At 33.1% G+C, this 144179-nt stretch overlaps 1 protein-coding gene across 1 annotated transcript; it reads right to left on the bottom strand.

Moving 5' to 3' along the window:
* Positions 1 to 27048: 27048 nt before the first annotated feature.
* LOC129235289 (liprin-alpha-2-like) lies at positions 27049 to 132932 on the bottom strand. The gene is made up of 25 exons (XM_054869015.1): positions 132684 to 132932; positions 75844 to 75945; positions 75171 to 75335; positions 71572 to 71646; positions 71391 to 71480; positions 69829 to 70047; positions 69279 to 69425; positions 68518 to 68625; positions 66863 to 66946; positions 65849 to 66043; positions 64660 to 64751; positions 63362 to 63590; positions 61795 to 62018; positions 61119 to 61308; positions 59348 to 59478; positions 56678 to 56761; positions 42657 to 42868; positions 40756 to 40855; positions 40383 to 40464; positions 31050 to 31250; positions 30651 to 30826; positions 30463 to 30560; positions 30181 to 30356; positions 28967 to 29035; positions 27049 to 27114 (listed from the first exon to the last, which is right to left on the bottom strand). The coding sequence occupies exons 1-25, from the start codon at positions 132930 to 132932 to the stop codon at positions 27049 to 27051; spliced, it is 3564 nt and encodes a 1187-aa protein (XP_054724990.1).
* Between the last annotated feature and the right edge of the window lie 11247 nt (positions 132933 to 144179).

Raw genomic sequence — 144179 nt, 5'->3', positions numbered from 1 at the left:
CACGGAATCTCAGTTTTCAGTGTTTTCGAATCTTAGAAACTTTTATTCCTTCAAATAAAGTTTCTGTCAAGACATTCAATCTTTTATCTAATGGCTGGCTACACTTAAAATTACCCTTTAAAACACTCATAATATAAAAACATCAAAATTTATTTTTGAAAAAAGGATTTTTTTACGTTTTCAGTTAAGGATGCGGTACAGCGTGCTCCGAAAAGAAAAACCAACAGCTATAACGACTTCACTGTGTTGGCTACAGTTGAACACTGATGTACGGACGATGAATTGCTTCCTTTCATTTTGAAAAATATTTCAAAATTTCTAATTTAGATTTAAAAAAAAAATTTTTGGGGAGGGGATTTTTTTTTTTTTGCTACAATCAAATGTAAACTCTGAGAAAATCCCCCCTCTCTACGAAAGTAATCTTTTTTTATTTAATCAATCGATAATTCACTCCTGGGGGCAACAAGTTCGCCCCAACATACCTGGGGGGGGGGGGGGGGGATTTTCTACCTGTTTTTTTTACCGAATAAATAATTGCAATTTTCTTTTACAATTTAAGAGGTCATGGGAAACTTCGAATAGTACTCGACTCGGACCAAATAAGGAGAAACAAAAAAATTTCTTTTGACAAATTGACCCATAGTTACTAGGGGGGGGGGAGAGATTTTTTGGCAATCAAAGTAATGAAACAAATACCCTGTAAAGTTCCCCATCCCCAACCCCACGAAAACGATCTTTTTTTTATAATTTTAACAATCGATATTCCCTTCTGGGGGGGGGGGGGCTCCCACATTCGCCCCAACATAACTGGAGGGGGGGATTTGCTATGTGTTTTTTTTTTTTTATTAATTTAATGTTATTATATAATTTTCAGCCATTTCACTTATGTGAATATTTTTCTTTTATTTTGACCTTTCATCCACCCACGCAGCGTGTGACCCAAAAATAGTGGGCGGGGGATTAGAGTCAAAATTTTCAATTACATTTTTTTATTATTTTAATCGGCCACCCGCCATAAAACAGATAAACCGTGTTTTGGGGGCTCAGCTCTTGGTCTACAGGGACGACGGGTTCGAACTGAAAAATTCATTTTGTGTTGAATAGTCCATTTATTGAGGAAGGCTATAGGCTATATAACATTGCGCTTTGACTAATAGCAGTGGAGCAGCAATAAGAAATGTAATGAAAACGGGAAAATTTATATAATTGTATAAAATGTTTGGAGCGCCGAATACACGTACATTTTTGAGGTAGACCGTGCAACGCCGGGCAATGCAGCTAGTAGACTTATAATTGCTGTGGAGGGGAGATTTTGTTTTGCAATTAAAACAATTAAATGTATACTCTGTAAAATTCCCTCCACGAAAGTGATCATTTTTTATTTAATCAATCGATAATTCACCCCCTGGGGGGGACGGGCACCACGTTGTAAAACCGCGCACCGCGTAGCAGCCCCCTCCATAGGTGTGTGTGTGTGGGGGGGGGGGGGAATTGCTACGAGTTTTTTTTAACGTATAAACGTTCAAACTTTGGGGTTTTTTTTTTTTTTTTTGCAACTTAAACATTCGAATAATACTCGACTTGGACCAAATAAAGAGGAACAAAAAAAATTTTTTTTGACAAATTGACCCATAGTTACTGGGGGGGAATTTTTTTTTTTGGCAATCAAAATAATGAAACTAATACCCTGTAAAATTCCCCCCCACGAAAGTGATCATTTTTTTTTAGTTTGATAATGGATACTTTACCAGTGGGGGGCACCACGTTCGCCCCAACATAGCTGGGGGAGAAATTTGCTACGTGTTTTTTCTAATTAATTTAATGTTATTATATAATTTTTAGCCATTTAACTCATCACTTTAATATTTTTCTTTTTTTTGACCTTTCATCCACCCACACAGCCGTGTGACCCAAAATTAGTGGGGGGCATTAGAGCCAAAGTTTTTTCATTGCATTTTTTACTATTTTAACCGGCCACAAGCCATAAAACAGATAAATCGCGTTTTGGGGGCTCAGCTCTTGGTCTATTATGGTGACAAACGTCCGCACAGAAGATTTTCATACATTAAGATATCACGAAATCGCTGTGAAAATATTCTAATCGCATTCATTAATTTGTTGGGACTCTAGCTCAGCCTAAATATAAACAAGCAACACAAAATCTTAAAGCAGAAAGAACAAAAAGCTAAGTCTGCGCGCAAGCGCAGTTGGAAATGGAAAATTTGTGATAACCGGGATTTAACGTCTACTACTGACTCCTCCTGAGACAGTAACATAAACATTTTTTTCCTCCCCACATTTCACTTATACCATCAGCTCATTTTAGTACCAGCAAAGTGTAGTTAAATTACTATTTATGCATTTCATGTACAATACTGTACTGTATATTTAATGTTTTTCATAGGTTTAAATAAGAAAATACCTATGGTCTAGAAAATCGCCATTCAACTTCCGTTTGAACGGATTGTGTACGGATAAGTGAGGTTTCCCTATGTAATGTAAAGTATTTTTAAAAAATGCAACCTAATTACACAACATATTATGGCGTTAAAATGCAAATGCATATTGTTAAAACAGATTTACCAAGCTCCTGTATATTTTAGCATTAGTTTAAGCATTTTACCATCACCAGAATTACCTACAAAAACGGACTTATCTTTTTACAATAATTTTGAAAACATGTTCAAGCACTGGTAATGACTTGCTATCAATCAATCACAAGGTGAATTAAAAGAATTTTTTTTAATAAAATTTTTTTTTTTCAACAGAGAGAAATCAAAAGTGATAAACTAATTTCAGAAGCGCAACAACTCATAAAGTCAAAGGTATACATTGCCCACCTTGGTTTTCGTGATAGAGGGCTTTGGGGTGCAAATGCAGATGTTTTGGTTAGGTGGCCAATAAAATTAAATGCTTATTTTAAATTTTGTACTTCCCCAAAAGTAAGTAACTTGCAATGACTTAATAATAATCATATTTAAAACTACTTTAAAAATAATCTACAGTAGACCATCCTTTTATGTGGTTTTATTTTACGTGGATTTGATTATACACTTCAAAATTGGCACTGCAAATATACATAAGTTTTCCCCTCCTTTAGAATTTCAAACTTCTGAGATTGCTAATGGCATGCTAATAAGCCAGCTTAGGTCACCATTTGGGAGCCCTGCCGATTGGTAGCAGAACTCTAGAAGAGCTTTTAGAAGTGGCGAAGGAGGACAAAACCAAAGATGATACTGACTGCGATGACACACAATCAAAAACTTTCACATTGAAAGTTTTAAGACATTCCCTGACAAAGGCAAATAATAATTTTGATTTGTTAGTGAAGGAAAATCCCATCACAGAATTGAGATGAGAAATCATGAATGTGTTAATGTCCAACAAAGAACTATGCAGAATATTATTAATGATTGCCAACAGAATATTCTAACCAACTAATTTCATAAACAATAAGTTGATTCATGCTTTCTTTATGCACATTGGGCTTACATATCAAAATAATTACACGTTCAGGGTATTTTGTATTTATCTATCACTACACTGAAGATTTCCTTTTTTTTTTTTTTTTGAAATCTTTGAACCTCTATTTTTTAACACTAATTTTAGGCCTTAATTTATATAATTTTGAATTACGCACTATTTTCGTTGAACATAACCACTGCATAAAACAAGATTAAAAATCTGTTAAAATTTATAAAAAAGTTGATTTAAGGCAGTGTATGTTTAAAAACATTCCAACTTTTGAAATAATATAGAGGATTTATTGAAACGCTAACTTTAAATACATTAAGAATTCATTTCTACATTTAGTATACTTTCTAGATTATGCCCCTAAATTTCCTTCACTTGATAAATTGGCTGTAATTTATTCTCTATTATTAACTGTTACTCTAGCTTAACCAAATCCTAAAGGGCCTAATTTATTGACTGCTAAGTGAATGTATGTTATTATGTAAAATATTGTAAATTTTTGGTCAGTTTTGGGAAATATCCGACATTCTTGGGGGACCTCCAAATATTTTAATAGGGTTCTAAAATTTTACCAGTAATTTTATGTCTACAAAAGTATCCTTTTTAGAGGGTAAGACTCTCAACTTTTGATTTTTTTTTTTTTTTTTTTTGGACACCCACCCCTAGTTCAGTTACAGTTTTTTTTTCAGCAGTCAGCAATGCATAGGTTAAAAAAAAAGTCTGTAAGAAAAACCGACATTGGATTCATTGCAATGGGCACCAAGAAATGCTTTTAAATAAGATGTTAAAACAAGTACATGCAACCTGTGTATTATATCCTAAAAAATATGGTACAGCTCTTCATAAGCTGAAATTTGAGATTTCTCCCCTTAAAAACTTTAAGTTTCTTTTACTCATAAGTACAAAATCAAGTGCAGACTTTCTCAAGAATCTGCAAAGCATATCGCAGTGTTTTTGCCACCAAAGTGTCAAGTGAAAGTCTTATGGTCTGAAAGTCCTGGTAGAAATCGAAGAAGGGTCATTTCACGTCAAATTGCCTAATGCCATGTATTGTCATGTCTCCGATTTTGTCCATTATTTTTTTACGAATAGATATATGTGAGAAGAGCCCAAATTAATTTTTAAAGATTTTTTGAATAAAAATCACGCTTTGGAGAATTTTTTCAAAAATTCGACTTTTGATCATTTTTTGGAGCCACTGTTTCGGCATGAATTTAGAAAATCTCTCCAATTTCTTTACTTTTCAACCGATTAAGCTGAATTCGGTATCAATTTCAAGCTAATACTTTTGTCTTTCAGTGTGAAGGACAGAAAGTATTCAGTGAATAATTGGGTGTTGCTACTCTTTATCTAAAGTCAGTTTTTATACTTTTTCAATTAGGAGATTAAATAAGTCATATATCTGGAGTATCTGCTATGATCTGCATCAAATTTTTTTTTTTGTAGCACATTCAAATTATTCTCCTGCTATGTAGAAAAAAATAGAAGGGTGTTTTTTGTTGTTTTGAAATAAAAAAATCAAGTTTGTTTTGCAGAAAATACAAGTCTTCTATTACTTTAAATCCCTTTTAAGCTTAAAAAAGGCCAAAGCCTTTTCAAAAGAATTAATACTGGACTGCCAAAAGATTGATTTGTATCAACAGTTAATCGCTAAAAAGTTGTTTACTTTGGAAAGAATTGTGCAAAAATCTCCGTTTTAGACTTCACAAAGAAAAAAAACCCCCTTTTGATTGAAGTACTAAATATTAAGAATAATAATTTGAAGAATAGTGTAAAAACTACTTCTACAGGCATTTTTTTCGACAGTAAAAGATTAAAAAATAATAATAATAATTACTATTGAAAAGTTTTCACAGCCTAAACTTGTTTGGATTACGTAACACCTGACTATGATCTTCGGCTCTTACAATACTCATGTAATATGGATCATTCTTGTTTCGCTTGGAAAGTGAATTGACACATAGCTTTCGTTGATTATAAAATGCGAAATGAAGGGCACGCTTGTGCGGACAGCATTTATTTTAAAAATTTACTATTTCCTTTGTATCAAAAGATGAGAAACTCAAAATTTCTATCAATAAGTTTCGAAGAGATTTTAAAATATACTTCAATCAGCAAAAAAAAAAAAAAAATCTTCTTCAGAGAAATCTAGAGTTGTGCTGTATGAGTACTGTAAGTGTGGAAGATCATTGTCAGGTGTAACGTAATCCAAACAAGTTTAGGCAATGAAAACTTTTCAAGAGTACTTTTTTCCCCCCCATCTTTTCATATCAAAAAAAAAAAGCAAAATAATGTCATTAGAAATATTTTTTACACTATTCTTTGAATTATTATTCTTAATATTTAGTACACTTTCAACCAAAAGTGTTTTTTTTTTTCTTGTGAAGTCTGAAACGGAGCTTTTTGCACAATTCTTTTCCAAAGTGAGCAACTTTTTAGTGATTAACTATTGATACAAATCAATTTTTATCCTTTGACAGTCCAGTATTAATTGTTCTGAAAATTTTTTGGCCTTTTTTAAGCTTGAAAGGGATTTAAAGTAATAGAAAACTTGTATTTTCTGCAAAACAAACTTTTTTTTTCAAAACAACAAAAAACACCCTTCTACTTTTTATGCAAGAGAATGATTTAAATATGCTTAAAAAAAAAAAAAAAAAAAAAAAAAGAAAGATTCAGATAATAGTAGGTACTACGGAGATATGACTTATTTAATCTCCCAACTGAAAAAGCATAAAAACTGACTTTAGATCAAGAGTGGTAACACCCAACTATTTATCAAAATTAATTTTGGCTCTTCTCATAGATACCTATTCATAAAAAAATAACGGACAACTCGGAGACATGATGGCACGGTTGACTATTTAATTTAGGTGATTTGACGTGGAATGATCCAGAACATATTTGTACCTCAGAGCCAGACTGATATAAGTTCAAAAATTGCGATTTTCAATTTATTAGTGCATTGTATGTAGAAACCTATTCTGCTTTGAGCCATGTAAACGTAATTCGGGAAAAAAAAAATCCTGTAACTATTTACCAGTGTTAAAAGAGTGTGCCTCCCACCTTTTGCATCCGCCAGACAATATTTTCTCTCTCTCTTGTGAAGTAGTGTTTATGTGATTTAATTTTTTCTGGCTCTGACAGAGCATTTTTTAAGGAATGTGTACTAGGCGACTCAAGTTTATCATAAAGGTTGTAACATTCTCAATAAATTTCCTCTTATTTCAACAAATATGTGCATATATCGTTGCCTCAAGGTGGTATTTCTGTAAGTACTGTTTGTTTCTGAGGTAACTCTATAGGACTTTTGATTTAAGAGGAAGCCAATATGAAATTAACCGTAAGTATAATATTAACTCGGAAGTAAAGGGGGTCCGGGGGTCTCTCCCCCGGAAAATTTTCGAATTTGTAGTCTTAAAAATGCATTTTAGACGATCTTTGGTAATATTAGGGGAGAAGAGGTTTGGTGGCGCTCACTTGTCTATTTTTCGAAATTGTACCTTTAAGAATGCAGTTTTAGACGATCTTTTTGATGATGTTAAAGGGAGGACAGATTTGAAGGCCCATCCCAGTAAGTTTTTCTGATTTGTAATCTTTGAAATGCATTCTGTCTTTTGTAGTATTAAGCGCTCGGGAGCGACCCCCTCCCCTCGGCCATTTTTTGAAATTGAAACCTTAAAAACGCAAACATTATGTCCAATAATGTTCAGAAGAGAGAGGTTCGGGGGTTATCCGGCGGATTTTTTTTTTTTTTTTCAATTGTAGTGCTAAAATTACAAGTTACAGTTAAATACTATCTTTTCGTGATGTTTCGTGGAGGAGAGATTTGAAGGCCCGCACCAAGAACATATTGAAACTCAAACGCTTAAAACAAAATTTATACTGATCTTGAACGATGTTGGCAAAAAGGAGAGGTGGAGGACCTCCCCTCTGGAAACTTTTACAAGTTCTTTTTTAAAACGCAATTTGTAGACGATCTTTGGTAATATTAACAAGAGCAGTGGTTTGGAGGGTCCCATATTAAAAAGGGAATGAAGAAGAATTACATAGCACTCACAGCATAAAGCCAGTTTTGTTACTATTTTTAAAATAGGTGATCAGGGCCGCAAGCAAGTAGGCTCCCTATGCAATTATTTTCAATTCTCTAACTTAATTATGGTGGGAATTATTTGCGTTAAAAACCCGAATTTTTCAAGACTTCGCTGCACTTCAGGCACTACTGGGTAGGTTACCCTTTCCAATTCCTTCGTTTCTTTCTTTCTTTTTTATTTCAATTTCTTAAAAGCATTTTATTTTGTAGTGATCCATAACCTTGCCTAAAAGTTGTGAGTCTCCGTGACACAGCGGACAAATTCGTGATTGCGAAAAAATTATATAGTTCGCAATCACGAATTGCGATAGGACCCTACTCGTTGGGTTTCGTTTCTTGTTTATTCAAATAGAACGGAAATGGTCCAGAAATTTGCACCCGTGGTGGTACTGGTGACTTTTTATAATAGGTAGCACGAGGCATATGCATATCCATAAAAAAAAAAAAGAAATGGTAATTAGGATGTGGTAATAAAAATTAAGATTTTATGGCCGATATCCACCAGTACACTAAGCATAAAGATTATTTACAGCGTGTAACGTTATGTATTTTAATTTCTTATCAAACTTAAATGATGCATATTAGGAATCTGGAAATATTAAAGACGATTGGATGACGTTTTTCTGTTTAAGTTAATCTATATAGGCGTTTTTTAATTTAAAAAAAAACAACTTTACAAAAAAAACCCTTTTTTTTTAATTTAAAGTTTGCTTGAGTTAAGTTCTGAAATAAATATGAATAAAATCAAACCGCAGACGATTTATAACTATGACGAAGAAAATTTTGCTCTCTAAATAAAAATTAAAAACGATTGTCGTCATAGTAATCTGAAAAATCAGAGCAGCATCAATTTTGTTAAAGTGAGGATATTATCAGGGTTCATACCCTTTAGGCAGAAAAAAATTCAAGCACTTTTCAAGGTAAAAAATTTTGTTTTCAAGGCAATATCATAAATTTGTACTAAAAATATTGTATGCAGATTTCATTTACTACAAACACATAGAAATAAGGCAATAATACAAAAAAGTATAGGAAAACAAAACTGTTTTTTCTACAACAAGAGACGCTTTGATGAAAGATCTACTGCGTTGAAAGTCTTTCTGAAAATGTTTGAAAAGTTCGGTCATAAAGAGAAACAGATACCAAGAGGTTTAATTTTGAGGTTTTTCAAAGGTTGCAGCAGTCAGAGGTTTGTATATTTTCTAGAATCAGCAAATTAATACTTAAAAAAAAACCCTTTCATAAGTGCTTTTAACTTTAATGGGAAGAAACTAAAATACCCAAGTTCAATGGCATTGCCAAAGAGGAGTTTTTGAAGTCACTCCCCCCCCCCCCCCCCGGTTTCAACATTTATTTCCAGTACCATACAGTGGTTTATTACAATATAAGGGTGGTTAGGACAAAAACACTACCCAGAAAGTTATTTCAGTTTGCACTATTAAGTTCTAAAAATATTAGGTTTGCAAATCATTTATAAGTATGCAAATCAATTATTCGTATGTATTTATTAGCTGTTCAGCCAATAAGGCATTTCAACTGTCCTCGAGTAAATTTAAAAATTAGGAAGTAAGAAAAGTTTATGAAAGTCCACAGTCCAGTCTCTACACCTCAAAATATACAAAAGCAGCTTAAGCAGTGATAAATACTCTGAATGCAAACTTGAGCCTATTCAGCTTTCATTGATTAACTTGCAATAGACAATAAATGTGCAAGTTCAGATTTATAGAGCCATATTTCGGAATCGAAAAGATTTAAAAGAAGTTGACATGTATTATGACAAAAGTAGTTTTATTTTGGGAAAAAATGGGTTATTGTTGAAATTAGAATTTAAATTTAGAAAGGCAATAATATTCAGGTGTAATTGTGATTTGTGAGTTCATAAAAAATTACCTGAAAGTTTCAAAGAGCAAAATGGGGCGGGGGGGGGGGGGGAATAATTTTTAAAACTAAGACCCCTATTACTTGAATATACATATGTACAACAATAACTTTTGCTATGCATACAATTCATAAAATAGTTTATTAAGTCAAAATATTCTGCATAGAAATACCATGCCCAGTGCCTGTTGATAACCAGCAACAGGCACTGGGCCTAGCTAGGCTGGTACTGGTCAATTTATTAGATCCAAATGAAGATGAAAGACCCTCCTTAAGCTATCTACCCCTTTGCTGATTAAAGCCTCTTTCAGTAAGCTCCAAGTACCCGCAGTAAAGTAGTAATTTTGAACATTTGAGGAAAAGGGGAAAATTGGAGATATAAGGAGGTAAAAGCATAAAAACGAACACTACTGGATTTCAAGTGAATAATCATAACACAACCACCCCTGTTATACACCTTATTTATTTTAGCAGACATAAAAAAATGATGTACTTATAAATAAAATTATATAAATCAACTTTATATTTAAAATACAAACTTTAAGTTAATTTGTTAGGTGCTCAACTGCTGAAATTTAAATTAAAAAAAAAAATCTGTTATGACCAAAAATTAGGTAAAGATAATCATTCAAAATTGCAAAAATAAATAAGCAAATAATTAAACAAGACCAAGGTAATAAATTCTTTAACTCTTTAGTTAATAAAATAAAAAAATAAAATAAGCTAATCTGATGTAGCAGTGTCAAAATAACTACTAATTGCCAAAAATATAAAAATATTTACAAAATGCAAAAGGATTGAAATCTCAAACAAGGGAAGTAAATTTTCGCGAATTAAGTTTAATGTTGTCATGTTTCCCATAAAATAAACTTATATTTTACTGAAATTAAACATAAAATATGCTAATCTACGGTAGCAAATATGAAAATAACATCCGATTAGTGAATATATTTAAATATTTGCAAGATGCAAAAAGATTGAAATTTCAAACACGAGAAGCAATTTTTCGCAAAGTCTGAGTTCGTTCGACGTGGCATGTTTCCCATGAAATAAATTTATTTGTTTTTCATTAAAATTAAACAAAAAATATACTAATCTAAGGTAGCATATGCGAAACTAACATTTGATTAGCCAAAATATTTAAATATTTGCAGGATGCAAAAAGATTGAAATTTCAAACACAAGAGCAATTTTCCGCGAAACCCTAGTAAGTTCAATGTTGTCATGGTTTCCAAATTAATTTCTTTGTTAATTAATGAAATTAAACAAAAAATAAACTAATCTAAGGTACCATATGTCAAAATATCTTTCGGTTGTAAAAAACATCAAAATATTTACAAGATGCAAAAGGATTGAAATCCCAAACACGAAAGCAATTTTTCGCGATGTTGCATACTGAACACATGTTCAGAAAATTGCATTGGTGAAATACTTTTTTAAAACTTCTAAGCACAATTCGTTGATTTTTGAGAGAATTTAAGCACTAAGAAACTTTTTCAAGGTTTTAAAACTTTTTCAAGGTTTTCAAGCACTTGAAAATGAACTTTCTTTTTTCAAGCACTTTTCAAGGTTTTTCAAGGGCGTACGAACCCTGATTATGCTATTCGTGATTGCTCAATAATAACACTATGACAAACTACAGGACTACTGCAAACACAAGGAGTGTGCAGAATGAGAATATGTTATTTATTCAAAGCTATTTTTGTCTGAACGTAATATTTAGATGGGAATCCAAAATAAGGTGTAGCGCTCAAAATTGTAAAAATAAAACACATTTCAAGAAAATGCAATACAACTTACCTATTATTTTTGGCGTGCGTTGATTTTTTTTCTTCTGTATTTCGATTTTTTCCGTAATTTGAGGAAGAAAACGTTTGCTACTGACACCAATAATGGAGATGAATTGTGCGAAATCAGAGACGCACACACCTCCTGTAAGAGCCCCTGGCACCTTCTAAAAATGTGGCGCTGTCTACAATGGCCCCGCTGCGGACAACCCCTTCCCTGATTTAAAAGCAGAAAAACATCCCAAGTGACACTTTCCTTTCGCTATATGGTCCAGGGCTTTGATATGGCCTTCCCTCAAAAACATTCCTACACGGGACGATTTCGAATCAGCGGTTTTAAAGAAGACGAGGTTTTACAAAGATCTGAAATCCGTTTACAAAAATTCGTGAACCAATCTTGGATTTTCCAATGTCGCCCAGTGGTTTGATTTTGCATCTTCTAGGCGACAGCTTTCTTTCACTAAGCGACATTGGTGTCGCGTAGTCCCTATGTTAAAAAATGCTCTGGGCTCTGAGGTACAGATATTTTGTCCCGACTGTCAGAAGCCTGATTGTAACTTGAGATAAGAAAAAAAAAGTAAAAATTTTGTATTATCTATTTCGTGAAAAGTCATTTTAAGGTCAATACAAAAAGATAAAACGGGCCCAATACAAACACAACAGAAGCCAAAAACAGTCAACACATTTTATAATGAATTTCTGTATTTCTTTAGCTATTGCTCTCTATAATACACTGTCGTTATAAGAAGACAGGCTCGTTTCTCAATTTGTACAACAAAGATGACTGATGTGAAGATGAAGCACTTGGTCAGTTAGGAAAGAAGGCGTATCTATCACACACTCAATACACAGACAAGCACAGTGTGGGATGACACTCGCTTCCTGACAGCTTCGTCACACAATGAAAGGAATGACTTTCATGCATTGCTAATAGACACAGATTTGATTCCAATATTAGCCAGTCAGAGACTCCGCCATACTTCAAAAATAATACACCGGTAAAAAAATTTCATTAAATATCCATACAACAACGCTGTGGAAATTTAGCAGTTGATTTTACAACATGAATAAGTAAAGAAGATGGTCTACCTTTGAGTAGGGTAGAAATAACAAAATGTATGTTTTAAAAAGCAGCAATTCTGATAATTATAAGTACAAATAAAAACAAAGCTAAAATTTTTAAATATCAAGTTTTCAATCATATTTTAAAAAATTACACCAGTGAGAAAATGCACTTATTAGTGATGCCCTAAAACATTGTTAAAAGCAAAGATATTAAAAAAAAAAAAGAGTCAAAATATTAAATTAAGGAATTTGAGAAACTCATTGTTGTATGTCATGGCAAACAATACAAGTGGTCATTTTTTGAATATTAATTGTACTATCATCTTTTTATATTAAATAGTACTGCTGTTCTAAACTATCTCATACAGTGTTAGCCAATGTTTGATTACTGAACAGCAGAAAATGAATTAGGGTTAGATGAATTCCTAGGTAATCTGAAACGGAATTTTAGCTAAAGAGGCTCTTCCACAGTTGAAATTCAGTACTAAAAAAGGGTAGAGAATTTGAACATCACAAATTATTTCACTTTTTCAGCCTTTTTTTCCCAGTAAAAGTCGGAGAAAGAAGAAAAAAACATGAAAGAAGGCTTAATGCATATTGAAAATATTACAAAAAAAAAAAAAAAAAGTCAAAATAAATGAATATCAAAAAATTAAAAATTGGAAAGTAGGGTATTGAGATGGGGGAAAATGTCTGCCAGTCTGTCTGTCCCGCCCCTCCCTAATAACTTTTGAGTAAATAGTCCGATTCCAACAAATATTTTTTGTTCAAAAGATCTCGGCGAGGACACCTCATTCCTATATTTCACTTTTTGATTTGAATTATTTTTTGTTCAATTTTGAACAGTTCAAAAAAACTTAACATTAGCGCCCACAGAGAAATTGAAGGCAATTTCGAACTGTGAGGCGAATTTGCTTCAAACAAACTTTGTAGGAAATTTTTTTTAATGAAAAACTCGTATATAAAATATCTTTTTGATTTGAACAATTTTTCGTTCAATTTTGAACAGTTCAAATCCCTTAACATTAGCACCTACAGGGAAACTGAAAGTCAATGTAGATTCCGTAGTTAAAGGCAGATTTACTTCAAAAAATTTGGTTGGAAATATCTTTCGACGACGAACTCCAGACTCTCACTCCGAGAATTTAGGGGCACCTGTCTCTGACTCCTATGCCCGAAAATTAGTCGGATTCCAACTCTGACTTCGTAGCTTTGGCAAAAATTTATACACAGAGGAAAAATGACCGACTCCGATTCTTAGATATTCGACTCCCGACTCCTTTATCCCAAAATGAGATTGACTCCAACTCTGCAGCCATGGTTTTAACTGTGAAATAATTATTGTTAATATGACTTGTTTTTATTTTCACTCTAAAGTTTTAATTTAGGTATTCAGTTTTTGGCGGATAAACTCGAAGTCATTTGTTTCTACATAAAGATATGTCGTTTTTAGTTATTTTGGTAAGTGCATTAATTATTTAAAAAATTATTGTTGGCAACAGGGGAAAAAGAAACAATTTTTTTTGATATGATTATTTATTTTAATGAGCTTATTAATTTTAATTATTATTTTTTCATTTTGAAAGCGGCTAAAGAATTTTTTTAATGGAAATAAGTATATTAGTGCTTGTTTAAAAGGTGCTGCTATTTTATTTATTCGTTTATTTATTTTTTACGCATCTAATTTTTTAGATGAGTGAGGCATATTTTATTCCTAGAAATCAGCTTAACCTATTAAAAAATTATATTTGAAACAATTTGCGATTTCAGCTATTTTTGAGAATATTGATCAGGTACTAGAAAGTAATAAAATAGGTGTACGGGAAAGTAGGCTCATTTAGTTCTAGACGGAACTGCTTGTTATGGTTCTGCTGCATCTTAACTACTACATTTTTGAAAGGTAAAATCCGGAAAAGAGAGGATTGTTAAATTTTCCAATTGAACATTTTATTTGCGCAATATTTTTGAAGGCAATAATTTTCTATTGTTTTGTTACAACTTATTTAAAAACTAACAAATAACTACATGTAAATTTTACAAATGTTATCACAGAAAATTTTCTGGAAAGATAGAAGAAAACTGGAAAAAGTGAAAAAAATAAAACTAGAAAAGTGAGACAAGAATAAAGTGCTTTAATCTATGGATGAAACAATCATCAATATAAGACTTTTTTTCGAATTAATAAAAAGGGTTTTTTTTTCTTCAAGAAGCAAAAATACTTTAAATCTTGGTAAGTATTCAATTTTTTTAATTTGAAATCTATAATATTTAATTAATATCTTTGCTTCCCTGATTTAATGATTATTGCCATTGGATTAAGATGTCTATCTGCCTGTATAGTTATGAAATTTTCTGCTATACAAAATGGAAGTCCTAAATTTGATACCAGGCTGATGGTTTAGTAGTGATACACTGAACTGAAAACCGGATGGCCGAAGATTCTAATCCTGGTATTACAGTAGCTGCTTAGAGAGATAAAAGGGCAAGGTGGTTGTTGAGGCAAAAGGCCTAACACATCTTCCAGGTTTCCCTCAATTCAGTACACAATTTAATGCAGGACAGGTACCTCAAAATTCATCCAGGTAGGCAACTTGCCTCAAATAAACTTGATCTGGAGGCAGTATAGCCTATTGAGGCTCATGGACTGTTGACACATCACATGTGGAAAACATACTTTTAAATTTTTCAGACTGTCACAAGAGCGCAGGTCATGTAAAAGTATGTACTTAGTAGATATTTGCCACTAACTCCAGCTGCACACATCCACAATAAATAAAACTGCTTGCACTGTGTTACGTATATGCACAGAGAGAGAGAGAGAGAGAAAGGGGAAAAAAACTAAATTAAATTATGGCAGTAATTAATAAATGCATAATATATTCTTTAGTTTCTCATAAAAGTAGACGAAAACTACATATTAAAATTCAGCAACTTAAAAATCTGAGTAAAATGGTTGTTAGAACACATTAAAAGCAAAATGTATCAGTTTCACTTCAAAATTCAGAAGATGCTAATGTAAGTTAAAATAAATAAATTAAAAAAAAAAAAAAAGGATAAAGAATATGCATTTAAAATACATTGAGTCACAGGGCTGATTGGCTGAACATTGGAAGCAAAAGGAACAATCAACAACAAATTGCATCAAAGTAAAATGGAATTTCTCATTTAGAGGTAAAAGGCAACAAATAGTAATGATATGCTTCAAATGTAGTTTGTGCATGTTTCACAGGGAATTTCACAATGGAGAAGCAGCAGTAATATATATATATGTATACAATTATATGTATATATATATATATTTTTTTACAGTATCCGAGTGGGGCAATGGCAGTGGGCAATATGTTTTTACTCGGAGATCGTACCTTTTACACTGAAAATTTACAATTTCAATTTCACAGTGTCTAATTCCACATCTGCAAGTCTATTGTACAGAATATATTACAATATAAACAATTTACATAATTAGAACTTTTGAAAACAACGCATTAAAAATTAAGAGCCCATAGAAGGTCATTAAAAATAATATAGTTGCCTTAACTAATTAACACAGAGCCTTCAATGGTGGGAGAAAAAATGACTTTTTGTGGTTTAGAAAGCATCCCCTTCATAACAATCCTTTTATTCTCAAATAAAACTTGCATTATAAAAAGTTTTTGATGAAAGTATATTGCAGCATTATTAATATTCATTTTTTAAAAATTATTCTTGATGGTAATTAGCACATATGAAATAAATGCTAATAAATAATGGAAATAATGTTTGAAAAAAAATATTATTGATACATTTCAAATTTATTAAGTGAATGTTTTTTTGAAGTTACTTCAAAATTCATACTGAAAAACCTGTTAGCAGTCATGCAGACTGATAAAAACACAAGGATGATAAACTTTGCTTCATACTTAATGTAAGTACAATTTAAATTTGTTTAACAACTTTGATAAAAGTTATAAAACATTCATTTGAAAATTTAACAATCATGAGTTAAAGAATTTTTTTTTTTTGAGGGGGGGGGGGAGGAATAAAAAACTACACTGGTGAGATTTTAAATTAAATACAAAAGGAAAGACAAAATTTCTCAGGAGTATAAAATTCCAGTTTATGCAATTAATAACAAAAGTAAAACATATAAATAACTAAATTTTACATTAATGCACAAAATAAAATAACACGATATCTCTAAAATGCATTTCAACACTAGAATTAATATTCAACAGGTTTTTAAAATGCTTATTAAGCTGCATTTGGAGTGCAAAATATAAAAATAAACATCTAAATTTAAAATAAAAAGAGTAAACAATATAACTTTTAACTAAACATTAAATTGACAGACATAAAACATGAAGAATATATTAAGTAAAATTTATGATAAGCTTTGATAATGTTATAATTTATGATATGACTAAATACACCAACACAAACTGCAAATCTCATTTCTACTAACATCAATAATAATAATTTAAAAAAAAATGACATTTTAAGGCATAATATAATTTTATCACCAGAATTACTGCATTTAATATGTTTGAAGTTAAAATATTTTGAAAAGATTTCCTTATACAACTTGTAAGCATGAGTAAGATGATATTTTCTCATACCTATGGAATATTTTTAATTTTTGACTCAAAATCTTTACTGATTATAAAATTATTCACCCATATTATTTTCTAAAATGTTTTGATGTAAAGACATTTCACATTGTGAAAAAATCAAATATAAAGCAAAACCAAAGTAGGCAATGCACAAATGAATTACAAAAATCAGCTTATCAAATATTAACATTCTTGTCATTTGAGCTCATCCTTGAAACCATAGCTATCACTAGTTTTAGCCACATTGAACGTTATTTATAAAATGAGTGCTGACTACTCCGAAGACACACACACACACCAAAAAAAAAAAAGGCATGGTAGGCAGTGCTGCTAACTTTTAACACTCCAGGTTGCAAGTAAATACTTTGATTGAACCAATATGAGACATGGTAAGTCTCACAGAAAACATCCTTTATGAGGCACACTGTGCAACTCTCAGAGTTCAAAGCATTACTTTTGCTTCGTGTTAGGCCTTGAAAATTTCGCCACCCTATAAAACTTGCTTTCTTCTGCTTTCACTCAAAAAAGTACTACTTAAAACTGTTTACTCAGAGAGGGGAAAAAAAAAAAAAAAAGCTCACCTGTGCATTACTCACGCCAGTTTTATCTTATTATAATTTAATTAACAAAAATCATTTATTTAAGGAGCAGGGGCACCCCGATGGAAGGCCTCAGGAGGTCTATGTGATACTCCTCAAAACATTCCTTACTCAGCAAATTTTGCCTAGAATTTCTTTGTTTATCCAGCAATAAAAATGAATAAAGATAATTTTGATTGCCATTCATTTGACACACAACATCAACCCCATCACAGTCTGCTGTCACTCAAAATAGACATCCTTTGTTGTTCATCAAAGTCATCAATTAATATTTATTAACATTTTTCAATCATCTGAAGACATAATTTAATAACAACTTAAGTTTTTTAAAGGTGCCTTATGTTTTTTCTTATTAGCTATAAGTATGTGGCCTGCTTGTATTTTATCCTTCGGTAAATTGAGAATCTAAAAATTCGAATCTAGGGTGCCCCGGATTGAGAGAAAAATAAATAAAAGGGAAAAGGAGACAGTGGGGGGGAAAAAATTAGCACATGTGTTTGAAATTAACAAAATCGAAGCAATGAATTCAAAAATGTAATACTTTTTGCAAATGAGGGTAACACTTCTTTCTATTTAACAATGACTGAATCAAACAAAATTGTAAGCTAAATATGAAATTTGTAAAGTTATTATTACGTACAGAATAAAATTTTTAAAAAGCTGCATTTTATATTAATAAGGTTTAACATTACCTCAAACTAAGATCAAGTATTTTGAGTTGCACTTCCATGTTATTTGAAAGTTCTAAATGCTTACAACAAAGATAATAAATAAGACAAAACAACTAAGTAGAGTGAAAATGAAACAGCTCATACATAAGTTTTGAAAGAATTTTGAATGAATAATACTTCAATGGAGAAATTTCTACTTGAAGTCTACAAAATGGCATTTTTGCATTGAATGCTAATGAGTTTAATTTCTGAATTGCATGAAATGTTTCGAAATAAAAGATTTTGTTCAAATCTAACTCTGAAATATTAAAATGTACAACAATAATGTAGCAATAATTATCAAATGAACACACACTCAGCTTACGTAATTCAATGCATTCTGGCAGTGACAGATTAATGACACAAAATTCAGTTCCCTCAATGAACGTATTTTATGGGACACAATTGAAATTTCCATGAAAATATACATCCATTATTGAAAAAACTGAATTCTTAAACTTCTGGCAAGTTATATAAAACTTAGATGACCACAATTATTTCAATAACAAGAATGAAAAAAAGTATGTGTGTGTGGGGGGGGGGGGGAGGACGGTATTAAACATTTAGGATTAATCCCATTAGTTTCAAAAAGTTAAATTGCCCTGGATAATAGACGATTAAACTTTTACTATGATAAGATGGCATTAAAAGACAAAAACAAAGAAACAATGAGAATCAAATTAAAATGTTAAACTATAGATTCCTGTATATAGTTTTGCTCCGGTACCATGAAGTTTGATTTTTTTTTTCTTTTTGCCAATTTGCATTATACAGTAATAAAATGAACCTTTTTCATTAAAACGACATCAAGACTTTAAAATGTTACAATTGACAAGCTTTGGATGGTAAGAATTTTCTGAAGTAATATTAAAATATAAATACCAATTTAAATTTAGCAATGCTTACTTAAGCCATAGCAAAGACTTTGTTACTAAGTGTGTTAACTTCTTTAGTTTATGCAGCAGAAAATTCTTCTGAGTACAATGAAAAAATATAATAATGTTAAAAAGGCTAGAAAATATAAGTGTAACTGGCAAAAACAGTAAAGCATAGGGGAACCTGCATCACTTGCTCATTAATTTAGGTTGCTGCAAAAATCAATATTATAACACTCAAGTAGTTTTTAAGAAAAATATGTATGTTGACAATATAGATTTTTAATTGATGTAATAATTAATTGCAATTTGAGAACTCAACTATTATTGCAAAACACAGTTATGCTATTACATCTTTTTCACAGTGGGGATGTGACATGAAAACCTTTTCAAATTATATTAATGCTTTTCTTTTTGATATTCTCAGTCTCCTCCTTCGAGTCAATACAATATAATTATTACTAAAGCATTTTCATAATATGAAAGCCTTTAATTCTCAAGTTTGATACATTGAATTCTTTTAGTAAAGCAAACTATGCGGCTAATGAAAGCAAATGTTGGAAATTAAAGTAAACCAGAAAGTAGTTTACTTCATCGTAGTATCTAATCATTTGATTAATTTAATTCAATTGCAAACTTAAATCAAAAACTTTTGAAGACTAAAAAAAGAAAAGGTACAAAGCAACAATACAAATGCTAATCAGCATTGGATATACGAGTAACTTTTGGTTGATTTGAAAACCAAGGGCAATGACTCAGAATTTTCAAATTACAAAAATATTAGGGTTGCATGATGTGAGTGTTAGAATACTCAACGATCAAAGCATTCTGTACAGAGAACAATTATCTTATGCAATGTAAATAAGTATATTTCAACATTAAATATTTCAATAACTAAAGAAATCAATCAAAAAGCTAATTATATCAGAACAACAAACAAAATGTATAGTTTCTTCAAATAATTATCATTAATAACTGACTATTATTGTTTTTGCTATCTAAATTTTATTGTCCTTTGATGCTTGAAGTCCCTCTGCAAGTAAAATGTACTTTTCCATAAGTCTCCCATTAAACATAGAACTGATTTTTGCAAGACAATTTTTTGTATAAATCAGAAAATCCAGTTACTTGATTTTCAATGTGTAGCACAACTAGAAATGCATAATTGTAATAAATACAGAAATATGTAATGACAAAACTTAAGAATTTTCAATTAAATACTGCAAAATAAAATTAAATGAGCATTACATGAAAAATGAGTAAAATTTTTTGCGTTAAAACAGAGATAAAATGGAATAATCAACATTAGTAAAACGCGAATTATGAAGAAATTATTTTTTCAGTTTGCACTTAATTTTCATTGATTACTGGTTATGATCAAAGCTAAGATTACTTTATTTGTGAATAATTGTAAATTTTAATTAAATGCAGTTTTGTTTTGAAGTAATTTCTGGAAAATACCCAGACAATAAGATTTTAATACAGAATTCAGAACAAGTTTCTTTTTTTTTTTAAGTTTTAAATATTAATTTTTGTCTTATTAAGTAACAAAACTAAATCTAATGCATACATAACTGTGCATAATGGGTATAAAAAACGAATTTAAGTAGCATTGTTAAAAACATATTTAGATAATATAGAAAGTACTATTTGAAACACACATTTCGTTCCAATTTGAAAAAGTAAACAAAAATAACATATTTCTGAAATACACAAATTCTTGCTGTCACATTTAAAACAGTATGACACTAAAAATAAATAAATTAAAATCAAAATATGCAAAAACATATTGCAAGTAGTATTTAATCAAAGTATGATTTTCTGAAACAAGGACAACAACTGAGAGCCAATTGAGATTTTGTGGCTAAGCAAACTTTCAAACTTTAAATGATTATTTAAATCAAAGTACTTCAATTGCTTTGCAGAATGGACTAGATTTGAAAACTAGATTGATGTAAGCATGATATGATAATGATTAGCATAAATTAATAAAATTAGAAAGGGGAAAAACATGGAAATGATAAAGAAACACATATACATTAAGTGGCTCTTTTAATTAGAATCACAGAATGATGATACCTTATTTTCTTCAATACTTTAAAATACTTATTTATAATGTTCAATTATAAAAATATACTAGTTGATAAAATACACATACAAACTCTGTTATAAGAATTTCATTTATTAAACTTGATTTGTAACACCCTGGTTTTAATATCCCTCCAATTGATTTAAGATGTCAATCTTGAAGGAACTTACAGCCAGGCAAGTTCCAATTGGGGAGGGGGGGGGGAGCAGAGGCGTAGCTAGACCCGACTTTCGGGGGGGGGGGGGTACTTCTTTTATACATACATATATATATATATATATATATATATATATATATATATATATATATATATGTGTGTGTGTGTATAAACTTTTTTTAGTATTAAAAAAATAAGAGGGAGGTGAATCTTACATACTTTGGAATGGAGTGCCCCAAGTCCGATACTTGTGTCAAACAAAACAAAAGCGAAGAAATTTTTTTTTTTAATGTTATGGAAAATTCAACTTTTTTTCTTTTCCCTCCATTTAATTTAAAGTGAAAATTTCTAGCAACGTCTTGTCAAAACCAGTCGATACAAATCAGGGAGAAATCAAATATCTGATGAGCGTGTTCTGTTCATTTCAGTGTGACTGCTTAATTTAGAGTCTAACACACATCTACAAAAGCTGGCATCCTTGAAAACTAATAGATATTTCCATATCCGCCTGTAAACTGGATGTCTGGCTTTCAATCTCATCGGTGGTCAGACTATAAAGACTATTTTTACTAACTTGGTTTGCACTAAAAGTATGATTCATACTTTCATAATGAAATAAAATAAAAAAAGACTTCTTGAATTATAACCCGAAAAAAAGAAATTGCTTTTCATATCGTTATATTTATATGTTGCTTTTTATGTATTTACATTTGTGCTAATTCTAAAGCAGTTAATAAAATTTGAATTAAAAAAAAAATAGGGAAGAAATATAGATGGTAGAACATGATTCGCTCAAAGCTGTGTGCCATCTGTTCTCTTTTCAAGTTTTTATTTTTAATTTTATTAGCTGCTTTAGAATTTACATAAATATCTATTTGAGAGAGCAACAGCAATTTTCGAGTGTTATAAACAGAAGTCTTTTTTATTTTCTATTTTTTAATGCGAACCAAGCTAACAGAAATAATCTAGATTCATTTCGTCATTTCGTTTTTAAACATTTTATTCATGTAATGCTATGCAGTTTTTCTTTTGAATTAAAATAAAATTACCTTTAGAAGGGTCCGATGGGACTAATGCTGCTTTGCAGACTGTAAATCGTTTTCTTCGGACGACGTTAACTTTCTCCTTTTAGAGCAATCCTTTTCGTCATTTTCATTTTTTTCTTTGGGTTTAAAAAAGCTTGTTATCGGTTTTGCTCACTTCATTATGCAGCAACTTTCACTTAGAATGTACTATTCTAAACAGACTGTACGTTTCCAAAAGAATATGCAGTTAATACTGGCTGAAAAATCAATGTGATTGCAATGGATATTCTTTTTAGCAAAGGCAGTTTTGACTATGACCTATGACACACACGAGATTAGACCAACAAAAACCTCGATCGTCTTGAATTCCGGTTATGCTATCATTTTCGGATTCGAAGCCCAGTGATCTTTAAAGCAGCGTATAAAAACATTTTCTTCAATTCAGAAACAGAGAAATTGTCTTCAAGAGCTGAGGAGGCAGTGGAAAAAACTGAGAAATGCGTTCCACGAATAGGCTTTCTAGGAAGATTAACATAAGGACAGTCGTTTCAAGCACTTTCTTGGAAGAAGAGTAAAGGGGTGAAATTCAGAGGTTTGACATGTAAGATGAACTTTTCAAGTTCATGGTTAAACGTCATTCAAGTTAAAAGCCATTTCGCTGTTATCTGGATTAGTACTGTTCTTTGGTTGCTCTCTTTCTTAAAATTGTGATTCCTAAGAAAAACGAAATGATAGGAGTGAAAAGAAAGTATAAGATTTTTTCAAGTGATGAAAAAAGGAAAATCGTAGAATATTGACCAAGTTAGATTTGCAGCAATCGCTAACCTCGAGGGGATAAATAATGAATCCAAAAAAAAAAAAAAAAAAAATCAGGGACCAAAAACCAATAAAAGACTTTTTCTTGAAAAAGATATGCTTAAAGTTTCTTTTACTGTCAAAATGATTCCTTAAACTCGCAATAAAGCACTTAATAATGTAATAAAAGAAAAAAAACCTAACAAAACTAAAACAGAGGAATTTTAATCAAGAGCCCATATTGTCTTTAGAATCGATTTCAAATTTTCACCATCATATTCCAAATTTCTATAGTCTTAAAGCCCCTGTATCTCCAAACCTCTTTATCTCGATTTTTTTCTTTCGTGTGAAATTCGAACTATACAGATTCGACTGTATGCAATATTCCCACTGCGCCGCTCATAAAATTAAACAAATTTAACAATTTGCAAAATCTATGACAAAGAAAGGCTACATATACGTGGATGTAACAAATCAATCTCATTTCTAAAGCAAAGGGTCAAATTTCACTCAATTATCAAAAAATTGTCACAGCAGAGGGAGGCGTCTTTATACTTGAGGGTCACTCATGGAGCAGATTTTCAATGGCATTGGCGGGGGGGGGGGAGGGCGGGGGGGGGGGAGCGAAGTGAATTTTTGACATTTGTTACTCAGAAAAAAGTCGTTTTGATTTTTTTTCTTTTTCTTCTTTTTTTTTTCTTTTTCTTCTCTTTTCTTTTTCTCTTTTTTTTTGAGATAAACGTTTCGGGGGGGAGGGGGGGGGTTGTCCCCAAAACCCCCCCTTAGCTACGCCCCTGGGGGGGAGTGGTAAACGTATGGCATTGCCTGTAGTAGAAAATAGAAAGGTCATTTGGTTTGCCTGTATTTTTACAAATAATGGATGATGAATTTCTCACCAATTGGCTATGTTAATTTGCTCGCCTTTGTTATGGTAATTTGCTCGTCCACGCTATGGTAAAATATTCATCCACATTATGGTAATTTGCTCGTCCATGCTATGGTAAATTATTCATCCACATTATGGTAATTTGCTCATCCACGTTATAACTTCCTCAGTAAAATGTTCTGAAAACTGGAATAGAAAAAGAACAAAACCGAATTTTCGAAAAATCGCTTCAAGGTGCTCATCCATATGATACGAACTAATTTTATGCCAAATTTCATTAAAATCGGCCAAATGGTCTAAGCCCTATACCCTATGACATCCAGACAGAGATGAAGAGACACAGACTTTCAGCTTTATTAAAGTAAAGACTATGCACAAATTTTATTTTCTTGCTAGCTAGGACTTGATGTGTCAAGGACAAAAAATGAACAGTATTTTTTGTTGGCAGTGGATGAATCAATGCATACAATACAGAGAACGAGTTCATGCCCAGTAAATAAAAAGGAAGCAATCACTCGAACAAAAAGAAAAAAAAAAGATTTTCGAAATTCAAAGCATAGGTGCAAGTTTGGTGATGTGTTCAAGACGGAAAATATTTTCAGCTCCCCTCCATCCCCCCCCCCCCCCGCCGCTCGCATGTGGGCTTAAGGAAAAATTTATGTGTATAAATGTTGTAGATTTTAACAATGCTAGTTTTGGAATCTGTGTTTGATTTAAATTTTAAGTCTTTAAATTGTAATATTTAAGCAATTTGATATCATAATTCCAAAAAAAATCTAAAATCCGGCAATAAGGGTGGGGGGTGGGGGGGTCAGGGGGCTCTCCCTGAAATTGAAGCTTTAAAAAACAAATTGTACTCTATCTTTCATAACGTTTATACACTTTTTGAATGCACTATTGAAGGGATGGAGTTCAGAAATCCTCCTTCGGCAATATTTCAAAATTGAAGTTCTAAAAATGCAATTTTAGACGATGTTGGATGAGGTTAGGGGTAAAAGCGTTCGCAGCTCCCCACTATTAGTTTTTTGCCAATCATAAACATTTTTATTCTAGCAATAAAATCGCTTAGGACATACGACTTTCACTTTTGCACCATAAATCAGTTATGATCAGAAAATCTACCCAAGGTAGCGCCAACAAACCAGAAAAGAAGGAAAGGCGGATGAAGGGTATGGCTTCAAATTTCCCCCTGATTATTTCCAAAATTTCCATTTTCATTAAAATCTTCAAAATTCCCGATAGTTTCCATTTTACCTGGTATGTGGACGCCCTTTGCTATGGCGAAAACATTTCATCTTATCAGCAATCACTCTCAATCGGTGATTCAGATTCAACTCTAAAGACATTTAAAGAGCATACATAATTTTCATTTATGCGTGTAAAGTTTGCAAAAAGAAAAAAAAACCCTGCAAATGGAAAAAAATGAAAGGATGATCGAAAATAGCATGAATAAAGGCTCAATTAGAGCCAATTATTTCGAAAAATCAGGGAGAATAGCGAGCAATTCCTCGATCTGCGATGCAGTGAGTTAGAAATAACAGAGCTATACCTAAAAAAAGTCAAACTGCGCAAGTCTAAAAGCCACTCCTCCAAAAGCACGTTGCAAACAAAACAAGCCCATAGCGGAAAACTGAGAGAATGTCGATGTAAATTTGTGGTTATGGAATGGTCCAGTAATTACAGCATATTTTTCAAACACTCAATTTTTTTTTTTTGAAGTAAAAACTGAAAGAAAGTCATTGAATTTCTTTCGTCTCAACCTCTGTCTCGGAAATTTTGTCCAAGACGGAAATCCGTCCTGAGACGGAAGGTCTTGCACCCATGATTCAAAGACTTAGGGGAAGGAAAGCCTGTTAATCCTTCTCCAGAAGAGTGGAGCAGATCACTATGTCCTGATTGTTCCCCACATGATACACAAGAAATAGCCTGGTTTAGTTTTTACTATTATCAAGGAACACTGAATCCTTTGGAGATCTGGGAAGTAACAAGTTATTGGGATATGCTCACTTTGGAAACAGTAACTTGAAGACAGTTTGAGTGGGAGAATGCAGGAATTCCATAGTTTTAATCCGACGGAAATTCCAGGAAAACAAGAGGGGAACACAAACACGTTTGAAATTATTTTTTAAGGGAAAGCTGCCTTTCACTGTGATGTTAAAAAACAATTCCTATTAAAAAAATATGAATTTCAAACCTTCATTTTACAAGTCAGTTTCAAGTGAAGGATTTTTAAAAACTGTTATCAATAAAAATCCATAATAAATCACACATAATCTTAGGTAATTTTGATGAATTTTTTAATACTTAAAATGGCACTATTTTAAGAAAGCAATGTATGAAAATCAAAAGTTGCATAGTTTGAAAACTTTTTTTCCACTAATGCATATTTTATAAGTTATAGAATCTCTACTATTCATACCAATGAGCCACAAAATGTACATATGCATAAAAATACAAATATATAACTATATCATTATCTAATATAACCATTATCTACATGTATAAATGAGAAAAGGAGGAATTTCTTTCTTTGAAACAAATTATATTGAACTTGAAATTAATGGTTGGAATAGATGGGAAATGAAAACAATACTCATTTCAACAAATATATGGAAAGTAGTTACAGTTCAACATAAAGAATTTCACGAAAGCTCAACACAAGAGAAAGTTTCTTTACAACTCTGAAAACCACTTGAATTTTCAGAACAAAACAAAAGTAATTAGAGGTAACAATGTTCAGACTTACTCAACACCTTTCTTTGGTTTGCTTTTGGCTTTTTTCTTTACAAACATTTGGGCTTCCGGAAATAATAAAGAACGTCTCAAACATTCTTTCAAGAAGGCATACCATCCTGAGGAATTGGCTGAAATTGCACAGTACTCGTTTGCATAGAACAGCAAACCACTTTTATACATACATACATACATACAAGCACACAAGAAACATAGCAGCCTGCTGCTTCTCAAAATTGCTGACCAGGAAAATTTGTAGCACAATTTATTTGTTAATTTAAAAAATGTTTATATCCTCACACAAGTCTGTCTCCCTGTACACTGTGATGAGCTGCCACCGTATGTGTTGGATGCTTCACTGCCTGCAACAGTTAAGACGACAACATGACATCAAAACTAATCGCTTCTGCTAGTGGATACACACATGCATGAGATGCAAGCAGCACTAAACGCAGCTGATAATGAAGCAACTTCAAAACAGCAATGGCTAAATATCAAGAATATGTAAGTCCTCGCTCCTAAAATAAGAAAAAGGATGCAAAGCCATGCACTAGAGTTCACTTTTTAAGGAAACATAAGCAGAGAAAAACCTTTTTAATATTTTAAGGTTGAATAACTGAAACAAAGTGTTATTAAGATTAGGAGTTTGACTTTTGCCATAATAACTCACTGATGTTCTTACCCTTCAAGAAAATTATAATTTTAAGTATGGTAGTTCGACCACCAAATGAATAGTTCACATGCTTTTTGAAAAGTAGGTTTCAAAAGTTTTTTTTTTTTGATGAATTGGTAACGGAAACTTCTTTCTGTACAATTACAAAAAAGAAGCATCAAAAATTTTTTGTATTTGTCTATTGTTTAGATGCTTTACTTGGTGGCTGCACCAATTTTCATTTATACCCCTAAAAACCTGAAACAAAAATACCAAAGCTATCCCAGTTTTCTTTTTTTACTATTTAAATTTAGAAACAAAATTTTATTTTTAACATTTTTAGCAATTTTTTAAATGAATCTAAAGTTTCTTCTAAAGTAAAGAATCTGATGTTTCTGCTGCTTTAAAGACATAAAAATAAAACGTGTTTTAAGGTCAGAAGCCAATTTTTTTTATCAGGGCGTTGAACCAATATGAGGTAAAAAATAGCAGTCAATAAAATTACTGCAATGCATCGTAAATACCCAAAATATAATGATTAAATGCCTTGAGAGAAGATACTACGCTACAGATAAGAAATAAAAACTATCTTCATTCTTCAGATAAGAGATTCTACCCCTCATTCTAGCTATTGAATGATTAAAATCAACTGAGCCCTAATGTCATTGTTCTATCCTTAGAATGTCAGAGCAGAGAGGGTTTTTTCTCACATTTCTATACATCTGCAGTTCCCTCGGTATCTATTGTTATTGAGCTGATTAAGTATGCAAAAAATGTGATTTTTAATGACGAACATTTGGTAAATCTAGTTTTTAATTATAGAAATGTACTTTTGTTTTTAAGTAAAAATTATTTAGAGACCCCAATTATAAACAAATTATATACCGACTAGATTTTCTTATAGTTAGAAGAAAAAAAATCAATATTTCTCGCAAATAGATAAATAGAATAAATGCAAAAAAAAGGGGGGGGGGTATAGCAAAGCGGAAAAGTGTCTGTCAGCCTTTACACATACAACTGATGAGTTGATTTAAATTAAACATTTTTGTTTAAAAAGATTTTGGTTATGACTGCTCATTTCAGTTTTTAAGATTTGAACTAATTATTCAATTTTCTACAACATTAGGATTGAAATTTGAATCCTATATAAATTGTGGCTTTACATTTGAACATAAAGTATTGTTATGTACCATAATAAAAGTATCAACTTTCTAAACAGTTTTTTATACTTAAAAAAATACAATTTGTTTGTGTTGCGGTGAAGTTAACTTCACAGCCACAACACGAACACAAATAATTATTTTTTTATGTACAAAATATACTTTTAGAAAGTCGATCCTTTAAATTATAACACATAATGGTTCCTTATATTCAAATATACAGGCACAAAAAGTCAAAGTTTAAAATATAACATTAAAAAGATGTTTCTCTGAATTTATCAGCAAGCTTTGGTACAAAAAGCAATAACAAAAAAGAAAAAAGCAACTTAAAACATGAGCTAAGCAAATGAAAATAAAAACTAAAGAATAAAAAACAATTATAAATGATGTATCAAGTTTTACCTCGTCAGGTCTCCTTTCTGTGCCTTTTAACAAAAGGTTATTAAATTCTCTTTCTAAAATTTGCCTAACCTGAAAAGAAATGAACTTTTAACTTTTATGAAAATTTAACAATAAATACAAGAGTAGTAAAATGAAATAATTATTGATAAGTTTTTAGTTCCTGATGAAACACTTTCACAAGGAAAACAATGAAGAAAGATTTTAAAAGTAAAGAATACAACAAACTAGGCTACAAAAGAGTATGGAATAGATCTATTTAGACAACAGGAGAAACTCAATCTTGAATTCATTCCAGAACTACAATAAAAATTTTCAAAGGTATTAATGAAAATTTGCTTTCTTTTACTGTAACAAACCTACATAAATAGCTGAAAAAAAAAGGGCCAATTCTTTTTAACTATTATAGTACATAAATAATAATTAAAAAAATGTATTTTCCATAGCAACAAGAAATAAGTAAAGAAAGAAACTTTAATTTCAAACTCAATCATTTTTAAGAAACAAAGAAAAAAACCTTTGTGCAGAAAAAGAAAAGAAAATATAACAATGTTAAATCACACAAATTTGCAAAAAATTGCAGACAAGCATTTATGAGTTACAAGGAACCACTATTTTCAATGCAAAAGAGGCATGTTTATGGATAAAAAGACAATCGACAGCTCACTTTTGCATTGAAAAATTTTGTTGCTTTCAATCCTGAAACACAAGTCCGCAGTTCCTTACAAAATTGCGCAATTTAAGATTGTTACATTTTCTTTTTCTAATCTCTTTTGTTCCCTGAAACACATTATTTATCAACACACAAAGATCAAATACATAGTTTCATAACAATTACAGAGAGTATAAGACGTAACAGCTAGAAAAAAGTTAAACACTGCAAAAATTAAAAACACAATTATACCTGTTTTCTCACAAGGCCTTTGCAATTACATTTGTGTTTAGAGAATTTTTAGAAAAAAAAAAAAAAAACCTTGATCGCTACACAGTTTGAAGTATCCCTAGACCACTCTTGAAGGGATTTGGTAATTATAGCTTTTACAAAAAATTAGTCCAGATGATGGTCAAGGTTAACATTTGCGACACACACACAATTTAACTCTTTTTAGAAAAAAATAATATTTTTTACACAAATAAATGAAAATTCTACAAAGCAACAATGCAAAATAATTATTTAAAAAAAAGTAATTGATAAAAAAAAAACAAGAATGACAAACCTGAGTGTTTTGTGTTGGAATTTGCAATGCTAACGCCATAGCTGCATGGTCAAAACTTTCATCAAGAGCAATCACAGATCCATGAACACCACTGTCTATCAAATTTACAGAATAATCTCGTAAGCCTATACTATCAGCCCATTTAATTACTCTGTCATTTGACCAGACTAATATATCTGAAAGGATACAAACGCAGATAAAAAAAATCAACATTTCCATAAAAATAGATCAAAAATAAAGTAACAATATAAAAACAACAAACAAAAGGTTTTAATTTACTACCTTTGATTTCATGCTCAGAAAGTTTTCTTCTGTCTTCTAGGGCTTCTCTGTTATAATTTAACCTTTTCAAACAATTTATACCATACTGTAAGCTGGTTCTACATAAAAAAAAGGAGACTTCAATATGAGAAATTATAATATACATATGTAATTCATAAATAAGCTTTTTGTAAAAGTAAGGGGGATACCTATGGAAGCCATCAACCATTTTTAAATGCATTCTAAGATCCTTTTTTGTTAAGTGGTCCAACATTCGAGCATCTACCAAACATTCCATAAAAGTAGATCTGTACTGTGCAAGTCCTAAGCTTGGTAACCATTCATTACCAATCCATTCATGATTCATTTCTCCAAATGCTAAACTCTGTGAAAGAATGGATTAGTGGTATTAAATCAAAAAAGAAATAGAACAGATAACATGCATAACATGCAAAAAAAATTATTTTTTTAGCTTGTAACGCAGAGTTGAAAACTAAAGATGTAAAATCTTACTTTTTGAATGATGGAACTGTATAGCAAAATTAATTCTAAAATTATAAAACTTAAACTTAGTCTAAGAATAGAGTAAATTCATAAATATTGCTTACAGTTCTAGATGGTTTAGGTGCAGATGGACTGGTTAGTGCTACCATTTCTTGAATTGCAAGTCTTAATTTTAACCGATGAAGTGGATTACTGATTCCAATTTCTCGTTGTATTTCTGTATCGGATAAGGCAGACATTATTGCACCACTCTTTACGTTGGCTCGGCAAGCAGCGACATACCAGGCAGGCATGCCAACCCATAGCTAAAAATTAAGTTTTAAATAAAAAAACATGTCAAAGAAAATTAATTACAGACGCTCAATTTTTATTCTGTTAGGAGGTTACCTCTCCTGCTTACTGTAGCTCACCAAACTCCGGAAACCTCTAGCAGTTCCACTCGGATCGGCTCATGGTAGGATATTACCTCTCATCTTCACTACATACTAACTACGTTAATATAGTCTTTTAAGTGCATTTTCAAAAAACTTATAATAGTAATATATTCTGGCTACACGTTAATGGAGGTGGTCGCTGAACAGAGGTGATTGTAAGCAGAAGTTTCACGGTATTAGATGATATGCTATCAGGGTTCATACACATGAGGTTAAAAAAAATTCCCTGATTTTTCCAGGCTGTTTTTTTTAGAAAATTCCAGGTTACTAGTTTCATTTAAAATTAAGTATAAATTACAATATTTTCAAAGTAATTAAAATTGTTTAAAGTAGCAATGCAAAAGAATTGAAAACTTTTCACCTTACATTTATATTAAAAATAAATGAAAATTGTTTTCTTTTATTTCTCAAAATTTATTAATTTTTTTAACCGCTTTGTTCAAAATTGTTTTCATTTGTTTACTACTTGTTGAAAACAAAGTACTTTCAACTCCTTTTAACGTTTCTTTGATGCCACGTCGCATGTGTAATATTAGAGTTTTGCTATAATTGGACAGCAATCTCTTAGCTTCCGCTTTTGGCTTACAATAATTCTTTTTATTTACTTATTAGTAAATAACACAAAACATATTGAGCAAAATACATATTTTTCACTATTAATTTGATTAACTTGTTGCATCGATTGGCATACCATATCATGCATAATAACAAAAATCAATATCCGCCAATCATAGGTCTATGCTAATAATCATTAGTTTTTTTTTTTGCATATTAATGGATGCTTACATTAAAACTTCTTTTCCAGAAAATAATTAATTAAAAAAAAATTATAATTTATTGCACATTTTAGATTACTTTCAATAGTTTACAATGAGATAAACATCCAATTCTGTTTTTGGAAATGTATGTTTACTTCCATCTTACAAATGACCAAATATGGCGACTAAATGAAAAATGTAAGATAATAAGTAAAATTTCTGTATTTGTAGCATAAAAGTAGTTATAAATAATGACCTTAAAAAACTACAATTAAGACAAAATAGATAGTTTTTAGCACTTAAGCGTCTAAATCCATTAGAATGAAAAAAAAAAAAAAATTAAATAAAATTTTGCATTTTCCCAGAAAATAATTACGAATTATCCACAAAACACGGGCACATTTTGCTTTTGTTTCAATATTTTGCATTGTAATAAACATCCAATACCATTTTGGGAAACCTAGGCACTTTTTAAAAATAATAAATCTTCATGAAACTACAATTCAATTGAAAAGTTGTTAGCACGTTTGAATCCAAGGCAATGAAAATAAGATTAAGTTTTAAGAACAAAATTCTTCATTTCTCAAAAAAATTATACTTAAAAATTAAAAAAAAAAAAACAACTTGCTGCACATTTTGCGTTACTTTCATTAGTTTGCAGTTAAAGAAAACATCCAATTCAGCTTCATTTTTGGAAACCTAGGCTTTTAAGCATCGTGTCTACTTTTATCTTGTGAATGACCAAAAATGGCGACTACGTTTCACACGTTGCTGAAAAGAGTTTTCAATCAAAAAACGATTTCTCCCATTGACCCTCACATTCTCAGGCTATTGCTTTTGAAGCAGTGAATTGTCTTCTCCCCTGTTAACCTTGTGCATAATTCCTGTTCACCTGAGGAAATTTTTTCTTGGGAAATACTGAGGGGCAAAAATGGTGACTGCAAAAGTTTTTTTTTTGGGTCGCCACTTTTTTTATTGCCACAATTTTTTTCAGGAAACATTGACAAAAATGAAGAATAGATCCCATAGTACAAAATTCCCAGGGAAAAAATTGGGAAAAAAATTTTTTTGGGGGCAAAATTGGAAAATTCCCCCGACTTTTCCCTGACATTTTTAACTATGTCATTCCCTGACAAGTCCAGGTTTTCCCGGAGCGTACGAACCCTGCGCTATAGTTAAATTGAAAAACTAGCCGAAAGAGAAAAAATACATTTTAAAGAGAAATTTTAAAATCTGTCAAAACGTTTGGACTATTTATCTGATGGAATTCATAGCTGCAAGTATAAAAGGTTCGACTAGAGAGAGATATTTTGGGTTCTCACATTTATTTTCATAGAGATAAACTGCCTATAGAATTTAGCCAATAGTTGAATTTGGAATTTTTTTTTTTCAATGGTCAAGGACTCAATTATTGGGAAAAAAATTTATTAGAGAGAATGTTGCAGGAAGCTTTTGCTACAGGACAGTGAAAACGAGGCAATCATGGATGTGTAGCAGAGTGTCTCTTATTTTCGAAGTATGAAAATATCACTCTCACCCCCTAATTTGGTTCCTTTTTATATATAAAAAAATCAGACAAAGTTTTAGCATGATTGGACAAAATTTAGAGGTAGCTCAATGAAGGAGAGGTTAAGAAGGCACGTGATGCATGCGTGCAGTATAAGGAAAACGTTTAAATAACTTTTCTATACATTTATTATTACTTTTGTTTTATATTTTAACTCATAGACAAGATGGAAACTGAGAACAAGAAAATCAAAGAAGAAAACAAAGACAGAAAACAATAATTACTCCAGATCTTGCGGCAGCTTCAAATTGAACAAAAGTGTCCCACCAAAAGCCTATGTTTGTTATTTCAGAAACTGCCAAGAGTTAGGACAAAATCTCTCTGAATTATTGGATTACTGGAGTATTGAGAAAAATGTTCGTACAATTTGTTGAACACAACCAGCTCAAACACAGGCCCGAATTCTGAGTATTGTATCCTTTTAGAGAAGAAGCTTAGTAAAAATCTTCTGTCATTTGCTTGCAGGCCCCACATAATGGAGTTGATAATTAGTTCGGTCTTTAAAGTGTGTACGCGAACTATGCCTTCTCCACAAGTTGCACTGTTCAAATATTTCCAAGAATATTGGGGCTATGTTGAAACAGACAAGTATGAACCAGGAATTTCATTTGACAATGTAGCTAATCTAGTTGAAGATATAAAGACAGAAACAATCGTTTGTGGAAGCAAATATCTAGCACAAAGAGAACCAAGGCTAAAAGGAGATTATAAAGAATTTCTAGAACTCATAATGATCTTTCTTGGTGGTGTTCCAGAAAGGGGAATTAGATTTATGTTTATGAGAGCAGTCCATGATGCCCGGTGGATGTCAAAAGTTATATATTGTCTCAAGATCTGGATTTTCAAAGCCCAATTTAACCAACTTCAAAAGAAGAAATAAAATTACGTCATATGTGCATTTTTATATTTTGTATGTACTTGAAAGCTGGGAATTCTGCACCACATGCTTACAGTGCTCCATACAATGACTTGTTGTTGGTTGTTTGATTAGCGTTATTTGATAACTCTGTAAGTGTGTCGACCAAAACACAAATGCTGTGTAATATGCAGAATGAAGTTCCTGTGGATAAAGATAAAAATTTCTCTAAGAAGCTTCAAGTTGATATTAATTCAATTAAGAGTAAGAACTTGCAAGATTTTTTTACAACCAAGTCAGTGACTTTTTTTCAGTTGTTTGATCTCCCAGCTGGATTTCTTGAGTGATCCAAACATGTGGGAGTTAAGAGATGATTACAAACAGGCAAAGGAGATGGTTAAATCCCTAGAAGTTGTAAATGACCATGCTGAATGTGCAATTGCTCTTATTAATGAATACAGTGAGTTCCTTACCCATGATGAAACACAATTACAATTTCTGTTGCAAGTTGTTGAAAATCAGAGGAAAAAGTACCATGACAACAGAAAAATGACACTTAGTAACGACCATTAGTTTCTTGCAAAGGCAATACAATTTAAATTTGACATGAAAAACTAAAGTCAATGCATAAAATTAGTGCAATAAACTAATTCTATCTAGTTCACTGATTTTGAGTTTGTTGTGTTGCATGTAATCCTACTTTCTGTTATCGTTTCAAAACTTTGAGGTGCTTGAGATAACCTTAAATATTAAAACATGTTGTTCAAACCTTACATGTATTGTTTTTATAGTAAACTAGAGGACAGACGTTGTTCTGTTCAAACTTTGTAAATTGAAAAGTTAAAAAATTTCAATAAACAATCAAGTGTTTGAACCGTTTTGTTAAAAAAAATAAGTAAAAAGAATATGTTTTAAGCTGCTTGGTGTCAGAACGTGTATAGTATTTATTACAAGTTGATTTATCTAATGCCCACTGAGCAGTTTCTTTATTAACTTTTTTTTCTCCCGTACTTGATGGTATGTGCCTTCAGCCATACTCAAAGAATAAAAAGCGTCCTCAGATATTAAGTGTAAAAAACTAACTACCTATCCAGAACAAACGGGAAATCCCGCTGCAATATCCGCCATATGAAAAAGAACAAAACAATTGAAAGGATATCTTTTTAAAAAATGATAAAGGTAAAAACAGTTCTCTGAATAAGCGAAACCCCCCTCCCGATGTAAAATAAACATTCTTCAACTAAACTTTCTGAACACTCTTTAAAAACGAAAATAATTCTTTGCAATTTTAAATATTTTGCCAAACAAACAAAAAATACAATAAATTACATTAACAGAGGCTTTAAAATGTAAACAAATGATCACGCAACTCTATCGTTTATATCCAAAGTTGCCAAGCCGCCACATTACTGGAATCCAGCCAATCAGTGAGCGAAGCTAACTCTGACCGATTAGCGGTTCAATCTTTTGAACGAAAACTTTTAAAACTTCATATACTGCCTAATTTTTTCTTTCCACCAAATATAAAGATCTTCCACTGCACAGGGCTTCCAACACATTTTAGCTTCAGAAAAGGGTAAAAGAGGACCATTTTCAATCAAAAAGGGGACTAAAGAGGACCAGTTAGGATCAAAAAGAGGACCTTGGGAGGACCACTCATATTCAAACCCAGGGAAGCACCAAAAGGCAAATTAGTTGCCAGCTGGGCTAAATTCGTTAAGATAATTCGTTAATTAGCTATAATAATGTTACAATTCCTTTATCACCTGTGAAACTGATCTTTTTTATCCATTGAATAATATTATTTACACAAATATTGGATGGGGGGGGGGGGGCACTTAGTTCAGCACTTAAGGTAGCCTCTTTAGAACTAAATAGGCATAATGATACATTTGAGACTTGAACCAGGGATGCTGGTATAGTCTCACTGAAGGATAGATGAAGCTACGCTTCATCTTTATTTAGTTAAAAATTATTTTTATGTTTTTCTGTCTTGTAATGCTTCTTAATAGCGTTATATCCCTTCTCAACCAATATTAATCAATCATACACCAAACAAAAAACGTTATTCTTTTGTTGTTTTCCCCAGTCTCTAATTTTGCTCCCATAAGCATCAGTTACATCTAACCCTTTGCTGAGAAATTTGCACTTCCCCATGACTCACAGTGAAACCTAAAAAATATTGTTGTGATTTTCAACAAAGCTACAACTGAGTTTATGATAAAATTATTTTATATTTGAATTTTAAATTTAATCTCTTATCACAGGTTTCATACCCTTTAAGGAGAAAAAAATTTAAGCACTTTTCAAGAGTAAAAAAATATTTTTCAAGGTACTACCCTAAATTTGCACTATAAATATTGCATGCAGATTTCATTCAATGCTAACATATAAATAACAAGAAGTAATATAAAAAAGTATAGGAAAACAAACTGCTTTTTCTACAAGACACACTTTGATAAAAGATCTACTGTATTGAAAGTTTTCCTAAAAATGTCTGAAATGCTTAATCACAAAGAGAAGCAGATCACATGAGGCTTGGTTTTGCAATTTTCATATTCAAAGTATATTTTCAAGAATCATAAAGCTTAGATTAAAAAAAAAAAAAAAACTCCATGATTGCAAGGCCATGAGTGCTTTGAACTTCTATGGGGGAGGGGGGGGGGGGAGACTAATTCCCCTCTTAGCAAGACAATGAAATGATGTACATAAATTCAACTTTATAAAATTTTAAAATTCAACTTTGTTTCAAACACAAACACTAACTTAAAATGTTATGCACTCAATTGTTTACATTTAATATCCCCCCCCAAATAAAAAAACAGTAATAACCGAAAATAAGCTAATAATAATTAAAACTAAATTTGCAAAACTAGAAATCTGAAATAAAAACAAAAAAATATTATATTTTTAGTTATTTAAATAAAAATCGAAACGAGTTAATCGTAGCATATCAAAACAACTTCAAACTGCCAAAAATATAAAAATATTTATTAGTTTCAAAACGATTGAAAGCTTAGATAAGCAAATTTTCACGAACCAAGTAAAATTTTGGCATGTTTCCCATAAAATAAATTTATTTATTTTCTACTAAATTAAACATAAAACATGCTAATCTAAGGTAGCATTTGGGAAAAAAACATTCGATTGGGCAAAATATTTTAATATTTTCATGATGCAAAAAGATTGAAATCTCAAACACTAAAAGCCATTTTCCGCGAAGTCCGAGTAAGTTCAATGTTGTCATGGTTTCCAAAATAATTACTTCGTTAATTATTGAAATTAAACGAAAAATAAGCTAATCTAAAGTAGTATATGTCAAAATAACTTCCTACTGTCATAAACATCAAAGTATTTATAAGATGCAAAAGGATTGAAATTGCAAACACGAGAAGTAGTTTTCCGCGAAGTCCGAGTAAGTTCAATGTTGTCATGGTTTCTAAACTAATTCCTTCGTTAATTATTGAAATTAAACAAAAAATAAGCTAATCTAAAGTAGTACATGCCAAAATAACTTCCTACTGTCAAAAACATTAAAATATTTACAAGATGCAAAAGGATTGAAATTTCAAACACGAGAAGCAGTTTTCCGCGTAGTCCGATTAAGTTCAATGTTGTCATGATTTCCAAACTAATTCCTTCCTTAATTAATGAAATTAAACGAAAAATAAGCGTATATTGTAAAAAACGTCAAAATATTTACAAGATGCAAAAGGATTGAAGCCTCAAACACGAAAGCAATTTTTCGCGATACTGCATATCGAACATATGTTCAGAAAATTGCACTGATGAAATACTTTTAAAAGAATTACAAGCAATCTAAACTATGCTTTAGATTGCTAGTAATGATTTTTGAAAGAATTTAAGCAATAAAGAAACTTTTCATACTTTTTCAAGCACTTAGAAAATGAACTCTTCCCCCCCCCCCCCAAGAACTTTTCAAGGTCTTTCAAGGGTGTAAAATTTACAAACACATGCACCTGTAAAAAAAAAATGGCGCATGCACCACGAGATTACTTCTGAATTCATTTGCAAAAGGGGTGGTTCATAGCAGCGTTACTATAACAGTCAACTCGTGACAACTCTTAAGTCCCAAGGGACCGGCTAAAATGTTCTGAGTTATGGGAAGTTTCCAAACAGTCTCAAGAGCTTGGGATCCAATAAAAACTTTGAGATAAAGTAATATTCGAGTTATCGAGATCCGAGATCGGAAAGTTCATTCGTTATTGCAAACGTAAGGCTGAAATTCCAAGAAGTATCGGTAGCACTCTGCTCCGATTCGACGTCATAACTCCTCCCCCAAACCTCTCTTTTTTATGGATTTCCATGCTGTAGCGTTTGAAGGACTAGTAATGACGTCAATCTGAAGCGAAATAATACGGGAAAGTCAGGTTAAGGCGCCGAGGCCGTGTGTTTGGGTGTACAGTATCTTTTTATGTAATGGAAAACTTTTAAAATCGGATTCTTAAGTAAAAACAATATAAAAGCGGACTAATCGGACCAAAATGTTAAAAAGCGGTCTAAAGCGGACTTAAACCTAAAAAACGGACTTTGGCGGGAAAAGCGGACCATTTGGGAGCCCTGGCTGCACTGATCTTTTATGTACAGAACTACCCTGTTGTAATTTATTAACAACAGGGCAATTAGTATTAATGAAACTAATCAGTACATTATTCACGGAAAAGATGATGGAATTTAAGAGGAAACAAATTTTATTTTCGTCCAGATAAATTACAACAGGGTAGTTCTGTACATAAAAGATCAGTGCAGGAAGAAAATAAAATTTGTTTCGTCTTTAAATTCCACCATCTTTTCCTTTAATAATGTACTGATTAGTTTGATAATCTTAAAGTATTATTGACATTGGAGCCAAAACTCAGATGGATTTCAGTCGAGAAACAAATGTTGCTAGGTAGGGCACTTTCTGATTATTTGGTTGGGAAAACCTAAAGCACGGATCCTGTCACATGGTTCAACTACGAGGACAGAACACACGTTTTGCATGACTTTACTTTACTTTAAAATCTATCACGGGACCTAAAATCGTTGCTTTCAAGAAATGAAGGCTTCACTCTCTCTCTCTACTTTTTATCTATTCTCAATTGATATATCACTGTAGGAAATTTCATTACAAAAAGCAGAGCGGGCTTTCTTATTGTCCTTTGGCAACAGGTTAAATATTTATTGCAGTTCTCGCTCAACAATAGGTTAAAATAAATATTAATCATTTGGGAGATATAACCATCCAATGTTTTAATTAATTAATTAATTAACAAAAACGTTTCCGATTCGATCCATCGCGCTTCAAAACCATGCTTGCCACAACTTAATTACACACAAAAAATTTGATCAAAATCGGCCCAGCCGTTTAAAAGCCTTATGGTGACAAACGTTCGCACAGAAGGTTTTTATATATTAAGATGTAACCAAATAAAAGGGTGAGACCTGTAAAAATATGAATTATTTTTATTTATTTATTTTTTTTAATGGCTCATAAGAGACACCCTAATGTGTAGCTTATGTTATATTATGTTCCTCCATGTAAAACACAGTTGCTAATACAAGACAATACAGGTAAGGCTTTGTTTTCCTTTTGGTATGCAGTCAATAGAAATAGAATGAATTTCATTTTAGTGTGGAATTTGCTGTAGAAATATAACTCTTTTCTCCAAAATGATTGAAATGAGCATTACAGCGTGTTATGCTCGTATATTAATGCAACTCATATTTATAGGATTTAGCGAGTTGTAAATATAAACAAGAATATATGCTATACAACATTAATTTCTCAATATATATTATTCACAACAAAAAGAACTTACTTCTAGCCAAGCTACTATCGTCGGACCATTCCACAGTGCAAAAGGAGTTCCTGCTTTCATGGATTCTTCTAACAACTCAACTCTATCAAAAAAAAAAAAAAAAAAGAAAGAAAGAAAAATTGTGTTTAAGATAAAACAATACATAAAAGAGCAGTACCAAAATCTTACATTGAAGAAGATATTACAGTGAAATTATTTTATTGAGCTGCTGTTAACAAAATCATTTTTATAATACACAAGTTTAATTAAAACACTGGCAGCATACAGTGAATTTATATTGGAAGTAATTTTCACACCATAATATTATGACTATTTGAGCACATTATTGTTTGAATTAAATCATAATTTATAGCATAAAATATATAAAAATTACTTTTTTTTTGTCCTTCGGTCATGATCAGACTTTTGCCCTATTCCCCCAGACATTCCAACAGAATCAACGACTGTGATATCAGCATCTACATACGCAACACCTTTATAAAAGTATTATAATATAATTAGTAACAAAAAACTGATGAGTATACATTACACAATAGGAAATACAATAGTAGAGTTACTTTCGATAACAAAGGTTGAAATAAAAGTCATGTTTTTCCTCTTTGTAAAATTTAAGTTAGCATTTGATGATACATAAACAAAGTGCATATAATGTAAATTAATATTGATTTTTTCACATTTGAATTAGAACTTCTCGCTTATTTGTCATTTTTCCATAAATTTAAACAAATTTAAAAATAGAATTTGATCAATTGTGCCTTTTATTTATACAAATAGAAAGTTTTGGCCAGGAGAAATAAATTATATAAACAACATAACATTAACTAACAAACGTATTGTAATCTTAAGACAGCAAGGCTGAGCGGCCAAGTACAATTGCCGTGATTAAACTACAATATTTATTGAAACATTAGGATCATTCCACAGTATTCAGTGTTAGTTAAGGAACATCTTACAGCTAAATGTCGGATATTTGTATTTTTCCCTGTAAAAATACAGATAACAAAGTTTTCAATTATTGTCGGCCCGCTTTTTCCAATATCGTTGGTTCCAAGAAATAGTATTCGATAAAGCGGGGTATTTGATTAAACGGAGACCTTTCTAGCTATTTAAAGGAAATATTTGATGTTATTGCTAAAAAGTTTTTGAAATAAGCTAAATAAACAACAAAATAGTTTAATAATTAGTATACATATTACAAGTATGCATGCAAATTAAAAAAGGAGTAACCTACAAATTGAGTTATGAAATCTTTGTTTTGGCACCTTTTTTACGTTATTTTTTGAAAAATTCCATAATAGAGGGCATTGCTTGCTCAAGGTCTATTTGGAACACTTTTCTGACTTTCTTCTTCCCCTCCTCATTTACTGTTAATATTTATCAATTTCTTATTGTCTAAAATATGTATATTAATTTGTGTTAGGTATTTAATTTAATTATCGACTCCACTTTTTTTTTGTACTGACAAAGTCAAAAGAAATTTAAAAGAACTGTGGAAACATTTTGATGGAATATGAATATTGTTTTTTTTTGACTTCAACAAAACTGAATCTTTTTGTTTCAAATTATCAATTTTGAGACCGCATAATTAAAAAAGTTGATTTCTTGCCATGGGTTTAACCTGGACCTTAAACTACAACACTTGGACTATAATTACAGCTGTGTCCCAAAGTTGTTGACCCGTCGCGATTAAAGTTATTGACCTCCAAACTTGGCCATTTAAAAAAAATCATAGACTTTGAGACTGTTTAACTACTAAGGCCAAGAGAACGAAAACTATTTTATATTTTTCTTAGTACTATACTGTGGTGAGTAGTAAATCATATATTTATTTCCGGGGTTTACTCACGGCTTTAGCTGATATCTGGGTCTAAACAAAGCAAAAAAAAGTAGCAGTTTCAATTGACCTTTGCTCTCAAAGCAATGAGTGAGCCACCAAAGTATTTATGCTAGCATGTACCTAGTATCAAGCAGTATCCACATTTAAAAGAATTGGCTTGGTTCACTCATTGCTTTTGAAGCAAAGCAATCATATATTTAGCACTTTTTTTTTCACGACCTTAAACTTTGACCTCTATTCAAGGACAAACAAATCAGTTTTTTAGAAAAATAAACTTTATTTTTTCTTATCAAAGTACCACTAACACATCCTGAAATTTTTTACAAAAATTGAAGACATCAACTATTAAAAGTGTCCAGCTCTAAAAAAAAAGACTTTTGCTATACATTTCAAGACGCCGATTAGAACTGAGCAGAAAACAATATCAGTACACAAACCTGGTGAAGTAATGCCATAGCCATCTTTGGTCTTTATTTTGTCTTTTTTGCTGAACAACCTGCCTAAGGAAGACTTGATGCTTTTCTTCTTCTGGGGAGTCCTATTCAAAGAATCTTCAGATGTAGAACTGTGGGAAGAGGAAGGGGAACTACGGGATGCGCCATCAAGCAACAGCCGGGAATGGGACATTTCGGGGACGAGATCGGGATAACTAAACGGGGAACATAAGCAAGAGGCTCAAAATAAAACAAACTGCAAACAAAGCTTTTGCCCTGCTAAATCTAAAACATAAGACTATTATTGCAACAGGCAATGTTGAAAATTACATAAGCAATTAATTAATCATTTTATACAGCAAAAAATGCTTTGCTATACTTTTTAAACTATAATCATGCAGAAAAACAAAAAAGATGCATCATTTATCAGGCAACGTCAAATACCGTATACCCTGCATTATCCGGCATGCCAGAAAAAAGCGAGGTTGACCAGCATGCCGGGGAATTTGAATTTTCCGGCATGCCGGATAATTCAAGATTTATTTTGCAACAAAACAAAATCAAATTTCCCCATTCAGTTCCAATCAGAAAGCAAACCACTGTAAGGGAAAAAAATGAATAAATCCCAAAAGTAACCTTCTTTCAAAAAAAAAAAAAAAAAAGTGTATTGCATAATAATATGTGCTTGTTTTTTGTGGTAGGTTATTATTAATAGATTTAAGTATATGCCAATAAAGTAATCAATTCAGAAGCAGTCATCGTTACTGCGATTTGTTAATAATTTTTTTAAATAAATTATTTTAGGTTCCTTTTAGAGAAGTAAGTTTAATTTTTATTTATTGAATAGCTATGGTAAATTCTTTAGCACTCGTTTAGGGGCGGTAACTTACTGCCTAAATGTTTGCTTACTTAGTTTCAATTTAATTTTTAAAAAATTATTCATGATTAAACAATATTTATCTTATATTTGAGTTGAACCGAGCCATCACTTCGGTCACTCGGCTGGTCAGTGCTAATTCTGTATTAGCTACGAGTTTGTTTGGCGCTCTTGGCTTTCTTAAGAGGTATTCCACCTCTAGCTCAGCCACTCCTATGCCGGGCTGATGAGTGCTAATAAGTACCAAACTGCAGTCCTCGGCTGGAATTGACTGAGCTGACGGTGTATTTCATGAATATTTTGCTTGTTAAAATAATAAGTGACATTGTTAGTAAATATTTTTACAAAATTAAACTGTTTATTAATACTAATAAGATATGTATAAAACTTATATTTTTTATAGTTTTTTTTCCAAACCTCGATTTTTCCGGCATGCCAGGAAGGACCAGGCAAGTGTTATTGAAAATCTGGTGACCCCCAAATTTTGTGGCATGCCGGATAATGCAGGGTAATACGGTAATTAATTTGGCTACCAAAAGTAACACAGCGTGCCTCAGAAACTTATGCAAAACTATTATTTAGGATTTAGAAAAAAAGGTACAAGCACTTTATTTTCTGTGATAATGGACTCAAAGGAAATAAAGTATGTTTGATTTTCAGTTTTAATTTTGCACTGGTATAAATGGACAACCATTGGCATACACATTGTTGCTTACCTTCGTTTGGGGTTTATCTTCACTATAAGGGCATTAGTATTTTTTTCTGTAACCCATTTTTTCTGAGAATAGGACAATTATTTTGTTTATAAATTGGTGGTTAAATAAGTGCATGGTTCATTGCAAAAGTCATGCAATTATTAAGATCAACCATCTGCACTGGCCAGTGGCAAAGTGAAGATTTTGTTTGGGGGTAGAGGAAGAGTAGAGATTATAAAAAACATTTCACTCCAAATGGAATGAGTGAAGATGTTTTCTCAATCGACTGCCATAAATTTAAATATATTTATGTACTCATGATAAAAAATATACAAGGGGCTTACATTTAAAACTTAACGTGTGCTAACTTTAAGCTATTCTAACTAATACGAAGCAGTAAATACAAATCAGCACATAGTGATAATAGAGGGCAAGTCAAAATTGCTTTTACAGAATTCGAAGGCCGATACTGCCCATCCAGAGAAGCAATAATTACCACAAAACATAGGGTTGCACTTCAATTTGAGAGGTAGAAACGGACAACAGGTTCCCATAGAAATTGTTAAATGTATCTCCCTGGCATTCATTGATCTACTGCTAAAATTTCACTAAAAAATAATTTACCAATATTATTTCATATAACTGAAGTAAGCCTTCATCTTCTCCAGTGCCTACCATTTCCAATGTACTGTTTCTCTTTCTTTAATTTTTTACTTTTGCAGTTACAAAAATTCTGTTGTAAAAAAGACAATCGTAACATAGTCAAATACAGGTTGAAGTAACTTCCAATCATATAAGAAATAAGAAAATGCATCAGAATCTTAATCCATTGCACACTATACAGTCTACAATTATGTAGTCCAACATAACTGTCCAACTGCATATTGGTTTTTAAAAATAATTACTAAAAAAGTTAAGAATTTTTACACAATCCAATACTGTGTCACATCTATAACAAACAAAAATAGTTATTTCCAATAAGAAACAAATCTGCCAAGAAATTTGTCTTTTATTTCAGAGTTATAAGGAAACACTTCTTCACTAAAAGTCAATAAAGCAATTTAAAAAAAAAAAAAAGGAAGGAGGCATTTTTCATAACTCCAAAGAACATGCATGCAAATTTGTGCATTATTTAACTTCGAAATAATGAAGTGGCACAACATAAATTTCAGAAAAAAGTTTTTTTTTTCTTCCCATACATCTTTTGTAAGCTTCATTGTTTATTTTTTTCCAGATGCTTTTTTAACTCATTTTTTTCCTCCCTTTTCTAACTTTTTTTTCAGTAATATATATTTCTTGACACCTAAAAATAAAACGGCTTTAGCAGTTTTACTTAGAAATTTTAAGACAGTTTTCATGAAGCATTTTATAACTTCAAAATGAAAGAGATCGTATGAAAATATGCAGGGCCGATCCTAAGGTGTCGGTCGCCCGTGTGTAAAACCCTGATGTGCCGCCCCTCAAAGAGTAATTTGCATATTTTGACTAATTTTTAACGTCCATATAAATCTTTTAAATTTCAATGCCAAATTTTGATTCAAATAACGAAAAAAAAAAAAAAAAGAAGAAGAACGATGAATTTATAAAAAGGAAGACAAGTTTTATAGTAAGAAACTCCTTAGGTACAATTTGTATCTTTGAAGAAAGTAGTAAGATATACCAAAATTTACTAGTCTGTTTGTGCCATTTTATAATTGGTCTTCGGTGACATCAGAAGAAGGACGGAGGAGAGGAAGCAGGGGTGGGTTGGGGGGGGGGATTTATTCCAGAAAATTTATCGAAATTGGTGCATGAAAAATTGTTTTAGTTACTCTTTGGTTGTGTTTGGTTGCAATGACTAAAGAGTCGGGCATATTCAAGGTGCATGGAGAATTTTTTGAAATTGACGCCAAATATCGCAATTTTAGGAATTTTTTCGAGACTTCAGGGAAAGTACTAATGCAAGCTGGAGTTCTTTCCTAAAATTCTTTCAAAATTGAAATCAATTTGAAGCTATATTTTGTGACCATAACTTTGGAAGGATCGGCACTCTTCCCGAAAATTTTCCGAAACTGGAGTTTTAAACACGCAATTTTGGGCTATCTTTGTTGACGTTACTAAAGGGAGGGAGATTTAATTATCTCTCATCGAAAGTTTTCGAAATTGAAGTTTAAAATGCAAATTTAGGCTGTCTTTGGTGACGGTAAGGGGATCTGGCGGCTTTCCTTTGGTAATTTCTCGGGATTATTGTTTCAAAAACCCACTTTTGACTATATTTGAAAACGATAAGGGGAAACGTGAAAATATTCCTAACCGAAATATTTTTTGGAACTAAAATCCATTTCAGGCTATTTTTGGAAAGGAAGGGTTTTGGGGTTCCAAAGCGGATAGTTCTAAAAGCACAATTTTTATGCTATCTTTGTGACGTTAATGAAAATGGGAAGCTTCGGCGGATGTTTCGGATATTTTTCGATATTAATATCTGAAAAATATAAATATAGACTTTTGTCCACCTCACCTCGACGATTGATGGGTATGCCTTAGCGCCTAGTGTTCACTCTAGAAAATAAAAACGCAGGGTGCTGGTCTTTGAAAGGGGCACTATTTGTTATAAAAAGGGCACGTTTTCAGCACGGTGTCCCCCCAGCCAAGACCAATGATGCACCCCTCAAAAAACAGGGGCAGATTTACAGTCGATTCAAGAGGGTGGCAGCTGAAAAGCGTAAAAGCCATTTCTCTCCTCCCCCCAGATTCGTCATGCTTAGATCATTTAGGACCTAGATACGCCAAGTGGGCGTGGTTGTTGAGGCAGGATTCTTTGGGGAAAAAGTGAAGGGAAACCACGTGGGAGGTTATCCGCTGAAGAGCGGATCGTATTGCTGTACTAATACTCGTAGGAATTTGAAGAGTTCTCAATTTTAAATTTTTACTTTATGACAGCAGTGTTTTGGAACAATTATTTTCTATCATCCACAAATATATGGTTTTATGGTTTATGAACAATTTTTTTTTCTACATCTCTTGTAAATTCCCGATTAATGACGATTTAAAAACGGTCTTAATGGTTTCGCTCATTTAGGAAGAGAGTTAGTATTTCATACCCGCTTTCGCAACATGGTAAATTGCAGTTAAGTTCCTTACAACAAATGAAAATTGCTTTTTTTTAAATGCAAGCTAGTTTTATTTTTAATTCATTTATTATTTCATGCCATCTTGAAAAGAATAAAATATTAAATTTGCAAAATCAGTTTAAATGTATAATTCATTTTAAACTATTTTTTTTTTTGGCCTCCCTCCCCCCTCCCGTTATTATTTTTTTTAAATATTAAGAGCATTTTCATAAATGAACTAAATAAATGTATGGGAAAAAAGTATTTCAAAACACGTACTGTATTTTTTTCGTACTTGTGTTTTTTTTAATACCTTGTTTATATTTTTACTTTTTAGCCCAGGTATTTTTCTGTTTTCTTTTCCTTCTTTTTTTTTAAAGATATCAAGCGCAGAAAAATAAAGAAAATTTTAGAAATTCGGAATATATTTTTCATATTTTGTATCCCGAAACAAAAAAGTTCTTAATCAAAACCAAAATGCAATTTCTGATAGACTTAACAAGTTCATTCAAAGCACAAATCATTTTGTGTGTAAAAGTGGTTATTAAAACGAAATAAGTTTTGATGTTTAAAGTTCAGGACAGGAGAAAAAAATGTTTTGAGATAGATAATTTGTCTGAACTGAAGTAGTATTTTCAAATTATAATTTATTAATATATATATACCTCAGTCTTTTTTTTTTTTTTTTGCTTAGCTAGACATTATTGTACGTCTGAATTGTTCATATAATTTCCAGTATTGTTCTTTTAACTTTCAAATACCATTGGACCTCTAAAATTATTCAACGAAGTTTTCGAAACAAAGAAAATTGCAGTTCAGTTCTTTACAACGAATATAAATTGCTTTTTTTTTTTCGATCTTTCTTTTTGCAGTGCAAGATAGTTTTATTTTGAACTCATTATTTCATGCCTTCTTGAAATGAATATAATATTGAATTTCTAAAAATTATGTTAAATATATTATGTATTTTATAAACTTATTTTTGGCCTATTTTCCCCTGTTAAAAAAAAGAAAATTAATGAAAAAAGGGTTTAATGTATCGTAAAAACATCGCTAAATACAAAGAAATTTTTTAAACATAAATTAGTTAAATTAATGCATAGGAAAAAAAGTCAAAACACATAGACTTTACAAGTAAAAGAATAGCTGATGTTATCCAAATGCATTCGGAGCGCAAATGCTTTTACCATGTGTAAAAGTGGTTGTTGAACGAAATAAGTTTTAATATTTTACGTTTAGAACTGGGGGAAAAAAGGTTTTGATATAAATGATTTGTCTGGACAAAAGTATTTTTTTCAAATTGAAATTAATTTATATATACAAACGTCTGCTTCTTTTTGTTTTTGCTTAGCTAGGCATTATTGTATTAAAATTGATTCTAATATCCAGTTTCTTTCTTTCCATTTTTAGATACAATTATCACCTCTAAAATTATTCAACATTTGTGATAATTAAGGGGAAAAATTACTAATAAAATTAATTGCAACAAAATTCGAGACTAAACGACAAGAAGAAAAAAGAGCAGGAAAAAGCACTAGATTGAAAACTCAATTTTCCCGTCTAACTGTCCGAATCGGCCCTGTGTCCGAATAACCTCCCCACGTGGTCTACGACGGCGAAATCCTTTCATCTTCTCCCTGGGTAATGAAACTTATCGCCTTTACTCCTACTTCAGCACAAACAGTAGCTACTCAATAGGATAGCTTGTCTATGTCTGTATGGTCTAAGTCGTCATGTAGGGGGAGAGTCAAATGCCCCCCCTATCCTGTCTTAAATACTAATCGCCTCTAACGAATTTATCACCCCCCCCTTAAGTGTCAAATTGCCTCTTCGGGGGCGATCACCCCCAGAGTATAGTGAAGTCCTGGAAGGAAAAGGTTGGAAAACGCATAAATAAAAAAAATGATTAAACTTCGAAAAGGGGGGGGAGGGCCGAGCTTAGGTTCAAATTAGAAAATGGGTAACACTGTCCATCTTCAACTACACTAACAGTCTAAAAATAATTTAAAACAAATTTGTGTAATGTACTTGATTTAAATGAGTAGCGATTGCTAGTAATTCCTTCCATTCTACATTATTGGTTTCAGAAAATGACGGTCATCGAGGGGGCGGTCGCCCCACCGCCCCCTAGTAAATCTGCCACTACTCAAAAAGTACTGAGAGTCCCCCTTCTCCAAAAAAATAAAGAGGAGAAATAACATGTTGAAACAACTTGCAAAAGTTAAAAGTGTAGTCTGCACTATGAGCCTCCCCCCCCCTGATCGCGCCATCACTGACTTCAGTATTAAAGATCATTATTTCTTACGGCAAATGTATTTGTCTTTAGAAAAGGATTACCCCCCCCCAAACAAATATTTTCAACACTCCATAGGAACCAAGGGCGCCCATATAGGGGGACAAGGGGGGGGGGGGCTCGAGCTCTCCCTTAGAAATTAGAACTTCCTTGCTTTTAGTACTTTTTTTCTTTGCAAAAATGTAAAAACATTTCTTTTCCAGCTGTTAATGAATAAGTTATTGAAAATGTCAAATTTTTATGGCTCTAATCTGTCCTGAAATCTGTTTCCATGGGGAAAATTCCATGTTAAACCATGGTTAAAATATTTGAGCCACCCCCTTACAATTTTGCAAATGGGCGTCCATGATAGGAACATTTAGATACCGCTGAAACTTAACTTTGTGTGTTTTTCAACACTTTTCAAGCCTTAGTTTTGACTACCTATCCGATAAATTCTAAGCATTTCAAAACCCTATGAATTTCAATTTAAGAAGAACAGTATTTAATTACTGATCTCCTCCTCCAACCTAAAAAAACTGCTTAGTAATGTGCATTGTGCCATTATGTATTTTAGTAGACATCAAAAATCATGATGAATGTTAATTCTCCTTTTTAAATATATTACACTTCAAACAGAATAATTAAATTAAAATACTGTGTGTAGTGCTTCAAAAATGCAGTCGTAGCAAGGTGCAAAGCAAAAATGGTAAGCAGCTCAGGCCAATCCAAAATTTTTAATCTCAGACAATATTTGTGAAAATTATGTCAATAAGTTTTTAAAACAATCTATTATAAGAATCATATTCAAAGATAATAAAAATACTTAGTACAAAAAATCCGACTATTTCGCAGCAGTAAATTTCCTTGGAAAAGCGATATATTTCCATTTCAAACGCTTTTTTTCGAACTGGGGAAGGGGGTTAAAAATCCAAGGGGCAAAAAAATACCCTTGTATTTGAGCTCTGTAAGCTTTGTACTATTTTCTACTTCGGAAACAATCAGAAAGTTAACTTTCCAAAAACAGATGTGAAAAGATTGCTACACAATCACTAACAATGTGCTAAAATTGCTAAGCCTAATTTCCACGTGCAAACGAAAAACGGACACAAAGGGCTGAAATGCTAGGAAAATGTCCTATTCCCTCTTTCATTGTTGATTCTCAGAAGATCAAGGATGGGGATGAATGAAACAATGATCTCTTCCTTCACAGAGAACCATACCCCTCCCCACACCCTGTCAAAAAACCGACCATCAGTAGAAGGAAGAACATGCCTTTGTTTCCTACTGATAAGCCAGTTAGAATTCCAAGAATCTCATCCCCTTCCCCTCTTTGACTTTGTGTTTGTTTACCCTTTTATTCATGGGGCCATTTTCAGGGTGAAATTCTGGAAATAATGATAAGAAATGGGCGTTTTTGCTGAAGATAGCTGGACAAGTAAAATTGCTAGAGTATCGATGCTTGAGGCATCTTTTTAAAAACACAGGGTGCAATTTCCTTTTTTCTTAAAAGGCGGGACGCATTTTGCGATCTAAAAAAAAAGCAGGGCACATTCTGCTGATGTGGAAAAAGGCAGGGCACTGCTCCCTTCAAAAACGGCCTAGCGGGAACACTACTAGCGCCGTGAAAAGTTACATAAGCAAGGCAGTTCTCCAAAATTTTTTAAAAATTGAATCCTAAAATAGTATTTTAAGCATTGTTTGATAACGATGGGACATAGAGCGGGCGGGGGTTCAGTGTGCCCTCACAAACTGTTTTTTGAAACTGAAGTCAATTTCAGGCTAGTTTTGGCAGGAAGGGTTTGTGGCTTCAAGGAACTGTCTAAATACAAATCTTAGAAGTATAGTGATTGCGTTGGAAAAAAGGGTCCTTCCACGAAAGTTTTTGAAACCGATGTTTGAAAAATGCAGTTTTAGTGCGTTTTTCAATATGTGAAGTGAGAGGGGGTGGGATTAGGGGCCTCTTTAAAGACGCTAATTGAGACTATCTTTGGTAGTAATGATGGGCCCTCCATCACAAAAATTTCGAAAAGAAATGCAAAAATGCCATTAAGCAATTTTTGATGACATTAGGAAGTGCTGTCTTCTGAAAACACATTTTGGAGTACGTTTTTATGCTATGTTTGATGCAGTTAAGGTGGAAGGGCTGAATCAGAGGCTTAATTGGGTCCTTAAGATCGGTGGTTCAACCAGCGAAATTTTCCGAAATTAAAGTCCTAAAAACGCAATTCTGAGCCTTCTTTAATCTTGTTAAGGAGGTCATGGCATCCTTTTGGATCTTTGTTTTGGAGCCACATTTAAATTTACTACCCGGGTCAAGAGCCCTGTCCTCCTACCAGATTTGAAACCGAGCAGTTCATCCGTAATTTAAATTAGAAAAAAGTGCTGCAAAGGGAGAAATGTAACAAAATTTTTGTTTGTCATTCGTATATGTTTGACTCTCAAGGAGTTGTAATTTTCCACTGTCACTCCACACATCCCCGATTGCTGAATACAGAATTTGTTGATTTAAACGATTGTGAGAGTATCTAATCAGTATAGCTTTTATTTATATATAAAATAAAACTATATCTATAAGCCTATAAAACAGGGCTGGCAAGTTTCTGCCGGGGCGATTAAAACCACTGGTAGAAACCGGTTAAAACCGTCATGGCAAAAACCACTTTCTGCCACATTTTCGGCAGAAACTGGCAAAAACTCTCAAAATGACAAAAAAAAAAAAAAAAACTATTGACAGACAGTAGAAAATGCATGGAAAAAATAATTAATTGTTAACCAAAGCACAGTTTAATTTACAATATTATCACAATTCAGAATCAAATGTTACATTGTTTGGACCATGCAGTTGCAAATTGGGAATGAAGTTGGAAAAGGTGGTTCCAAAAATCTAAATAGTTTCCCAATTTAATGTGCACGAATGAGAAACTTTAGAATATTATTGCAACAGAAGAGCTAGCAGGCAATGCATCAAGGAACAAGCAATATTCATAAAACTTTCAAATTATATATTTTTTTAAACTGGTCCATCATGTAGTAACTAGGGCAGTGGTAAAAATTCGACTGGAAAAGTTTCAAGAATTGGGGCCAATTTGTTTTGTTGTTGCAAAGCTGTGATACTAGGTACAAAATCTAGATTACTATTGGGATGTACAATTTGACTTCCTTCTTGAAGCACATGATAATTTCAATCACAAGCAACTTAGATGAAGAATATTTGCGAGCAAATTACAAGCAGTAATGCCAGTTTAATTCTGTAGGTCACTCCTCTATCCTAAGAACCCATATGATTTTCGTCCTTTGTTAGATTAATCCAAATATTACGAGCATTAGCAATTGAAAAGTTCCCTTTCTGAACTATATCAAGGGCACTAGCATAACATTTTATTTTTTACAATGATGAAATGAAGTTTAATTTTTTAGTTTAAACAAATATCATTTAGTAATTACTTTAGTTTTTTAAGACGATTTATTGCCATTTTCTGCCGGTTTTAACCGGTTATAACCAGTTTCTGCCACTGGCACGGCAAAAACTAGTTTCTGCCGGCAGAAAGCCAACTCTGCTATAAAAGCTTGGGGGGTAAACATTAGTGGCCACCCTCGGTGCTCCTTTTAGAAGGTGCTTCCTTTTTTCATGCCATTTCCCTCATTTCCCCTCCCCTGCCTGATTACCAGTTCTGTCAAATTTTACAACCAAATGAAGCATGGTTTTAAAGAGTAGATAATAATGGACAATGAACCAACACAATGTTCTTTAACATTCTATTTTTCTTAAACTATGCTATGCTGTCGGGAAATTGACACTTACTTCGATAATTGAACATTTAAAATTCAGCATTTTTATTCGACTTAATTATAGGTTATCTTGTGAGAAATTGTTGAGGAATTTTTCTTGATTAAAAGAATTATATGATGCGGCCTGCGGCCGGCCCTTGCTTTGGCTGCCCTTGTGTGGTGCACATGCTAGGATCGGCCCTGAAAATATGATAAGACTTGATGGCAGCTAGGCAGAATCAATTTCGAAGGCTTTTAAAAGTCTTATGTCATTTTCTGTGTGACTCTTTAATGTATTTTCTGAGTAAAATGAACAAGCAGAATATCATCGCCTCAGAGCAACAGTAGGATATCTTAGTGTTATTTCTGGGATTAGATGTCTTAGTGTTGCTCTGAGGCTATGCAAATTAGAGCTAGTCTTTTATTTGCCAGTGCGAAACTGTGCAGCAACATGCTTGAGTATCATTTCAAGCATTCCTTTAAGCTCTCAATTTAACAATAAATCAGATTGCAAAATTTTGATATTATTTATTTACTTTCCCAAAACTATTTTATGTATGTGTTCATGCTGGAATTATAATTTTACTCTTTTTTGCTTCAGAAAGGAATGCAACCTTATATTCTATGGCAATTGTTGTTCGTCTGGATGGGTATTCCCGCCCCATTTATTTTATAAAAATAATTTACTCACCCTGTATATTTCAAAACAATTTTAAATGAATATTGCTGCTATCAAATAGAATAGTAAATACTTCCCACTCTTTAAAAAAAACCTTAACAGTTAAACACCTTTATATTTATCTTTTTAAAACTAGAGGCACCAATTTTGTTATGAAGTAAAAGAGAGTACTAAACTTTTAATGTAGACCACACATACATGGTCTGTCACATTTGGACCTAAAATGCTAATGATATGCAATTTTTATTCAACAAATACAAAAGTGACACCCAGGAATAGGGTCTGGCCGCAACTAGGCTTGTCCAAGTCAGTTAATTAATCCCCAATGAAGATTAAAGGGCTCTCTTAAAAGTCTTCACTCAGCGTTGCCAGACTTTATTAAAACTTGAAATGACAAGATAGTATTGCAATGCGGGGGTCTGTCCAGAATTTTTCACAGGGTTCATTTTTTTTGTGAAAAATCAATTATTTTTGCAAAAAATCAAATTTTGCAAAAAAAAAAAAAAAAAAAAAAAAAAAAAAAGTAAAAACAAAATTTTTGAATTTTGAGATGGCGCAAACTGCATCATTGACACTTAAAGTTGAGTGCTTTCCCTCTTTTCTGTTGAGAATATCATTCTTGAGTGTTTTTCGAGTACTGGGGTAAGGGAGGGCGGCATCGCTCTCTGGGAGATGGGCACTCCTCAAGTATCAATATTTACTTACCATTCTACATTATGTTAAATTATACTAGAAATGTTATATGTATAGTATTTAAAATAATTGTAACAAAGAAATTCAGGCAGGGGTTCAGCATTTAACTTTTTGAAAATGACTTCTTTGGAGGACTTTGGCAGTTATTCAAATACAAATGTGACAACCAGCACTAGGCTCTGGGCCCAGCTTGGCTGGTCCTAGGTAAGTTTGTCCATAATGAAGATAAATGCCCCCCTTACTTATTAAAGCCACGTCTGGTAAACTATTCCAAGTCCCCACAACCCTACTAAAGTAATAACTTTTTCTAATTAGCCTGAGATTTGAAGAGCTTAAAACAATGATCCCTTGTCTGCCTTTCCATGCAAAAACTTAAAAAGCCATTAACATCTTTCATATTGATAAATTTAAGTCCCATCTGACTCTCCATTGCTCCAGGCTACACATATTAAGGCTTTTAAGTCTGGCACCATAATCTAAATATAAAAGTCCTCTTACTAGCCTAGAAGCCCTTCTTTGAGCTCTTCGCAATTTTCTTCAGACAAGGAGACTAAAACTGAACAGCATACTAATCACTAAAGATGAGATCTTACCAAACCCATATATATTTCAAAGCAGTATTGATAAGAATTGACGCTGATCTATCTGAGTCATCATTCTAAGCTATTTTTGGAAGCTTAATTCTCATTTACAATGCTGAATAAAAACCTTGACTTATAATTGTGTTTTTCTAATTTCAAGTTGTTTAGATGTAAACACAGTATTTTCATTTACATTTGAAGTAATAACTTTAATGGTTTGAAATAATTTAAACTAAATGAATTACTTTAAAAGAGAGAGACGACCAACTAGAACAAAGAATGCTGTTGGCACCAGTGAACGTAATAAGACATTTCACTGCTAAAGCATGTTCGATTAGCGCGTTTAATACACGTCTGAAAGCAATTTCGCAATTGCCTAGGCAATTCAATTAACTATATATTCAGTATTTATTTATCAAGAGTTTCATTTCAAATATCCAAAGTTTCAAATGAGAGGTAATTATATTTTATCATTCTATTTTTCCCAGTTTGGGAAAAATCAGGCTAATTACTTAAAATTCAAAGTTAAATGGGCAGCTAAAGATATTATTTGATTTAGCTGAAATTTTGTATGATAAATAGGCTTGGTAAGAGGCAACTTTTCCACACATAGGCTTTGCATATTTCTCAATTTTGTTTTTTTCACTCCACCCTAATCTTCAGTTTTAACAAGAAGTTTATCATGTCCAACTCGATTATAGCTATTCCATACTGATGATCGTTCATAAGCGTGAAACTGAAGTTCTGGATGTTGTAATCAGCTGTTTAGTATTTGCTTGTAACTATTTTAGTTTCCAATGCACATAAATTAGCAAATTTATTCATCATATTATTAGCACACAACAAATCTAATTTAGGATTTATTTAACCCTTTCATGTCTACTATTAGTCAGCCTAAAGTTTTACAGTATTGTTTCAACAAAAATACATTTTAAGAAAGCATTGTTTTAGGAAATTACAATTAGTTACATATGTTGGGTTGTAATTTTAATTATTTCAGTATAATGAGTATAAAATGAATTGGAATATGTATAGCATGTAGACAAGGAAATAAATTTTAACCAATATTTTTATAACAGCTGTAGAATTGAAATCTGAAAGTCTTAAACAGCTTCAGAAATTATAAAATATTTTAAAAGAAAATATACTATGTAAATTAGTTTTTAAATGAAAAATAAATGCCAAGGGAAGCATTGAGAGAGAAAGAGAGAAAATTACTTAAGAAAATCTGTTATTATAATTACTATTATTTTTAAAGCCAAGCATGCATTTTGAGTAGTTAAAAAGCATTTAAAAGTTGAATTGAGTCTAAAGCTACACAGCAATTTATTTCACAAAAAAAAAAAGTAACCACATAAAGTGAGTACCCTAAAAAGAGGTCTTGCGAAGCAACAGGCATTGAAGAGATGGCGTTCAGAGCGGAAGAATGAGGCATGTTAAGACCCACACTTCTAAAACAAAGCATTAAGCAAAGCAAAAATTATCAACTTAGTAAACTTCAGCTTTCTTTCAGTGCAAAAAAAAAAAAAATAAATAAATAAATAAATAAATAATAATAACTAAAAACCCTTTATTAACAATATAGTAGCTAAATAAGTGAATTTAAACAAGGGATTTTGCCCGGAACTAAACGAGCCAACTTTCCCGTACACCAACATCGACATTCTAGTATCTGATCAATATTTCCCTCAACTACTTAAGACGGCAAAATATGTCAAATATAACTTTTTTAACAGTTGGCGGTTTATTTCATGTATTTAAAGCTGGTTTCAAAACGCAAAATATCTTTTTTCATCTGATAAAATAGGTATGCAAAAAACAAAATTGATATATAAGTAAATAAAAAAATTAATTTTATATTTATTTGTCTGCTGCATGAGTTTACAAGTTTCCCTGTTCCTGCAGCTTGGCTTACATTGGAACATCATAAAAAAGGGTAAGTACAAGAATAAAGGAACATCAAAGAAATTGCCGTCTGGGCCACACTGAGAAATCAGCAGGCACGGAACACACTTTTAGTGATGGGACCCATGACATTTAAATTCAAAGAAACCAAAATATTTTTAAAGACTTTCCACTATTATGTCAGATTAAACAGAGAAGCGATTGAAAATTTCAAACATAACAACAATTTTAACAAAAAGAAGGAATTAAGGTAAAACAAACTCTGGCATGCTGCACTTATGTTTATCCCAAGAGATACTTTTAGGCAACCAGAAACAGTGGAAACGTCCAGCAGCCAAGCCCCAACCAGAATGAAGAGAGCTCAAGTTTCAGCCAACCAGAAACAAGGACGAGCGTTCATCAGCTCATCCTGGTACAAAATGAAGAGAGAGCTAGCTCTTCCCACATAAAAGGTGACAACACCTCGAAATCTGCATCAGTTGCTAGGAAGTAGTTTCCCTGGAAGCTTCGACCACATAAACACTAAAGATGACTGCAGCACTGAAGATGGCCAAACGTTGCGGTCGAAACTTTGGGGAAAGAACACTCAGACCACATCACAACAGTCAAGAATCTCACAACATTAATAACTCTAATTGTTTACTGAACATAGAGGAAAAATATTTATAGTACTGTATGTAAGCTGTGAAAAACTATTATACAGTAATTAAAGTATGAAAATGGAATGAACTTCAGAAAATATACTGACTACAAACAAGGTTAAACACAAGAGTTGATACATAAGTAAGGTTCCCATCAATTTTACAAATATACATACCTGTGTATTCTCACTGAAATTCACATCGATGGAAAGAAAAAAAACGTTTCTCTATTTTTATACATAACTGTCATCTTTTTCTGTGCATTATTGTCAACGGTGTCTTAACTTCTGTATCCAGCGTCACAGAATTCCGCTGCCAGAGTGGGACATGACAGGCAACAAATAACTCCGTACTTGATTGAAGTCAGGAGCTCAAGTCAAGTGATTATCACTTGTTTCCTAAGTTTAAGGAACACTTTGATGGTCAACCTTTACGGAGCGACGACAAAGTCAAAAAAAGATATGAAATGCTTCCTCAACATGTTAGCGGCGGACTTCTATGACACTCAATACAGAAATTAGGGCACCGTTAACAATAATGCACAGAAAAAGATGGCGATTATGTATAAAAATGGAGAAACTTTTTTCTTTCCAATGATGTAAATTTCAATGAGAATAGACAGTGCTGTACATTTGTAAAATTGACGGGAACTTTACTTTTGGATCAACCCTTATAAGTACAAAATACAGTCCTACATATCTTATTGAGACTGATGTCTCCCATCGCTTCAACTGGAAAGAACTTTTTCTGTGACTGAAAATTTTCACCGTCAAACGGTATTTATTTTTTGTTGATTTTTACTTCCCATGTTGTAAAATGTATGTTATTTTGATGGTAAATATAATACCCTTCTTCTATTACACATACACTTAAGTTTCATTTCCTTAATCATAGCATGCAGTTATTTATTTGACTATATATACTTGCTCCTTGGCAATTGTTAGGCAGTTTATTATGGGTTATTATTCATGGCAGCTCGTTCAGATTTTTACCTTTTGGATTTTTGATGTTCAATTGTACTAACGTTTTGATGAAATATTTAATTTATGGTTCCTGAAATTCCAAACCATATGACAAAAAATAGTACTCTTTTTAGAATGGGGTATAATGTACAAAAAATAAATAAATAAATAAATAAATAAATAAAAATAAAATAAAGTAGAATATAATGAGAAATACTTCAAAAAATAGAAAACAAACCAAATACTTTAAAATTTTTAGGTTTTAAATTAAAATGAGTTTAAAACATTTTTGCATGGAATTTATATCAAATAATAAATATGTATCCAATTTAAAGAAAAACACATGGATTAAAAGCATTTTACAACTAAATGCATATTTAAAGGAAAAAATATTATTTAGCCAAGTTATCAGGTAAATTATGTGATCAGGTAAAATAATTGTTGAACATGGTAATACTGAAATAATTATAAATAAATGAAAGCATTAAAAACACTGAAACTCTTAATTATATTAGAGAAAAAAGAAAACCTTTGCAATTCTTGAGAACTTTCAGCTAAAGCTCTGGCAACACGTTCTAATCTAACAGAGCGTGGAGTAGGTGGACTAGGATCTCTTCTCAATATCAATCTGTTTTCATCCTTTAAGTCTGTACCAAGGCCCTGAAAATTTAATAAATAACAGGAATTACTGACAAGAATACATTATGTGTTTATCAATATTATGTGTATATCATTATGTGTTTTTGAAAAGATTTATTACACAACAGAAAATACCTCAAAGGACTTAATCATAGCAGATTATGGAACCTTTATCCAATGCAAATTGTAGAATTTCTTTATGTAATGAATTTTAGGTTGGACTATTATTATGAATTGAATTTAAAAGAAATTTGAAACTGCTAATTGATTAAGCTATTCAAAATTTCAGTATTTTCTACATGTCTGTCTTGGATACCATGATTCATAATTACTGCATTTACTATGTTAATATGAACATCAACGGTTTCAAGCATCGAATTTTTTTTTTTTTTTTTTTTTTTTAAATATAAAAAGAAATCTTCAAGAACATAGTCCTTTCAGCTGCATAACTTGGTAACTGTGAAATGATTTAAGAACATTTTTTCATGAAGTAATATTGTAATCTCAATTTATCCTAATAATAATAAATGTTATGAAAATCATTTAGTCCCAAACTATCCAGTCTCACAGAAAAATATACTTGTCAGAGTTTATGGACACATATTCACAGATCAGTAAAAAAAAAAAATTAAAAACATTTCCTGTTTTTTGATAACCAATTTCAGATTCACAGTGAAAAATGAATGCTAATAAATGTGATATAGGTGAGGAGAAATGAACGATGAAATAAATACTTTTATTTCCTTTTATTTATTTATTAATTTTATTATTATTATTTCGATAACTGTTTTGGACTTTACTCCGAGAACTGACTATAAATAAGGTACTAGGCAAAGAGAGAGAGAGAGAGAAAATAAAGGTTAAAATTGTGGAGGGAAGAGGGAGGGTGGGAGATAAGACATTTCATGTTCTGAAATCTGTTTTTGAAAATTTTCTTCTAAAACAACTTGCTTACCTTACATATTTTATTATTGGAGGTGTGAGCATTACAAATGCATTAAAAACCTTACAATTTTTGATTAATTCAAATAAATTACTTAAACGAAATTAATACTATTGCGTAAGGTTTTATTTTTTAGCTGTTATTCTTCCACATTATTTAGAGTCCATTTTAAAAATGGTCATGTTTCAGTAAGGCTCACTTATGGTTGTTTTCAAGTGGATCACTGCATTTTAAAAAGTTGTTACATTAAGGAAAGGCTGATAAGTCATGAAGTTAAATTTAAGAAACTTAACATACATTTTAGAACTAAGAATCATTCTTTTTTCGTCATGCATCCTTTCAATCTCCTAAAAGATGAATTTTGTAAAACTTAAGAAATTTTCTCTTAAGTGGTTATGTTTACTTATTTAGTATAAGTATTTTTCAAAATATATACTTAAATGCTCTTTTGTTTCAAAGGTATACTACAAAAGTATACTTGATTTAAACGAATAAAAGGAAAATGTAATCATAATAGACCTCAGTTAAAAAATGAGTCTGACATTTTGCCTTTTAGAACAAAGCCATTTGTTCTAAATGCAAAGTGTAAGCATGTTTGAAGTACAATTATAAAATGTCATTAAAATACTAAGCATCACACATTATTACCATCAACAAACTAATATCGCAAATTAATAATACTGCTTTTTGTTTTTACAAACATTACAATAAACATTACTGGATATTTTTGAATGTAATCTCTCTGAGGACTATGGTGTGATTTTGGCGTGGACCTGCCACTTTGTGGAGGAGAACTCCTGTCAAAGGACCTCCCACGTGCCAACAGACTTATTGTCTCTATACTGCCAACTCGAGATTCCAGCTCTTCAGCTCGTTGTTCTGTTGTATGTTTTTCTTCTTGAATCAACCTGCAAGCACAAAAATAAATAAATAAATGAAAGTAATAGAATGGGGAAAAGAGAGAGAAAAGCAGTCTGTAACTGTTCCATCTATTTTGGATGCTTCTGTTGGCAATCATATTTTTAAAAGGCAAAACTTATAAACCTAGAAAATAGCCCGTTAAAGAAAGGCTCAATATACAATTGGCTCCCTGTAGAAAGACAATCTATTTAATGACCGACTTTATTCAATGACAACTTTTCATGATGCGATCCATGACACTCCACTGTAGTTTCCGAAAAACTCTGATAAAGGACGCATTCTACTTAAGGGTGATATTTTGTGGTCCATTGAAAGTCTTTAAATAGAGAACCAACTATAGATCAAACTTAACTTGAAAAAAAAAAAAACATTTATACTACCACAATAAATTGAGAAACAACATTTAAAACATGGTGCAATCATTCCTTCTGATCAGAAATTAAAAGGTGACATTAAAAATGTCACAAAATTACCTAATTTCATTATTTATTGCATCGAGTTGCTCTTGCAACATAAGAGCAAGCGTTTGAGCATCAGTATGGGCAGATGGTGACAACATATCCATTGATTCAAATATGCTTTCGTTATCATCTGTTTGACTGCATTCAGTATCACTAGTATCAAAAGCATGCTGTACACTGGCCAGAACCTGGGCTTGTTCCATTTTTTCCCACTCTTGTTCATTGAGTGTTTGAACCTTTAAAAAAAAAATGAATAAATAAATATTGCAAGGGGGAAAAAACAACAAACAAACTTCTAGTAGGTATAATCAGACCAGATGAGCTAATAGAAATGCAGAAATGGGCAATGCTTTGATGTCTTCTATGCAAATTATAAAATCTAAAAAATGTTAAAGTTGGAAATTACATACATGTGTTTCAGGGTTACAAATAACTCCTTTTCAGAGCAACGTGCACTTCTACATGAAAAGTCATCTGATAAAACTCTTTTAAACCATAAAATTACATGTTTTGCATAGAAAAAAGTCATTTTTGCAGCAGGTGTAAATGTTAATCTTTCCCCCCTCCCCCTTTAACATTGCTTTATTTCATAAACCTTTAAGTTTTTTTTTTTTTTTGGTCTGACCAACAAAAAAAAAAAAAAAAAAAAGAGAGAGAGAGAGAGAAGAGAGGCAAAAAATAAACTTTCATGTTTTGCTAATTTGTATATATTTTTGTACAATTATTGCAATAACTGTCAAACCGTTCAAATGGAAATAGTTTTATTTTAGCTTAACTTTTGAAGGATTTTTTTGAAACTTCAGATTTTTCTACTTAATTTATGCATTGGAGTTCCTCACCAGACTTACAGCCTTTGCTCGGGAGACAATTATGATTGCACCACTTGTTCAGAGAACAAACTTGCTTCCTATTGATTTTTGTCTTACTACAAATTTTTTTTCCTAATACTTTTAATTTTTTTCTTTTTTTACTTTTGAGACTTCATGATTGACGAATTTTGATTAAATTTTTGGAACAGGTAAACAAATTGAATAGCTCAATTACATCATCCAGAAATTGTAGTTTCATTTGTTTTGGCGGGTACCTAAAAATATTTCGACATCAGCAAGAGATCTGCAAACACGCTCAAGATCCACTTCAAAGAATTGAAGATAAAAGCTTGGGTATAGGGCTAAAAATGGTGATCAAAAAGTTTTTAGCTATTAACTATTAAGATATACTCAGCTCCTAAATGAAGTTGTTCGCCTGCAACTAGGTTATGGTTACTTCAGACTGATAAATCCCAAATAAGGGTGAAACTGTAGTCGCTGGAGGCTATAATAAGAGCTGTTTGACTTGCAATACTGCCTTAGCTCTAACTATGTTGCAGTTTTTAAGCTTTAGAGAATTAAATTATCTGAGTTTTCAGAAAATTTGGAACCAGAAATGAGGCATTACTGATTCTACTGATGCTATGCATCCTTAAGCTACATTTTCCACAACCAAAATAACTAAAAATGCAGTTTTCTAAGTTTATATTTTAAAATATTACTTAAACCTAAATATATTAACATTAAAAATTGCAGATTCTTTCAATTACTTTGGTAGCATCTTCCTCTAGAGCAGCCTGTCTACCTCTCTGTAGCCTGCGATTGATGGATGCATTAGGAGAGATGTAATCAATGCCAGTCACCATGTGAAAAGCATCCGTCTCTATGGCTGGAGTTCGGCTAGGAGAGATGGAACTCGTGACTACAGCTCCAGGAGATAGAGCACTGCGAGTTGGAAGGAGAGGAGAAGTTTGTGGAAGTGTTCGACTAGTCGCTAACCTAAAGATATAAGAATGCTTGAAATGGCCAGCTGAAACTGTTATAATATTTCATTGCTAAATAAAGATAAGCTACTAAGGTAGTAATTAGAGCTATTTTCTAGGTTTACAAATGAATTTACTCTGATTACAGTTTTAGACTATGATGAAAGGTTTAATATGAACAGTTGCAAGCAAGAGTAAAGAATCAGAGGATGTGATTCTGTAGTTTAAATTTCTTAAAGTGGAAGATGTGGATGGTGTACATTTTTGCACAGATTATAGAACCAGAGGTTCTACTTTAGGCTATTCAAAACTCAGGTTAGTTCAAACTTTTTTTTACTTTAGGTCAACAAGTTATTCATTTAATTGGATAATAATCATAAGGGAAATCATTTAGGGAGGGGGGGGGGGGGCAGGAGGGGACAATCTCCTCCTGGCTTCCAAAATCACATTTACAGATTTTTGTCCCCTCTCAGATAGATCCTTCTTGATGCAGTTTTTTCTTTCTTTTTTGCCTTAAGACTGTACATATGTATAATTTAATAAAAGGATCTCAATATTTGTTTATGAAACATTCATTGAAGCAATAAAATAAAAGACAGTTAAATGAAAAGTTATCATTTTTAACAAAATAGTGGAAGGTTTCGCTTTTGTCTACTAAGCCTATTAGCACAAATGGAAAAGTCAAAACTTCATCCTAAAACTTATAGTCCTATCAATGGTACATTTTGTAAAATCATAACAATATAAGTTTTAAAAATCATTTAAAATACAGCTTATTTTACGTAAAAATAGTAAAAAACTTCACTGCGAGTCAAAAGCAAAATTTGGATTCCAAAATATTAAATGTCAAATTGTTGGTTTCTCTCCAGCATTACCGTTTTTTCCAAAATGTACCAAATACTGTATTGCAAACAGTTCCAAAATTTAATAAAATTTAAAAACAAAACAAATAAATATACATATTCATAGTAAACAAATATCTTGTTTCTCACTTGACTTCTGAAAATAACATTTCAAACAAATGAAAATTTAATCTGAAACATACAAATTTCTTGAAACTGAAATTTTTAGCACATAATACATACCTAGCTAAGCTCTCAGCTTTAAATGCTTGATACTCCCGCCTCACATTTTCCAATTCATTCCTTAATTTTACCAATTCATTCATTATCTTATCCTACATTTAAAAAAGAAAAGAAAAAAAAATTAAAAGTAAGACAGCTACAAAAGCTACTAAATCACTTTTTAGAAGACAAAACTTAATTACAATTAAAATACGTTAACACAAATAAAAGTAGACGGATAAAAAAATCACCACTTTACCACAGTTGTACTGAGTTTTTTTTACTAAACGAAATAAGAGCATGTTTAGAAAAACAATTTATCCCTACAACACACACTCCTTCTCCCCCTCCCCTCCCATTTAACAACAGCAAAGTGAATTTTACTGAGAAATATATCTGTACCTAAGAGTCAGAAGGATGTAAGTCACATCATGATAATTTTACAATAGAGAGGAAAAACTTTTCTTTTGCATGCAAAGGATAGGATGTGTGCTCTTTTAACCCTGGCAAAAAAAAAAAAAAAATGAAAATGATTTTTTAAAAAGAATGACGTTCACATGACTCTCGATGCAGAATAAGCTTCCACAAACAATGCACTAATTTATGGAAAGTCACAATTTTTGGACTTACGTCCTTCTGACTCTGCGTACAGATATCAAGGAAATAAAATCATTGTGAAATGTAAAATTTGGAAACAAAACAATAAAAGTCAGAAAAAAAGACTACGAATCGAGTTCTATCCCCTTAAATAATAGGGAAATGTGATAATACTTGTTTCAAAGTAGATTAAATTTTAGAACTTCTTTTAAGACAGCAGATATTCAATCACAGATTAATCAATTACCAAACGTTCGAATTGCTTGAATTTTTGGAATACTGGAAAATATTTTCACATTTTTTCAGAATATACACAAAATTTCTTAACTTTTACAGTGCATGAAAATTCCCCGGTTCAACTGTACACTGTTGATTAATAATTGGATGCAATATCATTCAACAGAATAAAGTTCTACTAGGAAATGATATTATCATGAATTTTAAATTTTGTATCATTCAAAGGAATTTAATATTTGGTCTGCACATCAATATTGCAATAACAGAACATAGGCTGAAATTAGTTAAGTAAAGATTACTTAAACATAGTGAGGAAAAAAAGCTTTCTATATCTCAATTGTTGGAGTTGAAGGATGGCTTTAAATGCATACATTACCTTTTCAATCTTTTCATCCTCTAAAGCTTTCCGCGTCCGTTCAAGTTCTTGAGCTAGTGAATTTTTTTCCTCCAGAGCATGCATTCTTTCCTTCAAATGCAGTTGAAGTCTCTCATTTGATTCAGCTAGTAATTTATCTACAGTTTGTGATAGCCTTTGATTATGTTCTTCATTCATCTTTTCCCTCTGTCTAGACTAAAATACAAAAATTGACAATAATGAAATGACACAAGAAAAATCTACAAAAAGACAAGAATTCTACATTTGAAAAACAATAGTATGCATTAAAAATGTAACTGCATGTGACTTAAATATGTGCTAATTTTTTTTTTTTTTTTGTAAAAAAGGCATTGAAATTCATTCCTAATTTTAAAATTGAATCTTTGCAAAAAAGCAATCTTTTTAAATAAAGAAATTAGAAATTATATTTTATGCAAGATGTGTTTCTTCAGAAAAATATTTTCAGTCACTTTTTCATTCGTTCTCAATTTGTTCAACATACTTAGACATTTGTTAAAAGCAAATGGCTACATAGGGCATGCAAACCCATAACACAGAAAAACTTTGAGATTAAAGGTGTCCTTAAAATAAAATATTTTCTACCCATCAAATATTTTTTAAGAGGTCTGTAAAGTTGATAGCGCTGGCACTGATTATAACCTTTTTCATTAACTCATTTAACATTTCAACAATGTTCCTATTGAAGGAAAGAACAGTAATTTCTGAAATTAATCCAAATAAACACAAATTCAAAACAGCAATAAAAAGGTTGTTTTTTTCATAACATGCAACAATTTTAGAAAACGTACAGCATATACATGCAATTTATTCCCCATCCCCAAACACTATTTTACTTTCATTTTAATTGAGAACTACAATTATAATAAATTTGCTAATTTATGAATTAAATATATGAGTTTTTGGCATATTAAAAACTTTCATATTAAAAACATCACAATTTAAATCAAGACAAATGCTTTAGTTCTAAAGAAGAGGGAAAAAAAGAAAGCTTACTCTGATTAATTCTGTCCCCTTTTCTTCCAATTGTGATTCTAGCCTTTGAATCCTATCTTCCACACTTCCATGTCTGTCTTGAACCTGACAAAAGTCAACAATATTTAAAATTCATTAAAAATTCAAACAATAGTTATCAAATAGATTTATACATTTTACATGTTTTATGACAGTATAAATACATGGTTCCAAACTATCTTTATCTATCACTTTTCGACAAAAAATGAACAAATTTCAAGACCCATTAAAATTAATTTATAATAAATCAGCAGATGTCTACATAAAGAAATGTATTTACTGTCTGAAATGAAGAAAGGAAAAAAATGAGCAGCAAGGAAATTTTAATGGTGAGACAATACTTAAAAATATTTAATTAAAAGTATTTTTAATCTGTACATAATTGCCTAAATATGAAAGCTTCAATAATTTAGAACAGCGGCTAGTTAATTATAATGCACCAACAATATTTAAAAAACCAAATGATTCAAAATAGTAACATTTGTTTAAGTTTGACAGCAATGAACCAATCATTAAGACACATTTTTGATGTGAGGGTGGTCAGCATTGCCCCTATTCACCAACCCCAGAGGATTGATATGTAATTTCCATAGAAAGCCTTCTGATAAGAAATGCCAAACAAGTTACGCAGTTTTGCTCCAGACAAGTTATGCTCATAATATTGCACCATCTGTATTTTTAATAGTATGTAATAATAGCATTTAAAATATCCAATAATTTGGGGGGGGGGGGAAGTCAAAATCAATATTCATCAAGATTAGAGTCATGAATTCAAATGCAAACAATGTGCATGATGTGGCCAAACAACAATTAAATCAGTTCGACAGAGAAAAATCAGTCTGATTTTTCTCAGTCATAATGTTTCAATGATTTCTTCGGCTGCTACGGTAGCATCATTAGATTTCATACATAATAGCTAAATCTTTGACAAACACATTGGATAAGCCAAGTAGGAATAAAAATTACCTGAATGCGAAAAACCTGAACAGGGCCATGAAGTATAACTTTCACTCAGTACAAAGAACTGTGTGCTTTCTTTTATGTAACAATTTAAAAAAGTTGTCTAGTTATGTCTTTACTTCACTAGTGTAACAGACACAACACCACGTACAAACCCAAAACTGTTACAAAGAAATATTGCAATTATGATTATTTTTAAGAGTTGAATCATTTGGCCATTCATTTTATCATTCAGGACAAATTTCTAAAAATTAGGAATGTCTTGTCTTTATTTTAACAGAAGATGTGATTACGGTAATTATTACATCCACACAGATTAATAGTGATCGGTGCATATTAAATCTATCATGGACACAAAGTGTTCCAAGTTCACATTCCAAATCAAAACCAATGAGGGGGCTGGATCAAGAGTTGCTTGCACTAGGTCAAAAACCAAAGCTGTCTTGTGGGCCCAACCAACTGGTTAAACCACATTTAGTGGCAGATAGGGGGGGGGGGGGGAGCGAATAAAGTAATAATCAAAGAAATATCATACAGTCGAAATTAAAAGAAAAGTTTTGTTTCTCTTTTTTTAAATCACACTATTTGACAGGAAAAAGAAAAGAAAATCAGGATTTGTTTTTAACAATTTATATTCATAAAACACTTTAACAAGAAATGGGAAAAAAATAATTTACTTGAGCTAGAGCTTCTCCAGCAGCTGCTTCAGCTTTGCGAGAAAATTGTGCAAGTTTTTGTTCAGTTAATTCTAACCGTTCTTGAAGTGCTCTGCATTTCTCTTCACTCTAAATAATGAAGCCAAAAAAAAAAAAAAAAAAAAGGTGAAGATAAAGTTTGATGTTTAAGAAATACTACAATATTAAAACATCCAAAATAAAATGGCCCTGCCATAACTTTCTGATTCATTTCAATCTTTGACCATAAGTTTATAATTTGAACAAAACAACACACTGCTACTATGAAAACGCATTTGTAAGACCAAAAATGCATTTCAAATTAAAAACCTCCTATTTAAAATGCTTTTACTAATTAATCTTATAAGCATCTAATTTTTCTGTTACCAATCAGGATTTTTGAATATCATAATTAGAGTGTTTCCAATCAAATAAGTTTTTTTACGTAAGTTAATGGCATATTAATCATAAAATTCATAAGTGTAACACAAATTCAAAAAATTTGTTTGATTTTAAAAGAAATGAAATAACATTTTGCTATAAAAAAGATTTAAAAAAAAAAATCTTGAATGTATTTTTTCTCTGTGAAATAAACCTATTAAGAGCATTTCATTGAATTGATAATGAAAAAATTACTAGCAATCTTGTACTTGTTATTCTTTTTAAAGGAATGCTATTTTTACCAGATGTAATTAAAATTATAAAATATTGCAGCTTCAAAAAAAAAAAAAAAAAAACACACACACACACACACACACACATACCAATTTTAGTTGAGCTTCTTTGTTACTTAATTCTTGCTCTAGTTTTTCATTTAAATCATGGAGAGATGTTGATTCCCGTTGGGCATTTAAATAACGTTTTTCTAAGGTTGATATCCTTTCTTCTTGATCTTCTTTTTGGGCATTATTCTACAGGAAAAAGAATTAAAAATAAAAAGTGACAACACTTGAAAAATCAAGGGTGAGAGTAAACAATACAGACAACTAGATATAGAAAATAAGACATACAGAAATACATTTAGATTTGACTTAAAACAATCTAGTAGCTTGCTTGTAAGGAAGCATATGCACCACAATTAATTCAATGAACATAGTTGAGTTTTAATGCTACTGTGTTAGGCAAGTAAAAAAAATTGATTTATTTCCAATTTTTAGTTGATTAAAAAAATCAGTTTTGGTACTTGGTAGCACTTTGTACATGAATAAAAAGTACCAAATAAATAAGTATATAAAAAAATAAATTAAAAAACGCTTATTAAGAAAATTACATTTGGTTCCAGTTCTTCATAAAAGTGAAACACTACATGCTTACCTCTTTAAGGTCCCTAGAAAGGCGTGAGTTTTCTTCTTGAAGCTTAGAAATTTCTTTTTGAGCAGAAGACACACCATCGTCTTGTTCCCTAATTTTGGCACTAAGTTCACAAATTTTACTACGAGATGTATTTAGCTCAGAATTAATTCTTTCAATGGTTTCCTGCAGCTCAACAACACGGGCTGCGTCTGCGGCAACCTCTGCTGTACCATTGGAAACCTGTGCAGCAATAATAAAAGAATTCATGTCCATTCAGTAATCTACAACTGACTCATTTCTAAGAATACACTAGTTCTGAAAGTATGGGTTTCCTTAGTATAAATACAATAAACTCAGAAGTTAATGCTTTCAGTGGAGAGAGGACTCCCCTCAAAGGGGTCATCCATAAACGTTACACTTTGAGGGGGAAGGGAGATTTACTACTATATGCTACTTGCTACTCTAGCAAGTATTTTTAAAGTAGTGCAATACACTACAAAGTACTAAAAAAATAGTGCGCTACTTGTAGCGTGCTACTTCAGACTGCCGATCTACAGCAATAAAAGCAATTTGCACATTGACAATAATTTTTTTTTAAATCTACTGCAAATTGATAAAAAAAAGGGAAAGAAAGAAAGAAATAATGGAAAGGAAACTTAGGAAAATCTGATTGCTATTATTATGTTTCAATTGCCATTTTTATTACCAGGTGGCAAGTGGCTTCTGGATTTTTCAGGTCAAATCAAAATATATTATATTGTGAAAATGTCAATGATCAAATAAAACAAAAGATTAGAAAAGTACAGTCAAATTCGCAACAACTTGAAGTTTCAAGGGACTGGTTAAAACGTTTGAATAATCGGTAGTTTGAGGTATCGGAAGTTTCTTTCTCAGTCTACTGAAGAATAATTTTAATTTTATTTTACAGGAATGTGCATAATGTATAGACTATAGCACTTATAGTTTGGATGAAATTAATCATTAGCACTACGTAAAAACATCTTTCTAGAGAATAAATGTTTTTAGATACTTCCAGAAAGGATGTTATTTTTACCTGTTTACATTTTTATCGCACCTTAAAACATTAAGCTTGTACTTCATTGGCCCAATTTCTTTTCTCTTGATTTCGGTATGCTTTTTTGTCCTAAAAGCATGTTATTGTGTCATCCAGAAAATAAAGGCTACTTTTTTCAATTTTTGTCAAAATTTTAAGTCTCTCAAAGATTAGCCAGCAATAAATTTTAGGTCGTCAGTCACACTGTGTGCAATAAGGTCCTCTATTGTAAATAGATTACCCCTCTCACACAAGCTGATAAGTAAAGCATTGCTTTAAAGGAAAAAAAAAATCTTTCTTACTTTGACTCCATTTTTATGCATAAACTGTAAACAAAACTCTCGTAAAAACTTCGATTTTAAAAGGAGCACATCTGAGATATAGAGACAACTTTGTATTGGAAACACTAAAGTATTTTGGGACTAAATGAAAACTTTGAGATAAAAGAACATTCCAGTTATAAGGCTTTGAGTTATCAAGAGTCAACTGTGTATTAGATGTAATTTGTTAGGCAAGGAGAAAATCATACCTTTGAAATGTGTACTGCCTCTTCTCCGTTAGCTGGTTTCCTTTCTTCTTTTAATTCCAAAGAAATGGCTTTGGTTTTATATTGAGTAAGCTTTAAAGAAAAAAAAGTATTAATAACAATTAAACATATTTTTAAATTCAAAGACTGAAACTATATATATGAACAAAGTCACAGAAAATACCTCTTCATTTGCCTTATTGAGTTCTTCTTCTAGTGTTGTTACACGATCTAAAGCAACTCTTAATCTCTCTCTAACCTAAGAGACAATGTTTCAAACAATTAAAGAACAATATCAGATCAAATCTATTCACACATAAATAAGCTTGCAAAACTTTTAAACTGTTACAGAATATTAGTGAGACCCTCTGCTTTGACATCAAAGTAGTATAAAGATCCTGTTATGAGTCATATAATTTTGGAGATGTACAATGTTAAGACAGTTGGGGGAAAAAAAGTCATTTCCTGTATTTTTTCTGGAAAATTGATTTTTAACATATTAAAATGTTGTGAATATTTTCTAAGAAAATGTAAAAAATATTAAACATTTAAAGATATAAACAATTCATGTTATTTTCTTTTCAAACATAACTATAAATAAATAAAACTTTTACAACTAAAACAATTAGCCAGTAGTTTTCTTTGTTCAACAGACAAAAAAAAAAAAAAAAAAAAAAAAAAAAAACCTATTTAATTTAGTTAAATCAGCAATCCACCACTAATTTGGAGTAAGATGTGATTTTTGTAAACAGCTAGATCAAATTTAGTAAAATATTTAAAAAAAAAAATAGCTACATGCATTTTATGTACATGTGCATACATATATGTACAACTAGGGGCCCGTCCCGAACTTGTTCGGGTTGAAAAATTATCTGTCTTAAATAAATATTATGCAGATTTTTTTGCTCTAAAATATCATGGTATACATACGCTTTTTGTTTCGTTTTATATGAGGTTTTGAAAGAAATTGATTCACTTAATTTCTTAATCAAGAGAGACTTACCTTTACATTCCCGTAAACAATATAATCTTCCCATATGTAACATTGTACGTTTGACCTTCAGCTTTGATGATGGTGATAGCATAAGAAATTCTCACTGGAAATTGCAATTACTTACATCAAAAATGGAAATGTGCAAGGACCATGGGATTTCGAGAAATATTCCTGACTGACTTGCTGCTGGTCCAGTAAGAATAATACGGTAAATCATATTAGTCCATATTGATTTCACTTGGGGTCCAGTTCCATTGCATGCATAAGACAAATTAAAGTTTTGCAACAAAATTATTGGAATGCTGCCTTTAATTTTAATAGAATGAATATGGGCTCTTAAAAGTGTTCCTAAAAGAAAACGACTTTAAACAGGCTTAAAGTATATTTGCACGCACTTATCAAGGGAACCACAGAAATATTTTGCTAAGAGTCAACGGCAAATGCAAAGATGACACCTCTCTCAATATTGTCCTAAACTTTTAGTTCTTTTAAAGTTCACGACTTCTATATTCAAACAGTGGCTCCTCGAACATCTGTAACACATTATGGAGCAGACCTTTTGAGGATGCTATCCAAATGGCCATTTTTTTTTCTTATGGAACGTACGCAGTGTTTCTGAAGGGAAATATTCAAAGCAGTTTAAATTTGGAGTGATCAGTGTTTCGACCACTAAGTAAAATTGCTGCAATTAAGCAAAAATAAAAACCACACACACATTATCAGTCTGCCTGTTGATTTTGGTTAAATTTATTAAACTTTTTTTAGTTCCACCGGGTATGCCAATAAACATTAATTTGCGTTGTGGTATCATAAGTGAGTCGCTGATCACTTACTAATTTGGTTTTGTGATTGGAAACGCACTCATTCAGTAGGTTGCAATCATGTATCTATCTTGTTCGGAATATATAAACATACAAAAACCGCTCTCTCTCTCTCTATAATATTAGTATAAATGTCACTGTGCAAGATTTTGCCTTTCGTACAAAGAAGATGTTTTTTGATAAGGTGCAGTGGTTCCGGAGATTACCAGGAACATATAAAGATACAAAATAAACCCTCTCTCTTTATAATATTCGCATAGATAAAAAACCTCAAAGGGTAGCCCAAAATCCATGCAAAATTACAACTTTTAGAATCACAGATTAATATCACATGTGTGCACTACTTAAATTCAAAAATTAATTTACTCGAAGAGAATCCCAGTTATAATTCATTTTAATTGAATAAATTTTGATGCATTAACATTCTGGGACTTTAAATGCTTCGTAATGCCCAAGTCGAACAGAATGCTTTTGTCCAAGACTAATGAATATATGCCTTATCCTCTGCAGTTTCAAATACATGCATAGGTTTTAGTAATTCCTACGCCACCATCGTGCTTTATATTTGAGTTGCTTCTATTCAGTTCAGCGGCATTCAGTTCAAAGGAAACCGCGAACAATTTTTGCATTGCAAGTTCGGGACATCCCGCGCTTGTGTTTGCGTATATATAAGAATAGATGAGTACGAAACATAAACTAGTAAGGAAGACAAACTATTGGTTTAAAACATTAGTATAAGTACATACATGCAGGATTTATAGCCTATGTCACCCAGTAAGAATGCACCTTTCATGTAGTGAAAGAATTTTTAAAATAGCTACAATGGTTCAAGAGATTACTTCAAACATATAAACACAAAATTCATTCTTTTCTCTTATTTAGATGTACATATATGTGTAAATTGTACATACATGTGTACATTGTACCACACATCAAACGAAAATACATTAAAATTCTACTTAAACATTTCCACTAACTGATATTATAGATATTCTTACTGTCTATTGATATACTGTTCTGTTTACATTTAGTTAATGAGAAAAGTAGCTAATATTACTTTTGTGTGCAGGGAGATTAAATTATCTTACAGCTTAGCTTATCAAAAAAAAAAAAAAAAAAAAAAATGGTAAGTAATATTATAAATTTTTGAACCCAAAATTTTGTGCTAGAAGATTTAATTCTAAATTTAACTTTTTCCGAAAAAAACCTTTTTTTTCACAAAGTGTCCAGGTTTTATCAGAATATTCTCATCACCCATTTATGATTCCATGATTTACAATGCATTTTGAGAGCATTTGTAGTTATCCAAAAAACATTTCACTTTCTGTCCTGTATTTAAAAAAAAAAAAATCAGATTTAAAAAATGAAACAACTTTTAGGTGAAAGGGAAAATTATGGAGCTTCACAAGTTGTACGTAGACTGCAATCACTTTTAGGTTTTCATCTCATACTTTTCTAAGTTCACCAGGGTTCTGTGTTAGTATGGTAGAAATGACATGTATACCCCCTAATGGGTATATAAGTCAAAACATAATCCAAAGAATGAAAGAATTGTACATTGCTTCATAATTTTGTCTACTGGTAGAGTCGTTTCTACACAGAAATATAGTTATGGTTTTTTCACAGCCTAACAATGCTTCTGAACAATTTTTTAAAAGCGTGAAATTAATTTTTACGGAATAAAATATACAAGAACAGAGATAATAACATAATAGTGATTCGTGAAAGACTAATTTCCTATGGATGAAATGGAAGATGTCAATGAAAGTATAATAAACATAAAACCACTAACAAAAAAAAGAAAAAAAAAGAAAAGTAGGTAAAACATGAAATTATTTTTTAGTTAGGAATTCGTAAAATAGAAAAATAAATATTTCTTGTAGAATACATATACAACAGCTGCAAAATATTAATCCTGATATCAAAATTTTAAAAAATTGCACTTAAATGATATGAATGGCAACTTACTTTTTCATCCAAAGCTTTGTGGTGTTCAAAAAGTGATTTGAGAGCTTTAAGGACTTCTACTTCTGAAGACACGCCAGCAGGAGACTGTGCTTGCCTCTTCACAACAGTCATTCTTAAGGAACGTTCATGGCGTGATACAAGGCACTCCAAATGTTCCAAGAGCAACTAATTCATAAAAGAAAAGTAACATATAAAAAGCAAAATAATGAAAAAAAATTAAATAAACAAATAATATCAAAAATTTTAAAATACATAATCTAAGTTCTAAATTTACAATCAGAATGTATGTTAATGTCAAGCTCTTATATAGTTACCAGAGTACTTTTAAAATTTGAAAGCTCTTGAATGAAAGCACATTTCTTTGCATTGAAAAAGGTGTTCCTTGTAACACCGAAACACGTGTCTGCAATATTTTGCAATATTTGTGCTTTATGACGTTGGATTACTGATTTTTTGAAGAGGGTACGATATTATTTCACTAGGGATGATTGGTAAGTTTCAGGATTATGAATAAGTGGCACCAAATGGAATGATGCACCACTGGTAGATTTGATGTTTTTACAACTTTAGCTCCAAATAGGGTGACTCCACACCCTTGAAAAACCATTGTGACATAAATGAATAATTAAAGATCCGATTAAAGAGTGAATATCAGTCATGAAAAAAATATTACCCTAGTGTTGTTTCGCTCCGCTTTTAGCTCTTGAATTTCTTCTTCCTTCTCTAATAAGTGCTCTCGGGATTGATTTAATTCTTTAGTTAATGCAGCAAGCTCCTGAAACAAATGACGTTATATCAATTAAAATGCTCAATAATACCGCAAATGCAACTTAAGCAACGATACACTATTAAACTAAAATGTTCTTAATCTACATTTTTACAACATTTAAAAAAAAACCTTTGAACAATAAAAAGTAACTGTTGAGATTTGAAAACTGAATACAGTATTAAACCCCAGTTAGGAATCTCAAAATCAAAAATTTTTCCCCTAAATATTAAAAAAAAAATCATGCACCCCCCCCCCCCCCCAAGTTTTAAAAGTCTGAAATTGATAACATTCGCAGTTGCTTGTTCAAAACACAGTACTTTGAGCTCAGCTTTTTTTTCACCATTTTTTCCTGCCACGTGTTATGTCTAAATAAGCATTTTGCTATAATTGTGCAGCAATCTTTTAGGGGCTATTCATTAATTATGTAAAGATGGTTTTGGCAATTTTTGACCGCCCCCCCCCATGTAAGGGTACATAAGATCTTTCAAACTCCTCCCACTACTCCTACGTAATATTCCATTTTGTTTTTCAAAATGGAAGGAAATAAGGAATCTTACATCAATGGAAACGTTATTAAAGTCACTATTATTAAATTAATAATCAGAAAAATATATGCAAGATTGCTTTTCTTTGAACTAACCTCTATAAGCATATATGTATCAATTTGACAGCATCTTGGATAATATATTTCATAGTAAAAAGAAAAAAAACGGGCATTTTTGAAAAAATGCAGATATTCCACCAACCTTTTGTCATAAATATCTATTCATTTATTTTCATTCTGGTGCTAATTTTGATAAATATTTCGACAGTACAAAATTTGTAGTGGTTTACAATCGAAATTTGTTTCAGTAAATTTCTTTGGTGAACTCAATGGCAGTGGTATCAATTCATTTGCACTCTTAATATCAAAACTATCAGAAATGACTCATTAAAGCGCAGTTGAAACATAATCCATTTTCTGTTTTATTATGAAACTAGCAGTACCCGCACAACGATGCTCGTGCAAAAAATTTAATAGAAGTCCATTGAATAAAAAAAATTGATGCCCCCCTCGTCCTCTGATGTGAAATGATAATTTTTTTTTGTATAAAATGCATACACACCTGTTTTAAAAAAAATAGTGATAATAATAATAATGATAATAATAATATTAAAGTGGAAACTTTCGTCAAATTTAATGGAATTTAAAACTTTTGTAATTTTCTGTAATTTTTATGGAAATCATTAAATTAGATTTAGAGTTGCTTTAAAACTCTATTTAACAAGTGAAGCAGTTTTCACTGCAATTTAAAATATTTCGCCAAATAAACAACAAAAACAGACATCAAATAATATCTTTCAAATGTCAAAATAGCTCCACAACTGTATTGTTTATCCCAACTGTATTGTTTATCGCCAAACTCGCCCAGCATCTACGCTGTCATAATTCATTCGTCTAACTGAAAAAAAAAACATCCAGTGGAACATTCAAAAATCGTCAGAAAAAAGAAGAAAATGTTGTACATTTCACTCTGATAAAAACAAATCAAAAGTTTCTTTTCTTTCAAAACAAATCGCCAAAACAATGAATTACATTTATGGCTGCTTTAAAACAATAATCCTGGACTGAACTCTCCACGCCTAACGCGCCAAGTGACCGCGCTACCGGAACCCAGCCCTTTTGCTAGTGAAGCAGATGTTTTTTCTTTAGCAGTAATAAATGTTTTGCCAAACAAACAACGAAGTATAAAATCACATTAACAGTAAATTTCAAATCTTTATATATTAAGAGCTGCGTTGCTCAGCTTTGCCCGGTATACCTTGAGAATAAAAATTGTGTCAAGTGACATATATTCAACAATCAGGCTTAAATAAAAGAAAAGAAAAAAAAACATGCAAAATTACCCTTTCAAACAATGATGGCAATGGCAGATACTAAAATACTTTTAAAAAATTAAGATGCGAAAGATGGATTTTAAAAGTGTAACCATGGAAACACGAAATAAAATAAGTTTAAGAAATTAAATGCAAAATTAGGAAAGAAACAATGGATTAAAAAAAAAAAAACCGTAACCGTGGATATGCAAAAATAAAATGGTTGAAAAATTCAATCAAAATGCATTTTTCAAATTTGATTTAAAAACGCTTTTAACTTTTTTTCCTTTTAAGATAGAAGCTAAGTTTTTCGACCATAGGTTGAGAGAGATCTGGAGTAAAAATGTCGCTTTTTAAAATGGTGTCAAAAAGAAAACTGAAACAATTTCTTCACTCTTTATTGAGATTTAATGAAGAAAGTAGTACCTAACTTTCAGCTAAGCTTAAAAAAGTGAGAGCTAAAAACGCAAGTTACTCCCACTGTAATTACATTAGAGCATTGAAAGAAATTGTTTAGAACGCGGAAAATTCTACTCTTTTCAACGATATATAATATTAATATGTGCAAGTAGTTTTTCACTCCCATATTCGGGAATTTATGTGAAATTTGGGCCCAAATTGGAATAAAAAAAGAACTATTTATCAGATTTTTTCGAATTATAGCCTATGTCACTCAGTAAGAAAGCACCTTTCATATAGTGAAGGAATTTTTCAAATAGGTGCAGTGGTTCCGGAGATTACCTCAAACATATAAACACACAAAAATCCACCCTCTCTCTTTATAATAATAGTATAGATATAGATAACAAAAATCATTTATTGCAATACTAACTGCGTTGCCCGGTTTGCCCGGTCTACCTTGAAAATAAAATTGTGTCAAGTGACGTATATTCAACAACCAGGCTTAAATAAAAGAAAAACATCATGCAAAATTTCCCCACCAAACAATGACAACAGATACTAGAATACTTTTAAGAAATTAAAATAAAATGAGAAAGATGGATTTAAAAAGCGTAACCATGGAAACACAAAATAAAGTAAGGTTAAGAATTGAAAATGAGAAAGATGGAAATAAACAATGGATTCACAAAGCGTTACTGTGGAAACGTAAAATACAATGGTTATAAACTTGAATGGAGAACAGATTTTTGAACTTCATTTAATTCGCTTGTAATTTTTTTCTTATGGAGAGAGAGGGTTAAACTTTCGACCATAGGTCGAGTTAGATCTGGAATAAAAAAAGCAGCTCTTTCCAATGGTGTGAAAAAGAAAACTGTGGAACAATTCCTTCACTTTTTATTGATAAATTTAATGAAGAAAGTACTAGTGCCTGAGCTAAAAACGCAAATAACCAACGCCGTAATTAATTTAGAGCACTGAAACAAATTGCGTAGAATGCGGAAAATTCTGCCCTTTCCAACGATATGTAATATTAATATTTGCAAATAATTTTTCATTCCCCTTTTCGGAAATTTATGTAAAATTGGGCCTAAATTGAAATTAAAAAAGAAAGAACTACTCGTTGAATTTTTTTTGAAATTGTCTGCAAACCTTTCCGTGGCTAAAAGAAAGATACTCATGGGCGGATTTATGGGGAGGCAGAGGCGGGCAATGCCACCCCAATTTTGGGAGAACTTTATGTAGTAACAACATATTTTCCAAAAATAATAAAAAAAATTATTATCATTTTTTCTTTTTTGAATAGTTCAGAAGGGCATGGGTGGATTTATAGGGGGGGGGGCATAGGGGGTAGTGCTTCCCCAGTTTTGGGAGGACTTTATATAGTAACAACACATCTTCCAAAATCTTAAAACAAGAAATCATGACTTTTTCTTTTTTGAATAATTCAATGAAAATGAAGAGAAAAGCGAATGTCCTTTTCTGATGGTAGAAAAGAAAAGGGGGGAAAAAACGAACATTAAATACAAATAGTACAGCTGTCACTGGGGTGCTGAAAATGTGTCTAAATTCACTATTTTGAACTGAAAACCATTTGGGCAAGTATATGAATGAAAATATAGGCTAAACGAGCTATACATTAAGCTGCAACACTTATAATAATTGATGATTATTTCAACAAATTAGAACCTAAAGCAAAGGGGAACCCCCCCACCCCATTCGCGTAACAGAACGATCTACTCGTTATGATGTGTCCACATTTCAAGTATATTTGTGCATAATATTTATGTTCTTAGTAGATTAATTGGTCTTTCGAGAAATTCTAAAAAACAGTTTTTTCCTTCTCTATCTCTCTCTTTTTTTAAAGAGAGAGATAGAAAATAAATACTACCGCAAACTGAATAAATTTCAATTATCTGCGCATTGTGATTAAATGAATCTTTTCACTTAGAAGGAGGGTAGAATTTTACTTACTTTATAAACACTGTTTAAAAAGTAAGGTAAGTCATAATCATCTAAGTCTAAGTGAGTCAGTCCTTGTCATTTTTGAAATCTAAATAATTGAGCCATCAAAATTTTTGCAAAAAATTGCTGAAATTTTATAGAAGTCTATAAAAATCTAACAAAGATTGGTAAAATAGTAAAAATCCTTTAACCGTAAATACTGACGAATTTTCGTAAATATTACAAAAAATCGAGCAAAAATTTGCAGGTAAGAGTGAATTACAAAAAGGGTCGAACTTGCCTGTAAGATAAACAAGCTATTGCTTAGGGACCCTGCTTTGAAGTGGGTCCTTAACTCCCAAAAAAAGTTCATGATTCGTTTCTTAAAAAATGGAAATTGCTTGAAAAAACTAATTTCATTTTTAAGTGCTTGAAAACCTTGAATATTTGGAAACGTGTGGCTACAAACCTTAAATTTTAAAATTTCTAACAAATGGTAGAGGGGGAGGAATGCCAAAATATGTCAAATTCAGCTCCTTGCCATTTCCTGTATTAAAAATGTAAAAATCATGGTTCTCACGTTTGTAACATATTATTTGAAATAAATTTTTGTGACTCACATGTTTCATATTTTGCTATTTATTCAAACCCGAATGTAGTATTTCGGAATTTTTTTATATTAATTGCTTTTATCTTACTTCTTCTGCATATTGTTTATCTGTTTAGCACAGAAAATACACACTACTTCTATTTCTTTTCGTTTTCTGCCCCACTTGCAACTGAAGAAAAGTTGTTGTCATGGAAATCTATGGTTTCTTTTTTCTTTTAAATTTAAAATAGCTATTTCTTACAAAGTTAGAACAGGACTGTAAAAATTTACAATCAAGTACTAAAATATCAGACTGGAAAGTACAAATGAAGTGCGTTAAATAATTTTATTTATCCTAGAGTCCTTGAAAATAATTAGATAAATCTTTGAAAATCTTAAGGAAAGTGAGCTCCAATTACTTCTACTGCATATTGTTAATCTGTTTAGCTAGAGAAAAAAATGATACACGACCTCTATTCCTTTTCGTTTTCTGCACTACTTATAATTAAAAAAAGGTTGTTGTAATGAGAAATCTACAGTTTACTTTTTCTTTCAAACTTAAAATGGCTGTTTCTTACAAAGTTAGAACAATACTGTACAACTGTATAATCTAGTTATCAATTTCTATGTCTATCCAATTAACCTTTATAAGGCTTCAAAATGCAGAATTTTATATCCATTTTACGAAATTTTCTCCGGGGGAGAAACCACCAGCCCCCTAAAATTGCAGATATTCTATTTCCCACTTAAAAGGGAGCCCTGCGTCACTCTCTTGCCAGCTCCCTCTCTTAAGGTCAATTCAAAAAGGACAGCATGAAAACACACATTAATGAAAACGACACACAAAAAAGTAAACATGGACTTATGCATCACAGGAAACACACAAAAACATGGGAGTGGGGGGCAATAAAAATGTTGCTAAAAAAAAAAAAAATCCTGCCCCCCCCCCCAGGAACTCAGTGATAAATCCGCCTATGAAGATACTGTGAAAATTTCAGCGAAATCAACCGGGTAGTTCTCAAGTTTTGTGCATTCAAACAAACAGACGCCTTTTGGAGACTTCATTTCACACTATGTAGAGAAGATATTTTAAACATTTTCTTTTTCTTTTTTTGAAGTTACCTGAAAAACAAATCAAGTTTTAAACTGACATACATACAGTGCATGGTTGGAAAGCTTTTGCTCACGTAATTTAATCTAAGCTCCAAGCATATTCCATGTAATAACTTCAAAAAAACCCTATTAGCACAATCAAAACTCTACCTCTCCAAACCAATTTCCACTGAAATTTTTAAAATTAAACTACATATTAGAATTTAAACAAATGATAATCCTCCTTCACTCGAAGAAAAAAATTAAACAAAACGCGCATTACAATTAGAACAAAGTGAAAAATCCCCTCAGAAGAAAAAAGAAGTTACTCAAAATACACATTGCAACTACAACAAAATGGAAACGACCCCCCCTCCCCGCTCCACAAAAGGGAAAATAATCCAATAAAAATACGCATTACAATATAATTGGAACAAAATAAAACAACTGACCAGGGTTGGCCGGATTGGACCCAATTGGGTTGGACCCAATGGGTTTTTTTGGAAAAACCCATTTAAAAAAACCCATTATTTAGCCCACTATTGGGTTTTTTAAAATTTTCTGAGAACTGTTTTTTAAAAAATAATTAATTTAAATACTTTTACAATTTAAACTTTTTTATTTCTTTTTCACAATAGGCAATGGACATAAAAAATGAATTTTGAACTTGAATAGTATTTGTTAACTCTCAAGGGCATTAAAAAATGCCTCAAAGATTTTAAATAAATATATTTAACATTTTCCTTCAACTGGTCAATAAGGAACTCAAATTATCTTGACTAAGTCCTGTCACGTCAGATTTTCTCAATATTTGCAGATTGTACAAAGGATACTACTTTAGCTAAAAGGCTCTCATGTGAATTATTTTCTGCAAACCAACACGTCACAAAACTCGAATAAACAAGGTATATTTTTTAGAAATTAATAGGTTTTACAAATGGTCGAACGGAATAGGATGTACAGTATTTTCATTATCTTACGAAAAAGTTTAATGTTTCTTACTCTGTACACAGAAATAGAAAAACAGGCAACATAAAACTCAAAGAAATGTCTTGATTAAGCTGGAATTCAGTAAAAAGGGATTTAAACTACTTGAGGTTCTACAGTAGTTTTGCATAACAAAATGAAATACAATAAAGTAAAATACAAAAAAAAAAAAAAAAAGTCGAAATTAAAAACGAACAAATAAACAATAGATTTTATCACTCAAGAAGTAACTTTGCCTTAACTGTTGGTAATCATGCAAACTAAAAAAATCTGAAACTTCACCATTCTTGAATTTTGTCGTCTTTTATACCTTTCTTCAGAAAACACTGAATTTTCCAGCTTTTTTTTATCAAGACAATTTTTGTGCTTTGTCCATATACTTATGCTACAATATGCTATGAGTACCCCACCTTTCCCCTAAAAAAAGACAAAAAAACCCACATTTCTTTTAAAAAACCCAGCTTTAGTTGGGTGCTTTTGGGTTTTATTTAAAAAAACCCAAAAAAAAACCTGGGTCCATGGGCTTTTTTAAAAAAACCCGGGTTTTTGCCAACCCTGCAACTGACGCATGACATATTGAACAAAATAAAAGCCCTCTCCCTCTAAAAAGGGGGGGGGGGGGTAAATTTCATTACAAAATGCTCGGGGGAAAACCGGTTGCAATACAGATAAGAAACTAAGAAAGCCAAACCACGATTAAAACAAATAAAAAATTCCCTCCCCAACTCCAAAAAGAAAAGAACTATTTTCTTCAATTAAAATGTGCACATAATTTTATCCAACTTCAAGCGTATCCCCAATTTAATAACATCAAACAAAATACTGTGCAAACTTCCGATAGAAAACAATCACGGCTCTTACATCTAATGCAAATGAAAAGCCCTCAAATAATTTAAAACTATAGGTGCGACATCGATGTCGAAAACATCGATGATTTTATGATCGATGTAGTTTCTGGGTCGATGTTTTTCTAACATCGATTTTACTGCGTTCGATGCTGATGTTTTACACATTTGATCTCCTCCCCCCTCCCTCTTCCACCAAGGGGAGAAAAAAAGCAGAATTTGTTTGTGAAAATAAATATATGACAAAAGCTACATTTTCAATACGCAACTCCAGGAAATACTAAAACTTTGCCACGTTGCGTTCCATGTGTGTCTGTTGACGTAAACACAGGCAGTTTGTTCTGAGTATTTATTAACGCAATCGATGTGTCTTAGTTCGATTTCTGTAGCTTTCAGATACAGAAATTGTATTGTCCCTTAGTAGTATTCTCGAACTTCTCAGAATAATGCTAGTTTTCCTTATTTCCTTCTAAACTGTGAGTTGATTGAGAAATGGTTAAAGCGAAAACTCTGGATTAACAAACTTGGATAACGTTATACAAGGTAAAACATTTTATTGTTTTGTATGAATTTGTAAGAATATGGGTTTTTTTAAAAAATCTTAAATGAATTTAACTAACTATATTTTAATGCAGCATTCAGTTGGAATGGACAGTATGCGAAATATTTTCTTGAATATATTATCGTAGAACAAAATGAAAAATGTCCGAGAAAGAATTTACTTTATTCCTTTTATTCTCAGCTGAAAGGTTTCGCCAAATTTGTTTAGGGTTATAGTTTTAGTATTGTGCGAGCAAAGTAACCTTGGCGAGATTTCGCGTTTTTAGTAAAACCATTTTTAATTTTTATCATGAGTGGAATAAAATGGTAGTAATATTACAGAATTCGATAAGTTAAAAGAAATAATGGTCATTCAACTGAAAAGAAAACTACTACCATATTTCCGTGAGAATTTTGTTGATGATTTACATAACATGACATAATTAAATCGTAACTCAGAAATTAGAAACATCGAAACAGAAAAATTTTAAATAACCCGATTCGGGAATTTGAGAGAAATAACTCAGCTACAAATTCAAAACAATAAGCGCTAGCCAAGCAAGGCAAAGAAGTATCATCTTCTTTTGATAATAATTTGTAATGTCATATTAAATTTTCTAGCATTAATTGTTATTCTTGTCAGGCCACAATTATTTAGTTTTATCAAGAATTGATAAATATCGAATTCAACATCGTGGAAATGGCTGCTTAGAACTACGAACTACGTAGTTTGCATTAATGTTTGACGTTTAGTAATGCTTCTTCAATTCTCATTTCTTTCTACGTGGGCCAGAATATCCACAAGACTTTGAAAATTAATTTAAAAAGAATAAAGAGAAAAAATCATGCATACGAACACAATTTACAAGACTTATTAGCATTTTCTGCGTTACCACGTGCGTTTGTTTTAGTTTTTTCGTCCGCCATTAGACAGTGACTGCAGTGCCCACTATAGTTCGTTGGAGTTGCGAATGGGGTGGTTTCCTTCAGTCAAAAAAAAAACTACTTTTAGTCATTGAAATGGATAGAATGAGCAAAAAAAAAAAAAAAAACACGGACCCAGAAAATACTCTCATTTTTCGAACAGTTTTTTTTAATCAATTTTTTTAATGTCCGATCTTTCAAACAAGGCGTGGTCTTTATGACGTCACAAATGATGCACTTTGCCGCATCTTTTTACTACTTTTCCACGTTATGATAATCATGCAGCGAATTAAAATTGCGCTCTACGCTTGCTACCAACCATATCGTTGCCAATACGCGTAAGTAAAAATGCGAATTAAATATTTTGGACCGTGAATGGCAACACTGAATGGCATTTCATCATTTGTGATGTCATCGGTAGAAGCGTTAAACGATAAAAGAGCACCGATTCAAGTATTTTATTAAAAAATATTATAAACTTAAAGAAATTATTTTTAAAAAATGGTCAGATTCTATGCTTTTAAGCATGTTCTTTCCAAAAAAAAAAAAAGCTTTTAAAATTTTGAAAACGACCCATTATTGGTGGCAAAATTTATCATATTGGAAACAGCGCCCCCCCCCCCTTTCCCACACACATCAGATAAATAAGTAAAACGCATAAAAGCATTTGTCAGGGATTACAAGGGCTCAACACAAAAGTGTTTAAAACTTTCTTTTTTTCTAGTTAATTTCGGCGATTTAAGCTTCGGTGTGTTTTTGTAAAATCTTCAACTGGGGTATTTTTTACGAGCATTTTATCCGTACCAAATATGAAACAATGCAATCATTTCTTTTGCATCGGAAAAGCAATTTTATTCTATTCTGTTGCTGAAAATAGAAATTAAAGAAGGGGAAAAAAAACCTTCCTTGGTGCAGCCCCATATGCTGCAAGCAAATTTTGTGCCAAATTTCAAGAAAATGGTATGAACTCTCCTGCCACACGTGACAAGTAGTGAACAGACATACTCAAATGCATCCACACATAGAAACTTTGCTTTATTATTTGTAGAGACATTTCATGAAAATCGACCGAGCGGTCTCAGGACTGGACGAATCACAGGCCGACAAATACATCCTGACATTAATCCTGAAAAATATTTTAGAAAATAAGATTTCTCGCCTTTTTTACTTTAATTAGCTACCCTCCAATCGACATTAATGGTACAGACAGCAGAGGGTGAATCAAACATACGGTAGATTTAATGAAATGGAATCGAATCTGTGCAATTGAAAAAAAAAGGAAGGATTCTTACTTCCTGAAATAACTTACGCAAAAGAGGAATAAAAGGTTTTTCAAAAATATAATAAACATGTTTCTTTTTTAATAACCCATCGAATTGTCTATTCCTAAAGATTTTCTTAATATGTTCTAATGAACATATAAATTACAATGCAATACTACCGTTTCTTCATCCATTGATGCTCAAAAAACATCATTACACTGTTAAAAAAAACTGAAAATTCAGGTGGTTTTCTGACTGATTTTAACAGAATATTTCCGTAATGCTTCAAAACGAATTTTTTCCTTACAATAACAGAAACATCACGAAAAGAAGTAACGAAAACAGAATTTTTCCATCTCTAGGGTTGCCGCTGTGCTGTACTTTGCTCTGATTAGCCTTCAAGTCATGATAAACATCACTTTTGATAGTGCTTATAATTCGCACTGTTACATTTTGCTAATTAAAAGCATATTTAGAATAACAACTCAGATGCTGTAGACAAAATAGATAGCTTGCTATTTCATGTCTGGAGAGTAATAGTACAGTGAAACCTGTGTAAGTTGACCACTTGCGGTGCAGTACTTTGGTGGTCAACTTAGACAAGTGGTCAACTTATAAAGGGGGTAATGATTTTTTTTTTTTTTTTGGAATTCTTGCACCATGACACCTTTTGTAATTCTTGCAATTGACACCTACTCTTTCTGTTTAACTCACTTTCATTGTTTAGCATTACTTTGAAACAATAATTTAAGATGTTATTCAAATATTTTTAGAGATTATTTTCCCAGAATGACGTATAATGTGTCGTGCAAATTTAAAATTTCAGTAAATTGATCAAAAAAAAAAAGAAAGAAAGAAAAAGCCTTATTGTTTATGAAAAGTTACTCATTTTATATTAATAGTTCCTAAAAATTTATAGCTAATCAAAAATTACAAATTTTTCGCTTAACAACAGAAGAAAAACAAGTTTGGAGAATAAAAGGGTTCTTAGTAGTTTTCCCATGTGGTTAAACTCAAAAGGAGGTTTAGTTATGCTGCTGTTTCATTTAGTTGGTAAAATGCTGGTCTGGCATCAGAAATATTCTTGGAAAACTTAAAAAAAAAAAAAAATAATAAAATAATTTGCTAAATAAAATTTTAAAAAATAAACCAAGTGGTCAACTTACAAAGGGTTTTTTACAATACTCCAATCCAAACTTGGTGTTCATTAGTGGTCAAGATAGACAGGTGGTCAAGATAGAGAGGTGGTCAAGTTACAGAGGTTTTCCTTCATTATATAAGATAGAACTAATTCCGTTCCTCACAAAAGCGGTCAACATAGACAGGTGGTCAACTTACAAAGGTGGTCAACTTTACAGGTTTTACTGTACTCGTATTTCAAAATTGTTTATACGCCTTTGAGCTTTGTAGGTTTGGAAAAATGTCAGCGCCATTTTTAGACTGGCAGATGTGTTTTGATCGTCCTGGTGATTTGATGTGGGTTTTGCTGAGCTGAGCACCGCTGTTCTAGAGCGGTGAGAATAGTTTTAGGATCTCGTGTTATCCATTTCAAATAAAGGCTATTTATTGGATTACTTGTATCCAGATGCAATGGAGATACTTAAATTTAGCACCGCTGGTCACATGTAAGTATTGTTAAATATCTTTGTACATGTTAATATACAAATGTATTTTTTTTGTTAATATGCATTTGATAGAATTCCGATGTTAGTTTATTTAGAATTTATAGAACTATTATAAAGTTATTTTTTATTGCTCTAACGCATTGCATTCTTGAAAGTCATTAACGCTAAATGCCGTATCTACCGGAGAGGTGTGCGAGCAAAATAGGAAAAATCACGTAGTTTTTTTTTTTTTTTTTTTTTTTTTGGGGGGGGGGGGGTTCGCTTCACAGTTTGGAGTACTGAAAGTCACTATTTTAAATCTCTAAATAAAGGTGCATTAATGATCTTTGAAAATACAATGAAAGTTTTGGCAACAATAAGTATTTAATTCAATTTGTTAGGCTCTTATCCAACAACTTATTTGAGATTATTGCAAGTTTCTTGGAAAAACATTTCGGGTAAAACGAACTGATTGATATTAATATGCTTAAGTGTGATGATTATGTACTAAAAATCTGTGTTGCGATTCCAATGAGTGAAAAATTGGGATATCGTTGGGGGGGGGGGGGAGGCATGCAGCATCTGAATCAAAAATTCTTCACGTGTATGTCAATGATTCTGTTTTTAAATACAATAGATATGCGGTACTCTCTATCAGGTATATTATTAAATGATAACGTCAACCTGTTTTTAATAGTATTTTATTTGACATATTCTGCAATTAAAAATATCATATTTTTCATGTATGTTTTTCCACGCCACCCCAGACACTGTACGAAGAAGAGAATATCGAACAGTATCAGCAGGGATAATTGGTGTCATAATTCAAATCCATCAATTTTTCTGCTGGTACTATTTGATTAATTTGATTCATCTGAAGTTGATATAAAAAGTTTTTATCGTGGATGCTCGGAGTAGAGATTATGTTAGGTAAGTTCTCTTTCCAGTTGTTAATTTAAAAAACCTTTGAGTAACAAATGCACAAATAAAAAAGTAATAAATTTAGAACAGTTAACTATATCTGTATTATATATCATTTTAAAGAACTAAATTTTTGATGAAACGAAAAGTCAATACTTGACAAAACTTTTTAAATATTTTTTTGAAAATAAAATCTTTTTACTTAAATACGGGAAAGTGAGAAATGGAAAAAATATCGCAATGAAAAAATAAGGAACGTAAATTCTGTTAAAACACAGAAAGATCGTAAATGAACGGAAAAATAAGAAATGGAATTTTCGTTCAGTCACGGGAAATTTATAAACGGAAAAATACAACTACGGAGAAATAAGAAATGGAACTTCTGTTAAGTCACGGAAAGTCATTGAACGTATACGTAATATTTACGGCAACTTTGCTGCCGGTACTTTCTCCGTTATTTTCAGGAAATTTTTTTAACAGTGTAGTTTAATTCAAACATGACTTTCAAATGCTTTGATTAGGTCTTTCGCCCATACTGATTTCCTCCGTGTTATTGAATCGCCTACTCGATTTTAGCTATTATAAGTTATGCGCCTACTCTTGGCTTTTGTTTAAGAGCATTTCATTCAACCCATATAAATGAAGAGTTGCGTTTGTCATTGTCACTAACCTCCCATTTTGACTAATATTTGGAACGTGCCCAACATGTTCCAAGGAATGGAACGGTTATTTTCAATGCACTTGCCAATGCGAATCGTTGCGTAATTCTTAGCTATTTAGGTTTAGTGGAATTTTATGATTGTCTTTTTTTTTTAATCTTTAAACTATGTAGTCATGTACAAGAAGCTATTTTTCAGCAATAAAATTTTACATTTCTCGCTTTTATTTGCATTAAGAACACCTCTACAAAAAACTCAGAAGTACTTTCCAATATTTCCACGGGCTTTAAAAATCAATTATAATCAATTATTGAACGAAGATATCTGAATTAATGAATCAACAGTATTTCATAAATTTTGAAGAAATCCTTTATATAAAAAAACAAGAAGTTCTGTCTAGAACTATACGAGCCTACTTTCCCATGTACCCAAACTACTTTCTAGTACCTGATCAATATTCTCAAAAATAGCTAAAATCGCAAATTGTTTCAAACATATTTTTTAAATATTTTAAGCTAATTTCTAGGAATAAAATATTCCTCACTCATCTAAAAAAAATTAGATGCGTAAAAAATAAAAAACTAAATAATAATTAAAAAAAAATACGAACAAATAAAATAGCAGTCTTAACAGCTTTCAAAACGAAAAAATAATAATTAAAATTAATAAGCTCATTAAAATAAATACATCATATAAAAAAAATCGTTTCTTTTTCCCCTGTTGCCAAAAATAATTTTTTTAAGGAATTAATGCACTTACCAAAATAAATAAAAACAATAAAATGTCAACTTAAAGAAATACTTTTCATTGTCAAAAAAAAAAAAAAAAATAAATAAATAAATAAATAAATAATAATCGTCTGCGAATATCTTTATGTAGAAACATAAATGACTTCGAGTTTATTCCCCGAAAACTAAACACCTAAATTAAAATTTTAGCGGGAAAATAAAAAAAAAAGTCATATCATCAACAATAATTATTTCGCAGTTAAAACCATAGCTGCGGAGTCGGAGTCAATCTCATTTTGAGATAAAGGAGTCGGAGTCGAATATCCGAGAATCGGACTCAGTCATTTGTCCTCCGTGTATAAATTTTTGCCAAAGCTACGAAGTCAGAGTCGAAGTCGGGGGAGTCGGAGTCCGATTAATTGTCGGGCACAGGAGTCGGAGTCTGAGTCAGGTGCCCCTAAATTCTCAGAGTCGGAGTCTGGAGTTCGGCGTCAAAAGCTATTTCCAACAAAATTTGTTTGAAGTAAATCCGCCTTTAAGTACGGAATCTACACTGACTTTCAGTTTCCCCGTAGGCGCTAATGTTAAAGGATTTGAACTGTTCAAAATTGAACGGAAAATTGTTCAAATCAAAAAGATATTTTATATACAAGTTTTTTATCAAAAGCTTTTTCCTATAAAGTTTGTTTGAAGCAAATTCGCCTCACAATTCGGAATTGCCTTCAATTTCCCCGTAGGCGCTAATGTTAAGTTTTTTTTGAACTGTTCAAAATTGAACAAAAAATAGTTCAAATCAAAAAGTGAAATATGGGATTGAGGTGTCCTCGCCGAGATCTTTCAAACAAAAAAAAGTTTGTTCGAATCGGACTATTCATTCAAAAGTTATTAGGGGAGGACAGACAGACAGACCGACAGACATTTTTCCCCATCTCAATACTTTCCAATTTTTAATTTTTCGATATTTAATCATTTTATTTATTTTGACTTTTTTTTATTTTTCGCGATATTTTTAAGATGCAGTAAGCCTTCTTTCATGCTTTTTTCTTCTTTTTCTGACTTTTACTGGGAAAGTAGGCTAAAAAGCACACAAATTTGAAGCATTTACCAATGACTAAAAAAGCTATTTTATAGTCGGAAATAAAATAGCTTTTTTGGACATTGGTAAATGCTTCAAATTTGTGTGCATTTTTAATGGACTAAGTCCATTAACAGTTACTAATGTCCACTAAATACCCACAATCTCAAGGTGGGGGGGAGCTTCGGAGATTTATAAATTTTACGATTAAAACTCTAAAGTAGAAATTATCAATTGTACAATAGAAATATTGTTTATGTATTCGAAACTCATTATTGAATAAATAAATTTCGTATGCAATGTTTACTGTTCCCATTTGTATCGTTTGCAGTTCCAATAACACATTTAATTAGTAAGTTATACACGGTTCATTTCTCACGCACTTTCACCTTGTGAAAAACAGGATCCCTACTCCTAAATGTGGAAACAGAAATAAAGAACTTCAAACCCTTTTCTTTTCTCTCCACTTCCATAGTAACGCGACTAAGCTTTCCTTCCCGGACTTCTGGGAAATCGTAAGATTTTGATGTTCAATGTACTCTCGGAAATTATACTTTAGTTAGCTCCCGAAGATTCACGGGAACAAGCAGACAAATACGTAAAACTATAAATAATAATGAAGTTAAATGAAAAACTCGGGACTGAAGCGTAAAACCGAAATGATAGCTAAAATGCGTTAAGGGCAGTGGCGTAGCTAGGGAGGGGCGGAGGGGGCGGTCCGCCCCGTGCGGCACTTTTTGGGGGGCGGCAATTTCACTTTTGATGCGAAAAAATTAAACGCGTTTCTCCAAATAGTGAATCATGTTTTTGATTTTTTTTTTTTTTTTTTGGAGTCAAAAAAAGGTTTTTTAAGTCTAAGGTTGTGGTCGACTTTGATAATAAAATTACTCATATACAAAACACGTGTTGGTCTTGTGGACATCTCAGGATTATATTGTTTGTTTTTTCTCTTCCTGCGTCTGAAGCTACAGACTGAGGACGGTGTCAAATTTTTCGGGAAGAGCAACCGGAAGAGCCTCCCTATCCCTTAACGTCACCAAACAGCCCAAAAGTGCAGTTTTAAGAAACATTTCCAAAGGATAACTCCCACCCCATCCCTTTACATCTAATCTTTTAGCCTAACATTGAGTTTTTAAAATTTCAATACCAACAAATTCCTAAGGGCGGTCAAGCCCTGACCCTTCCTTTAAAGTGGTTAAAGATAGTCTAATATTTGTATTAAGGACATCAACTTCGAATTTTAAAATCCCCATCGCATCCAATATCCCCAAAAATAGCTTAACGTTAGGTATTTGAAACTGAAATTTCAGAAAAATTCTAAGGTTCTCCAAATTTCGCTTTTATAAATTTCTAAGGGAAACCGCAAAGCCTTCTTTTCTCAGTGATGAAGAGCTTAAAAATGAGCAACAGTTTCGAAAAAGATTTCGGGTGGGAAACCACCCTCCGAACTCTCTCTCTCATGACGTTGTCCGTCAAACAACGGCTAAAGTTGCGTTTTTAGGACGTCATTTTCAAAATAATTCGTAGGGAGACAGGAAAACCATCCGACTTCCCAACATTTTTGGAAATAGTCAGAAATTTATGCCGTGAAAGATAGCCTACAATTCCGTTTTTGAAACTTCGGCATCGGAAAATTTCTCGAGAGCTCGCGTACGTTCCCCATTCTCTTTAACGTCATCGAAGATAAACTAAAATTGATTTCAAATTTGAAAATATTTCGAGAGGAAAATCCAATCTTTATTGGAATAAGGGGAGAGAGACCCTTACACCACTAGATACAGCCTACATTTACGTGCTTTTCAGTTTAGTTGAAAAGCTTTCCGGACAGCGTCAGTGAACCTTCCCCAATGTCTTCACGTATTCAAAGATAGCCTAAAATTGCTTTTTTAAGACTTAAATTCGGAAAATTTCTTTGCGAACTCCCAATCCCCCTAACGTCACCAAAGAAAGCACAAAACTGATTTAAGAAAAAAAAAAAAAATCTGGAGGGAGCTCAAAGCCTCTTTTCTATTAACAATTACCAAAAAAATACTCAAATTAACAATTTTGACTTCACTTACAGAGTTTTTCGGTGGAGCTTTGAATTCCTTTTTTTTTTCTTCTGCAAGAAAAATAAGAAGGAAAAAAAAATATTTTTTTCTTTTTTAAAATCTTTTATTAAAAAAACTTTTGACTCTTTAATGTATGAACTATGTCCCATCAAAAGGGCGGCAAATTGAGGAACCGCCCCGGGCGGCAGAAAGCGTAGCTACGCCACTGGTTAAGGGGCTATTCATTAATTACGTGAGGATGGTTTTGGCAATTTTCGACCCCCCTCCCCCCATGTAAGGGTACGTAAGATTTTTCAAACCCCTCCCCCCTATTCTTACGTAAGATTCCATTTCGTTTTTAAAAATAATAAAACAACGAATCGTACTTACATCACTGGAATCGTTATTGAGTTCACTATTACTAAAATAAACCTTTTTGTGTAAAGAAATATTTACTAAAAAAGTGAACAAATAAAAACAACTCATCTACGTTTTTTACCTTCCAGACGCAAATGAAATTTAATCCCTGCCACACTACTTGACCGCGCGATTTCTAATATAAAATATCGACTTGAAAAATATTACGTAAGAATGAGTTTGACCCAACCTCCCAAAGTAAGGGTATGTAGAGATTTTTTTAACCCCCCTCCCCCTCGGGACCCTTACGTAATTAATGAATGGCCCCCTAAGTACATATCATTATTAAACCAACTGTTCTAGAAGAACAAAGCATTAACAGAGTCGGATAATTTTCCTTAGTGATTGTTATGGAATGAAATCTGTAATTTCAGTTTTGACAGAAATATAAAAGAAAATTGAAAATAAACACAATTTAAAAATATTTAGGGGGGGGGGGGTAGTTATTCCCGTTGATTACTGACTCAGCATTAGTAATCATTATTGGAAAACTTCAAATTTCAGTAGAGGGGCTTTATTTGTTTTAAGGTCCCCATTTGTGTGTATAAGGGGGGGGGACATTTCTTTTGTGAACTATTTTTGGTGAAGTTCTCAAAAATATTCCTTTAAAAAGTATTTTTGAGAAAACAATTTCTCACATCAAAGAGCATTTTTTAGCTATCACAATTCTAAACAGTATTCTAATATGAATCCCTTTTGACCCAAAGGACTTATTAGGAAATGACCTGAATGCTGGACTTTTCTTTATTTCTTTTATATTTTTTAATGTTTTTGCTTTAAAGCAAGTTGATGAAAGAGATATTTTTACAAATGACGTTTCGCGAGAGGAATAATTTGAAGGAGCGAAATTTTATGATGAGGCAAGGACGTATCCAGAAAGTATTCAAGGAGGGGGGCGGTTAATTTGCAGATACTTAACCCTTTTTATTTAATTCCCAAATCTCCGCCTCTTCCTTGAATATGGCCTCAAATTAAGTTTTTTTTTGGACTCCCATTTCTTGAAAATTCCGGGGGGGGGGGGGGGTACTGAACTTCATACCTTACCTTAACGTCCTCAATGGTGTCCTATAATTGCTGTTTTTTTTTAACTTCAATTGAAAAAACTTTCCGGGGGGGGGGGAGCCCCAAAAAAACCCATCTAAGAGTGTTTAAAATTGAGTTTTTTGGAACTCCGAAAAACTTTCTGAACAAAGTTCCGAGCCCACACTATAGATTATCACTATAGTTTTAAAATATGTGCAACAATTGCGTTTTCAAGACTACAGTTTTGAAAACATCACAAGGTAGAGCCCTCTTTTTCGTAACATTATTGAAGATCGTCTAAAATTACGGTTTTTGGAACTTCAGTATCGAAAATATGTCGAGGGAGAGACCCCACATTTCTGCTCAAGGAGAGGGGCGATCGCCCCTATCGCCCCTCCCTTGTATCCGCCCTTGTGATGAAGTCGCTTTTACGATTATTGAATTTAGTGAAGGGATTGCAAAGCGTACCATTTTTGTTCCGGTAAAAAAAATAAACAATCGGTTTTTAAATTAGAAAGAAAGCTATATGATTCGAGAAAGAGAAACGTAGTGAGAAAGGGGAGGGGGGAATATTACAATATTTTATTTATTTAAAAGGATTTTCAATGAAATAAAAAAAGAAAAAATAAAGGAAACTTCAAAGCACTAAGTGAAAATAATTTTATTCTCGAAGTAAATTAAGCACTTGAATAGACCCGCTGATCACTAAAATTACGCGTAAGAAACGAAACAACTTTCATTTCTTCGCCCTTTCATGCATGAAATTCGTTTTTGTCGTGCCCCCCCCCCCCCCGCTTATAGATTTCAGGCTTTATTATGTCACTTTCAACAAACTGATTAAGTTTTTATCGACATTTTCCAATTGATGTTCAAAGTTTGTAAGCACAATCGATTCGCATTGTAGCAAACCAGCGAAAGGAGATTAAAACCACCACCGAATCCTTGACTTCTGCAATATTGCTAATCCTAGTACGGTACTTAAATAAATGTACATATAAGGTCTATAGCAATCACACTCCTCCCACAGGAAAAATTTCTGTCAGAGCTAGTGTAACGAACTAATATGTCATTTCTGAAAAAGAGCCGATTGACCATTTTTACCTGTTCATAAAGAAAGTGAAAAGTTCGACTGAATTTTTTTTTAAATTTATATTAAACTAGCGGTACTCGCACGGCTTTGCCCGTAGTAGAAAATTAAAAGGTCATTTGGTTCGCTTGTACATTTACAAATAATGGATGATGAATTTCTCGCCAATTTGCTATGATCATTTGCTCGCCCATTGTCGCATATGGTAGTTTTCTCGTCTACGGTATGGTAATTTACTCGTCCACGTTACCACGTTATGATAATTTGCTCGGTAAATTGGAATAGAAAAAGAACAAAACCGAATTTTTGAAAAATCGCTTCGAAGTGCTCACTCCAATTGCTAAGAATTAATTTTGTGCCAAATTTCATGAAAATCGGCCGAACGGTCTAGGCGTTATGCGTGTAACAGACATCGAGACGTTCAGCTTTATTATTAGTAAAAGATAATGCGAACACAAATTAATTTAATTTATGCATTCAGAAATACGGAGTAATCAAGAACAGAGCATAGAAATTGAAAAGGAAAAAGATAAGCTAAAATAAATATTTACTAATAATAAAGCTGAAAGTCTGTACGTCGGTTACGCGCATAGTGCCAAGACCGTTTGGCCGATTTTAATGAAATTTGGCGCAAAATTAGTTTGCAACATAGGGGTGAGCACCTCCAGTGGCGTAGCCAGGATTTCATTTCGGAAGGGGTCCAATCAGTGGCACAGCCAGAAAAATATTTCGGGGGAGGGGGGCAGGGAAATTTGACAAATTGATATTGAGATCTTAAAACTAAGCAAAATAGATTTTAGAGATGAAAATTTTGTATAACTACTCTTTTTAATGACTAGTTATAATTTTGAATGCATTTGAATTTAAAACATGCAGCAAAATTTAATGCAAAATAGATTCCCCACTTCCACAGAAAGCCCACGCAGGGACAAAATTCCAAGAAATTTGGAAGGAACTAGACAAAGAAGTGCTTTTTGTTAAATTCTAAAAAAGTATATTCTCAGAATTTGCATCTACTTCAATGATACAAGAGAAACCAATATTTTGAAGACTGCAGAGAGTAATATTTTCGCACACTAAGAACCATTGCAATAAAGCTCTACGCCTTACAGCGCGCCCTCATTTCGTCCCCCCCCCACCTATTTTACTTTATCAATTTTCGGTTCAAAAATTTTTTTTTTGTAGGTTATGTGTTATACAATAGAAATATATATGCATATTTTTTCTTGTTCCATTTTTTTCATTTGAGTAACATGCTAGTTTTCAACACAATGCATTTTTTTTCTTCAATCATATATTTACTTTTAGTCATTTCGGAGGGGGTCCAAACCCCCCTCGGCTACGCCACTGAGCACCTCGAAGCGATTTTTCGAAAATTCGATTTTGTTCTTTTTCTATTTCAATTTTATGAACATTTTACCGAGCAAATTTTCATAACGTGGACGAACAAATCACTATAACGTAAACTAGCAAATTACCATAACGTGGACGAGAAAACTACAATATGCGACCATGGGCGAGCAAATGATAATAGCAAATTGGCGAGAAATTCATCATCCATTATTTGTAAACATACAGGCGAACCAAATGATCTTTTAATTTTTAATTTTCTACGACGGGCAAAGCCGTGCGAGTCCGCTAGTAAATAAATAAAATTAAACAAGCCTTGCTCCTTAAACTTTTAATTTGTCGGTAGGAACTTGTTTTTTCTTTTTCTTTGGGAACTACGCATTTGGCTTTTAAAAGTCTGAAGGAAGGCGAAAAGAACTCCCCATTTGATTTAATTTTTCTTGGGATTCCTATTCATCTTTTTAAAAGCATGCAATTCTGTCCCGATTATTGTAATTCATGATTGCGAGTTGATTCTGAGAGGAAATCTTTTCTTCACTGAAACGTAAAACGTGGCTTTGAAAAAATATATAGAAAATCTGTAGATTGGATTGTCGCTTTCTGCCCGAAGAGGTGCTTCGTGTGAGTGTCGTTCAACTCCAATAAATTTTGAGCTGTTCAGGTTCTCTAGTTTCGCTTGAAAATGTGATCGGTACGACCAAGGTCACATGCAACAGTGGAAAGGACCAACCAGCTTCTGCGATGGTAGCTTTTAATTTTTTTTTTTTTTTTTTCAAACTCTATCCACTAAAAAATTTACCTTTTCCAAAAATACAACTTCGTTGTTGTCAATTTCTTTATTAAACATATTTAATTAGTATCCTTACATGAGAAATTACTATAAATTACTGCAGGTCCAGGAGAGGGTTATGGTGCTGGGTCTAACATTGAAATTTGGGCTGGGGGACTGGATTATGGGTCTTTTTCTTCCCCTCTCTTTTTTGGGGGGGAGGTCTCGTTCTATTAGGTGTTCTGTAGCATAGGGTTCGCTAGACCTGATAATTCAAATTTGTAGCAAGTACCCAGTGGTCGGTAGTAACTTTTAGTTTAGTAACCTTTGTTTCATCATTAGTAGTCATTTTAAACATAACTTTTTTTTGCAAACGTTTGCGCGTGAGACCAAACTGCTATGACTTAACAAACAATAGAATGTTGGTGCTTCAACCATTAATTTTTGCAAAAAAATAAATAAATAAATAAATAAATAAAAGCAGTTTTCTTATCCGTTAGTGATGAGTACCATGAGCGAAAGTGGGATCATTTTTACGTCACAAACTAAGCGTGGCGAATTTTAGAATCATCGATTAATACTACGAACTTCAGAATCACAGGGTAAGAGCCTATTGTTGTGACATGGAATCTTTGAAAGCGTATAACTTACACTACAACAACGGAAAGAAAAGTCTCGATTACTTCTGCTCAATGCAACGGTCGAAGCTTATCGGGTTGAAACAATCCAAATTCCAATTCTGCTCACGTAGTAAATGTTCTCTATATCTAAAATCCTTTTTCGTTCGGAAAGCCTTTAGTGTTCCCTCAAACATATAATTCTTTCTTTTCGGTCCTTCTAAATGAAGATGTCACTGTTGTCTGGGAAATCGATGAGTTTCTTCCTTAATTTAAGTATAACCCGAATAGATCGCAATCGTTGCTCAGCTTGTCTTTATCCAAGATCCTCGTCAGACATCAAGTGAAAGTGTGAGTATTCAGTTACTTCGAAGATGAGAGTAAAAAATTTCTTTGTGAGTTTTCAAAATGCTTTAACAAGGTATTAAGTTAAAAATTATAAAAACACCGACCCTGAGGGCCGACCTTATGTTAAGACGAATCTCGCGGATCAGAGTACGTAAAATTTAAATACAGCATTAAAAAAAAATCTAAATAACATAAGAAAACAAGCAAAAAGAGCAATAATTACAACTACAAGTTCGGCTAGTCACAAAAACAGAATCAAGAGGGGGAAAAAAACCCTTTTTTTACTAAAATCAAAGCCTTGCCTTGTTCACTAAAAGGAATTGCAAGGTCAGAAAGGCGTAACTTGTAACAAAAAGTCACTAAGTTTATGTCTTCGTGACTTTGACTTAATTCCTAAGATGAAACCACTTCGTAACATTTGCTTCAGACCTGATCCAGGAATTCTTGCGGTGGTAAACTGCTCCATTCGAACTATCTCAACTATAATTAGATTCAAGGAATGTAAAACTTTAGTATTATGTGTAAATAAATAGTTGTCATTATTAATGTTCCAACTCTCGTACAACGTACACTTTACTAATAATAAAGATGAAAGTCTGTGTGTCTGGATCTCTGTTACGCGCATAGCGTCTAGACCAGTAGTTCCCAACTTTTTTCACGTAGCGATCCCCTTTTCACCAAATAAATAGCCCCCGACGCCCTATGCGTCCCTCGCATTTCTATATATGTTTGCGTATGTATACGTAGACATTGCGCATATTTACATAATAACTCAAGGTGCTTGAGATGTTTTATTTATGCTTTATGGGCAACACGCACTGATTGTAGAAATAATAATAAACAGATAACAACTATATCATGTTAAGCATACATTTCGACACTTTCAAAATTATCGACCTAGCAGTGGCGAATGCAGGATTTGGTTTTCGGAGGAGTTGAGGTCATAAAAAATCTTATATAGTCTTATTATCGCCAACTTTCATTAAAATGAATGAAGGCATTTTCATTTAACAAGGCAATCGCGAGGTCAAAAAAGTGGGAGGAGGGCGTTTGGCAGCCACTCAATTTTTTTCAAATGTATATATAGCAAGAAAGAGAGTTATGATTTTTGCTTGGGGGCAGGGGGTGTCATTTCTTAGCGTAGGAAAAATTAAGAAAATTGCGTAATATAAGTGAAAAAAGAGAATTAACAATATGAACCTACAGTCGTAAATGTAACATTCACGAAGGTCCTTTCCAAGAAAATGTTCGAAAGTGTATTTCTTAAATTGCAGTTCGCAAGATCTCTAGTGATGTTAAGAGGAGGAGAGGTTCGGGGACTTTTATGAATGGTTTAAGCTCGGAGACTCTGCCTAAGAAATTTCTTGAAATTGAAGCCCTAAAATTTAATTTTAGACGATTTTTAACGATAAGGAGAGGAGAGGGGGATTCTCTAATTTTTCGAAAATGAAAATGAAATATTCTAAAAAAGCGCAGTTGTGGACCATTGTCGTTGAAGTTGTCCGGAGAAGGGGTTTGGACGACCCTTCCTCGTAATATTTTTAACTTTGAGATCCCAGCGGTGCCCACAAGGAAGGATTATGGCGCAAGATGCGCCATCAAAATCATTGGGGAGGGGGGGGATTGTTTACATTTTTTATTTAAATTTATTGCTTTCCTTTTTATTTATATTATTTTATTGTTTATATTTTATTTCATTTATTTATTCAGTTTGTGCGTGTATGTGGTATGTCATTGGCGTAGCTCAGAACTTTTCTAATAAAAAAACAATAATAATAACAATTAACAATAAATAAATAAGTAATAGGGTAAGTGCTCCAGTAGTCGGTCAGTCTCCAGTAGTCGGCCACAAAGACAAAAAAACTGCTTATAAATATTAAGTATATGACTCAAAATCAGATATGATGCATTCCCCCATTCGTTTACCAATCCCCAATTATCATCCAATATCAGTGAAGTTGTGGGTACTTTTTATGTAGTAACGAGTCATTTTATTTTAAATGGTGTGCCCATCATCCGAGTTTACGATTCTGCTTAACTTTTTGTTAAGAAGACACATGTTTAAATGTTAAGTACTCTTATGTTTTTTTGTTCTATTGGAAATTTGCTTTTAATTATGTTTTAATGGGTTGTATAACATAACGTTTCAATTAAAAAATAAACTCCACCTTAGACTCAATTATTTTTAGAGGGGTGGCTGACCACTGGGTACTGAATTCTTATGCATTTCCACTAGTCGGCCATGGCAAATTGACAACAGGTTCTATGCTGTTTGATTGATCTACACAATAGTCAACTGCATACTTTATATGGATTTTCTAATGTTCATGAAATAATAATAAAAATAAAGTATTGACACAGAGCGGTTTTGAGTAAAAGTTCCCTTTATGACGTTATTTCTTCAAAAGAAAATGTTTAAACTTTGTGCCTTAACTTTTTTTGATAAAAAGATTCATTTTGTCATTTTATTGCTTCTAATGTTGATTTTAATTTAGGATTCTCAAAACAGGTGTTGTAAATACAGACCATCGTTGCGTTTAGAATAAAAGTTCTATTACTCAACATGTCATTACCAAATGGTGATTAATCGTTTTTCTTATCAAACCATCTAACGTTGGTGATTTGATTTTACTAAGGCTAATTATTTCAAATGTTGGTACCACTTCTTATTACTGCTTCTATAACCAAATATATACAGTAGACTCAAGTTTTACGCGGGGGTTACGTTCCGCGGAAATGCCACGTAAATTCAGACCTAATACCAGTGTTAAAATAGGGGTTTGGTTCCGTAGATAACAAAATACTTCATTCTAGTGATGACTAATCGTATAATAAGTTTAATGTGTACTTATATCGACTTTTATGCACAACATGCATAAAGAAAACATAAATAAGTTAAGAATTTTGCTCTTTAATTCCTTGTAGGGAGCACTAACGCATCCACGATCACTTGCGTCATTTCCATGATAGAATCTTCCTTCCACAACAAATCAGAAAAATCATTTCTATTGTCTAGGAATCGCTCAAAATTTTCAATGTTTTGGTTGTGCGTCACCGACGTCGGTATCTTCGTTGCTTTTGGCCTCCTTTGTCACTACTAAAAGTTCTTCTTCCAGTGAGTTCTGAACTGTGTGAGTTTAACTACTTTACTTCTGAAAACAGCCCTGGAACCAATCGCATAAAATGTCTCCAGTGGCTCAAGCTCGATTGCTAAAAATGAAACGGCCGACTACTGGGTCATGCATGGACCAGCATTGGATTTCTATGGCCGACTACTGAAGCATTTACTCGCATTAACAATAGCTTGGTTTTTAAAATAAAAATGTTTTTATTCCAGAAATAAGTTAGTGAATCATTATCAGAAAGGTATAGCCTAAAATCTTACAATGTTTTCTGTGTAGTATTGATTGCTGAAATCTGTTGGTTAACAAAAGCCAACAACTGATCTCTTAAATGGCCGACTACTGGAGCATTTACCCTATCAAGAAAAAAAAAATAAATAAAATAAAAAATGAGAGCTAAAAAATGAAAAAGAGAAAGAAGGGTGAGAAAATGGGGGGGGGGGGGATTTGCGCCGTTGAACTTGGAGGGGATGGGCACCCCTGTGAGATCCTAAAAACGCAATTTTAGGCAATCTTTGTGAACATTAGGGAAAAAGTTTAAATTCGGAGTAACTCCCCCGGATTTTTTTTCGGAATTTAAGTTTCAAAAACGACATTTTAGACGAGTTTTAATAATGTGGGTAAAGAAAGGATTGGGGGCATTCCCAAAGAAATTTTTCGAAATGTAAATCCAAAAAATAGAATATATGTTATCTTTGATGACACGCGGAAATGTTCGGAGACCCTCATCCGGAAGTTTTTAAATTTTAAGCCCTAAAAACGAAATTTTATACGATATTTAATTGTGTGAAAGGGAACAGTAGACATTCCCTGTAATTTATTTTTTTAAATTAAAATTTTAAAAACCCACTTCTTGGCTATTTTTGATTGATTAATTGATTTTTTTAATGAAATTAGGGGACGGATAGGGTTCGGAGCTCTTCCCTGGTATATTTCCAAAATTAAGTCCTAAAAACCACAATTACGGAAATTTGTTGAAGTCCCTAGACCAAAGTTTTAAATAATCTTACAGGATGCTGAGGATCAGATACTCTGATATGAGGAGAGAGGATGGGGGGGGGGGGGGGGGTTTGCTGCAGCCCCTTAGTCCCTCTCCTGAATTCGCCACAGCGCTCAAGTATTGATGCTACTCCAAAATGATTCCATTCCCCCCCCCCCCCCCCCCATGTATTTTGATTTTTAAAATATGCAATGATACATTTTAAAATTTAGGGATAATGTCGCGACCCCTTTAGAAATGCTTCGCCGCAGGTTGGGAACCCCTTGTCTAGACCGTTCGGCCGATTTTCATGAAATTTGGCACAAAATTAGTTCGTAGCATAGGGGTGAGCACCTCGGAGTGACTTTTCGAAAATTCGATTTTGTTCTTCTTCTATTCCAATTTTAAGCCCATTTTATTGAGCGAATTACCATAACATGAGTGAGTAAAATACCACGAGCATATTGGCGAGAAATGTTAAGATATAAAAATAATCTGGACTGAACTGATTTTGAAGTAAATCAGCTTTTTTATACATAAATTCCAAATTATATTTTTTAGCATCTTAATTTCGTATTCTGTACTAGTCGATATAATCAAAAATGGGAGTTGATTAAACAATTTATAAAAATAATATTGTTGATATTTCCTGCACTTTTTTACAGGGGCGATATGGTAGAAGCATTTTTTAAATTTCAGCGTTCTTTGGCAGCTGTTTTAGACCCGATTGAGAGAGATTCGTTCCAAATAGCTTTGCGACGTGATAATCGACAAAAAATCTAATTGTGAAAGAAAAATTTCCAAAAAATCAAGGATTGCGCCTGGTTTTTCTACTAAACGCCTCATATATACTAACCAAAATCTACTCACAATAATTTAAGCATTTTTCAATAGCAATCGATCGGGGGAAGGGGGGGGGGCGTTGAACAGCGTGATCGAGCAAGTGAGACATGGGAAAACAGTCAGCTTCCAGAACGCAGAACCCCTTCTGCACTGAGTAACATTCCTGCGGGGGCAAAGAGAAACCTCTCCAATATACCGAAAAGAATAAATCATCTTTTCGGATAAATGATCTTGGAGGGAATGTGTGTGAGAAATGGTTGTGGCGGGAATGGAACGACGAGTTGGAGACGAATTTCATAAATACCGCGCTCCTATTCCGAGAAGCTATTGTGTTGCGTCGCCTGATGGACGAGAGATGTGCGTGATCAACACTTCGAGGAGGACCGAGGAAACTGACGTAGTAGAACCAAAGTAGTTCCGCTTTGTGAAGGATTTTCAAATCTTGGAACTTCTGCAACTTCGCAAAAAAAATACAAATATAGGTTTTTTTTTTGGTGTGTAATTAGCATATTTTGCAGCGAGAGACATTATAAAATTTTATTTCAATACTACTTTTCCTCGATCGAATATTTCCAAATTTATAATTTTGCTTTAAACTGGAAATTAAAGAGCAAATTTACATTGGGAAGGGCTGCTTTGAGGTCTGCTTTAGCAAAATGAAAAAAGTTCCATTTCTGGACTGTTCAAGCAAGCTAACCCAGGTAAGCTGCCCCACCCTCCCTCCCACCACAAGAAAATTATTTGCCTTCCTTACCTACGAAGTTACTTTCAAAGTAATGAGGACAGGCAGGGACGCCTTGATGGGAGGTCACTGTTACCTCCTAAAATATAATTATTTCGAAACTTTTGCTGACGATTCGGCAAATTTCGAGATGTTACAAATTCTGTAAATAGTAATTATTGTAGGAACGTAACCTGTAAATAGTTTCCCGTAATGAATATACAACCCCTTTTTCATTCGGCTAAAGTATACGACCCCTATTTTCTTTCTTTTCATCGATAACGGTCTACTACTTTACAGAAGCGTGTGGAATATTGGAGAAATTTCTTTTCGGTGTATTTAAGCCGTTAGCGATGGATAAACAGTCAGTTTCATTTGATATTTCGAACCGAGAGGATTTTTGCTCTGTTTATAGCGAGGCATTTCGCTGTGTTGTTTTCGTATTTGGAAGTAAATACGTGTGTAAACGTTGAGTTTACGGTGTTGTGTGATAATTGCTTAATTGCTGATGAATAATTTGGCAGTTGTTGAAGATCTTTCCTGTACATAGTGTAAATAAATTTCCTGTGTTTTTATCAAGAACTGTGTCTTCATTTCAAGAAAGTGGAAGTCGCACCGAATCCGTTACAATTTGGCGCCCAACGTGGGGCTACTTCTGGACTTTCTTGGAGTAAGTGTGACTTTGGACATTATTTTCATAAAGACTTTTTAAATTTGGACTTTGTTTTTATGGTGATTACTCGCGCAATGGATGAACAATTAAAACAACTTCTTGACGCAATCACCTCTGTGAAAAGTGATTTGACTGCAAGTTTTACTGCAAATCAGGAACAATTGAAAAATGAATTAGCGACTAACCAAGAACTGTTAAATAGTGATTTAACTGCTAAAATCACTACAAGTCACGATGAAATGAAAAGTGACCTAACGTCGATGAAAACCATGATGGAGAATCAACTAACCGCCATGGGAGATAAAGTCGATGCCCTGGAAGAAAAATTTGATACTGTGGAAGAGCGCATCGGCAATATGGAAAATAAGTTGGAAGAAGAAGACAAGAAATTGACTTCATTTAAGGAAGAAATAATTAAGGACGTGGAAAGGAGATTGGCGACCGCGGAAAGCAGTTCTGTACAGTTTGGCGCTCCCACATCGGTTGCTCGACCGTCCATTAAACTTGCCACATTTGATGGGAAAACTTCGTGGCAGGTTTACAAAACTCAATTCATGATAGTGGCGGAAGCGAACGGATGGGACTCTGCTACCAAGGCCTGTCATCTTGCAGCATCCCTGAGAGGTGACGCAGCGGACATTCTTCAGACCCTTCCGGACAGCCAGCGACTGGATTTCGCCGCCCTCACGGCTGCGTTGGAGCTTCGCTTCGGTGAGAAGTGCCAGAAAGATTTCAGCCGACTCCAGTTGAAGTCCCGTTTCCAGAAAACCGGGGAAACCCTGCAAGAGCTAGCGGCGGACGTCGAGAGACTGTCTCATCTTGCTTTTTGCGACTGTCCTGCGGATGTTCGGGACAACCTGGCACTCAACTACTACATCGACGGGGTTCGAGATCCGGAAATCCAGAAAGCTCTACGGATGGCGGATGTCAAAGACCTGAATTCTGCTGTTGTGTATGCGATGAGATACGAGGCCGCCCAAGAAGCAACCCGTGTGGATCGCCATCTAATCCGGACTCAGGAAGCTGATGAGTCTGATTCCAGGTCGTCCCATCTCGCTGAACTTGAGAGACAACTCGGTGACTTGACTAGACATCTGAGCAGCATAACAGCCCAAAAGAAACAAGAGCAAAAGTGCTGGAAATGCGGTAGTGAAGGACACCTGCGAAGGAGTTGTCCGGCTCGCCAAGCTACGCGAGGGAAGGAAATCACCACCACTAGAGCTCTGCAGATTTCCTCTTCTAGTAGTGGCAGTGATGGACTTTTCATTTACGCACATGTAAATGGGAACCCCTGCAGACTGATTGTCGACACTGGAGCCAATGTGACAATCATTAGGACAGATGTGGCTCGTGAATTCGGATTGAAACTGCTGTGGACATCGCCACGCGTAAGTCTCCAGACTGTGACAGGTGACAAGATCGAGATTGACGGTAAAGTGGACTTGGAAATAGTGTTTGGGAATGCCACCTACCATCATACGGCATTCGTCGCTAATATCACGGACCCCTTCATTCTCGGATTGGACTTTTTGAAGAAATATGACTTCACTCTCGACTTCAAGACTAATGAGCTGCACTCGATGAGAGAAGACATAGCCGTTTTCCCTGCAGAAAGTGATGTAAAATCCGCTCATCAAATAATAGCCCAAACAGATTTATCGATTCCCTCAAGGTCAGAATCATTAATACCTGGCTCCCTTGAAGAAAGCAATAGTTTTCGATTTGGACTCATTGAATACCCTAACCTAAGCAATAGCCTAAAAGGAGTGCTGGTAGCATCTACGCTTGTGGACCTTTCTAAGGATGTAATTCCTGTGAGAGTCGCCAACGTGAGTGAAAGGCCAAGGAATATCCGAAAAGGTGAAGTGTTGGCAACTTGTACTCCAGTAAACTGCATCATTAGAAGAATCAATTCCCCCGAGACTGTGTCTTCTGAGTCCTTGACATCGAAGTTAATTGGGAGTGCACCCTTATCGAAGGATCAAAGAACTGCTGCGGAACAATTGGTGGACCACTTCAAGCATCTGTTTTCATCTACATCGGAGGATGTTGGCCGTACGAATTTAACGCAGCATAGGATTTACACTGGAGAACACCCCCCTATTAAACAGCATCCAAGACGACTACCGTTTGCTAAGAAGGAAGAGGTTGAAACCCTTCTGAAAGAGATGAAGGAGAATGATGTAATCGAACCGTCATCCAGTCCTTGGGCCTCTCCCATCGTCTTGGTCCGAAAGAAAGATGGCTCCACCAGATTTTGTGTCGATTACCGACGACTGAATGAAATCACCAAGAAAGACAGTTACCCTCTTCCACGGATAGACGACACCTTGGACACTCTTTCCGGACACAAGTGGTTTTCGACCCTGGACTTGAAGAGCGGCTACTGGCAGGTTGAGATACACCCTGATGACCGAGAGAAGACAGCGTTTACAACTGGACAAGGCTTATGGCAGTTTAAAGTGATGCCCTTCGGCCTCTGCAATGCACCAGCTACGTTCGAGCGTCTTATGGAGACAGTGTTAAGAGGACTCTCTTACGAATCCTGTCTGGTCTACTTAGACGATATCATCATCGTTGGACGCAGCTTCGAAGAACATCTGGCAAATCTTAGGAAGGTGCTGCAAAAGCTTAAGGAAGCCAATCTGAAATTAAGTCCGTCCAAATGTAATTTGTTCCGCCGGGAAGTTAGCTACCTTGGTCACATCATCTCTTCTGAAGGTGTACAAACCGATCCAGAAAAGGTATCTGCAGTCAAGAGTTGGAGTCGTCCCGAAAACATCCATCAGCTGCGAAGTTTCCTGGGGCTCTGCACGTACTACAGGAAGTTTGTAAAGGGTTTTTCCAACATTGCACGACCTTTGCATAAGCTGACGGAGAGCAAGCAAAAGTTTGAATGGTCCAAAGAATGCGAAGATGCATTTCTACGACTGAAGGAGGCTTTAACATCAACGCCTATCCTCGTCTATCCTCAGCCTGAAAAATCCTTCATCCTGGACACTGATGCGAGCAACGAGGGCATCGGAGCTGTTTTATCCCAAGAAATTGACGGAAATGAACATGTCATCGCTTACTGGAGCAAATGCTTATCAAAGTCGGAGCGAAATTACTGCGTCACCAGAAAGGAGTTACTGGCCATAGTGAAAGCTATAGAACACTTCCATCATTACCTCTACGGCCGAAAATTTCTGCTTCGGACAGATCATGCATCGTTAACTTGGCTTTTGAACTTCAAGAATCCAGAAGGCCAGATAGCCAGGTGGATACAGCGGCTCCAGGAATATGACATGGAGATCAAGCACCGAAAAGGGTTGTCTCACGGTAATGCAGACGCTTTATCAAGGAGACCCTGTCCTGAGAAATGCAATTATTGTTCCCGAATCGAGAAACAGTATGGAACGACTAGCCCTACTGCCTATCAGGTGACAGTGACTCCAACATCTTCAGAACCTGATCCATGGAGTGACGACCAAGTTCGAAAAGATCAACTTGAAGACCCCGACATAAAACCAATTTTGGAATTCATGGAAAGTGACAGTCGGCGACCTAGCTGGCAGGACGTTTCCATCTTCAGTCCTGCAACAAAAAGATACTGGGCTTTATGGAACTCACTCCATTTACGGAACGGCGTGTTACACCGGAAATGGGAATCTGACGACGGTAAAACATCTAGGTGGCAGTTACTACTTCCCCGATCAAGGATTTCAGATGTTTTGAAAGAAATACATAGTAGTGCGACTGGAGGACATTTTGGTGTCTTGAAAACCCTCAATAAAGTTCGGGAGCGCTTCTTCTGGAGCAAGGCGAAGGATGACGTGGAGAAGTGGTGCCATTCTTGTGACGCCTGTGCTGCTCGTAAAGGACCGAAGAAGAGAAGCAGAGGGAAGCTACATCTGTACAACGTTGGAGCTCCTTTCGAACGAATTGGGATCGACATCCTGGGTCCTCTACCAAGAACTGCTGATGGGAACAAATACATTCTTGTTTCCATCGACTACTTCACCAAATGGCCGGAAGCATATCCCATTCCAGATCAAGAGGCTACCACCGTAGCAGAGACTCTAGTCCAACATTGGATCTCGAGATATGGAACACCTTTGCAGATTCATTCCGATCAAGGGAGGAATTTCATCTCTGCTGTGTTTAAGGACCTATGTCAAATTCTCGGAATTGAGAAAACTAGGACAACACCACTACACCCACAATCGGACGGCATGGTGGAGAGATTTAACCGCACAATCCTCAATAATCTCTCGCTTATGGTCTCCAGAAATCAACAGGATTGGGACAAGAAGCTGCCTTTGTTCCTGCTGGCCTACCGCAGTGCTGTCCACGAGACTACCGGATATGCCCCATCTCAGATGCTCTTCGGACGAGAGCTTCGGCTACCTTGTGATCTCGTCTTCGGTCGTCCTCCGGATGCGCCTTCATCGCCTGAGGAGTACATCCAGGATCTCCAGGCCCGGTTGGAAGACGTTCATAACTTCGCACGAGAGCGAATCAACATCGCGGCGGAGAAGATGAAGACCCGATACGACACAAGGTCTACTGGACATGAATTCAACGAAGGCGACAAGGTTTGGTTATGGAATCCCATCCGACGGAAAGGTCTTTCACCCAAATTGCAGTCGCATTGGGATGGACCCTACAAAGTCCTTAACCGACTAAATGACGTCGTAGTGAGGATCCAAAAATCACCTAATGCAAAACCTAGGGTTGTACATTATGATCGGTTAGCCCCATACTATGGCCATAGTTCATGAGTATTACGTAAACAACCATGGTTGATAACATAAAAGTTGTAGATAATTTTTGCTTTTAATGTTTAGTAATATTTCTTGTTATTATTGTGTTTTTTGTATCTGTTAGTTATTAATTAATGTGTATATTTGTAAACTTGTTATAGAAGTTTGGCACCCTTTCTGGGGATTGTACTGCCCGGGACGTGCAGTCCTTAGGAAGGGGGCAATGTTACAAATTCTGTAAATAGTAATTATTGTAGGAACGTAACCTGTAAATAGTTTCCCGTAATGAATATACAACCCCTTTTTCATTCGGCTAAAGTATACGACCCCTATTTTCTTTCTTTTCATCGATAACGGTCTACTACTTTACAGAAGCGTGTGGAATATTGGAGAAATTTCTTTTCGGTGTATTTAAGCCGTTAGCGATGGATAAACAGTCAGTTTCATTTGATATTTCGAACCGAGAGGATTTTTGCTCTGTTTATAGCGAGGCATTTCGCTGTGTTGTTTTCGTATTTGGAAGTAAATACGTGTGTAAACGTTGAGTTTACGGTGTTGTGTGATAATTGCTTAATTGCTGATGAATAATTTGGCAGTTGTTGAAGATCTTTCCTGTACATAGTGTAAATAAATTTCCTGTGTTTTTATCAAGAACTGTGTCTTCATTTCAAGAAAGTGGAAGTCGCACCGAATCCGTTACAGAGAAAAATACTGCAACATTGAGATTTTTTAAAAAATTGTTTTTTAATGATGCCTAATGTTCTTTCTCATTCGATGTTATGTATGTTTGATACGTATGCAAGCTTGCATTTCATCATTCAGTAAAATTGGAATTTAATTCTACAAATTGATAATCTTCGCCTTCCCAAAACTTTTAGTTCGGGGCGCCTTTGTGGACAGGAACAGTTTCTAGCATTCAATTGGCATACTAACATAACAATAAAAACACCGAATTCATAAATTATTAAAGTTAAGAAAAGTAATCTATTTTTTCTTACAGTTCTTGAAATTCCCAGGGTCTAGACCCTGGTTCCTGCAAGAAACCAGGAGTACAAGCAGCTATGAGTTAAAATAAACCACGAAGCACAAAAAGCTTGCCTTTCCACTTGCTTTATAAGTAGCAGCTAGCTCTAAAGATTTGTATTTCCCGCACGGGGATTTTCTGGGGAAGAGAGGAGAAAATATATACATAATGCGGCCGTCCCCATAGCAACGCTAGCTGAAATTAGAAACGAGTCCACAAAGCATGTCGATGTCCCGGGAAATAAACCAATAACATTTAATTTTTGAGCGCGGACAATATTTTTTTAAAGCATCTATCGACTGCGCACAATTTCTAAGCAAAATTTCAGCATGGAAATAAGCACATTAGCAACAAAGAGACTGCGTTTTTACCCGGGTGCATACAGAATCATCACTGCACATTAGTCTGGAAAGTCGCTTTTAATGTCAAAAAGAAAGAAAAAAAAAGCTTTTAGGTGAATACATAACAAACATTTGAAATATTATATGCGAAAAGAATTGCAGATTTTTCGGGGGAAAGCACTTATATATATTTCTAACTTTCCTATCTCCCACGGAAAATTTTCAAACTAGTAGTCTTAAAAATGCATTTTAAATTATCTTTGACAATAATAGGGGAAGAAGAGGTTCGGGAGAGCTCTCACATTCATTTTTCGAAATTGAAACGTTACAAACGCAAATTTGATCTCCAAGGATGGTTTGAAAAGGGAGGTTCGGGGAAGTCCCCCGGGAATTTTTCGAAATTGCAGTCGATTGACAAACTTTGGTGGTGCTACGGGGAGAGGAGGTTCGAGGACCCACCCCTGAGAATTTTCAAAATTGAACTGTGAAAAACGCATTTGTAGGACATCTTTAGAAACGTTTCGAGGACCGACAATTCATCAAAATAGAAGTTTTAGCAACGCAATTAAAACAACTCTTTAGAAAGCCGCGACAGTAAAATGATTTAACGAATAACGACTAATAAGTGAATCTCTAAGTACAGTTTCAGAGCAGTTGCTCAATAGCATAGTTTACTTAGCTCAACTCCAGAAATTTAAGTTACACAACGTCAATATTTTCGCATTAAGTTACACAAATTCAATATTTTCGCACACAATAGCATCGCCAACTTCATAAATGTAAGTTGATTTCTTTTGTTTCATCAAGCTTTCTCGCGTGTAATTCTTACAATGTTTTCTGAAACCCGTTTTTCAATCCAAGAACATACTTAATCATAAACGTGATTCACTACAAATATAGTTAAATAAAACATCGGATTGGAATCGCTGCAAAATAAAGAAAGGAAAAAAAAAAATAATTAAACAGTTAACGGTTTAACATAACAGAAAAAAGGAAAACATATGGAAAAAAAAAATATGAGAAAGCTTACCAGTGTTTTCTGTTTACCAACACAAACAAAATATTAAAATGAATTAATGAATTACAGTCACATTCATTCTGACTAGTCTTACAGTACAGGCTGGTGGTTTAAATTAAGTTTTAAATTAGGTCGTAACTAAAATTCGATGCACTGGCAATGACATTTTCCCTCGATTGCCCCCTTCCCCCAATCAAGCGAAATATATAAAATTTTAGCACAAAAAATAATTTTTAAAAAATCGAAATTTAGAATTGCTTCGAGGTGCACCCCCTCCCCCTGATATTTACTTCTTCCACATGTCCACAAACCACAACATTCAGGTCGCAGAGAACCGTCAGCCATTTTGCCATTACGGTTGCGGGACAAATCGATATGCAAATGGTACATAATCTATCTCAATAAATCTTAAGTAATCAAGCAAATTAGGTAGTAAATAAAGTTTTGGTTGAAATATGCTTTTTGAAATGCAAAAGATTTAACTATAATGATAATGGGATAGTATTTTTTTCTGAAAAAGTATGCTTAAAAAAAATAGGATCTGACCATTTTTTAAATAATTTGTTTAAGTTTAATATTTAAAAAAAAATACTTAAATCGGTGCGCTTTCATTCTTTACGCTTCTGCCGATGACATCACAAATGATGAAATGTAATTCAGTGTTGACATTCACAGAGCAAAATATTTAATTCGCATCTTTACTCACGTGTATTGGCAACGATAAGGTTGATCGCAAACGTAGAGCGCAATTTTAATTCGCTTCTTGATTATCATAACGTGGAAACGCGGAAGAAAGATGCACCAAATAGCATCATTTGTGACGTCATCAAGATCACGCCTTGTTTGAAAAATTGGACATTTTAAATCATTTATTAAAAAATAACTGTTAGGAAAATAAAAGTATTTTCTGGGTCTATGTTTTTTTTTTTGCTTATTCTATCAATTTCAGTGACTAAAAGTACTACTTTCGACTGAAGGAAACAACCCCTCTGAATAAATAAATAAAAAAAGAGCTACTTGGATTTTTTCTCCACGTAATTTTAGAAAAACTTTGTATATTTAGTGCCTAATAGAAAAGCTAAATTGGTTTAAAAGAAGAAAAATAAAAGAAAACCTATTTAGCAAACTTGCATTACCTTAAAAAATATAAGTTTCTAAATTTATTAAATCTGTAATTTATCTATAAAGCTTTGCTAGCAACTTAGCATTTTTTTATTTCCCTCTTTGCAATAATGTGTGAAATTTATGAAAACATTTGGGGGAAAACTGAAGATTTTCAAAAAAAAAAAGAAAAAAGAAAGAAAGAAAAAAAAAAACCACATTTTTTTTAAAAACCACTTTGTTTAAACCGTGGTTTAAAACCAAACAACCCTGATATGCAGTATACCGAATACCAACAGAATATTCAATGCATCTCTAATAATTAGTCTATTAATCAACAGCTGATTAATTAAAAGAATAAAAAACATTATTACAACAATCTCCCCATCGCCGATTTTTTTTTTAATTGTTATTCTTAACTTTATAAAATTAGTTAACAGTTTGACTATTTTTGTGAGTGGTGATTTTCTTTTCCCCTCCTCCTCGAAATTATTTTGTGAAAAATGTTTTCAGTTCATTATATATGAAAATTCAAATATTTAGTTAGTAGCCTGTGGTCAGTAGGTAGACATTGTAGCTTAGAGGCAATTATTTTTAGTATTACTAGTAGCTATTTCATCCACTTTTATTTCTTATGAAAATTATAAGGCATCTTAAAAAGTTCTAAGCTAAAGGTTGGGTGTAGAGAAAATTATTGAAAAAGACTTGCATGTATTACTGTTTTCTAGTGCAGGTGAATAATAATTTTTAAAAAAGCATTACATTAAAAAAAATAAAATTCTTCAACTATTAATTTTTGTTATGAAATAAGTATGTTCAAAAAGTTTTATAGAAGTCTTTAGTAGAGATGCAAAATTACCAGAAATTTTGAAGCGAAAAAAAGTTTTTCCGGGCGATTTTTTTGGAAAAATTTTAAAAATGTATTTTTTTTACAAATTAAAAAAACAATAAAAAGTAAAATACTTTAAAATATATGCAATTTATATATATATATATATATATATATATATATATATATATATATATATATATATATATATATATATATATATATATAGGGTGGTCCTTATTTTTGAAGTTGCAGATATTTTACGCGACGCCCCCTCATTTTGTTCCATTATACAAATAAATGATCTATGCAAATTTTTAAGTCAATCCATGAATATTAACACGTGCCCCTAGGGGCCCCTTTTTTGAGTTTTGAAGAAAAAATTGCAGATTTTCTCATTTTTATGCAAAAGTATTCTAACGTATTATATTTAAAGTAATTTTGACCCTGAATAGATGCTGCTACTTCCAGATCGACCATTCTCTTGCTTTCATTCTGTAAAATTTTTACATGTTACAGAGGGTACATGCAGGCTCGGACTGGCCCGCCTGCCAACCTGCCCGAGGGCAGGTGCGCCCTTCCTACTTTTTAAGATGAAATGCAATGCAAACGCCTTCGCTGAAAAAAAAAATAATTAATTTCAATTTTGACATTTTGAATTCAAATTATGTTTTTCGCAATAGCAAGTGTGTATATGTCGGCATGTTTTTTTGTTTCGAAAATTTTCCTTCGAGCCCGCTTTCATTGACGTTATCGTCTAAACTTTTCCGTCTTTTGAGTTTCAATTTCGAAAAATTGCCGAGAAAAGTTCCTTTTATCCCATCCCCTCCCTTCCCGTAATGTTTTCAAAGATGACAAGAGCGTTTTTAAGACTCTTATTTAAAAAAAAAAGGAGAAACCTTCGAATCTTCAATCAAATAGACTGCCTATTCCGGAACTTCGATTTCGAAAACGTTCTGGAAGAAAGTTTCGAATCTCATTCTTTCCCTAACGTCATTAAAGATGGATGGCATAAGCGTTTTAGGATTAAAATTTAAAAAAATTCTGGAGATGGAGGCCACTAGACTTTTTCTCTTTATCTTCTAACATCATCGAAGTTATGAGTTTTTCTACACTTATTTTTAATGAATTTCATAGTGGAAAAGTTGAATTTCATATAGCTATGTAGCAGTGCATTTTATAACATAATGACCACGTGACATAAATGTCGCCTAGTGAAAAAAATATCACTCAGAAGATGCGAAATCAAACCACTGGGTGACACTTTAGAAATTCCGAATGCACTTATTCATTATTTTTTGTGAATTGCCGTTTTTAGCACTCGATTCGAAAAACTAGTGAAACGTGCCTTCCCCTAAAAGTTAACAAAGATGGCCTACAGTCCAGTTTTTACAATTTCAATGGGAAGTCCACAAAATCTCTCCTCTCCCAAATAAACAAAAATCGTCTAAAATTGTGTTAAAAAAAAATTCCGAGAAAAGGTCACCAAAATCTCTCTCTCTCTCTCCCTCCCAACACATCCCAAAAAATAGTCTACAACTGTATTTTTAAGACTTGAATTCCAAAAAATTTCCAGGGGAGTGTTCCTCAACCCCCTCTCTGCAATGTCATCGAAGACTGTCAAAACTTTTGACTTTTTGGAGCTTCAATTTCGAAAAACATCACCGGAATTGAAAACTTTTTCGAAAATGTCGTTAATGAGGATTTTCAATTACGTTTTTAGAACTTCAATTCCGAAAAAATTTCGGGGGAGAGCCCTCGATCTCGAGTCCTTCTCCTAACGTGAATGAAGGAACCCAACTACACCCACTCAAATCAACCCACTAACATTATATTTTTGAATGTTCAATATTGAAAAGTTGAGGGTTAACTCCTGACTCCATCCCTTCCCTTTACTCCACCAAAGATGGCTAACCATCGTATTTCAAACCCCCATGTCTTTCTTTCCTCATCTTTCAACATAATTCAAAGATTGTCTAAAACAACGTTTTTGGAACTCCTACATCGAAAAGTTTCTGTTGAAAAGTTCTGAGCCCCATGTCTTCTGCTACGTCATCAAAGATGGCTTACAATTGCGTTTTTAGGATTTCAATTCCAAAATTTTTTCCGGGGGGAAAGCCCCCGAACCCCCTGGTGTTTGGCCATACTAAAGATATCTAAAATTGCGCTTTTGAAGCTATCGTAAAACGACTGAGGAGAACTCATGTATCTCATCTTTTCCTTCAAGAACACAAAGATAGCAAATAATTGTGTTTTCGAAAATATACCCTTAAATTAAAAAAAAAAAAAAAAAAAAAAAATCCGGAACGGGACCCCCAAATCTCCTTTCCACTTGTTAACCTCCAAATAGTCTAAAAATGCGTTCCGAACAAAAATGTTCGGGAGAAAGCCTGCAAACACAAACACTCCTTCCTTTGCGCGAAAATTAAACAAAACTCAATCAACAAACAAATACAAAACTATCTTCAAATTTTATTTACAAATGTAATTTTAGTATTTCATTATGTTCGATACGTAAACTGGTATACGAACAAATACAAAAAACAAATACAAAACTATCTTCAAATTTTATTTACAAATGTAATTTTAGTATTTCATTATGTTCGATACGTAAACTGGTATAAAGAGATGCCATTTTGGTGCTGCAACCTTTCTTTTATAAGGAAAAAAGTACAATTGAGGACCTGAATAACAACTGAAAGAACTTCACGAGATTTCAAACGAATCAAAAGTTAAAGGGTTTAATTTTGATAATAGATCCAGAATATTAGTAGAAATTTTTTTTCAATTTTTTATTCTTGTGTGTGAGTGATACTCGAAACATTTATGACTTTCATTCAAACTCTTTGAACAAAGCACATTATTCGGAAGAAAAAAAAAACATGCTTCAGTTTTTACAACTTTTTTAAAAATTTATTTTCATTAGTCTCCCCTCCCCCCCTTAATGAATTACTCAACCGCCCCTCTCAACAGGATCATCTGGATCCGCCACTGATCGCTCCCCTAAAATTATCGTCTATATACTTTCTGCGACCCCCCCCCCCCCCCATTGGAATGCGCCTTCAGAAAATTTGGGGTATGCGCCTTTTTGAGGACCCAGTCCGACCCTGGGTACATGTAGACCTTGGGTCAGGCATACCGCTATTCTGCACTCGTTTCAAACCATGCGACAGGGGAACATTTCTTTCCACCAAGATGGACACAAGGGATCACAAAGGCCATTAATGAATGATCTTTGACAACAACAAACTGCCTCCTTGAGGCTTTGGGGGTGTAGATTTACAAAATTTCCTGTGTATATTATAGTGTGGCAAATAGGGTTGCATGGTTTTAATGGTATAAATATAAGTAATGGCAATTATGCTTTAATTCACTGTTCTTTAGTTAAAAACATACCTAAATGCTTATGCAATTTTTTATTTTTAAAGTATAAATTTCGAAAAATCCTTGATTACTCGAACATAAAAATATACTGTATTTTCCATATCTAAAATATAAATTTAAAAAAAAAATTCCAAATCGGAATAATGTAAAAATCTATACTTTAAATTAATTTTCTTCTATTTCAGTACTTAGTCCATTATTATCATCCAATTCTTCTTGCGATTCACAAGCTTTAGTAACCGAAATGAGTATCTATCCTCCCCTATTGAACCTTTTCTACATCTGGTCTACCACAATGCAAAAACGCTAGAAAACTATTGATATTTGCTCGCCTTCCATCACTGTTAGATAAATGTCATATTAGGGATAGAGATGCTGTTCATTTATTAACAGCCTATGTAGACGCAGTAAATTAAAATCCAAATGACCTTGTGATCAATCGTACATCCCTTAAGAGAGCAAGAGAAAATTTTCGAGAGGTAAAATCAGATTTCATGAATTTAAACTTAGATTTTGCAGTTATTTGCTGGGATACAAAGCTACATCCAGATGTCACTGGAAAAGAAAGCCGATAGGCTTACCGTGATAGCTTCAGGTCCCAATGTTGAACAGCTACTCGGAATTCCTTAGATATTTCTTCAGTTGTATATGATATCTTAGATGATTGCAATTTATTGCTAACTGTTCAAGCTGTAGTGTTTGATACAATGGCTTGCAACACCGGCCGTATAAATTGCGCACGCAATGTTTTAGAGCAAAAACTAAATGGTGATAGATTACATTAGTCACACAAATCGTACTGCAGAGTGTGCCTTTAAAGAAGTTCTTGCCTTTCTTAGTTCTAGACCCGATATTCCATTATTTAACGGCTTCAAAATTTTGTGGAAAGATCTTCATCATTCAGAACTTATAACATTTCAATCAAGTACACATACCATTTAAATTCTAAAATACCAAGTTGATGACATATTATCATTCGTAAAAAGCAGAATTGAGAAAGATCTTTCCCTTTAAGATTACAGGGAATTCTCATAACCTGTAATAAAATTTCGTGGTGTTTCTAGAGGGATGTGTTTTCGGCAACCTGGAGTTTATCCCTGAGCCAGATGGGTGGCAAAAGGAATTTGTTGTTTGAAAAATTATATATTTAGGAAACAATTTAAATTGACCGTACATGAAGAAAAAACCCTTGATTGCTGTTTTACAGTTAAATGCTGTATGAAAATATGGTTTATCGCAGCAAACTAATCCATGCTTTTAAATAATATAATGTGTCTAAAAAACTAGCAGCGTACAAAATGATGACAGACATGCAGCAGAAGCAACGATTGGAAAATTTATAAATCATTTATGGTATTTAGGAGATAAACTAGAAACTTTGTCCAAGACTATTGACCGTCCAAGACTATTGGAAAAAAATACACTCTATCGAGATACAGAGAGAAAAGCGTACGATTAAGGAGAGTTTCTAAAGCATTATTTCACTCTTATTCAACGTAAAATCTTTAGATGATATAAATTAATTAAAAAGATTAATTTTAGTGCTACCTCACTGTAAAAATATTTTGCAAACCTAGGAGAAACAATGTACTGGGTCTGAAGTAAAAACTCGGAAGATTTGTGGGAAAATTATCAAAAGTGTTAAACTTCAACGGCCTAGAGGCACATGTTATTATTGACCGATCGAGTTCAAATTTTTCACATGTTACTTTTTATTATAGTGTCACAAAACTAAGGGGCGTCACTTGTTGAATTCTGAAATTTTTTTTCCCATATAAATAAGGACCACCCTAATATATATATATATATATATATATATATATATATATATATATATATATATATATATATAAACAACCAGCCAATAGCTTTCTTTGTGCATAACGCTAAAAATTATTCAATTTATCCTAATCATCCTTCAACTGCTAATTTTGAACAGGATTCAAACAACAAATTGTTCATGAATCTTTTTGACGGAAATTAGTTTTTTTTTATATATATATATCACCACATTCAAAGAAATTTTAGTGTGAAAAAAACTCTTACTGCCAATTTTAAATAATGTTGCTTTTCAATTTTCTTACACATTGCATTAACGTTGGTGTTACAAATTCATTTCAATATGAAACAGTTAACCAAAAAAAAAAAAAAGAGCTAAGTGTTCATTAATATGTAAAATCAATTAACTGCTTTTTTCTTTTTTAAATATGTCGTTAAAAAAATTATTTTCCAAATTTTTAAAAAGGTGATGCAAATGCATAAGGGAAACACATGGAGATTAAATCTTGCAAGATTTTAATTTCTGAAATTGCACACCTTATGAAACATTAAAAGATGTTTTAAAACAATATTTTACTGAATGAAGCTTTGAAAGATACAAAGCTTTATCAGGTGAATGGGGCATCCCCTCAAATGCTATATTGCAACTTCTCCAGAATAAAATTAAAAAATTTGAAAATTATCCTCCCAGCTTTTTAATGGCGTAGCCTACCCTTATCCAACTTTTAGCAACAGGAGTCATTTTTGATTCTGATATTTTGTTGTAATTGTAATGCACAGTAAGAATTTGTAAGCTGTCCGTTATGTTACATCCCATGTCCCCTCTACTACGCTTTATTTTTCACATTTAAATAAAATAAGGGTTTGATTTAAACATTTCTATAGATGATATTATTACAAAGGACCTCCACTTCAGACTTGTATATAAATTATACTGTGCCAAAAAAAAAAACTTTAAAATGCTTCTGATATAATTCTTGCTGTTTGTATGTAAAATGACCCTGTAGGTCCAAATATGACTACCGTTTTCCCACCACACGTCCCACTTTTTGGAAATGGTGCTTGCTATTTTATTTGTTTTCAACCATTTCACAGCCATTATTTTTATTTGGAGAGGAAGGGAGCATTTAGCCTAGTCAATGAAGGTAAAAAAATAGGCTTTGTCGCAACTGATTTAGGGAAAGCTGAATTTTTGCAGGATGTTAGCAAATAAAGTATACACTAAAAAAATACAAAGTCCCGACACCCATCCCTCTTGCTTTCCCCCCACTCCCTCCGAAACATTGCAGGAGCAATACTATGATTATACGCTTTTCGTGTCGCAACTAATTAGGAGAAAGCTGAATTTTGGCAGGATGTTAGTACATAAAGTATACACTAAAAAACCACAAAGTCCCTACCAATCTTGCTTTCCCCCCACCCCCTCTGAAACATTGCAATAGCAGTACTATGATTATATGCTTTTTGTGTCGCAACTAATAAGAAGAAAACTGAATTTGGCAGGATACTAATACATAAAGTATACACTAAAAAACCACAAAATCCCGACCCCCCCCCCCACCTCTCCCCTTCCCACCTGCTCCAAAACACTGCAAGAGCAGTACTATGATTATACTCTTTTCGTGTTGCAACTAATTAAGAGAAAGCTGAATTTTGGCTGGATGTTAGTAAATAAAGAAAACACTAAAAAAACACAAAGTCTCGACCCCTACCCCTCTTGCTTTCATCCCCAACCTCTCCGAAACACTTTATGATTATATGCTTTACTTTTTGCAACTAATTAAGATAAAGCTGAATTTTTGCACAATGTTAATACATAAAGTGTACACTAAAACCTCGACAGTTCCGACCCCAACCCCTCTTGCTGCTCCCCCCTCCATCTGAAACATTGCACACTGATCAGTTCAGTACTATGATTATACGCGTACGGCTTGAAAATTAATAATGTTACAGGAAGGTTCCTTTTTTTATTTCACTCCTAACAATATTGTAAACCAGTGGTGCTCAACCTACGGCCAGGTGCTGTATCCGGCCCGCGAAGCTGATCCGTGTTGCCCGTTGTTTTATGAAATGTTACAACTCGAAGAGCACGATTAATGACAAAGTTACAAATTGTTAACCAAATATTTAGAAATAGGTTTCTGAAAACATTGTTGGGGACCACTGTTATACACAAATTCTGAAGCACACTTTTTATGTAGATAGTCCAGTTTCACCATTTCACCAACTTAACCCAGGGTTGGCAAAAACCCGGGTTTTTTTAAAAAAGCCCATGGACCCAGGGTTTTTTGGGTTTTTTTAAATAAAACCCAAAAAAACCCAACTAAAGCTGGGTTTTTTTTAAAGAAATGTGGGTTTTTTTGTCTTTTTTTAGGGGAAAGGTGGGGTACTCGTAGCATATTGTAGAATAAGTATATGGACAAAGCACAAAAATTGTCTTGATAAAAAAAGCTGGAAAATTCAGCGTTTTCTGAAAAAAGGTATAAAAGACGACAAAATTCAAGAATGGTGAAGTTTCAGATTTTTTTAGTTTCCATGATTACCAACAGTTAAGGCAAAGTTACTTCTTGAGTGATAAAATCTATTGTTTATTTGTTTGTTTTTAATTTCGACATTTTTTTTTTTTTTTTTTGTATTTTACTTTATTGTATTTCATTTTGTTATGCAAAACTACTGCAGAACTTCAAGTAGTTTAAATCCCTTTTGACTGAATTCCAGCTTAATCAAGACATTTCTTTGAATTTTATGTTGCCTGTTTTTCTATTTCTGTGTACAGAGTAAGAAATATTAAACTTTTTCGTAAGATAATGAAAATGCTGTACATCCTATTCCATTTTCTGTCCGACCATTTGTAAAACCTGTTAATTTCTAAAAAATATACCTTGTTTATTCGAGTTTTGTGACGTGTTGGTTTGCAGAAAATAATTCACATGAGAGCCTTTTAGCTAAAGTAGTATCCTTTGTACAATCTGCAAATATTGAGAAAATCTGACGTGACAGGACTTAGTCAAGATAACTTGAGCTCCTTATTGACCAGTTGAAGGAAAAAAGTTAAATATATTTATTTAAAATCTTTGAAGCATTTTTTAATGCCTTTAAGAGTTAAGAAATACTATTAAAGTTCAAAATTCATTTTTTATATCCATTGCCTATTGTGAAGAAGAAATAAAAAAGAAGTTTAAATTGTAAAAGTATTTAAATTAATTATTTTTAAAAAAAAAGTTTTCAGAAAATTTTAAAAAACCCAAAAGTGGGCTAAATAATGGGTTTTTTTAAATGGGTTTTTTCAAAAAAACCCATTGGGTCCAATCCGGCCAACCTTGACTTAACCATATGCAGAAAACTCACAACAAAAACTAAAAAGTAACTTCAACAAAATTTAGAGATAATTATTTTTTTTTTGAAATGGATCAACAATGTAATGACGTTCACTTAAAGTTTTTACTAAAATAATGCAATTATTTGTTACAAAAGTTTATAATTCGTTTGTGTCGGCAATAGTCTACAAAATAATGTTAATGCTTGGCTAACTATTTAAGCTTTAAATAAATCAGGAACAGTATATTTTAACTGAGATTATTTTCTCGCAGTGGATATTATTAACGTTTAATATTACTTTTGGTTATTATTTTTAAATCTTATATAAGGGGCTATCTTCTAATATTTTGTTGGTTTGGTCCGAAATATTGTTACAGTGCATTCCACTACAGTGTCCACACATAGACGTGCAATCAACCCTAACTTTACGACAGATACAGTTTGAAACACATAATGTTTTCAATTGCAAGATATTAATTGGAGAAGTTCACTTGAAGCTAGAGACGTACCGAGTAGCACTTTGGCCGAGTAGCCGAGTACCGAGTACTCGGCTTTTCACTACTCGGCTGAGTACCGAGTTACCGAGTACTCGGCCTTTCACTACTCGGCCGAGTTACCAAGTACAAATTATGTTTTAAAAAGAACCACCGACACACATGTGATGAATTTTGAACTTATTGGAATAGTTGTATAGACCTCCTTGTCCATACAATAGCTTTTAAAACTAAATTCCTGCTGAAATTTAACTATGCATTATATAAACAATTTTGTTTGTGTCAAAAATTTTACAAAAACATTATTTTTGAAATTAAAAATAAATAAACTAAAGGTATGATTAATCGAGTTGGTATTAAAACAAATTACAGTAAAATCCCTCTAAAGTGGACACTAACAGGACAATTTTTTTTGTTCGCAATAGAGAGGTGTCCGCAGGACAGGGGTTTAATAATGTTATTTGCATTGGAACTGGGGAATTAAAAATTGTCGGCATAGAGGGGTGTCCGTTAGGAGGGTTTCACTGCATACCAATCAATTATGGTTCTAGTCCGCCAAACATAAATAATTTTTAAAAGCAGATAAAACAAATGTGCAGGAACACTACAGACATGTGTTTCTGCCCCCCCCCTCCCCCCATTACAAGGAACATCTATTTCAATGCATACATGTGAGCTAAAGAATGTAAAGACATTCGACAAAAAACATCCGACTTTTGTCGGATGCCTTTAAATCCACGAGCCTCCATTTTGTGCATTGAAAAAGGAATTTCTTGTAACGCCAAAACACGTGTCTGCATTGTTCCTGCACTGTGCTTTTAACATTGTTTTATTTCCTTTTATTTTTTCAGCGAAGGTATTTATATATTTTTTATAACTAATTTTTGTTTGTAGCAAAAATCCATTTTTAATACGAAAATTCCATATTTTCTATACTTACCTCTTTTGCATAATTTTTAATAAATAAGTTTTATTAACTTCGCGGACATTAAAATAAAGATTTTTTCCATTGAAGCATTACAAACTTCATTATTCTCAAAATTTAAATTTGACTTATAAATTTTAATTGTAAATGATTGCAGAATATAATGCTTGCTCTTTTTTTTTAAATTTTAGTATCTGTCTTGGATAATATTCAATTTTTTGTAACTACTCGGTATTGGCCGAGTATCTGATCAGAATTTGGCCGAGTACCGAGTACTCGGCAAATTGGCCGAGTAGGCCGAGTACCGAGTAGTTACCGAGTACTCGGTACGTCTCTACTTGAAGCAGAGGTAATCTTCATAAACTTAGGAATCAGTCTGTTGCATGAAGTATAATGCCAACCCCACTCTTCTGGGGACATTTAAAACCTAACCAAGTTTGAATCTGGTGTTGACCCTAAAAACTCTGATGGAAACCTTAAAAAGATGTTGACGAGTGACATCTGAAGTTGGTGGGAGTTTTAATAAATCAAAAGTTAACTTTAGGAACATTTTTGCAATTACTTGCTTTTCACAAACTTTTATTCAAACTTGGTTAGGTTTTAAATTTCCAGCAGAAGAATGGGTTTGGAAATAAATTTCAAGCAACAGACTGATTCCTAAGATCATGACAATTACCTCTGCTCCAAGTGAAATTCTCCTACTCATATCTTGCAACTGTAAAACATTGTGTTACGAACTGTAGCTGTCGTAAAACTGGGTTCGATTGTACGTATATGTGTGAACACTGTAGTAGAATGCATTGTAACAGTATTTCAGACCAAGCCAACAAATTGTTAGATGACCCTTATAAAAAAAATGTAGTTATAATATAATATCATAGCTGCCAACTTCAAGATACAAAAAATAGGAGCACTTAAGGGAAAAAATAGGAGCACTGAGGGTTAAAATAGGAGCATGAAATTGTGGCCTGCGCTAAACCTTCCTTCTGTACCATAAGTTTCCATAAATTCTAAGCACTTTTTAAATGCTTTTCTGAATTTTCATGTTAGATTTTCAACAAAACTACAACCAAGTTTAAAACAAAATTATTTTACATTAAAAAAGCAACATTACATAGATACATATTGAAAAGTTAAAAAAAAAACATGATTACTGTTTGATTTAATAAAACTGCAATCTTTTTTTAAAAAATATGCTTGTATACATATCCTACATACATAAGAACATATTGAAGATTAAAAAACACAATTATTTCTTATACTTGGAAGTAAAGCAACTTCATAGATCAAGACTCTGAAATTTTGAAAGTGGCCACTAGACTCCAAAAACTTAGTGGTCACCAATGTCGCCAAGTTTTGATATATAATCTGGAGTGGGGGAGGCAGTTTTTACAACTTCCCTAAAAAAATAATAGATGAATAGGATTTAAAGAGAGATATTCAATACTTTTTTTGCACATGGAAAATTTAAGTTAAAATAGGTTTCTGATTTATTTAAAAAAAAAAAATAATAATAAAAATTAAAAAATAAATAAATGAGAAGTCAGCAGGAACCTTCAATTTAGATGAAATATTTTAGTTTATAGCAAAGCCTACAAGGCAATGAGGATCAAATAGATAAAATTTCCCCTTCAAGAAAATTATTTTTAAAAAAAACATAACTTTTTGCCTTTTGTTATTTTTAATAGTTTGCATTGAGACAAACAACTAATTCTGTTTTCGGGATCTTAGGCTATTAATAGTCTTGTCTACTTCATGTTGCAAATGACCAAACATGGCAACAACGCGAAAAATTCAATACAATAGATTTTTGAGTTTGTTGCATTAAAAGTAGTTATAAATAATTAATAAGCCTTAAAAAACTAAAATTTAGACGAAATAGCAAGTTTTTATCACTAGAGACTAAACCAATGAGGATAAAATAATATTCTGAAGGAAAAAGTTTGCATTTTTCAAGAAAAAATTTAGAATTTTCCGAAAAAAGAAAAAAAAGTTCATTTTGCATTATTTTCAATATTTTGCATTGCAATAAACAACTAATTCCTATTTTGAAAACTTGGCCACTTAAGAGTCTTGTGTACTAAAATCTCGCAAATGACCAAATATGGCGACTAAGTCAAAAATTCAGATATAAAATTTTGAATTTATTGCATGAAAAGCAATTATAAATAATTAATGACCCTTAAAAAACTAAAATTTAGACGAAATTGCGAGTTTTTAGCAAATTAGTCTAAACCAATGAGGATAAAATAATATTCTGAAGAAAAAATTTTGCATTTTTCAAGAAAAAAATTTAGAATTTTCCGGGAAAAAAAAAAAAAAAAAAAAAACCAGCCCATTTTGTATTATTTTCAATTCATTGCAATAAACATCTAATTCCGATTTTGAAAACTTGGCCACTTAAGAGTCTAGTGTACTAAAATCTTGCAAATGACCAAATATGGTGATTAAGTCAAAAATTCAGATACAAAATTTTGAATTTATTGCATGAAAATAATTTAAAAATAAAAAATCCCCATGAAACTACAATTTAATTGAGAATTTTTAGCACATTCGTGCCCAAAGCAATAAGGATAAAATGAAATTTTAAATAGTATAACTGTTTTCATATTTCTCAATAAAATTATTTAAAATAACCAAAAAAAAAAAAAAACATTTTGCAGCACATTTTGCTTTTTTCATTAGTTTGTAGTTAAAAGAAACACCCAATTCTGCTTTGTCTGAAAACGAAGGCGCTTAAGCATCGTCTACTAACTTCCATCTTGTGAATGACCAAACATGGCGGCTACGTTTTACACGTAGCTGAAACGCTCGATGAAAAAACGACGATCTCCAATCGACGCTCCCCCTCAGTGTTTATCCTGACACTAAGCTTCCAAAGCATCAAATTGTCTTCTCTTTTGTTGAGTTTGTGCACAATTCCTGCCTTCGAGGATAAGGAAATTTCTTCTTTTTCCTCAAAAATCGAAAAGTGTACAAGCAAAGTAAAAAAAAACGGAGTTTTTTGGAAAAAATCGGATTTTCGGAGTACGCAATAAAAAACGGAGAAACTCCGGGAAAAACGGAGCACTTGGCAGCTATGCAAAATGCATCTTATTCCGTTTTTGGAAACTAGGTCACTAAAAGAGACTTAAGTGCTTAAATCTCACAAAATGACCAAATATGGCGACTAAGTCAAAAATTAGGTAAGAAATGTTTGAACTTGTTCCATACAAATAACTTAAAATCCTCATGAAACTACAATTTAATTGAGAATATTTAGCACAATAACTTCCAAAGCAGTGAGGATAAGATGAAATTATAAATAGTATGATTTTTTTCATTTCTCAAGAAAATTATTTAAAATATTTAAAAAAAAAGTAGCACATTTTACTTTACTTTAATGATTTTTCAGTTAAGAAAAACACTCAAATCTGCTCTGTCTTTGAAAACTTAGGCACTTAGCATCGTCGACTTCCATCTTGTGAATGACCAAACATGGCGGCGATGTTTAACACGTGTGCAGCTGAAATGCTCGATCAAAAACTGATGTTCTCCCATCGTCTCTCTCCTCAGTGTTTATCCTGACACTGATGCTTCCAAAGCATCAAATTGTCTTCTCTTTTGTTGAGTTTGTACATAATTCCTGCCTTCAAGGATAAGGAAATTTCATTTGAAAACGAAAAGTGAAGAAAAGTCGAAAAATCGGAGTTTTTTGGAATAAATCGGATTTTCGGAGTACGCAATAAAAATCGGAGAAACTCCGGGAAAAACGGAGCACTTGGCAGCTCTGCGATATGTATCGCCAGTATTTTGGTCACCAACTTGGCGACAAATTTGGCAATTTTTTTAAATTTTAAATCTAATTTTAATTTGGCCAGTGTTAGTGATATTTAGAGAGTAAACTATTGAATCACATTAAAAATGGCAATACTGCAGCGTTATAGTACTCGTCAAATAGTGTTGACATTTTTTGTCCCCTCTGTTCCTACACATTTAATAACGGAAGTCAACCCCGGAGAACTTGGTCAAACAGCACAACAAATGATCTCCCAGGGTACTTGTATGATGACATCTATTAATTTTTCTTAAAGCAATGGCATACATGCATATTTTAGCAAAAGTTGTCAATTTGTAAAACAGATTTTTACACATAAGAAACACTTTAAAAGATTTTAAGTTGATTATTAGAACACTTTATCAAGAAATACTTAATATATTTTTAAAAAATAACAAAAAAAACAGAAAAGCCATTGAAAAGACACTCAATGCATATCCATACTAAATTTCACATGCATTTATCACAGGCATAATTGGAGAGGTCCTAGCAAGTAAATAGTTCACATTTAATGCAAGAGATGTAGGTTTTTCAGATTTGTTCTCCAGTTTTAGATTTCCTTCAAGGAAAAGAAATACAGTTTTTAACAAATGAAAAACACCAAACCACGGCAGGTGCTCTTAAAAAGATAGAAAATGATGATTTATAAATTTTTAGATAAAACTAATTGGGGTGACTTGGTCATCGTCACTGTTAGGTGCGCGATTTCTCCCGGGTTAAAGAAAAGAAGCTTGGAGTCGGCATATTTTCTAAAGACTCAGACTCTTTTACCCCAAAATCAGTTTGACTCCGATTCCACAGCCATGCGAAAAACAATACATCTTTTGAGGCTATCTAGGAGTCAATCCACAGTTTAGAAATTTCATAAGGATGGAAGTGCAGACAGGTAATGTGTCATTGACCAGAACAAGTGGTAGTCAGAAAGGGCAGTGTCAGTAAAGGGCAGTGAGTAGGGTAGGACTTTCCACTTAAGTAACCCTAAGTAGGTTTTGACCGCTATTGCAATGTGTGCCCAAGCGTCGTCATGTTGCAAAATGTTCTTGTGTCTCTGCTAGTAGAACATACTTTTTTTCTTCAATACTCGGCTGAATCGCTCTAATTGTAGTTGGCAGTCTCCCATGTGATGGTTTCTTTTAGTCTGAGCAAATCATGATAAACTATACTCAGCTCAGCGCTGTCCAACTGCAAAGAGCCTACGGGCCAGAATTCCTGTCACTGATCACCTGGCACGCCGCAGTTTGAAAAAGTTGATCAATAATCTCTTACCTCTTATACAATAACAATTAATAGTTGAATTATTAATTATAAAACAATGTAACAGAAGGTTTCTAGAACAAGTTGCTTACATTTTAATGTGAAAACTGAGGCCCATCCGCCTTCTTTACAAGGGCAGGAATGTCAAAATCGATGTTTGTCGTTGTCAGACGAAGAAAATCTAACAATGAACTGTCGGAGGGAGCGCTCCTGTGACGATTTTTGATGTAGCTCATCGCCGAAAAAGCACTTTCGCATAAATATGTGCTTCCAAACCTTTCAATTTCGAAATGAACAAAGGCAGTAAGAGTCAGTCAAGGGGGTCTTCATTTAACCAATTACAGGCAGGCTTTTGCTTATCTAAAATGTTTCGCTCTTCCCTCCCTGTTTCCCCCTGCTAACGCGAGGCAATACTATTTCTAGGAATTCGTTTGAACACCAGTGTGCAGGGTAGGACTGCTTGACCTTGGTCTGTAGATGTCCTATACCTATTTTCTCCCAATGCAATTAAAGGAGTAAAGGAGCGATCAAGAGGAAATTTCGGGAACCCTGGTTTGACCAAGAATGGTAGTTTTGGATGCTTCTTGATATCATAAAATTTCGAAAAATGAAATATGCTGAATAAGAAGTTGGCGGGCCCCAGTTGGACAGCCCTGACCTAGCTGATGCCACTAAATGCAGAGCAGAAGCTTGAAATCATGGATCCTTGGCCTTGCGGAAGATGTTGATGTATGGTTGGGTTTACCCCACGATTTTCTAGTTACTGTTATCATAGTATATCCATTTTACATCCCCCAGTTACAATACGATAGAAAATATTTTCCTTTTCTGCCATTGAAACAGTTGTTATACGGGGAAAAACGCCGTTCGAAGTCTTTCAGCGTGATCTGGTACCTCACCCAAAACCTTGGTTTTGAATCACTCCCCCTCCCCTGTGATGCTTTCAAAGGTTTTGAAACACTTGTGTGATCAACTCCCAATGATTCTGCAAATTCGGCTTCATGAAGTATTGCATCCAATTGTCAGTCTTCAAACTTTTTCCGCGATCTCTTTCTTTCTCTTTAAGATCAAAATTATTATTTTTAAAGCATTGAAACCAATCCCTACAAGTTGCTTCAGACACAGCATCACTGCCGTAAGTCTCTACAAAATTTTGTGAGCTTCAACTGCAGATTTTTTTGAATGAAATAATGCAGTGAAATTCCCTGCAAATACTTTCTTTTCGGCACAAAATCTATAAAAAACAAAGTTGTTTTCACTTCCATGAAATAACATAGATTGCATTTTAAGCTTGCTTACTTGTATATTTATACATATGCGTCGCTGTCATAAACAACTAAAATCAACTTCGGCAACGCCAGCAGTTGTAAAACAGCGAGAACTTATTCAACGAAATATAATTTAGCCAAAATCACTGATCAAGTAGTAACACTCTGATGTCACCAACAATGAAACTCATGCCAGTGGACGCAGAGTATTATTTCACTGTTGGAGCCTCTAAAGTAGGTAATTTTGTTTTAAAAGGTACTGGTCTCGCGACTTATTTAATACCTGAAAAATACCTAGAGAAATAAAATTCGCCATCAATTCATATAAAATTTATTTTGCTTTGATCAGTAGTTCCTGAGAAATTTTAAATATTATTTATAATGTATTTCAAATTCATTTCCATTTTTAACTAAAAGGAGTAAATTAAATCAGTTGTAGATCATGCAAGATCCCCCCATTATTTGGTCACTAGAATAGTACACATTTGATTACATTAGGCTGAACTAGCTCCAGTAACTTTATTGTTAATGGAACAGAAACGATTAAGATCAGGTCCAACCTTGGATTATTTATTGCAAATGGAATGATGCACATTAAGATTTCTTAGTAAATTTTTTGTATTTCACAGACACTGAAGAATTAAGTTTGTTCAGAATTTTAAAAAATATAGCCCATTTAAAAATCAAATAAAATGATTTAGTAAAATTGTTAAGAATTCCTTTATGGAACGCAGAAAGAAAAATAGTATTTCAGTTGCACTTTGTGACAGCACAGCTGTATTTATATTGTGACACTTTTTTAAATGAAACAATACATTTTTTTTTTTTTTTTTGCTTTTAAGTAATGTTTTTGATAGGCTGAACATTAAAAATTCTAAAATTGCTCCAATGTCAGAACTAGTGGCACAGTTAGTACAATTTCAAATAATGAAGCCCTAGCTCTCATTTTTGAAAATCTTGCACAGTTCTCAAAGGGGGCCATGACCCCCCTCAGGAGCCGCCACTGCATGGTTGTAGACTGTCTTGGATTTCGAGACAGAGTGTGCCCATAATCTTGTGACGCCGATCGTTTGACACTCAGTTAAAAAAAGAGGAGAAGGGAAGAATGAACAAATGCTTATAAGATTTTATAAAGAAAAAAATAAAAGGAGATTGAGAGATGATTATCATTGAGAGGGGTTTAATATAAAGTTCAGTGTTTCAATTGGAAAATAATGTTCATATTTTGGTATTAAAAATATTCAGTAAGTACCTAACGATTTTGCATAGCAACATTTTCAATGCAATTTATGATATTGTATCATTTTTCATATGTTACGCCATACATCGCTTATTTTCTACATTAATAGCAAAGCTCTCAAAACTAAAAAAAAAAAAAAACAGTCATCACACCATCCTATAAAAACCATTTCAAAAATATGTTACCATTAAAAATATTTATAGAAAAAAAGTATTGGAGTTTTCAGTAGTCTACAGTTCTAAAAGACTCTTTTTATGAGCAAATGGTCTTGGCACCTTCAAAACTCACTGAATCAAAACTTTTAGATTTTTAGCAGAGTGCTCTAAAACAGTTTTACTTAATAATAATAATAAATAAATCCTTTTTAATAATCTCTGGAGCAATTATTTTCAAATGTTTATAAAAATGATGTTTTTAAAGCACCAAGTGCAGCAAAGGCATTTCAAACATTAAATACTCACAATCTGTCAAAACAAAAAGAAAAACACTACATGATGGATGTTTGACAGCTCAGCATATACCTCGTTATTATATAGAAAGATGGAAAGCACTACCTGAGAAACATACACTTAAGTACTTCACATGTTTTTTCCCCTTCATATTATATTAATTTTAATGTTTGAAGGTTATAAAGTGATAGCACTAGCATCTAGTGAATGACATTTAAAGTGATGCATAAAACATTATGAGTGATGCGATCTTAATTCAAGAACGACAAAGAAAACTAAGAACGCATAAATTGATAAGTCCACATAAATAAACATCATATTCCTACTTTAGTAAACATAAGATCAAGATTTACCTGAGGTAGATTTGCCTGAAGCTGCCGTTGAAGCGAGTCCCTTTCCCTTTCCACTTCTGCCAATTTTGACTGTATCTCTTGCATCCCTTCTTGAGTTTCCCTCAAATTTTCCATAAGTTTGTCCCTTTCATCCAACATATTTTCCATTAGCTGCTCAAAATTAGATTCTTCCGAGGAGAATTGCCCACTCCTTTGAGCTATACTGTTCTCAGAAATTGTAGGCATCACGTCGCACATCATGTTCCACATTTTGATAAATGATATTTTTTATTAATTTAAAAAAGTATGAAACGTAATAAATATGTTATGTAAGTTACATAGCTTTCAGTTTCAATGGGATCACAGTTTGATATCCAACCTAGTAAAAATTGATATTAAAATATATCTTCGAGACTTACGAAAGAATCATGTACTATTCTAAAAAGCGACATAATCAAGTGATAATGCATAACAAACGATTTGCATTTTTCGACTGAGGTGGAGCATTTAAAAGGGGTGTAGAAATTTCTTTATATTGGTTCATTTCTGTAAGCTGATTTCCATCACTGCACATGGAAATAGTATAATCTTTTTTTCATATAATTTGACAGCAGAAGGCGTTTAATGCACAGACAATTCGCTGAGAGAAGAACATAGTGAATATTTTTCGGCTTGTACATGAATATATACGTTAATGCACAACTTCTGTCATATTATTCACCGCTATCTCACCGTTCTGCCAAACACTCACAGATTTGTCCACCATTTTTCGCTGAGCTGCCAAATTTTTCCCATGATTCAACTCTAGTCTTGAACGCAGATTCATTGACAGTGACAAGACTTCCGTTATAAAACGGAGGAATTATAAAGCAAGGACATTATCCCTTTACTTCACTCCCTTACTTGCATTTTATACTGAAATGATGACGTTTTCGCATCATCGCATCTGTTTATTTTAACTTAAAGATCTATTCTGAATACTATTAAAACACACACACACACACACACACACACACACACAAAGGGAAAATGCTCATTGATTTGGAGAGTCCCAACGTGAACATATTTTCGGATTCGGAGCTCATGCATTCAAAAAAAAAAAAAAAAACCAGAAAAAAAGATCGCTTTGGTTTTGATGACTTTTTTAATGTTTCGAGGGCACGGGTATGTCAACATAATTTCCCCAACTTACTAAAAATGCTCAAGTTTTTGAATTTTTCACCTCTCTTACTTCCCAGAACATAGGCGGCTGCTGCACAAAAAGAAAAAGAAAAAGAAAAAAAAAAGTGGGGAGTAAAAAGAACTGGGGCCCTACAACGTAAGTAACGTTCCATTCTGGTGACGACGTTTTCTCCCTCACGAAAACCGAGAACAACCGAGAAAATAGTCGGTTCCTCCCGTTTGCTCTTACCACCATTGTATCGAGTGAGTATTTTGTCTCTGTTTCCAGCGTTCCGAGAACTACTCGTGACGCGGGAAAGGAATCTCTTCAGTCGGACTGGAGTTCTTTTTTCCTACGGCAAAAGAGGCTTGCAACTCCGTTTCCCACGGCATTTGCGGTTTCCCGTACTTATTGAGTTTTTTCAACCACAGCAACGGGGATCCGCAACTTTTAATTCCACGGCGTTTCGGGATCCGAGGAGTTATCTCATGGTCAAACAAATTGGCAAATACATTTCTTGATATGTCATAACCAACTTTTTTTTTTCATTTGTGTTTACGCATTTTATTAATTTTATTTTTGGCTTATTTTTTTCTTTTAAAAATATTCTTTCGAAAGAATACTTTAAAATGCAAAGTGCCTTTTTGTTTGCCTTTTGTTTATGATACATCAGCTTTCAAAATCTTTTCACGGTAAGTAAGCGAATAAAATTTGACAATGGTCTAGTTTAAAGATTATTCCCCCCCCCCCTAAATCGTTGATAATGACTCACCCTTACTGTTATGTTTCGTAAAATTAGAAATGCAGATTTGCGAAACACGGTTGCTTTAGTTTGAAACTAGTGATTTTAATCTTCGTTTACACCAAGAATTCTCTTTTGGCATGAACTTTCATGCGCCACATATTTAGGTGGAATCTGTTTAATAATTTTTTAAAAAAAAGAAAAAACCCCTAAGCAATTGTTATATTTTTCAAAAAAATAAACGATGGACTCGCTCTTGATTATCTTTGAAAAGCAAAACAAAGGGCTTTTAAGAACCATTTGACAGATTTTTTTGGTCCATAATTACCCGACTAGAAACCGTGAAAACATTATACCTATTAACGCAAAAACAAATCTATTGTTTAATGGCATTAACTCTTACGGACCAAGATTGTGGACACCTTACCCAATTTTTTAAAAGCCATTAATAATCGAAATTTGTTTAAGAAAAGGCTAAAAATTTTTATACTCAATTCTACTGCAGTCAATTTAGGATATAGTAGCATATTTGTAATATAGTATATTTGGGTTCTGTTATAAAATTAGACGTACTTTATTGCATTGCTTGTGTTTATGTGTTCTTTGTATGATTATGCATTTATTTTCTTTTAATTCTATCTTATGTTATAAACAGGCTCTAAATTAAGTTCTTTTCTGAGTGGTGGGTGCTACTGGCTGGGAGCTATTCAGGCTACTGTCATAGCCTTTACTCCCATCTACTCAATCAGGGATTTTCAAATAGACAGAGTGAAATATATTTAAAAGAAAAAAAAATTATTTAATGCAAATTTGAAGAATAATAGATAAATAATAAAGCTGGTGAATTCAAAAACGATCGTTTTGAATTGACTACAATGCCCTTTCTCATTACTTCTAATGAAAAAACAGTGGTCCAGCAAATCAATTTTGCTAGAATAGTGTATAACTTAACATGAAAAGTGCTGTGGGTTTTAAAGTTTATTTCTTTAAATTAATTACATGGAAAGTGTTTCGCGTTGATTTTGTACTGAGGTTACAACAAAACAATGTGTAAACATACTGCGGGAAAAAAACTGAATGCAATTTGATTCGAAAAATAAAGATTGATATTTTATGAAATGTAAAATTAAAAGACATTTGGTTGGTGAAAAATTTCTAAGGATCTTGAGGTTCTATTAACCAAAGTCTACTGACCAAATGTCATACCCTTCTATTTATTAAGGCAAAATTGTGTGTACAAAAATAAAGGGGGGGGGGGACTGTAAAAATATTCTCAGTTATTTGAAAACGCCTACCTGTAGAGCAACGTTGCTCAACGTCGCAAAATTGAATCCAGCAACATGCATGTCAAAACTATCAAAATATGTAATTTAAAGGCCGAAACACCAATATGTAAACCAAGAAATGAGTCATTTCTCGCGATCGAAATTGTTAAAAAGTGTATCTATTTGCCCTCATCATAATTAATGTTTATTTAAAAACATCCATATTCGGGGAATGAGCCTAAGAAAAATATGTTCGTACCACTCTATAACGAAAATATGTTCATAATATTTTGAAACCGAAGATATTTAATTTAAATTACTAACCGATTTAAACCATGCGTCAGTGTTTAATGAAAACCATGTTCCTATAATAATATTACTATTATTGAAAGTAACTTGGCTGTAATAATTCCTAGACTTCTCCTCTTGCAAAATTACGAGCATTAAATCCCACAATAGGGAAGTATTCGATTTTCTAATTTTATTTTTATTTGATAGAGTAACATACATGAACATCATCTGCGAAAAAATTTTTACGATACGACTAATACTTTTTTTTTAAATAATTTTTTAAAGTTCACGCGCGAGTGACGTCATTTTCTTGTAAGTCCTTTGACTGACGTCACTGCCGCGCTGCGAGGCGGCGGGGTTGGCTAGGACAAAGAAGTGCTTGGCGATCTTTGGGGGAAGGCGCGGGAAAACAAGAGCCTTCTAACAGCAGCGCGCATAAAAGGCTAGTGAAAATCCTTTGCTGTCTGTAGGGTTTAATGCATTCTGCGATTGTTTTTAATTTGATTTTCTTTGTCATGGCTAGTAGAATCAATTACAAGTATTGCTTCGTTCCTGGATGCGTATCTACATCTAAAAAAACTCCTCACAAGCGATTTGTTATTGTTCCGTCCCAGCAGGATCTTCGAAAGAAGTGTTTTCAAGTGTGTTTATTAATTAAAATTTTAAAATGAAAATTTGCACTTCATTTTAATTAAAAACTATGTCAAGTGAGAAATACAGTTTGAAATATATGTTCACAACTGTTCATAAATAAATGTTTAATAAGCATATGAGATATTTTTAAAAAAAAATGCAAGTAATCAAAGGAATTTAAACCCTGCACAATAAACTTAAATAGAAAGTAATAGATGCATTACTATTTCCATTTTAATAACAATGCAAAAACTATTAATACTTTCTTTTTAACATTCAAACTATCTTCAAATTTTAACTATTACAAATTGATAATTTAAAAATACATTTTCAGTTTATCACCAGAAGCGTTTCTATATATACAAGCAGGGGCGGCATTTCAGTATTTCATTTGGGGGGTCGAGTTTCTTAAATATGAATTATACCTCAGTATGGAACAAAACAAATATCAATAGCTAACAACAAGTAATCATGCTATGGGTTTAGAATTAATAAAATTAGTGTTCAAAAACAATTTAAAATTTTATGACAAAATTTGTAATTCATTTTGTTATAATACAATGTTATGATGCAAAGTATCTTGATACTACAGTTTTCATCCTTTAATAAAGTTTTAAAGCTTGATTTTCAACATACAGAATTACTGGAAACAGGGCCGATCCTAGCAGGTGTGCAGAGTGTGCACCGCACAAGGGCGGCCAAAGCAAGGGGCGGCCGCAGGCCGTATCATGTAGTTCTTTTAATCAAGCAAAATTCCTCAAGAATTTCTCACAAGATGACATAAGAAATCGAATAAATATACAGAATTTTAAATGTTCAATTATCAAAGTAGGTGCCAATTTTCCAACAGCATAGCATATTAAGAAAAATGGAATGTTAGGCTCACATGCTTCGTTTGATTGCAAAATTTGTGACAGAACTGGTAATCAGGCATGGATACTGTTATTTAAGTTTCTTTTGGCGATTAAATATCTCGCCAGTTTTATGGCAAACCTAAGTTTAAATTGAAAGAATCTCAGTTCAGATTCAGATTGCTTTAGGATTTTAGATTGATTGATGAGGAATTTGGGTCGTGGTAGCCCGATCGGTAGAGTGTCGGATTCGGGGCCGGAGGGTCCTGGGTTCGAACTTCGATGGTCGAAGACCCACCATCGTCATTAAAGGGGACTGGGCGACGTTAAATATGCTCGTGGTCTCAATGTCCTCCAAGTGAAACGATACCTCTGGGGGGTGCTAGTACCAGGTAGCTATTAGCTCCTGAACTAGTTCTAAATTCTCTTGAACTGTTCGATCCGGTGATGGTGCTGCCATCTATCGGTATATAAAATAATGGGGGCAAGGCACTTATTATGCAGTCCTTGACATAAATACAGTTGTAGTCAATTGTGACTCTGAACAGGAATAGGATGTTGAATTTACGAAGGGAGCCGCTGGCCCTATAATACCAGCAAGAACCATTCTTATGGTTATAATTCTATTTGTTTTATGTTAATAAATGTTAGTTTTGTTTAACTGATAGTTGTAGTTTTGTTACTTGTCTAAAATTGTGACCAAAGGAACAGACTTACGAACAATTTTAAACCTGCAAAAATTGGAGCTGCTGAGTTCCTTTAACAGGGTTTTTTTTAGCAGGGGAGGGGCAATGACGGAAATCCCCTCCCCCCAAGCATGAAAGGGTGCCTTCTAAAGGCCACTAATGCTCATCCCCAGCCTCCCAAGCTTTTATTGATCCTTAACAATGAAGACATACATATTTTATGTTAAAAAAAAACTATGCTGATAGAATACTCTCGCAAGTATTTCAAACAACAAATTCTATGTTCAGCAGTCGTGGATGCGTGGAGTCTGGAGAGACAATGGAAAATTGCGACTCCCCTGAGAGTCAAACATATATAATCAACGAACTAAAATTTTTAATTTTCCCCCTTTACAGCAATTTTTTTAATTAAAACCACGAATGAACTGCTCGGTTTAATATCAGGTAGGAGGACAGGGCCCTTGCCCCGGGTTACAAATTGGCTCCAAAACGAAGATCCAAAAGGATGCCTTGACCTTTTTGACAAGACTAAAGAAGGCTTCAAACTGCGTTTTTAGGACTTCAATTTCGGAACATTTTGCTGGTTGAACCACCGATCTTAAGGATCCAATTAAGTCTCTTATTCACTCTTTCTACCTTAATTTAATCAAACATAGCCTAAAAATGATGGCTCTAAAATTTAAAATGTCTCTTCTGGGGACAGCTCTTCCTAACGTCATCAAAAATTGCTCAATGGCATTTTTCGAATTTCTTTTTCGAAATTTTTGCGGTAGAGGGCCTTGAAATCCATTCCCTAACATTACTACCAAAGATGGTTTGAATTAGCGTCTCTAGAGAGGACCCCAATCGTACCCCCTCTCACTTAACGTATTCAAAAACAAACTAAAATTGCGTTTTTCAATCATCAGTTTCGAAGAACTTTGGGGGAAATACTGCGGATCCCCCTTTTCTCCAACGTAATCACTATGGCTCAAACTTTCGTTTTTAGATGGTTCCGTGAAGCCACCAAACCCTTCCTGCGTAAAATAGCCTGAAATTGATTCCAGTTTCAAAAAACAGTTCTTGAGGGCACACTGAATCCCCAACCGCTCTTTGTCCCATCGTTATCAAACAATGCCTAAAATACGATTTTGGGACTTCCATTTCTAAAAAATTCCGGATGGCTTACGTAAATTTTCACGGCGATAAGACATCCGGTATCCCCCATCAATCGGAGACAAGTCTTTAGTTGTATTTTTCAGATATTAATGTCGAAAAATATTCAGAAAGATCCGTTGAAGCTTCTCGATTTCCTTAACGTCACCAAAGGTAGTACAAAATTGCGCTTTTTAGAGCCCTAAAACCCTTTCTTCACAAAAATAGCCTAAAATTGATTTTAATTCCGAAAAATATTTCTCTCAGTTCGGAGTATTTTCCCCTATCGTGTCCAAATCTAGCGAAAAATGTGTTTTTGAAACAATAGTGCCGATAAATTACCAGAGGAAAGATGCCAGACCCCCTTCCTATCGTAACCAAGACGTAACCGTAGAGACGACCGAATCTCCCTCCCTCCAACAGCGTCAACAAAGATAACCCAAAATTGTTAGCTTAAAACTTCTGTTTCAGAAAAATTTCTGGAAGAGCGCCGATCCTTTCTAAACTAAGGTTACAAAAAATAGCTGCACTTTAACATGAATTTTTAAAGAATTTTAGGAAAGAACTCAAACATTACTTTCCCCTCAAGTCTCGAAAAATTTCCTAAAATTGCAATTTTTGACGTCAATATTGAAAATCTCTCCATGGACCTTGGATGTTCCCGACTCTTTTGTCCTAGAAACCAAACACAACCAAAGATTAATTACACAGCTATTTTTCATAAGCCAAGTTTGAATATTTTCTGGATGCGTCCAGCCCCCCCCCCCCGTTTCTCCCTCCTCCGTCTTTCCTCTGATCTCACCAAAGACAGACTATAAAATGTATTTTTACGACTAGTACATTTTTTGTACCTATTACTTTTTTCAAAGATGTAATTGTATCTAAGAAGTTTTTTCTTACTTTTTACATGAATTCATCCTTCTTCTGTTTTTTTTTAATTAGATCTTGATACAGAAATTTAATGAAAGATTTATATAGATTTATGTGGGCGTTATAGTCAAAAAATGCAAATTGCTCTTCAGGGGCGGCGCATCAGGTCTTTGCACATGGGCGGCCGACACCCTAGGATCGGCCCTGACTGGAAATCTTGTTCCTAATTCAGCAATGCCCAGTGTCATGCTCTTTTTTCAGTAAGTTTTTTTTCTCCCATTGAGCTTCGAAAACAATTCCTCCTGAGACACGAAAATGAATTTTCTCTACTAGATGAACTGATTGGAATAGATGAAAAATGATTGAAGTAACTAAGTTACGTATGAAAACACACCTTTCACATCTTGCGCTTCAAAATCACCCAGGTAACTTTAAAAATTGTAATGGTCTTTATTTTTCACCATTGAATAGTCTAGTCTCTAAGCAATTCTTCTTGCCTCATGCTATAAATATTACTCATAAATGAAACATTTTATTTTTTGTTTTCAATATCCAATCCAGATAATATAGAGCCAACAGTAGAGGAATATAGAGGTAACAATACAGGAAAATATTTATCATCAAATCTTGTGTTAATTTCATTAGAAACTGAATTTATTCCTTTTTACAATATGTTAAATCAATGCTCGACTTTACATCGTCATGTATGTTTTGTTCATCTCTTCTAAATTCATTTGAATAATTCTTTGCGCCTCTTTAAAATAGTTTTGAGTAAGAATTTTTTTTTTGAAAAGATCCACGCTTGGTTGAAATATACATCTACGCGAAATTTATTAATAGTTTCAATTGCAGCTTGAACTAAAGCTTGAACAGTCCAAAAATTAAGGTTAGCTGGTTGAAGAAAGCATTGTTCAAAAACGCTCCTCAATACAAAGAAAGCGAATAAAAATTCAAACAAAGATAAGTTAAAGGACATTAGCTTTTTAACTATTGAAAGAGTCGTTTTCCAAAATCTACGTTTTGAAATTATCGAGAAGGGTTTTGTGGTTTAAAAGACCATCTTGTGTTGTCTCCTAAAGACCCTCTTGTGTCACTCCGCGATTGCATAGTTCAAGTGCCCCCAGAAAAGATATTTGTTGATGTAAATTTTTTTTTTTTTTTCAAAAATAGTATGTATTTTTAAGAAGTATCTATGAAAACATACTATGCATTAAGTAGTTGAAGTGTGTTTCTAGCAGAAGAAAGTATAAACACTAATTAATTAAACACACTTAAAATATGACCGTAACAATGAACGGCCTTTTCTTGAGAAAATCATGCAGCTACGCCACTGTACGGGCCTCTCATAACCATCGTTACAGAGCACACAAGAATGAATCCCTCAATGCCTATATGAGGAAATTACGTATTCAGTTAAAATTAACCATGATTCTTCATCATTTTTTAATGTTCTGAAAAGGCCAGTAAAGGGGCTTGATGATTTTCTAATTAATCATTCAAAAAACGGAAAACACTTACTCATGTCTGGAAATGTGTCGAGTTTCATTAACCATTACGTGGTGGAACCAGCAAGATTACTTTTTCTAAACATTGATAACATTGATTTGCTATTTGCGCAAATTGAATTTGCTCATTTTTCATCATTCCTCTCAAAAAATTTGGGGGTGTGACCGGCCCCTCTTGACCCCCCTATTTGCCGCCCCTGTATACAAGACCTTTCTCACCTGCAAAAAGGTACTTATTTTATGAAATGAACACCATTTTCAAATTTATTATTTTTATCAAAAGAGCAAAAAAATATATTTTTCCTTTTTTTGCTAAGTTGCACAAAAACTCAAGGATAATTAACATGTATTAGTGGATTTAAAACAATTTTCCACAAAAAAAAAGCAGATCAACTTTTATTGCCAACAAAGCGAAAAATTTTCATGCAAAAACTACTCTAAAACTTAGTACTGGAATCACTTGCAGTAGGGTTGTTACAAAATGCGCGCCTCATTAAAAGCCGCCAAGTAAGAACTGGAATAGCGCTCTTACATTGTAATTTATATATTCAGATAAAAAAAACCATCGACACACAAATGGAAATGATCAATCTTGATAAGGGAAACTAATGCGAATAATATGAACTGCAAACATAGACGGATATGTACGTACAATTTTAAAGAATAACAATGGTGAAACTTTGTTGTCTCACTCCCCGTACTTCTAGGACATTAAATCTCTCGTCCTTTCGAAAAAAGTCAAACACCATGAATGACTTTACTTGAGGAAGGTTATTGGATTGACCTTTCGTGAATCCTAGCCCCATGATGGAAAAAATGCTGGTTAAATGCTTTAAAAAGGCTGAAAAAGACAGTGCTATTCACCTCCTGGTAGGCGCAACACAGCATGGAAATGGAGCTCTGATCGGAACAGGGAAATGACGTCAGCTGCTGACGTTTTAGGCCACACCTCTTTTTTGCGCATCGCTCTTTAAAAAATTCATAAAAAATCAATCGTTGGTTTTAAAAATCCGGCCATGGTGAATTTTTGTGTTTTGTAAGCCTGTCAACATTGTGCAATAGTTAAAATTGGAATATTTGATAGGTTGATACTTCCCTATTGCAAAATTTCCATCACTACGCAAGTGTAAACAGTCACACCGCTTCTCTGGCCACCGCCATCTTGACGAGGAAGCACTTCTCACCTCCCGAGAAAGCCATCTCACCACCTGCCAACCGGGTGAAAACGAGAATGGTCCTTCTCGGCAGCTAAAGTCGGCAGCAAGACGTTTAGGATAGCTTCATGGTAGGGAGAAATGGTGCGTCACGGAAAGTGACGTCACGCACGGCGAAAAACTGGTTTTCTGATCGGTTTCTCGTTAACGACTCCCTTCTAGATATAATCATTGTAAGGCCCTGAGGTTAGAAGACGTGGTCCCTCAAGCTGTTTTTTTTCCTGTAAAATTGGGCTTTATAAAAGGCCTGATTCTATGACCTCCAAAAAATGTGTATTATGGCCTCAAAAATCAGAAGGCATGACACCACACAGTCTTCCAATTTGAAGCTCTGTTTTTATGAAGATGAAAAAAGTCCATTTATTTTTGGAGTTTTTGGTTTTATTTTGATGAAATAAATCAATCCACCCTATAGATAGTCATTTTTCAATCGATAATTGACTTTTTACTCTGAAAAGTAAGGTAGGAGACAAGGCGCCTTTACTTTTGAGAGTGAGGGGGCAGCTCCCTCCCCCTCCCCCGTACAAGCCGCCGAGAAATAAGGAAGAAAACTATAAACTTTAGCCGCCTTGTGGGCATTCCTAAATATTTTTGATGACATTTTGAATTTCCGAAAAAAAAATGCTTTTCTACACTCCCTAAAATATATACACAGTGGCGTCGCTGTGGGGTGGCGAAGGAGGCGGTCCGCCTCAGAGTTGTCATCCATCTAGGGGGTGACACCCTAAGTGAAATTACAAGTTTTTGAAAAATATAAATACTTCAATTCGGAAAAATTCCTCCAATATTTAAAATTATATTTACTCCATCAAATGCAGTTGCATCAAGACATGGGGGGGGGGGGGGCTTGTGTTAGAAGACACCCTTTGGAGAGTGGATATGATGCAAATTTGGATTAAAGAGTTTATTAAAACTGTAGATACTTTCAGTTCCTAAATTTTCCTACAAGATTTTAAATGATCTTTAATCTATCTAACAGAGTAGCATCACTACTGGGGGAGGAGGGGGCATTTGCATCAGTGGCATCTTTCTGTAACACCCAAAATGTAGATGGTACTAAAGAAGTCAAGTGCATTCATGAAGCTGGCGATGCTATTGGTGGGAAAATATTGGAGTTGCGCTTAAATTTCTGGAGCTGTACTAACATTACTACTTTAACACCTC

This window comes from Uloborus diversus, chromosome 2, assembly GCF_026930045.1.
Source record: "Uloborus diversus isolate 005 chromosome 2, Udiv.v.3.1, whole genome shotgun sequence".
Classification (NCBI taxonomy): Eukaryota; Metazoa; Arthropoda; class Arachnida; order Araneae; family Uloboridae; genus Uloborus; species Uloborus diversus.
Note: the sequence above shows the minus strand (reverse complement) of the source record. Positions and strands in the feature narration are given on the sequence as shown.

Excerpts from the sequence above, each read along its gene's own strand:
- LOC129235289 (XM_054869015.1), bottom strand. The coding sequence starts at position 132,932 with ATGTGGAACATGATGTGCGACGTGATGCCTACAATTTCTGAGAACAGT. Across the intron at positions 75,336-75,843 it reads CGGAGCGAAACAACACTAGG|TTGCTCTTGGAACATTTGGA; the intron begins GTAATATTTTTT and ends TTTATGAATTAG. Across the intron at positions 30,357-30,462 it reads TTCTGAGCATGAAATCAAAG|ATATATTAGTCTGGTCAAAT; the intron begins GTAGTAAATTAA and ends GTATCCTTTCAG.